We start from the raw sequence: 144179 nt of genomic DNA on the forward strand, positions 1-144179 counted from the left end.
GCAGGTAGAAGATATGGGGTCGGCAAAGGTACGAATATTCCTATGGATTATGTGGAAGAAGAAGAAGACGAACCTGAAGGCCAACGATGAGGAGTATATTGAGGTGAATAAGGTTTTCACTAGCAACATGACGTCAGTCTTCCAGGGTAATGCTGGATATGATGTTTGCCCAGGTTAAAACACATGTTGAAAACCCAGCACTTCCCCAGAGTGGCTTTACGATCTCTTAAATCCTACATCTCGATGCAGATTTTCACAAATTGAGGCTAACAAGGGGTTCATCGTATATACAAGCACCTAAGTGGATAGCCTCAAAGAAGGCCATTATTAACCCGAAATAGTAGTGTTTCAAGTGAGCATCATCGATGGCCTACATCATACGGAGATTGAAAGAGATCCACAAAGAATCACCAAGCTGAGACATTACGCAGACCACTACAATTGGCAGGGTATAGAGTTCCTCACAAGTATCAAGGACATTGACAAGTTTGAAAAGAATAACCCTGGCATTGCGGTAAACGTATTGTACGTAATGGGGAAGAAGATCAACATCCTATGTCGATCCGAGTACAACATTAGGCGCAACAAGCAGGTTAATCTGTTGCTTATCACCGATGATAAAAATAGACATTATACGGCAGTCAAAAGTCTATCGCAACTCCTGGGTAGTGATACGTCGAAAAATACAGCAAAAATGCAGTTATGCCTAAACTGCCTACGGGCCTTTCCCAAAATTGAATCGAGGGGCAAGCACCATGGCTATTCAAAGAACCACGAGGCAGTCAAGATCATAATGCCAACAGAGGCCGAAAAATGGTTATACTATAGGGATGAGATGAGACTTCGAAAGTCTGCTAGTTCCGATAGAGGATACAAGAGGCAAAAAGACCAAAAAGCTAAGCAAGCATGTACCATCTGGCTGGTGCATGTATAGCACCTTTGCCCATGGTGATGTGCGGGACCCTCTAAAAGTCTACATTACCGAGGACAAGGTAAAAACAAACGTACCATTCATGACAAAGTTCATCGACAAAGATGATGTCTTCAGGCTGATGCTGAGAAAAGGCGTGTACCTCTATGAATACATGGATGGATGGCAACGATTCAAAGAGCTGGTACTACCTCCCAGGGAGGCATTCTACAGCAAGCTGAACATGAAGGGTATCAGCGACAGGGACTATACCTATGCAAAAGATGTATGGAATGTCATTACCCGGAGGGTGATAACGTTACCATGGGAGACTATCATGACATCTACCGTTTCGAGACGTCTGCTGGGACAACTACAGCCCTGATCCCGCCCATTTCTACTCCGCACCCGGGTTGGCATAAAAGGCTGCACTCAAATTTACGGGGATTAAGTTAGAGCTCCTTGCAGACCCCGACATGCTCTTCATGTTCGAAAAGGTATAAGAGGAGGTATAACCCAGGCCGTACACCGGTATGCCAAGGCTAATAACAAGTACATGGGAGAGCGGTATACACGGGATGAGGAGTCCTCCTACCTGCAGTATCTCCATGCCAACAACCTATACGGGTGGGCGATGCGTCAAGACCTGCCCACGGATGGCCTTAAATGGGTGTCAAACGTCGAGGCATTCACGGAAATGCGGATCGGAAAGCTCGTTGAGGATAATCAGCATGGGTATATCCTGGAGGTTGATATCGACTACCCCAAGGAGCTACACGACAAACATAACGAGCTGCCGTTCCTACCCGAACGTACGATAGTCCATGGGGTGGAGAAATTGGTACCGAATTTGGAGGATAAGCGAAAGTATGTAGTACACATCAGGGCCCTTTACGAGGTTATAAAAAATGGGCTTAAATTGAAGAAAGTGCACAGGGTCATACGGTTTAACCAGCAGGCATGGCTGGCGGGCTACATCGACCACAACACTGATTTGAGAACAAACGCGAGGAACGAGTTCGAGAAGGATTTTTATAAACTCATGAACCTCTCGGTGTTTGGCAAGACCATGGAGAACATTAGAAACCACCGCAACATCCAGCTGGTTACCAACGAGGACAAATATACAAAACTCGTCAGGAAGCCAAGTTTTAAGGTTGGGAGCAGGTTTAGCAAAAACCTGGTAGGTGTGGAGATGGGCAGGACCGAGGTCAAGATGAATAAGCCGGTGTATATAGGTCAGGCCATCCTGGATATGTCGAAGTTAGTCATGTACGAGTTCCACTACGACTATATGCAGGACAAATATGGTTCTAAAATACAGCTTTGCTACATGGACACAAACAGCTTCGTGTACCATATAAGGAAATGATTGCTATGTTGATATCGCCAAAGATGTTGAAGCACGCTTCGATACTAGTGACTATAATCCGGATGATGGAAGGCCTCTCCCTATAGGGAAAAACAAGAAGGTGGTAGGACTCATGAAGGATGAGCTAAATGGCAAAATCATGACCAAGTTCATCACCCTCAGGGCAAAACTCTATGCCTATGAGAGCCTTACAAAAGAAGGCGGTGATCGAAAAGACAAGGGCGTGAAGAGGTGCGTAACCAAGAAGTCGATAACCTTCGATGACTATCAGCGGTGTCTGGAAGAGGGCGTTGACGTCTACGAGAGTCAGGTTTTAATTCAAAACAAGGGCCATCAGGTATACACGCAAAAGGTATCGAAGTTGGCACTCAACAGGGCAGATGATCGTGCAACCCGATCAAATTACAACGCTTACCAGAGGCCATTCCCACCTAACGTCTACAGGGGAATAAATGGAAGTGTGTTTGTATATCGCTATAGTCCTGCCGTATGCCGTGATCGCATTTTGCTTCCTCCGATATAATAAAGATGTCGTCTGACATTGCACAAGTCTTTGACAATGCCTCTGCAGAATACGAACATGTAGAGCCCCCACCCAATAAACGCCAAACCCTGAAAGAAACCCTACGCAAAGGCAAGGGGCACCTTTACCCAAAAATGCACGGAAGGGTTTGTTGACAAAGCTCCTGATGAGGCCATCGACAAGGTACATGCCGAAAATGTACAACGTGAATTACAAGAGAAAGGGGAGAAGACGGCAAAAGCACCATGTTATAAGCTTGTATGCCAGCATGATTGGGAACTTTGTAGATATTGACAGTGTTGACGAATTGCGTAGGGATATCGAAGAAGACCCGATAATCCGAGACTCTATGACTGATCTGGGAATCTTTGTGTACTGCACCATTGGGAGATGTTTAGCCCCACTCCTGGTAGCAGGCCATACAGCTCAGCATATGAGCAAGAAGAAAAAGGACGCGGAGGTTGTGAAGGAGGCGGATACGGTGGAGGAGACTGTGCTGCTATAATAAAATGAGTGAAGAAGTTCAGAAACAAGAAGAGGAGAGGGTTATAACAAAACCACCGAAGAATGAGGGTCGTGTCGCTGCAGGAAAGAGGCTTGCTAAATGGAACCGGAAGAAGAAGGCTGACTTAAAGAAGAACGTGGACAAAGAACCTTCACAGGATGATAAAGAACCTGCGACAGGTTATAGCAAGTCGATAGACAGTGTCTACATCTATGGATTCGGAACGATAGCCGTGATTGCCATAGGAGTAGGCGTCTGGTACAAATTTGGCAGGGGTAAAGATGAGGAATCTAACCTATCCAGAGCCCCAACAGGGCAAACATGGAAAAATCCAGCCTCAGATTGACATCTTCAAGATGCAATGAATTTTCTCAAAAAAAATGACACTTAATAAATGGCAACAAGCAAACATCATGCAAATATGGGTCCTAAGGAAACCATGATTATTGATGCCTTATGGGAGTCCGTCAGGCTGGTCTCGTACACGATACTGATTGCTATGGGCGGAAAAAAGGCCTTGGGAGGTTCTATGCCCGGTGCTAAGATGGACATGGAGGATGGTCTTAAACTTGCTGGTTATATGACGACAGCGATATTGTTCGACGAATATGCAATTGAACAAGGTTGGTACAAAAAATCGTTAATATCTCCAAAGTAGAGCGCATGATATTATTTCTATATCTTAATGAGATATAGAAATATATAAAAAATGTTCCAAGTGTTCAAAACCTCTTCCCCTGAATCAGTTCAACATCAGGAGCAAAGGTCAACTAACGAGTACATGCATTCCCTGCCTTGATCTTAAGAGAATTTCAAAGGGTCACACCAGACGTCGCATTTATATGCAACCCTTGCATGAGTTAATAATTATACTCCAGGACCATATTCAGGCCCAGTTTTCCGAAGGTTACACATGGGAGAACTTCGAATTACACGTAACCCATAAAACCACATTTAGATACCAGGAGACATTTAAATCTCCGACGCTTGCCGATGTCACCAAGGCATTACAGCGGGCTCAATATGCTATATTAAATGGACATCAAACGTTGTAGAGGATGTAAGCAGTTTTTTGCACCGGACAAGTTCAAAATCAGAGGTAATAGTAGATCCAAGACCTGCATAGACTGCCTGGCCGAAGCAAAGGAGAGGCGGGGTGTCAAAAGGGAAGACATCGAAGACATTGACCACGAGTTGGACCCGCTTGCCATTGATATGGAAATTAGAGGGTCTCAGCAGGATGAGAATTACCTACTTTTGTATACCCTATTCACGTACGATATGATGTCCCAGTACGTCGAACTCATCGGAGAGAGCCCAGAGAAGGCACGGCTTGTTAAAAGGTACCGCAACGCCTTGAGGTGTCTACAGGGTAAATTAATATACGCGCCACTACCCCTCGAATGCCAGACTCGAAATATTAAACTATGCCCTGCCTGTCGCGGGTCCTTGGTGAACAATAACGGTGGTGTGTTGATATGTTCCTCATGTGCCGCGATATACCCTAAGGTTCATAACAGGAAGTGCTCAAATTATTGTAATAAATCAACATGGAGGGTACCAGGAAATGTTCAAAATGTAAACACTATCTTTCTTTGAACAATGTTAGGGTCAAGTGTAACGGTCAACTAACGAGGACATGCATCAAATGCCTCGATCAAAAGAAGGCGTCGCAAGAACGCAATAGGTGCCCGCATCAAAAGGAAAGGCCTAAATGCAAAGACTGTAAGGGAAGCCAGATTTGCATCATGAAAGGCAAAGGAAACAATGCCACATTTGCGATTTTCATGGATATATGGCCCAAATAGTAAGAAATCATGTCTGCCAGGCTTTACACAGAAATAAGGAGCTTAGTTCTCAGCAGTATCTTGGATGCGATATCGCTACACTGCAGGCCCATATCGAGGCCCAGTTTTCTGAGGGCATGAACTGGGACAATTATGGTGAAGGGTGCCATATTGATCAAAAAATCCCGAGTAAATATTGAGAAAATGGCGACGCTCCGTCGCTTGCCGATGTGGTGAAAAGGCTTCACTATTCCAATACCCAACCTATGTGGGCAAGTGAGAACATGTCGAAAGGCAATCGATATATTACGGAATAGGCGTGTTTGGTAATGACCTCAACAAGAATAAAATGTTGAACGTTATTAAAGAGCCCATACAGCAATCTTCACGGGCCCTACTTCTTGTGGCAAGACGTAACGTGTCCTGGACCTCCTCGAGCATCAGTATAATAAGCACTATCACAACATAGTCATTTTGTGTTCAACAATTAAATGGAATGCCACATATTTAGAGAGGACATCGCTCTGGCGTGACGAATACGTGTTCCTTATACATCCCGGAAATGAGCTGTTTAAATGGATAGCGAAACTGTCCTCATTATTGGCAGGTGAGAACACGTTTTTATGGTTGACAACGTCATAGCCGATGAAAGCCTCGATAAATAAAAGCAGCCCTTGCTTGAATTAGCTATTTTGGGAAGGCATCGAAAACACAGCCTGTGGCTACTCACGCAGTCATATACCGTATTGCCCAAGAATCTTAGGAGGCAGAAGTTTTTGTGGTACCCACAGGTTTGATATAAGGCTAATCGACGAAGAGACGAACATGATTTCGGTCGGATATCAAGGCTGGATTGAAATAGTCCAAACACGCATGCCTATACGTAAGGCTTGAACACCCCAGAGCTTGGAATATTTTGCAGTGAGCACAGTGAAATCCTCCGGCCTACGTTGCTTATAAGAGAAAGATGTCGTTGCAAGTTAAGTTCAACACAAAGACCATCGAAACCCTTTCCGACAATCAAAATCAACCTATGTTCAAACGTGCTGATATTGGCCGTTTTTTGGGTATTGCCGACATGGCGCGCAGTTTTTAATATTTGGCCGGGGAAACTATAACAAGGCAAGAAATTGCGGATCTGAAGGGCCAGGGTGCTACCCTGGCCCTTGGAAGAGGGAAAAATCCACATGATGTATTTGTCACATTGGATCAAGCATTGGAAATCATCCGTCGTTCCCGAAAGCCAAAGTCTGTGGGGCTAATCAAATGGCTAGCCAGGGCAGGTGTGAAAAAACTACAAGATGAACTTGAGAAGCAGCGCCAAGCGCTCGAGGATAGAGATATTGCCGTTGCTATACTCGAGGGTGATATAGACGGCAGGGATAGTCAGCTCATGGTACTCGAGGACGAACTTGAGGTACAGGCTAAGTAAATTCGAGACTTAAAGAAAGATATGTTCCGCATCGATATCAATAAGATACCGTGCTATGTGTGGTCGATAAAAATGATCCTCACGAGCATGGAAAAAAGGCATACATAAACACTATATGACCCGATGCCAACGTAAGCAACTCAGCACAAGAATAAGCCCCTTAAGGGCAATGTACCCTGAGATGACTGTAAGGAAACCGAAATGCGACGATCTGAATGCCGTACATGCATGGTGCCGATTCAGAGACGATACCCTGGGCATTGAGAATTATCACCTAAATCACTTCACGCTACCCGACGATGATACAAGGGATCTATTCAAAGGGATGTTTGATATTAACATGTCGTAGGCAGACGCTAATTTTTACTACTCTTGCGGGTAGTAAAAATTATATTGAAGAAGAACTACTTTGTTCATCACTAACATACTGCCAAGCAGTGAGCGGGATTCGATTCGCTTGGCAGTATGTTAGTGATGAACAAAGTAGTTCTTCTTCAATATGACTTACACGCATTATACTCGCCCGTCATGATCAGAGGTCTGATCGGGGTGAAGCATTCTCTGTTGAGAATGAAATACGGATGTGCTATGATAAATATTTACCTATATGTATACACACCATCTGGATAAACTATCTGAGTTCATCACTAACATATTGCCGCACGTAGTGTAGTGGGTTCGTCTGCGGGTCCCAGTTCTGGGGACCGCGGATCGAATCCCGCTCACTGCTTGGCAGTATGTTAGTGATGAACAAAGTAGTTCTTCTTCAATATGACTTACACGCATTATACTCGCCCGTCATGATTAGAGGTCTGATCGGGGTGAAGCATTCTGTTGAGAATGAAATACGGATGTGCTATGATAAATATTCACCTATAAGTAAAAATTGTATTCAAAAGTGGTGGGTTCCCGACCCGACCCCATTGACCGGTTTGGCCTCGAGATATAATAAGGTAGTGAAATATCAAAAAGCATATGTACAAAAACAGCAAATTGCAGGGTATTACGATATCCGCGTACCCGTACTGCGATGTTGTATAAAAGCAGGATCAGTAACTGGTTATTGCCCTACCTGCCTAGAAATTCCAGGTATCGAAATGGGAAATACTATGAAGGGTTTGAATACCCTAGCGACCTAGATCTTTTAAACAAGGTATGGTCAGGCAGGAAGGCATGGGGTACATTTGCAAGGAGCGAGAGATTGACAAGGATCTCGATGATGATATAAAAGCCCTGGGGCTCCATATCGTCGCGGTTAAAAGGAACAAGTACGGGGCACTCTGTTACGAGGTCATCAAATATAAGGCGTTGAAGTTGTCGGATTTGGCCGATATCACAACAATAGGCAATATCCTCAACTCCAACCAGACGATTGGTTGATATTGATTTGGATATTGAGCCCTATGTCATCAAAGGCATTGTTTATGGGTATCTATTCTATAGCGAGCCCCCTTTGCTATATATAAGAGATCCGAGTAAAGAGTTGAAGGATGAACCCTTGAAGGTACTCTTGAAGATACTCTTTACCAATCCTTCGCATGTTCCACGGGTACCTGAACATCTTCAGGAATAAGCATTTAAGCACAGTTCTTCTGACACAAAGCTCCTTTCGGGACCATCCTTTAATTAGTACAAAACACGGTTACCTGCTACTATACCGTCCTATACCTTTTCCTACTCCAGAAAGCATCAGTTGCACGTCGTCTCGCATCACCATGCTCTTAATAATAATAATAATAATGGTATATTTCGGGCATATCCATATTTTACAATGGCTCTTCATCCCTAATTAAAAACAGCTATTTATAATAAAAATTAAAGAAAATTTTAAAAAGCGTAATATATATTTCAGTATAAACATTAATCAACTAAAATTTGACTCGAAATGGACATGAGAATAGAGTGGATAGGACTAGTGGAGAAATGGCTAGAGGCATGGTGGGATGCGATAGCGTGGAATCGATTGGTGAGAAAACGTAGGGACAAGGCAAAATCAACAAATAAACAGATTATATATTAAAGAAATACTATAGTATTAGTATATGTAATCAAATAAAGCCAGAGACTAAAATGGACTTGGAATAGAACGAGTAGAACAAGCGGAGAGAACAAAAAACAGCCTGGGGGAAATAGTAACTTGATTGGCTGGAGCTATGCGCATACTGAGGACATACTGGGTAAAATCGAGGCTGTTGTTGGAATATATAAGAACAGGACAAAATCAACAAATAAACATGCAATCGTAAAGTCGTAAATAAAAGTGAACAGTGTGTGTATATATTGAATGCAATATTTTCTATAAAAAAAAAAAAAAAAAAAAACTAATGTTTATTTATATATTTTGCAAGAGCTCTATCTGATAAATAACATCTAGCTCCGTAAACAAATTTTTTATAAACCACTTCTTTTCGTAGACTGGTGGGAAGATCGTTCAGTTGTCGACTACTTCTTCCAATAAAAGTTTTATCCGATGCGTTAACTTTGAATTCGGACACACATCTTTCAGAACTTCTTGTCGTTCTTTCTGTTTTCTTCATTTCCAGCCCTTTCAGGTATGTGGGAAATTCTGTTTCGTGCAAAGATTTGTGAGCGAGTTTCAACATGTTCAAGTTAATTCTCTCTTTGGAGGACAACCATTTCAAAGTCAAAATATCTGCTGTGGTACAGTAGTGCGCTGTAACAAAGGCTGCTGCACATCTTAAAACTTTGTTGATACGGTTAAGTTTGTAATCTGGTGCGTTGGAAAACACCACATAGCAGTAGTCAAGTCTAGAGAGTAACCGTGTCTCCGCTAACTGTTTACGTAAGTACTGAGGAGCTGAATGTTTCAATTTGCGCAATACAGAAAGCTTACAGTAAGTAGATTTCAAAAGCTGGTTTAAATGAGTGTCCCAGGCTAAATGTTCATCAAAATGCACACCAAGTAACTTATAACTTGCAACTCCCGGGTTGCAGGAGGAATAAGTACAATCCATCCTCAGATAGGGGTTTCTCTTCGGGATATTCCTCGCTTTTTGCGAATGGTATCTCATCGAGTTTGATCGCTTTGTTAGGTTTCATGCCAATCATGTTAATCTTGGTATTACTTAGACTTTTGACGATGGTATACAAATGCTTGACCCAGGTGCTACTAGTCTCGTTAGAGACCAGCTCTTGCGCATCTTGAGGCTTGAATAGCCTTTCAGCGAGTACCTTGTTGTACGACTCTACGAAGGCCGTAAACGTATGGTGATATTTCGTGGTAGCCCGCCTAATTTTTACACCCTCGCCTTCTAGTACCTTGGTTACACCAGATTTGAATTCGCTACCGTTATCAGACTGAAAAATCTTTGGGGTAGTGTAAAGGTCCAGCCTTGTAGATATCCTTGATCATGTCCGCGACTTCGCTGGCCTTTTATGTACGTAGGGGCCTCGCTACTTTGTAACGTAACGAGAAAATACTTATATGTGCTACCATACAAACGATCATGTGGCATGTACAGTAAATCAAACTGGTGCATCTCATTCGGTGTTGTAATGGTGAAATGGGGGTAGTCAATACGCTTCGGACCCATTGGTGTGTCTTAGCCACAGGAGTTGCCTGGATAGCCAATAAGTTACTAGCTTTTTGGAGAGATCACTCCCCTTAGCGAGTAATTTGATGGCTTTGCGGTCGGTCCACAGATGTTCCGGGGTATAGTAGATATTGCCTAATTTTCCAGCCTCTTCCTCGGTAACAATATGTGATGCTTTTTCTGACATGTTTATTGTATATGTCAGAAAGCGTTCTTACATATACTAGTAAGCCACAAAACCCTAGGAGGGACAGGGAGCCAAGGATGAATGTGAGTTCCCCATCCTGTTGGGTTTTTGAAGGGGTGTAAAAATCCTTCAACTGCGGGGCTTTTTTGTCCGAAGCAATGTAATACTGATACATACTATCGTCTAATTCTCTCAGGCTTTTGCCGGCCTTGAGCTGCAGTTCGCGTTGCTCATTAAACCAGTCAAATTTAGCCTGCCGTTTCCGTATCCACTCCGCCTGGGCTGCATTGAGCTTTTCAACGGCCTCGTCATGATGCCTTCGTTCCGCCTCAAGAAGTTAGTCCCGCTGAACGCCAATGCGTTGATTGCCGCGCCTGCCACGATCACTGCTATGGTTGCCATTTATTAATACTCCACACGGTCCAGTCTGCCATCAACTATGTTCATCAGAGCGTCCTGTAACAGATACACCACGTAACACCTAAAATCTCGATCTAAAATCTCGATCACCTACTCTCGATCTTAGGGTTGTAGAATACCTCATTGACACCAGCATAGGGCTTCACTTTTCCTGGGTCTATAAACAATAGCCAGACACCCTTGAAGGACTTAGCAGGGGCGTCAATCTGGAGGTTATAACTGGTATCTGCTTTTTTCATGACTACCTTCATTCTAAGTACTCTTTCATATGGGCAAGCAAATTTCATATACCGCGACATCATGGCGCTCGCGAGGCCCTCATGAGTGATCTTGTCGAACTCTAGCTTGATATTAGTAATCTTGTACGCAGAATCACCCGCCTTGGCTGCCGTGTTCCCCGAGGCTGCCGTACTCCCATCTTTGATGACCTCCTGATATGCTGCGAAATGTATCACAAATTGAAACCTATCGTAGAAGCCCGACGGGTAGAATGGGAGATCCCGGGTCAATTCAAATATTTTGCCGAGAGGGATGGAAAACGTGTTGCCATAGGCCGCCACGATGGCCTTCTCTTCATCGGTCCCCACGTGATCACTAGCTTTGACCTGTAGGGCTCTGATCGTTCCGTAGTTCAGATTAATGCCTTGCAGAATAAGGTTGTTGTCTCTATCAAATTTTGGTAATCACAAGTCCCGGTACACGGCTAGGATATTGTAATCCGATATATTCTGTACCTCTTTGCCGTTCAGGGTAATACCCGGAAAAATGACATCATTCTGAGTCATGTTGGGGATATCGACGTACAGATCCTCGTTCTGGTTGATCGTTGAGGGGATATGCGAGGTTTGGACGCGTTGGCGACGTCCTTTCATACCTAGGAGCTGCTTGGTCTCCGCATAGGGGTCTAGTAAGGTTCCGTATATGCTCATGTTTATTATATAAGATGGAAATGTTTTAGTAAAATGGCCGATAATCCAGGATATGATTATACACATGAGGATGATATTGGTAGAGACGATAAGGGTGATAAGGAAGATACCCCATCGACGCAACAACTCCCTGTAACATCGGGTACGTCAACGGCAGGACAGCAGCAGGGAGGTTCACGTGATAGAATGACGAAATCTGTACTACAAAAAGAGGTAAGTGATTTTTATATGCATCTTTATAATAATTGGAACTTCGGACCTCTGGATGAAACTCGGGTAGATATAAACGTGATCAATGGTAACTTCGAGCTTGAAGGGGAACAGCTTTTTTTCAAAAATATAAGGCTTAAAGGGAGAATGGGACTGGGTTCAATAAAAAATTATGGCCTTAAAGCTAAAGATTTTCGAGATATCGGCTTTACCAGCTATACCGATACACCCAACAAAATACAAGCGGTGCGGAAACTTGCGGTAGAGGTCGATGACATGGTTAATAATGAGGACCCCGGCGAGATCATTCAAATGAAAACCATAAATAATATCAGGAGGGTTGTACACGATGCGGGAACCCTTAAAGAAGAAAATTCATTCTGTAAATTCACCTAGCGTGAATTAAATGGACTTAACCTTGAACGTCAAACCTATCAGGGTAACATTAAAAGCTTAGATAACTTCATATGACAAAAAGATTAAGGATGCGGAAGACAGTCTGAAACGGATCAAGGATCAGGAAGATGTCGACGGCGAGATTTCCGAAAACGCTAAAGAAACCATAGAAAAGCTTATGAAAAGCATTAAAAGGATGAAGGATGAAAGAGAAAAGGTGAAAGAACTCAAGCGTGATATTTACGGGCAGCTGAGACATATCAGGGATACGTTATTGAAAATCTCCGAGGATGACACGTCCCTTCTCGAGAAGCTAACAATACTCTTCAAAGAACAGGGTATAACCATAGCGAGTATTGTCTTTGCTATAGGTCTACTGGTTTCCACCATTGTACTTGCCGTTACAGGGGGTTCTGCCGCGGCCGGTGCAGGAGGAAGTGCCGCGGCTGATGGTGAAAAAGGTTTTGTGGAAAAGCAGTTTGAAAGGCTTGGAAAGTTCCTTTAATAACTAGCAGGAAAGGGAGGTGCTGCATTACCCGGGATTATCGGTACAGTAGTCTCCTTCCTTCTGAGGGTAGCGTCAACCATCGTGGAATACGCGGCTAAGCATCTGTACATGGCAATTGCGGCGGCCTCCGGTTTTGTCGTGCTATATATCAGGAAATAGACCTATTTTTTAAGCCATATGTAGGCAAGGATGAGACCGACCCCTGTCTTCATTAATGCAGTCTTGGTATCCTCATGCTGGTTTTGTGGTGGTTGTTCGGGTATGGGAGGCGATGCAGTAGACCTAGGAGGTATAGATGGTATAGCCTGTATGGTATGATCGGGAGTATGTATGGGAGGTGTAATAGGTGTAGCATGCTTGAGGGGTGAATTGGCATCTGCCAAATGTCTTATAGTATGCTTTGGAGGTGGAGGTGGTATAGCATGTACAGGATGAGCGGCATGCCAATAGGCTTGTTATTAAGGTCAAGCCTTATACCGATTATTGCATTGGCAGGTTCATATCGGATGGCAGCATGTACACGCTATGCATGACAGGAAAATTTACCGGAGTTTGGGCATATTGTAATATCTTCTGAAATTCCGTAATGTCATGGCTTACATTTTCTTGGCGTTGTACCATGGCCTCGAACTTTTGTAGATAGAATCTGCCTTGCTGTATAGTTGTCGGCATCGGAGCCTAGAAGGGATGCCTTGTCCACTGCTTGCGATCCTAGCAATAAGACCCCGTATACCCTGATACTCTCGCTTAGCTTGGTCAGACCTTCAGATGTAAGGCCTTGACTTGTCGGCATGATAAATTTTGCCCAATCCCTATCAACCTGCGGCCACCATCTACCATTCGTCAACGACGACATGACAGCCTTGAATTTGTACAGACTATTAGGATCTGCGCCATACTCGCGGCATACCTGTGCATACCCGGAGGTTGAGTAGGGGTTTTTATACTGAGAAAACCCATCATCATACGGCATGGGTACCTTCATTCTTGCCAGAATACGACGCATGTGATAATATACGTGGAACTTAAAGATCGAATTTATGAGGGGTACGGAGCCCGTCATGTGCTTGGTACAGATGCCCAGGGCTGTTGTGGCGCAATGGGTGGCAAAATTTACCTGGATATTCCAATAGTCCAACGCCTGCCCTTTCCACCCCACACTAACAGGGTCATCAAGGTAGGTTGTTGGGACCTTGATAGCATATTAGGTAAACTCGGTGAATACTACTGAAATATGGGACTCAGTCGATACGTAGCGATCCTGGTGCTCAAGATTTGTAATACCAAGTGACCATTCTCCCCTGTTACTTTTGTACTTTGCCTTGGAGTTGTACGAATATATATTCATCCTTTTCATCTAACAAGAAAGGGATGAAACAACTGTACATTACAGATATCGAGAATCCCACGATATTTGAGGACTATCTGGGGCAGGGCACCCGTATAGCATTGAAATCCATCAGTATTCGACCTGAATGGTTGAACCTGTACGGCAACAACGACTTCACCATACGTAAGGTGGCGCCTGACCAGAGGGTGACTCGGATCGAGATTATGAGTGGTTTATACAGAATAGAGGATATCGCGACCATTGTCAATAGCCAGGCGGAGGATAAAATCAAACTGTTTGTACTCAAAAATGGCTACTGCAGGCTCCGTGTAAGTGATGGCTATGCGGTGGTGATTTATCGATCATTGCAAGAGCTTTTGGGCCTGCCCTACGATCCTGCGAAAAAATACTACACCGCCGGTGACCACGATGCATAATACATGACCGATGTTTACCATAGATTGAGACTCGTTTGTCCGCAGTTGGACGAAGACGACTGCTTGCTTGATGACAAAAAGTCTAAAATTCTGGCCTTGCTTCCCGCCAAAGAATTGAACGCTTGGGGGGGGGAGGATATGCTAACCTGGAGTTGTGACACTCCTGTTTACCTTCCACTGAAGGGTAGCACGGATCGTCTGGAGTTTATGCTTACGGACGTCTATCACCATGAAAAGAACGTTACGTTCACTGGCGCCCAGGATGAGGGACAGGTATTTAGACTTAACAATATCGAGGAAATATAGCAATATCTAAGGGTTGTGATTAAGGAGCGGAACAGGCTTGCAAAGAAGTTTAAAATGCATAGTACGTGGGTACGCTTCTGTGACCATGGACTGCTTGGTATAGGGGTGACTACGGCCGGGCTTGGGATAGGAGCTATGGCCTCAGGCATGGGGGTCCCCCTGGCCTGTGCCATGGGGGGACTCGCGATTGCGGCCGGAATAGGGCAAGCAGGTCTCCGGAACGCTTCAAAAAGGCTGCGTGTCAAATCGAAAAAACATGAGGGTATCAGGCTACTCGCGGAATGTAAATTGAACTCCGTTGTTGATCTCATCTCAAAGGCAGTAGAAAACGGTGTGGTTAGCGACTATGACTACAGCCTATTTAGCCGTGAAAAGCGGAGGTATATGCTATTAAAGGAACAGATGCGGCAGCGTTTTAACAGGATGATGAATGCCATCAATGAACAGGAGCGTGCTCAGTTAGTTGCCAAGGGTCGGGAGGAAGGAAGGCAAGACGTTTTAAAAAAACTTCAATCTGTGCAGTATGTAAGCGGTACCTAGAGTCGCCACCTGAGTATAAGCCTTAATTTTGTATATTTTATAAGCCTTGTATGACCTATAAAATATATGGTTTCTTAATCCTCACCCAGCAACCACTCCTTTTTAAAGTCTTTATACCGGCATTCTGTGATGTGTACCTGGGGGTAGTAGTTTTTATCCTGCACATACACCGATGAAATAGCCAGGATGGCACCGACCTGGCAGGGCTCATCGTATGGTACTGGCATACCATAGAATTTGGTCGTGATCGCGTCCTTGTGGTATTTCAGCTTAGGGTTCACATAACGGTCCTTTTTTACAGGCTCTGTCGTCAATTTCTCAGAAATCAACTCCCGTATCTTAGACCAGATTTGACGATACTTCGCAATCCAATCAGGGTACTCTTCAAAATCAAGAGATATAGCTGGTACAGCATTGGCATTGTACCGGGTCACTCCATGTGGGGGCCAGATTATAGGCGTCTTTACCCTGAGGGCCACCACGAGGTCTCGTGTATGGTAGCTTATAATATATTGATTATCCTTACCTCCATTGGCAGGGATGGCATCTGACACTGTTAGGTAGTCCACGTTGATATCGTCGATGTCTGTAAAAGTAGCAGCAAATGAGTAGAATAATTTAGGTTTAACAAGCTCATTCTCAAATCGTAGCATCTTGTTTATTATATATGAACGACTTCAGAGAATTGCATGTCATCGTACATACGCAGCCGCCATCGTTACATGTGATATATTCATGATAGCAGTACCAGCACAACATTTTACCACTTACAACAAACCTATGTCCGCAGGTACATCTGTCGTATGCATAGAGTACCCTTTCACAGTCGTTACAATGTTCCATTTATCCTATCAATAAAGCCCTCCAGGTCTTTAAAACCTCCGTTCGTTAGCCTTCTCCTTCTCTGATTCTTGTACTAATGCCATGGCCATGAGGGGTAAGGAGATACCAACGCCAGCCATAAATGTAATCAATGTTGCAGTTCCGAGAATTTTGAATTTTGATTTGCAGTTGACGCACATTTATTATGGTATCTTACAACCATGTTGTAAGATAACCTTGGCCTAAGCCAACGCCCACAACTTTTCAAGATCTGCCTTTTCATCCTCTGAAAAGCACTAATCTATGACCCTATCCGGATGCCAGGCTACTGGGCCTAACTCCTCCTTAATTATAGCCTTTTCGGATTTCCTCTGGCGATATTCTTTTCGCCACCTAGCTCCAATTTTTCTATTTTTCAACATTGTCCCGGTGACAAACCAGTCCGGCACGTACCGGAACAGGCTGGGATAATTTTCAACCGCATTGCTACACATCTCCCACGTCTTGAATTTATCCCGCACCTACATGAGCAAAAGGAGATCAATCCCAACGATCTTGTTGCACATGTTTTGCGTCTTTAATCTGTCGGTGATATACTGAAATTTTCCGGGAAATTCATCGACAACCCTGTCGCACATGTCTTGCGTCTCAAATCTATCTGGCACATACTTGAAAAGGTAGGGATTCTTTTCAACGGCCTTGCTACACATGTCTTGAGTCTTAAACCGGTCCGGTGCATACTTGAATAGGTAGGGAATTTGTTCAACAGCTTAGTTGCACATGTCTTTAGTCTTGAACCGATCCGGCACGCCATAGAGCGCAAGTGAATCCCTTTCAGCGACCTCATTGCACATGTCTTGCGTCTTAAGCCTGTCGGGGACATACCTGAGCTCAAGGGTATCCTTTTCAACAGCTTTGTTGCACATGTCCTGCGTAATGATATGATCCGGTACACCTCGAGCACCTTTGGATACTTTTCGGCGGCCCTGCTACATATATCATATGTTTTGAACCGGTCCGGCATATCATCTAGCGTCCGGGGTTGTGTTTCAACTGATTTGTTATACATGTCCTGAAGGGCAATATCATCCTGGATATGCTTAGTTATATTCTGTTTGCGCACCCCTACATAGTCCACGGGTTTTTGCAATATCGCGTAATTGTTTTACAGTGTATGAATCCATTTCTTTATTGTATGGATTTTAATGTCGTCGGAAGATTTCATTCTGCTCAAAACTAAGGCGGTTATTTCCCTTTTTACTGCGATCAGGGAATTACCCCTACTTATTATTGTATGATAGGGACTTACCCTTTGATATGCGCGTTGATTATTAGGGAATGGACCTTTTCATAAATGATTGCGTAACTTTGCTTCGTTGCACGGAAACGAGGCAAGCGTTGCTTAAAATTCTTTACTAATTGCTTCCAATATGATTCTTTGTTTACGCTAACAACAGATTCAAAATGCTGCGGAGATACATTGTTATGAGGGCGATATTTACACAAAACGAGTTAACTCCTTAATAAAAGGCGTTATCTCTATAAAGTTACGCATCTTTTGACATTAATAAGCGCTGAGATCAGTGAAGTGTTGGTTTTGTATAATTTACCCACGCTTGAGAAGTAATTCTTACAGTACCTTCAGATACTTCAAACAAGTATAATAAATGGCAAACAACAAAGTCTCTTCGCATTCAACAAGGGTAATGAAAAAACTTTCAAGAGGGGACAGCGTACATGGTCTACCTCATCACTAAAACCTTTGCCTTCTTGATTATTGTAAAGAATAACATTTTCTCCATTTTGACCTGGGTTTAAAAAAATAATAATTCTTTAAACACTTTGATGTTTGGTAGGCCAGTGTAATGCTTACATGATGCATCAGATGACAAAACATTTTCAACAAATTTTATTTTAACTGTAGAAATTTTTTCCATGAGTTTGCATTTCAACATTTCTATATCTTTACACTAACTCTTTTTTTCTTCTGTAAGCCTTTCAACTAACTTCCTCATAATAAAGTCTGGCTCAGCTACAAATTCAGTGGTATCATCCCCTATCTCAGTCTCATCAGGAGTTAGAGTGGATGTATCTCTAAATTTTTTTCGAGGAGATGGTCTGTTGTTAACAGGAGCTTTTCTTTTGCTAAAATCCTCCACATTTTCAAATAGTTAGGTTTGGCTCCATCTCTCAATCTGCGGCGTGTCCCTCCAGGGGCTTTTATTATATCACTTTTTGCAAAGTGTTTTTCGCACAGCACAGCATGGCTGGTTACTCTAAAGTTGTCTTGTCCATCAATACGTTTAATTCGGCTGCACCACACTTTCCTTGTTCCTGAATCTTTCGGAAATTTAAAAAAACTTATGGTTGAAGATATTAATTCATTTTCAAATTCAATCAGGCTACGATTATTGCATCCCCAGGCAGCACATTGCTTTCCTTGAGATCTTTTATGTTTGTTCTTCGTACTCCCCTCCGACATTTTGTTTACAAAAAAGTTTAGCACCGCTTGTTTCGTTTTCAATACGATGCACACTATTGCGCAATAATTTATGAAAAGGTCTATTGCACTAGAAATATTTTGGACTCCTATGCTGCATACTTTGATGACGTCACTACTTATTAGGGACTTTACCCCACTAGGCATGGCTAAGCATGGCATGGTACCGGATATTCAGGATTTGTTGTGGCTAATACATTAAAATCTTTATCATCAAGGTTGTAATCAAACCAGCAATAAGACAACACAGCACCATCATAATGTTTTTTATAGATTGAAAGTTATTAAAGCAATAATTAAAAAGCTCATTCTTCTTTCTTCATATTTAGCACCAAAATAACGTTTTCTGCAGATTGGAGGTTATTAAAAAATAACCAAATCGAAATCTTCTTTCTTCATAAATATAATAAAAAATTCAAAAATATAATGAAGTGGAACCATGGACAAAATGCTTTCATACAAATCATTGAAAAACCTCGTGTTAATAATACGTTCTACACATCGTGTTACAAACATTAAAATTATGGGCATAGTTGGGATTACTAGTTAAGTAAGTTCAGGTGTTTTCTCCTTCTGGTTAGCTAAGCTTTCTTCGAGCATATTCAAATCCACTCCATAGCAAACCTCGAATTGCAATCAACAATTGAGCACAAAGTCGGAGTGGTCAGGTTTTACTCTCTTAAATAATACTATTAATTATATTTCTTTGGGTTATTGAAGCCATTCTGGGTCAAAACACAATATTCTCAGATGTTGACGGATTCAGCAAAGAACAATAGAATTAACTCGTCCCCAGGGTCTTGTGGCCCCTGAGCCGTTATTACAGAGTGGATAACAATGACCCTGGAACAGGCTGGTCATGTTTGACGCTCGCCTTTAAAAGCAAGATTTAGAAATGGCGGGCGGAAAAAAAACAACATCAAAGAAATGTTTTGGCCAATAAAAGCAAGATTATCAGAATATTACTGACTTTGCTCTAATAATCTGGCTTGGCTTGATTGTTTAATATTGCTAAAAGGCCTTTATTTTAGAAAATGTTTTGAAAGTTTGTTGGTATTAACATTCATAAACTGTATCTAGCTAGCTAGCCGCATCGTGTACTATATATAACGTGACACTCTGACAGCTTTACTTAACCACATATTTGTAAACGACATATTCAATGGCTATTATTTTCCAGGTGGGTGATTTTGTTAAGAACACATTAAAAATTGTATGAGAAGAGCTGGGTACCCTAGTTGCACACAAATCTTTCAATACACTGCATATTAGAAAAAATTGTCAAAATTTGTGCCACAACAATTTTTCCTATTTGGATAATCAAAACTAAGAATGACAGGTTTTAAGGCTAAATTTATGGATTATTCTCCGGTCCGGGTTCACATGCTTGACATTTTTTGATTATTTTGAATTCAGCATTAAAATTTATGGAATCATTTTTCAAGTTTATACACTAAGAACTGCCCCCATTAGTAGCAAAACATTCAATGTTTTATGATGAAATGATTACACAAATCAACTGCAGTGAAAATGGTTCACCACAGTTGAATATTACAGTCAAACTCTTATAAAATTTAAAATATAAGAAAGCCTGTTTTAATCTATATTATAATGCCCGTATACGTCTGTCCGTCCGTCTGTCACGCAAAATGGTAGCTTAGCTGCGACGGGCGAACCCGTGGATTTTTCCACGGGCTAACGACTAGTAATCATATATTATTCAAAACTTCTTATCATATATAATTAATGCTGATAAATCCAAATATGCGACTTATTTTCTCCAAAAGTTTTTTCTATTTTCTTTTAAAATGAACATTCTATTCCTACCAGTTTTAAAATGTAAACTTTCTTCATGTTGTTCTTAATTGTATATAAAAGCTGTCACCAAGACAAGAAACACTTTTTTGTGCAGATTAATATTTGAGATTTTGTAAAAGGGACGACATTTGATATCATTTAACGATATAAATAATGGGTTAATTTGAAGTTGGCTTAATAAATAAGTTCACAGTATTAATTCCAAAAATGCTATTTGTACTTGGCCATGATGTGTGGAAATATGCCAGTGGAGCATAATCAATTGTTCAGTATATGATACATTGGTCTTAGCATAATTAATTTGTTAAAAAACCTTACTTGTTTGTTCTTATTTGGTCTAGATTTAGAAGTTTTGTTTAAAACCTTCATCAAGCCTCATTTAAATTGCTCAAAATCGGAAACTTAGAAAGTATAGCTAATGCAAAATCATTCTTTATGACTATCCTTAAGAATAAAATTTGTGGGAACTTTCTCCATGTAAAAGGCAATCCCAAAAAAGCACTGCATAGTCACATTTTAGTGCCTCACTTAATGTACATTCCATGGGCCAGGTTACTATATCAAATAAGTTAATTATATTTGCCTACTTATATACACAAGATCCACTGTTCACGTTTTTATGAGATTCTTGTGCATGCCCCCCAAAAATTGGAAAAATCGTCAGGCAAAATATCACAGACCTTAGATGAATAAAGTCAAATTATGGTTAAAAACTTTTGTACTATGGCCCTAGTAGCCATCTTTTCACTGATATTTGTTCTAAATCTAAATTACATGCAAGTTATATATTTATTTTAATTTCAAAAGATGACTCCACCTGAAAACAAAGTTTGGGATGGACCCTCACCACCTGCATTATTTTGCTTGTTGATTTGCAAAAGAGGTTTGGGTATTATGAAAACGCATGTCACGATGAAAGTCAGCTGCATGGTTTTTAGCCATCAAAATGTTTCTCAGAAATGACAGATAATTTTGCCAATTTGCCTACATAGGATTTAATAAAAAAACACAGCCAGCTTGTCACCAAAATATTTATAAATATTGAATAAGAACATTGAGTTTTGTACCCAATAAGGATAACGAATTTAACAACATTGATACATTGGTTACTAGCTAGTAATTAAGACGTTCACGTAATTCGGACGGTAATCTAGCAGCTAGGTAACTATCAGTTGCTGGGAAAGACAAAAACCTCACATATATCAATTTAATTATTGAGATAAATTTGCTTTATATCATGTAGAACTAAAAATGGTATCTTTTTTTAACATATTTCTCAAACGAGCCTCCCTAAAGTTGATGCAAAACTGTAGCTGGTCTTTTTATCCACTCTACAAAGTAAATCGACCGCCACAATATTTGTTGTATTGTTTGTGTTGTGTTGTATTGTTGTCGATCCCTCCCATAAGTTTGAAATACATTTTTAAATGTCTCATCTGGGAGTTTATTTAAATATTCTCTTCTCAACAGAAATTCAAAACATGCAGTGGAAACTCTTTAAAACGGACATTTACGTGACCAGAGATTTTGTCCGATTTATAGAGGTGTCCGCCTTAGAGAGAATTTGCTGATTTTGGCAAAAAACGTGGAAGAAATTCTGCGTCAACCGACGAGTTAAATATGAATTAGAGCTACCTTGTAAATATCACGTTAGAGGTCAAGAAAAGGCTTCAAATGCCCTATCGAATAATATATTCTGCCCAAAATTTATTTTTGTGTGCTTTATAGTAGAAATTCTGGTTGAAATAGCCGTGTGGGACTGGATCGTGTCCGCTTTAGAGAGGTTTATTTGAAGGGTTTATTCAGAAATCGTCAGGACAAAAAATTTGTCGTTTTACGGTGTCTGCTTTAGAGAATCTCTGTTTTCGGGAGAGTCCATTATGTATTCTTTTCTGACAGATTATCACTTGATCTATTTATTCCATATGTAAATCTAATAGTTTTTTTCACGTTGTTTCAACCAACGTGGATACGTAGACGCAAATGTCAAATAGCCAGTGTGACCAGGCATTTCTTTGCTATTTTTTAGAGTAAGTGCGCTTGCATTCATAGATTTGCTCGTGTTGTCAAGACCTACTATGCGTCTTTTATCTTTCCTAACTTGGTCGGCTGCCAGCGTTACATCAGTTTCCATATCGGTCTAAAAAATTAGAAGTAACTAGAACTAGAATTAAAGTTTGAAAAAGTCTATCTTAAACCTTTACAGATTAACCCTATTCAGTACCTGGTTTTTAGAACACATTATTAGATTCTGATTTCCCTTAAAATAAAGTTGTGTTAAAGTTTCAAGTTCCACGGATAATCCTAACAAACGTTATATTTTTCTGATTTAAGGATTTCATCGAGATTATTTAGGGGTAGTTTCGAGTAATAGCCAATATTCAAGGCTCTAAAAGGTATGTTACCTAAAAATCTAGCATGCAGGTGCCCAATAGATGCATATAAAAATACAAAAAGTCAGTTTTTCAGGATAGAAAAAAAGTTAGTAAAACACAAGAACCAAATAGGGTCGAGTAATATCAGCAAAAACACTATTATTAAACATCCAAGTAGTACAGAAACAAAACAGCCAAACAATAAAACAAAAATTGCGTTGTTTGTTTTCTCAAACGATTTTTATTCAGGATGGTCCAAAGTCCTGAAATCAGTCAGACACCCTTATTTAAATTGTCCAGGAAGTCGCGTCACATGATGACGCCATTGATAAAAAACTATAAAACGAAAGACTTAACACTAATAAACAAGATGCAGACGCTGCACAAATGTTATTACATCTATGACACTATCAATCTCGTTATTACATCTATGAAACTATCAATCTCATTATTACATCTATGACACTATCAATCTCGTTATTACATCTATGACACTATCAATCTCGTTATTACAACAATAAAACTATCAATCTCGTTATTACAACAATGAAACTATCAATCTCGTTATTACATTTATGACACTATCAATCTCGTTATAACAACAATGAAACTATCAATCTCGTTATTACATCTATGAAACTATCAATCTCGTTATTACATCTATGACACTATCAATCTCGTTACTACATCTATGAAACTATCAATCTCGTTATTACAACAATGAAACTATCAATCTTGTTATTACATCTATGAAACTATCAATCACGTTATTACATCTATGACACTATCAATCTCGTTATTACATCTATGAAACATCGACAAGAGTAAAACACCTATTTCACAATTTCATATAAAGTAAAAAGTTTTTTTTTATGTTTTTTTATGTTCCGCGACCATTGGGCATAGAAATAGTTTTTGGGGAAAATAACAGTTGAAATAGTTTAGAGCACCCACATCGGGTCTAAGACCAATTTTTTTAAAATAATAATTTTCTCAGGAAATTATTTTTCAGGAAATACAGCATTCAATGTGGAGAGTCACACTATTGGAAAGTATATAATTGTTTGTTATCTTTTATAATCTACGTTTGCTGGACATTAAATTTTATTGTAATAATATTTCCAAGGCCATGTTAAGTTTAACAGGCAATTTGGCAAAATGTACCAGAAATGTAAAACAGAGAGAAGTGGTACCCATAGTTTTATACGCGCAAGTCCCAAACATCCGGAATTACTTGCAACTTATGTTAAAACACATACATTTACTATTGCTTGTGGTGTAGCAATGTTTGTATTTAGAGTTTTAGCAGTCCAAGTGTCTGTGAAAATTCTGATCAAGCTGGCAAATAGGAGTTTTTTTATCCTAGAATGTTTGTTCTAAATTAAAAACAAACAAACAAAAAAGTGCGATCAACTGTACAATAAGTTAAACAATTTATCATAATATGTCAAATTAAATTCACAATTGCAAAAACAACTTATTTGCGTGAAATTAAAGAAGATGAAGTCCTGTATTTTTCAGATTTTTGTTTACAAAATAATAAAGTGCCTCCACGATCTGTCTTGCGTAGCAAGCAGCAAAGAAATCAGTCAGATATAACAGAATAATAAGAAATCAGAACAACAGTTAGAGCATAATTGGTTAGAGTAATTTTTTGTAAATATCAGTTAAATAAATATAACAGCTTGCGAAGCAAAAACATCCTTCATTTAAAAGTCCACAGTAAATTGTTTAACACTATTGAATATTTTTTTGTAAAAGAATATACTTGATGACGTAGATTAATTTCCGCGTGGATTACTTATGTTCATAAAAGCTGACTGAAAAATCTATTCACACGGACTTACGCTTTTCTTCAAATAATAATGAATATGAAACAACAATGTTGAGGGTACATCATTCTCACTAAATAGTAAGAGTTTCCGAACGGACAAGTTGATGTCGTCATCTTAAAACCTTTGGGCATCAAATAATCAATAATATATGTAACTATTCGTCGAAACATAAAGCGTATCAAATAGATGTACATTTTCTTGAGCAGCTTTAAAGCTTTATGCTTATATCTCCTTTTAAAGAGTTCGTCGAAAGCACATGACTCTATACATTATGTTTATCAGCGTTTCAAGATCGGCACAATTCAACAGGAATGATTAATGTGAAATACGTCGAATTAAACGTTTTTACTCAAGTCGTAATGGCTCAGTTGGCTAAAGCGTCATAACGTGAACACAGTCGTGGGTTCGAGTTCCCGAAAGCAAGTTTTTTTGAAAAAAAGGAATTGCGTAAAAAAAGCTAGTTGATGACATAGAAATCACCCATTTCAGACGTAGTAAGTTGAAAAGCAATACTATCCTCACAAGCTTTTTCACTTAAATAACTTGGGCTATGCCATGGCTGCATTTAAAAATAGTAATGCCAAGATTAAACTTTAATAAATTCTCCAATTCGACAATTACAAATTATCTGCTTTATTCAATACAGAGTTGTTATCATTACACCATGTAAAAGCAAGAGCTTTGACTAATAAAATCTTTGGTGAATCTTAGGTGTCAAGTTGGAACTGATTTAAGAATACTTTATTTTGTTTGTTTGTGAATGTTTTATTTTCAATGTAGAAATTGTCTTTTGGAAGCTTTATTTCGTTTTTAGTCAATAGGAACTCAGGGTGTAACGAATCCGAAATTTATGGTATGTAAAATATTACCCCAGAGTATTCCCTTCGAATTCAAGGTACCAGTCGCCAAAGTTCCTTATCCAAATAAGTCAGCTACCATCCCTTTTGATGTTAAGACTCCAGAATAACAGGATGTTTGGCCGCCGAGACTTCTTAGGTAAAAATGTTAGGTAAGGTTAGGTAAATCTTTTAAGGTAGCTATTTCTTTGTGTTTGTAGAGAAAGAAAATAATTTACAAAGAGGTGGCAAGCCACCGCAATGATGAACTCAACCTGTTAGGTCTTTGGAAACAAGCTAGAGGTTGTACTCCTCTAGAGAATATGCCTCTAAAAGCACAATTCACCCTTTTTACAAGGAATTAAAAAAATATATAGAAAAAAAATAAAATAAAAAGGACACAACACATTTGAAAAGATGAACAGAACTTTAACCAAGGGCAGGTAGGTTTCGACCCATATTTCTGAACCTAAGTACCCTGGATGTCTAGCTGGGTCACCTCGAAGAGGTCCGCGGACGGTCATCAGCAGAGACTAGACATCCCTATCTTCCTAAAATCAACTGTGCTATTCTTTGTTTTTAACTCAGGTAATAAGTGGAGTCGTTACTCTCCAAAGACAAGATCATGCGTGATCAAACCCCCCTGCTAATACTTTTTTTATTTTTTATTTATTTATTTTTTTAACTGGGGTAATAAGTGGAGTCGTCACTCTCCAAAGACAAGACCTAGTATGATCAAACCCCCTTGCTAACTTAATTTTTATTTGATTTTGTTTTATTTTTGACTGGGGTAATAAGTGGAGTCGTCACTCTCCAAAGACAAGACTGAGTGTAGCCAAGCCCCCTTGCTGACTCATTCCGGTTAAAATATTCTTATCTCAGCTCTTCTAAAAAGAAAACATATGACTCGTGACTGTTAATAAGGCGGTCATCACAGAAAATTACCGCTCTATCGTTGCAATGTATCCACCTGTGTACCATTTGGTCGAAGGCTATGGTTGTGTAGTGACCATTATTTAAGTTGCCGCAATGGTTGATAATAGCCCTTAATTGAAAATTCTTACGAAATTTCACTTCAATGTAAGATATAGCTGCATATAGATAAAGTGATTTATATTTTATGTGGTTAACAGACGAAAAGAAATCCACAGGAAAAGACCTCTTTTCAACAAGCTTTATCACCTTTTTTGCCTGTCAAGCAGATTCTAGAGCGCTGAAAAGTAACCAAATGACGCGCAGGATTTTATCTATTCTTTTCAGGTGGATAAACCATTTGAAAACAATATCCGTTTTTAACAAGAATTTCTGTGTAACTAGTAAACAGCCTTACGTAGAGGCTTACATATTACAATACTTGTTGTCTGTCTGTGAGCTATATAAAAGTTGGTGTTTAAAAACCGAAAAAACCATTGTAATCGCAACCATAATCACACTATTGACCCCCGACCATTGTTTTGAAACTAGGGACGTGAGACTATATCCAATATTCGATTCTGCACATTTGTATTATTGTAATTCAGTGGCATCTCAAGCAATCATAAGTAGCTTTCGAATATCATAAATTAATAGCACAGAATCGCATTTCAAATATATAGTGTCTTCTATCTGGGAAATTTTCACATTTTAGGATATATTTCATTACGTTTTTAGCCACGTATAAAACGTTAAAAAAACCAATCTTAAGACTTTAGCTTTATATCAGGAGCTAGCTACTGGCAAGGCTAACCACAATTTTTGTCCCTTCACCTTTTTTGTCTACATACAGATCTCAGATTTTTTTGAGGTTGTCAGTTACCTATATCTAGAGGTACTTTCGTTTTCTAGAATTATCCTGCACGTTCAGAACGTTGCAAACCTAGCAAACCTGGCGAAAACATTTTTTTTTATGCTTAGCTAACATAACTTTATACCATGGTTAATGGTGAATACTGGCAGTCTATGGGTAGAGTGAATAAAGAGTGGCAGCACATAGTGCCAAACATATGCAGCATGACAGCCTGTGGTTTTTTTTCAATCAAAGACGAAAACAGTTTAAGGTCAGTCTTTTAGTGGAATGGCAAATACTGAGTATCCTGTGAAAACTAATACTACAAAAGCTTAAACTATAACAGATATTGCATGTGCTGCATGTTTGATAGACTGTGTGTTTAAGTATTTAGGGACGACAAATAACACCTGTTAGAAATCATGCTGAACTGCGTAATCAGTAGTGCGCCATATGAGCGATATACTAACATGGTGTTTATTGTTTAGAGTTTGCAAGTATAATAGGCCTTTGTTATATTTTATTGTTGAACTTATAGTTTTGCAAAACGGAGTTTTTTGGGAGTTCTGAAGGAGAGTCATGACAAGAAGGTTGCGTCTTTAAGAGAAGAGTTGAAATATTTGAGAATTTAAATTTGGATTATTTGGAGTCAATATACGAGAAATTGAGACTGAAACTTAATTTAGTTCTTTTGATTATATTCGTATAAAACCATTGCAATTTTTAAGAGCTATAGAGAAGCAAATTTAAGAACTGTTGTGACGGATTGTTATTTACAACCAAAGAATCGAAGATAGAGGTATTGTCGTTTAGTACCATTATTTATCCATAAACATTTTCAAAATAAAACTTTTATTCGCACAAAACTGTTGCTTAGTCTTTCTGTCCTAGGTCCCTTAGGGTTTTGCGTTCTTGGGATAACCTCACTTAATAACCACGAATTCCTTGTGTTTGAACGCGAGTTACAGTCACAGATCAGTTTTAAACTTTCCAACATAAATTTTAGAAGAGGCAAGTCAGTTTTGAGCAATTTTGAGCCAGAATTAGAAATTGAGTTGATCGCACGTTAGAGGAGATTAGAATCCAAAGCGGCAGCTTTATCGAAACTATAGAATCAGTACTTGACCAGTTAGTGAATGAGGAAAATATCGCTGATGACATAGATGTTTCTGAAAAGGTACAGGGAGAGATCCGTAGGAAATAATAGAGATCAATCATTTTATGAAAAGAGTAAATGGATCGATTCAAAAGGAAAACTTACCGAATTTGAGCGGTGTATCAAAAGAGAAATCACGCATGAAGCTGGCGAAGTTAGAAATTAAAAAAATCGCTGGGGATCCGAAGGAACTTCAGACATTTCGGGCTTCCTTTGAGGTATCAATATATAGAGACAAGAATCTATCGTGCATTGAGAAGCATTTGCTGACTTATTAAATAGTGAAGCATCGCGTTCCATCAAAGGACTCGCGTTATCAAACGAGAATTACAAGGAAGCATTTGAAGAATTGAAGCAAAGATATGGAAACAAAGAAGTGGTTGTCAACAGCTACATGGAAGCTTTGAATAAAGTTGCCCCAGTCACGTCTGCATCATCAACAAAAAGGATCAGAGAGTGGTATGACAGAATAGAGACGCACTTAAGAAGTGTGAGGTCAATAGGTATAGATGTATCTTATGGATGTTTATTGGTGCCAGAAGAATAAAAGTTACAAAGTGCACGCACGATGATAAACTCCACCAGTTAGGTCTTAAAATTTAAATTCTAGAGGTTTTGCTCCTCTAAAGAAAATGCTCATATAAAAAAAACAATTCTTCCAGGGAGATAATTGGCACAAAAATTGAACAAACAAACAGAGAGAGTAGGACAGGACTTCTGTAAAGGGTACAAGGGTTTCCTGAACCAAGGTACCCAAAATGTCTAGCTGAGTCACCTCAAAAGAGGACTGCGAACAGTCTTCAGCAGGAACTAGACATTTTTTTCATCCATATCTTTTTATCTGTCCTACTCTGTACAATCTTGTGTGACTGGGGTAAGAAGTGGAGTCGCCACTCTCCAAAGATAAGACCAGTGCAGTCAAAACCCCTTGCTGACATAATTTTTACTTTGTTTTTGGTATTTTTGACTGGGGTAATAAGTGAAGTCGTCACTCTCCAAAGATAGGACCTCTGGTACAGTCAAACCCCCTTGCTGGTGTAATTTTTATTTTGTTTTTTTGCTTTTATTTTGACTGGGGTAATTTGTGGAGTTGTCACTCTCCAAACACAAGACTACAAAAAAATAATAATAATAATAATAAAAAAAATAAGAATAGTCAAACCCCCTTGCTGACATAAACCGGAAGTTGTGATGCTGACTGTAATTTACCTAAGCTCTTCAAGGAACAGGATGTAAGATTGTACACCATTTAGCAAGCTTTGTTTGCAAGGGACCACTGGTCTGTCGTTGCAATGAAACCAGTTACCATGCACTTGGTTATAAGCAACAGTAGCGTAATGGCCATTGTTTAAATTTCCAGAGTGGTTAATTATAGCCCATAAGTTGTAGTGCTTGCGATAAGAGACTTCACTTTCTACAGTGATAGGTGTAGAAACGGTGCCCAGGTAAGATGTGACAGAAGAACAAACCTTAGACACAAGACCTTTGTTATAAGCAAAGCGCTTTAATTGCAGAATCAAAATTGAACTGCACCCTGCGACCACTTTTCCAACTGTTGCAGTTTGGTAACTATTGCAGTAGTGACAGAAGTACAAGTTAACGCCTGACAATTCTTTGCTCTCCAAAAAGTTGTCTACTGAAGATTGTACAGCCGATGTCAAGGGCAGTTATAGAAATGGACTTACTTGCTCAGAGGTGCTAATATTATTGCAAGAGTTGCAAGTAGTGCAGATTTTCACACGAGTATTGAATAATCTACCAAAGAAAGGAAAGGCTAGATACAACTCTGGTATGAGATAATCAAGAATCTCTAGGGCATCTCGCTGAGAGAACGGATTAAAAGCAGCGTCCCTTGCATTAGAAACATGGCCTTTTAATGCATTTAGAAATAAAGAAGGGTCCACTGGAACCTTGGAGGAGGATAATCTGCTTAAAATACTTACAAAACTTCTACCTATCGCCGTATTGGAATCATTTGCAGAAATGGCTGTGGCGACTGCAGGTAACACATAAAAACATTGCAAAATGGAATTGATGTAACATGTGTTGCCCGCTGTTGCTGCTTACTGATTCTTGTACAGGCAAGGTAGTGTTTCGCCCTGGAGATTTGTGTCCTTAAAGCTAGTGGTCGAAGTTGCTTGTGACTTCGATGATTTCTTTGAAACAGTTTGTCAAATAAGCGGTATGCTGTGGATCCCTACCAGGATGAATCCAAGACAAAGAATCTCGAGATAGCCAGATGTAAAACGACTAATGACTCAGTAAGAGATTTTAGAATGGAACTCACAGACATGTTAGAAAAGCCGAGGCGACGAAGACAGATTCTGTTTCGTAACAAACCCCCCTAGCTCCTACTTCAACAGCAAAGAAATAAAGGCCAATTGTTTGATCTCATGACGGAACAAAGTGACAAGTATTTATCAACCTTAACTCCATGCCAAGTCTCCATGTTCTCTACGCATGGGCAAGTTAATTCAAAGATAATTACAGTTTTGGTCATGACAGAAGTTAAAAGTCGGACAAAGTTGAGTTACGGCGAGATAAGGTGGTACTATTAAGGTTGAATCTAAGTCTAACAATAATCTCCAATCAGAGGCCAGGTGAAGAATTCCTTGGATTTTTGAACGCTTTTTGGTTGGAAGACGTTTATCAGCTGGAACAAAGAATATTTTGTGACATCTAGATGGTTTTGCTGGCTCATAATCGGATAAGAACTTCTGAATGGCTGTCACAAATACACGTAGAACAGTATCGTGGCGGTACGTGAATCTACTTTGTGAAAGGGCTAATTTACAAGCGCCTAAAATGTGGGACACGTTACAAGAGGGTTTTTTACATAGGGTGCAACTTTTGTCCTTTTGAATTCCCCACTTGACAAGATTTGTAGGAAAAGGAAGCGTGTCATAGGTTGCGCCGATGCAAAACGAAGATAAACTTTGCGGCAGAGACAGCAGGTTCTTCCAAGAAAGATCGTATTTGATAAACGAACACCACTTAGTCCAGTTACCTTGGACATGAAGCTGAACGGCTCGTGCATAATAGATATCTTCCTCATTGTCCTGCACAACATATGATACAAGTTTGCGGTAATAATGGGTACCAATTGGTGGGACACTCTTATGACTTACCAGTCTCAAGCCTGCTCTACCAAACTGGTGGAAGCCAAGTATGTTATTGAACTCGAGTTGACTTATGAAGAAAGAAAACTTTCGCTCTAGTGAAACAATACGAGATATCGGAACTTCGTAAATCAAAAAAGGCTATCGTATCTGGGGAATTAGAATATGATGCAAAAACCACACTTTGTGAATGACTCTATGGGAAGAACTATCTATGAATTTGACTTGCTTTACAGCGTTAACAATCTGAGAATGATGAATTTATTGTCCGGCCAAGAAACTTAACTGGGTTTGCGTGAATAGATGGGATTGGTTCTTGCAGGACACAAAAAGGAGACTGATCTAAAACTTTGCCATTAGCTATAACAATGCTTCGTGATCCTGAAGGTCTGAAGCCCATGATCTAAATTATCTTCTGGGATAACGCTTATACTTAAAAGGAAATTTGACGAGAAGGACGATGTGTGGGAGAATGACAAAATTATGCATGAATTAAAACTTGAACTTTAAGCAAGAGAGGAAGAGCAGAGTAGGATTTAGAGCAAGCTGGAAGGGAACGACGACAGCCAAATACCGCAGAGGCCTTATTTAACCTGCAAAGGGGCCTTAACTGTCCATATTGTCAAGGTAAGCACTTTGCTGATAAGTGCAAAGTTGTTACAGATGTAGTTAGAAGCTTTGTCTGCACCCGAGCTGGCTATTTGTCAAAGGATTTTCGATCTAAGAGAACCTGCTTCAATTGCTCCGGTCATCACCACACACGCATTTGCCACGCTGAAACAAAGAAAGAGAAGAATCTAGAGAAGGATAAAAAAACGACGATTCAAATGAGAATGTCATACAAACTGATACAACTTCCAGATGAATGTTAAGGCAAACAAAGGTAAGAACAGCATCAAGCATCAGGTGGAGTGTAAAATTGTCTTAGACAGTGGGAGTCAGAGGACTTTTATTTTAAAAAGAATTTCCAAATTAATTGAAGCTTCACCACATCACACAGAAGAACTAGCAAAAAGTGGATTTGGTGGTGATGGTGTAAGAGAGAAAGAACATGACGTAGTACAAGTGGTGCTTTCTAATCAAGGGGTTTTGAGTCTATTGATGCTAGAAGGGAGTGTAAGCTAGGAAGAACATACTATATGCCTCACCACGCCGTCGTAAGGGGGGGGGGGGGGGACAAAGAGACGACTAAAACTAGAATAGTGTATTATGGATGCATCATACACTATCCTAGTGTTTGGAAACTCCTTGAATGAAAGTCCTCATTCTTGTGAAACCAAATTTACAAACTTGTTTGTGACGTTGTTAAGATTTAGAAGCTATATATTTGCATTAATTGGCAATATTGAAAAGGCATTTCTTTCTGTTGGAGTAAAAAAGGAAGATCGAGACGCACTTCGGTTTCTGCGTTTTGAAAATCCCTTTGCGGAAGAACCAGTTGTCTTACATTACAGATTTACAAGAACCTTCTTTGGTATATCAGCACCCATGGCGCGTTAGAGGCAACGATCGAACACCATCTTAAAGATTATAAAGGCACAGTTACAGAGATAGCTAAACAAATACAAAAATCACTTTACGTAGATGAATTGTCAAGTGGGTACCATTCCTTTAAAGCAGGCTTTCATCTATATCAGACAGCAAAGAGCATATTTAGAGATGCAGCCATGAAGACTCAAAGTTGTGATAAATTGGATTCAGGGAAAGGACAAGCGATATAAGCAATTTGTCCAGAACAGAGTAGAAGAGATAAGAAAGAGGAGTTCGTGGTTTCATGTTCCAGGTAAATAAAACGTTGCTGATCTGCCGTCAAGAGGATGTTTACCGACACTTCTCGAAAACAAAATTAAGTCACGTTGGCTGAAAGGTCCAGGGTGGTTACTGAGAGATCGCATGCTTTGGCCTGTGAGAATGGAAGTCAAAGAAGATGTCATCAACAGAGAAAAAGAAAGATTGACAAAGGATCTGGAGACTACTGCATGCTTCATGGATGTCAACAAAGACATCCAAGAATCAGTCGAGTGGTGATGAATCTCGTTTCAGCAATTGCACAGGATTACTTCGAGTAACGCCATGGTGTGTGCGATTTATAAGCAACCTACGTAAAATGGAAAAGAAAACAGTAAAATTAGATGCTACATAAATGACACAAGCTGAAAACTTGTGGATTAAGAGTATCCAAGTTGAGATGAAAAACAATCTAGGATATGAAAAAAGCGCAGAATCACTAGGCTTGTTTTTAGATGAGGCAGGTTTTATAACTTGCAAAGCAAGAACTGGTAAAGCAAGAGTGCCATATACAACAAGATTTCCGATTCTAATTCCAGCAAAGAATTACGTCATGATACTTAGTTTTTCACAATGGCGTTAAAGAGACGATAGCTCAAGTACGCACAAAATTTTGGATAGTAAAAAGACGTCAAGCAGTAAAGGCCATTTTTAAAAGATGTTTTCCTTGTAAGAAATTGGAGGGACTGTCCTATCCATCACCAGTATCCTCCTATCTGCCACATTAAAGAGTTAAGGGGGGGGGGGGAGCCTTTAAAACTACCGGAGTCGATTTCTGTGGCCCCTTGTACATTAAGGAAGTTACAAACAACATGAGTGAAGGGTATGTTGCGTTATTCACTTGTGCAACGTCTATGATGATCCATCTGGAGCTGACGCCTGATATTTCTACACCAACATACGTAAGATGTCAAAGACGATTCATTGCTAGAAAAGGAACACCATCACTAATAATATCTGATAATGGAAAGGTGATCAAAGGAAGGGTATTCAAGAATTACAATTCCAAACATGGTATCACATGGAGATTTAATTCACCAAGGACAGCCTGGTGGGGAAGCATTTTTCGAACGTCAGTGAAGGTGTCTACAAAAGCCAATTAAAAGTGGACGATCGACGTACGAAGAGTTATCGACGGTTTTGACAGAAATAGAAGCAGTTGTCAACAACCTACCGCTGTCATTGTTGGTGATGACAGCATTGATGAATCGATTACACCATCTCACTTGTTCTGTGGCAGAAGAATTAATCTTACAGCGGATAGAGAAGGAGTAAAAATGAATCCTTTTACAGATGTAAATATTATGAAAAGAGCCAAGTTGATGGAAAACATCGTTGATTTCTTCTGGAAGAGATGGGGAAAAAATATCTTATTGACCTTAGAGAGCATCACAAGTTGAAGACAAAGCAGAAAGACATGAACATTTGTGAAAACGATATAGTACTAATTCACGATTATTTATGGAAAGGATGGAGTGATAAGAGGAGTCTCTGTAAAGGTGCCCTGCCCTCAGATGAAAAGAGTAAACTTACTTTCAAAGAGAAATAATGATTCAAGAAATGAAACACTGGATGAAGAAGAAACCTGTGAGGTTCCTAGGAATAGCGAAGTGAGGGTTCCCGGGGTGGGAACGAAAAGATAAGTCACCAAATTTGCAAGACGAATATAAGCAATAGTGATACCAACAGTGACATTTTAACATCAAGGAATTGTTCAACTACGAATTAAAATAATGAAGAAACTGATGTTGAAAATTATTGAAATAGGAATCAATATAAAACAAAGATTAATGGTAATACGACGAAGTTCAACAAGAATCGTGACAATGGTGACATTATTGATGTTCAATACCTGTGACAACGTACGTGATGGGAACAATGAACCTATACAATCAAGACCAAAAAGACGAGCAGCAGCAGCAAGCAGTTCAGAAGACGATACTTGGATCGATTGGGAGAAGATTTAAATTAAGTGACGGATCACCTAATGGGGGGATATGTTAGAAATCATGCTGAACTGCGCAATCAGTAGTGCGCGTCATATGGGCGATGTACTAACATGGTGTTTATTGTTTAGAGTTTGCAAGGATAATAGGCCTTTGTTATATTTTATTGTTGAACTTATATTTTTGCATAACGGAGTTTTTTGAGAGTTCTGAAGGAGAGCCATGAGAAGAAGGTTGCGTTTTAAGAGAAGAGTTGAAATATTTGAGAATTTGAATTTGAGACTGAAACTTAATTTAGTTCTTTTGATTATAACATTATTTATCCATAAACATTTTCAAAATAAAACGTTTGTTCGTATAAAACTGTTGTTTAGTCTTTCTGTCCTGGACCCTTAAGGTTTTGCGTTTTTGGGATAACCCCACCTAATAATGACGAATTTCTTGTGTTGGAAAGCGAGTTACAGTCACAGATGAGTTTTAAACTTTCCAACAACACCCTTTAAAAATTGACAATAAATTGAATTGAACTCATATCCCTGTCGTGGAATATGAAGGTTTGCTAGGTAGAGCTTAATCAACATTTGACCTAAAAAGATAATGACAAGCTTATTTGCTCTGACATTTTCCTACCATGTACACAGGCTTTAAAGAAATCGCTTTGCTACATAAACTGTACCTATTTCTTTGTTATTTGGCGTCAATCCATTATTTTCTTTAAAAAGTCTATTACCCTCCCTTAAAATGTCTAAATTCTGGAACTCAGTGTTAATACGATACGAATAATTATTTATATTTCATACTTGATATTCTCGAATTAGGCCCGGAAATGCCCAATCATGATAATATGACCACTACGGTTTAACTGATGGAACTTGTGAATCGTCTTTTATATATATGTTAACCACTTGACTTATGTGTGAAATTATTCATTTCATAGTAAAGGAAATAATAAACCAAATGGTGGAAAGACATTCATTCTGCAGGGCCACATTCGTCGGATAACAACAGGTCTCCGCTAGTATCTACATATATTGCGTTATTTTTTGACTTATTTGTTTCCCAGGCCAGTTTACTTAAACTCCCCGGTTTCTTGTGCATCTATATAATAATACGGAGACTGTGTGTGTGTGTGTGTTTGTGTGCCTGTCTGTCTGTCTGGACAGGTAAAGTGGATGTGTTCATTTTCCTTTGCTATCGCCGAAAATGTCTGAAAAGTTAAATTTTCTGATGTTACGGCGCGAAGTCAATATCCCTACTCTAACGTTAATATGTTACTTTAAATTAATGAAGCCAATACAGTTTTTTTTTACAGTAAATAAATAATCTTTTATAACAATGGAAGACTTTTACAATTAAAAAAACACTTAAAGAGAACAGGAGACATTATACGTGGAAAGATAACAAATATAAACACATAATATAAAGATTGACACTACACGACTGACGATGTTGAATTCTGTTTTCTTGCACGGCAAGTTCAATATCTCCGTTTAAATTATGTGTCTTTTCATACATCGATCGTGTTCCTCTGACACACAACATGGAACGAATTAACGAAAAATTCAATCGGGTCTTTATCCAAGCACTAACAATTGATTTCGAAAGCTTGCGTTTTTCGGCAATTAAATCCGCGGCATGCGAGTAAAAACGACTGCATTCCCTCGACATTCCTCCGAGACATGAAAACACTAACGGTGTAAACGAACAGCGATCAACATGAATAATTCGTTCATTATATGATCGTTTTTTTTCGTTTTCATTTTTTTTATGAGCAACTTGAAGTGTCAGATTCTTGTGACATTTGGCTAATGGGTTAAAAACCCTTACATCTGCATATGCTATTTGTCCTTTTACCCCAAAAACATCTTGCTGCAACATCAGTTCTTGCTTCGTTGGTCGTTATTGCAGTCCTCAGCTTAAATATTTAACCGGTCAAGGGCTGTAGAAGCGGTTTCAAAATAACTTCCTGGCATACCTCATTTACTATTTCCGCTGTGTAATTTCGAATCTCGTTGTGTCTGTTGATTATAAATCCGCCTCGTGGAAAGGAAAGAGCGTGTTGGACATCGAACAGGGCGGAACAGACACATGTCGTTGGTAATCGTTCAAGTGGGATCGCATACCGAAGACGTAAAGCATCCCAGAAAGATTGTTTGTCAAGTGCGAACCCATGTTCTTTGAGTGGAATAGCAGTTAATCAAATCGATAACCCATTCTCCAAGCTGGCTTCAAGGGCTTTATTTTTTTCGAGGTCGGTAATTTGTTCATTGATTTCATTTAACTGATGTTGATAATTTTCATTCTTTTCTCTTTTTATCCGTGTCTTTAATGCAGCTACAACATATTCAGCTTGGTGATCTTAAACAGCAATATTTTGAAGCATACATTCTTTTGTGTGACTGGTTATCGTCAAAGAACGTTCATACTAACGATCCGCCATTTGAGAAGGTATAATAACACCTAAGCCACCATATCTGGCTGGCAGAGAGTACAGCAATCTTTCACTATCATTAAATTGATAATCCTTTAAAATAACACGAAAAAACTCGTCAATTTTTCTGTCCAATTTCTTCAAAAGTACTGAGATGTTAGGAACAGTCTGCATGACAAAAACATATCTGTGTCTTAAACAATGCATAAATGCATTATATGCTGCATGTGGTTGGGTTCTTGCAATAGCAATTAAACTGTCCAACTGCTTAACCCACGAATTTACTTTGTCGTTGGTATATTTTTCAATACAATCATGATTCCCAATCACTGCTCCAAGGTGACGATTGCCATCTGAGCTTATAAAGGTCTCAGAATCTGAAAAAAGTTCCTTTGCTTTACTAAAGTATTCATCTTTTACAATTAACATAGACTTTTGGTCACTAACCTCATAACCAATTTAATGACCATATTTCTTTACAAGATCCCATCAGGTTTTCAGGTGTTCTAATATTCCCATACCGGTCAAATCATCAGCGAATGCAATTTGTTTAATTTGGTGTGAATCAAAGCTTGACATTACTGAACTTAAGAGTGGTATCAATCCCAATGCATACATGCTCATTGCTATTGGGTCCCCCCCTGTGTAGTTCCCTCCTCTGATGCTATCTCTTGTCCGCCAGACACAAATAGTCTAGCTGCAAGATGATAAAAATTTTCCATGTAGGTTGATATTTCGGGGCAAGTGATCTTAGTATTGTGTAAAAGAACACTTCTGTTAATATTGGCAAAAGCATTGCTGGCATCAACTTGTATGAATCCATGCGTATCGTCCTGAGAAAATACTTCTCTGACTACATGTATTGCGACCCCGCACCTAGCTTCAATTCCAGCGCAAAGTTGCTCATATGCAGCAGATTCTATTACATCACGTTTTAGTATAGCCGTGACTGATTCTCCCATTATCCTTCGTAATACTTCTCCAATTCCGATAGGCAGTAAACCAGGACGTTTGTTCAATGAAATGAGGCGACAGGACACAATTGGTGATAATGAGTGCTGATCCTCCATAATATCTGTACATATCTGTCTCGTCATTAAAGCTATGGCATGACACAAATCATCAGCGGCAGAGCCAAAAACATTCCCTCCAATGATTTTCCTCCAAAATACCTGATGGTCCTGAAGCAACTTTTGTTTTAAGTGCACACTTTCTTATCAATTCAGCATTAATATCGTCATAGATAACATTGTTTATATCTTTGATGGGACCTTGCAATAGCATGGCGTCATACTTCGGTTGCACACTAGGATGTTTTCAAAGAAGGCATTGCATTGTATCCTCATCTAACGGTAAAATTCCGCATGAATTCTCATCCAAAAGTCGAATAGCTGCATTTAGCTTCCCTTCTATCATCAAGCGACTAAACTTGCGAGACAATTCTTCTTTATTTTGGTCTTTGTGAAACGAATTTCTGCAGGATTGAATTGCCATTCTTCAAATTTGCGTTCTTTCCAAAGGGCTAGTCTCCTCGCCAGATGTTGTTTGTTCTCAACTGTTTTAGCGTTTTTAGAAGTGCGTAAAAGCAATAAAGATGGCATTACCATCAATGCCTTTAAACAAATATTTCTGTTGGAAGCCTTCGAAGACCAAGCCGAAACTAATGTGATCATTTCTCGTATAAAATCTTTACCGTGACTGCACTTTGGTAATTCAAAGAAATCCTTTTTCCAAAACACAAAATGATCATAAGCCTGAACAACTTTACTTCTGAATTCGTCATTATTTGCTGTTGTCATTGGCCAGTTCGGTATAGCCAAATGAATATTCGCCTTGCATGCGCGAAGATGAATGTTCGTCCACATTTGCTACATTTTTGATCTCCCTGTGAAGCAGAAACAACGTTTGTTTCCAACATATTGAGTTATGCTGCGTAAATCGTTTAAGTTTAAGTTAACGTTGATAGTAAATAACTTTGTTGAACAGTTTTTTTGTATCTGGATTGTGACACCTAAGTTATTTCCATATTCTATTAAAAACTTTCACTTTCACTTTATTGTTTACAATTTACGTCTGCCATCTTTAACTTTAAGGGCAATACAGTGCACTTAAAACTTTGAGGCCAAATAACTTGGAAACGAGGTGGTGACGTCAGTCATTTTTTACAGCGCGTAGGTAACTAGGGACCACCTGGGACCAATTTGGGTAAGCTTCCAAAACCTGGGTACATTTTCTTGATCAGCGTTTGAAGATCTATACGATGAAGAATTTTGAAAAAACATTTTTGTGTGTTTTTGCGGGTCTTTGCTGACGTCAGCAAAATTTTCAAACCCTTATATCTCCTTACGCGTTTGTCGAAAACATATGATCCTATACATTATTTTGACCAGCGTTTCAACCTACTCATTACAGGCAACGAATAAACTAAATTTCGTCAATTTTCTTTTGTATCTGTACTGCTGACGTCAGCAAAAAATCTAAAACAAATTTTACCTTTGACCTTTTGCCTAAGTGGAATTTTACACGGGCCTTATCAACTAGTTTATATATAAACAATTTTGCAAAAACACATGCCTCAAATTTGGCCAAATAGGAACAGCCTCAGGCTTAAATAAATGTTTAAAAAACTAAGAACAATTCAAGTTTAAATTTTGCTTATCTTGAACAACATTTCGTTGTAATATATTTGGCAGATTTAGCAAAAATCCGCAAATAGTGCGAAAATAAATAGCCGCGAGAATTTGTACAATTAAAGGAGAGACAAACTGCACTGCGGTATGGCTGCTAAATAAAAGTTCACGATGAGTCTTGATTTTAAAGACCAGACCGACTGGGTTGGTCGTCTGCTCCATAAAAAAGCCCTTACTATAATTTTGTTTTATCTTTGTGAGTGCGTAATTATGTATAATGGAGTATTTTTACACATTTGCCAAACAGGTGGCTATATTAAAAACAATAAAATATATTGTTCTTTATTGTGATGGCCACGTGTTAATTCACAAAATAATTAAACAAGAAAAAGTTAAAGATCAAAATAGCAAAAATGCTGTACAACATTATTTTATACTACTGCACTTACTGGACAAATTTGCAAGTAAAGATAAAGAAAGTAAAGATTCATGTATAAAGATGAATGCACGATATCGCGCGTTTGTTTTTAAATGTTTCCGGTCTGTAAATTTCTTCAAATTTGGCACCATCACATCATAACAAATTTCATTGTTTGAAGCTGGTAGTATGTTCTGGAAAAGGGGCTCAAAACATAAAAACTATTTTTGTTGTTCATGACAGATTTCTTAAGTGCAAAGAAGTTTAAACGGAGGCTGCAAATGCTGTTACTACTACAGGACATAAAATATATTTAGTTATCTCATGTCAAATCTTATTTTTGATGTTTTTCTGGTAAGATATATAGATACTTAGTTGTGGAATATAGTTATTTATGTGTTATTATAGTAGCTCTCAGTACATTTTAGGACTTAGAAATCTATAAAATAATTTCTCTCGCCTAAAATTTATTTTCTGGATGCCACAAAATAATTTTTTGTTCGCCTCCCCGTCAAAATGTATTGCATGAACAACAAAAATTATTAAAATGTAGGCTTAAACAGCGCAAAATCCAAGTGACATAATAACAGATAACACATACCCATTTTTCTAAGACATTAACTTTTACCCGCTTCTCTGCAGATGATGTAATTGGTTCCATGGCAGACATTTTAGTCGTCAATTCCTGAGAAAATAAAACATCTAACAATGAAAAGGTAGGCAATCAAGGAAACAATAACTAAATATGTATGTGTAAAGTTAAAAAGTTACTAAAAACCTTTGAACCTAGATTAGCTTCTGGGTAAGACACCATTTGAACATTTATTGTGCGAAGAAGACATTCCATCACTTTTATTTCTAAACAAATATTCAAAAAAGCAGACAGCGTTAAGTAGGATTAAGAAACAATGCTTTCATCCAGAACCAACATCAAGACAAGCAGTTAGAAGAAAATAAATACATTCGATTTACACGATTTTTTTTATAAACAACTCGTCCATAAGCAACTGAACTCGATTTGAAAAAGTAGACTTTATTAAAAAGCATATTAAAAAGTTTAAAAGTAGAAGTAGAAAAGTGAAGTTAGAACATATTGGAAATAGAAGTTGAAGACAAGAGTTTAAAGTGGGTTAGAATTCAAAAAAAATTAAGAACTTTGATATCTTTTAGACGTGCAGTTTTTATATAAGTCTTCAGGCCATTTCTTGAATAAAACTATGCCAGAGCTACAAAATGCACCCGTTAAAAAAATTACGAGTGCTAGAGTGTGAAAAATCGCACTCGTAAGCAAAATTTACAAGTGCGATGTGAATATCTGCAAGTGTGATTCACACTTAACTTTTTTTTTGTTTACCACAACGTTATATGTTATTTAAGCTGTATAGAAATGAGGTTTAAGTGCAAGAAATATATGATTAAAAGAAATATAAAAGGAAAATTTTGAGTTGTGCACTCTCATTGTGTATGAATAAAACAATTTTTTTTAATATTTATTTTTGAAGGGCATAAAAATGAATATTCACATCATACTCTTCTTGTGTACGAACAATTATATTTGTGGGCCACCAAGAAGGTGTTTTCTTCAGCCACCTGGTGGTGAAAATATAAAAATACATTTCAATTATTGCACAACATCTTTTTTTCTGCTATTCAAAAAAATGTTGTGAAATTGCTTTAACTTTCTATTGCTTGCTAATGTTATGAGCTCTCTCTGAAACACAATGCTGGAGATCATTTTTCTTTTGTGTTGAATGTAATTCTAATCTATTTATATCTTTGCAATCACATTGAGCACATTGAAATGATTTGCTTCTGGTAATAGAGCAATATAGCAGGTATCATTTTTAGGTTTAATTGACATGTATTTCACAACCTAGTGCCCAGGACTTAATTATTAATTCCTGTTGAAAATATTGATAAATGTTAAAATAAATAGATAAATAGTATAGATGATAATTTTATTTTTTATGTTCGCTACCTTCAAGCAACAGGTGGCCACAGAGAATATCAAAATTTAATATAAAATACAATTAATTAGACACACGCAACTATCTCCTTTTTATTGCCGCCATTCATTTTATCATACACACTGTGATTGCTGAGATATAAAGAGATAACAAAATTCTATAAACATTAGAAAAGATTGTTCCGTACATCGCTGTTACAGACGTGTGATAAATATTATGTTGTTTATTTTCATGCTAAAAAAATACATAAAAAAACGAATTTTTACTTTAGGTTTAATAGCCCTTTTCATCATTCTATAATATTTTAGAAAAGTAAAAAATTTACGAGTGCGTTAAAAAGCACTCGTAAATTTTTTTACCAGTGTGCGGGCGAGTGCGAGTGCGCGTGCGATCGCACTCGTCTCAAGGAATGGCCTGATAAGTTAGAGCTACGTGTTACGTTTTTATGTGGCAAGCATTCCCGTAAAGAGCCACTTCTCAAATTTTAAAGTTTTCAAAGCTAGCACATTTTGTTTTTTGCATAATTAATTGTATGTAATTAATATGTTCTTCCTAAAATTCAAAATGCTACACTAAGCTGTTAGGTTAGCACTAAACAAATTTGATGGCCAAACGGAAAACTCTGATTTGTTGACCTCATCTTATAATTGTTACATTACTATTCTGTTGATCACAACTTTTAATCCTAATTATTATAGCCATAGCCACTATCTCTTTAAATGTACTTCACTGAGCATAAATACCATGCTAGCTATATACCTAGCTAAGTCTCCCCAGTTTAATCTCAGCTAACCTGAATTATGTTGTTATATCTCTTATTTAGCTATTTATAGCTACCTTAGTACTTTTACTTAAGGATCTGTTTTAAGCATGAATTATAGAAGATGTAGCTAACAAGCCACAAAATCTTCCAAACACTCAGACATTTTTACGCTCGTAGTATATTTTTTCTTAGATTTCGTATAAACTTTCAATGAAATGTCATGTGTGCGCGTGTTAAGTGTGCTCATTTTCATTGTTTTGTTTTTGACATTTTCTGTTAATGTACCACATGCAATATACTGAAAAAACTATACTTACTATACTGTTGTGTAAGCTGTCGTGTAAGCTGATGTTTTCTTATATTTTGTGTATATAAAGTTTTGTTAATGTACCGAATGCAATATCAGTTTTGCTGGAAGAAAATTCCACGGTTTCACGTTTTTGTTGAGTATTTTTTCAATATTTTAATCTGTCAACGGAGAACAACTTGCAAGTAGTAAAATCAATGCTTTTGACATTATTTTCGACACCAATATCAAAGTTTGGAACACCTTAAATTTATATCTAGAAAAATAAGTCATTTCTGTACTTTATTGTAACATTTTTTATGAGAAAATAATACAGTTTGACAAAGTTTTGCTGGAATTAATATTTGATGATCAAAAATTACTGAATGTTACGACTGAAACTGTTTTGAAATTTTTTATATTTTATGTATGCAATATACTGAAATGACTGACTTTTGTGTAAGATTTTATGGTTAACAAAATATAGAACATGCCAAATGAACTGACTTTTGTTGATTTGGATTTACTCCCCAGAAACCATTCTGTTTTACATTGTGTGTAAACTTTTGTGAGGAAGGACTGTAAAATAACGAGCTTTGTTGATTAAAAATTTACTCCTTGCTCACAGCTTTCTGATATCGTGATTTAAAATTTTTGTTAAAGGACAATATGGATCATCATACCAAAAAAATAAATTAATTTTGTGTTGTTAACTGGTTGATTTTTACACTTTGTATAAATTTTTGTGGGAGAGGATAGTATGCAACTGGAATGGCTGATTTTTCTACATTTAAATTTGACGTTTTCCAAACAATGGCTTGTCGATATTTTTGTATAAGCTTTTAAGGAAAGGACAATATTTAATATGCGTAAAGAATTTATTTTTGCTGATTTGCAAGCCTACTTTTTGACATTTCAGATAAAAATATTAAGTTTTTCAACATAATCACTTATAAGATACATAATTAAGATGCGTTCTTTCTGACGTTGTTATTATCAGTATTGTGACTGTCAGTATTGTAACTGTCGGTGTTGTTACTGTCCACTTTGTGAGTGTCTGTGTTGTGAGTGTCGGTTTTGTGACTGTCGTTGTTGTAAATTTCTATCAACTAGGTTTTACACCTTGGAAGCTGGTTTTTTATATTTTGTATAAGTTTTGTGTAGGAGGTTCAATGTGATATGTCATTTGACATTTTGTGTAAAATTTAAACAACATTTTTGCTAAATTAGGAATTACATCTTGCAAACATACTTTAACACTTTCAGATTTGACCAATTTCCTAATGCTGGGTAAACTCACCTGTTTCGAAACAGACGGGTTAATAACGTCATCAAAATAACTTTAAACTCCATTATCTCTTCAACTATTCGTAAAAAGGTACATGATCTTATACATTTTCTTGATCAGCGTTTTAAGCTGTACACAATAGAGGAAAGGCTAAACAAATTTCTAAAAAAAAATTTTTTGTAGACGGGTCATTGCTTACGTCATCAAAATTCAAATGACGGTATTTCTTTATTATTCTTCTGCCTAAGTGGATTGTTCCACGGGCCTTATCGACTAGTCTGCTATAATAATACGAAGACCATATCTGCCTGTCTTTAAGAGGCAAAGTGGATGGGTTTATTTTCCTTTGATGTAGCCGGAAAAAAAATCCACTGCCTTATCGACTAGTCACTAAATAAACGCGCTTCTCATATTACGATTACATAATAATATACTTAGTTCATATTAATTAATCCGTTGTTTCTTAGCTTTAAAAAAATTGACTTCTTTTCGTATTTTCCCTTTTCTTATAGAAACACTAAAAATTTAATCGAAGAAAATTCTAAGTTGCTTTTAAAAAAAAATCGTGTAACGCATTGATAGAAAATAATCTTTCATTGTCATTGTCAGTAAAGATTTCATAGTGAAAATGAACGTACCACAAAAGCGATGCTGCTGCAACACGTCGCATGTACGTTGAACTTGTTCGATGCAAGGAGAAAACGAGCATATTCGACCACCTGACTTCTAACGTAAGAAAATTTAAAACAACAGCGTACAAACATGTTAAGCAAACATCGTTAATAACAACAAGGGGACGATCTATTGTTTTAGATTTTCTTTAATAAGCCTAAATCCATATCTATTTTCGTTCCCCGAAATAAACATGCAAAAATACAAAATAACATGAAAACGTCATGAGCAAATTTCAAGATGCCAGAGTGTATCATCAAAATGTTGACTTTTACAACTTTCAACTGGAAATTTCACAAAACCATGGGCAGGACAATAAAAACAGATTTGAACATCAACAACAATGAAAAAAATCAGAATTTCTTACCACATTTTCACAAATATTATTTCCCATGGTTGTCGCTATAGCTTAGCTGCATGAGTATGTTAGAAAGCTTTTCGCATGTAAAAACTTTCGTATGTCAGGTGTAACACAAAAGCTTCGTATTTTTATTGTACAATTTTAAAATCTTCTTATTAATAATAAAATCGTGAAGAACAGTTATAATCAACAAAGCATTTCCAACATTTGGTGCTTGGAATGATATTTAAAAATAAGATTTCAGATTATTGACTTTTGTTATGTAACTGTCAATAATCATATATTTGTATAAAACATTGTTATGGCTTTGTGTTATGATAGAGCATGTAGCCTTCCATAAACATCCATATATAGAAAAAAAATATCTTTAAATGGTAGTGTTTTTATTGTTTTATCCAGTTAAAAAAAAAAAGGATATAAAATTTGTGTTGAAGACATATTCTTCAGTAGAGATGTGCTTAATTTTTTTACAAAATGTCAGCGAATATGTTTTTATAAACTAGATTCATGTACAGTGTGTTAGATGTATTTAACTGCAATACAGAGCGTATATAATATATATGTTGTAGAGAAGAAAAACTACTACTGTTTTGTAGTTAAAGTATATGGCGTTCACACGACAATTATACATTGAGCACTCTCTGACAAAGAAGATCTTAATCAAAATATTTTGTTCTATTATCGCTCCTAAAAAGTTGAGCACTTTTATCTTTATCGCAAAAATATGGAGAAATAAAGTTTTATTATTCCACTAAAAACATTACAAAACCATCGCAAAAAACTTACAATAATGCTAATGATTGAAAAAGTCCGTTTTCAAAAAATCCGTTGGAAAGTGTGATTTTACAAAAACGAGAACAAAAGTAGTACATTGGAAAATTATAAATTAAAATCACGCTACACTCCAAAACCAGTTAAAAAACTTTCTGCTTTTGAAGATGACCTTTCGAATTGGTTAAAAAAGGTTAAATTCCGAATAGTTAACAATAAACAACAAAAGAAAATGAATCAAGATATAAAAGAAATCAAATCATCAAACAAAACATGGACACCAGCAGACAAAACGAGCAACATATACAGACTTACTCAAGAGAATAAAAGAAGATTGGAATAAAATTGGACCACCGTCTGAAAAAATCAAGAAACAAAGTGTATTTAAATGTATTTAAAAAACATGGTATATAAATCGTCATACAGTGTAATGTCAAAATACACAATTATTTATACCTTACTTTAAACCTTAATGATTCAACGTACAGTCCGTTTTGTAAACCGGATAATAAAATCCTCTAAATAAACAAAGAATCCAATCACCCACATAACAACTGCGTCAAGACTTTCAAACTTACCTTCTAACGAAGTTTATAGTGTATATTTATCAGGATATTGTTTATCAACGAAATGAAAAAAACAATCAGAAAAAATGGAAACAGAAATGTCATCTGGCTTAACACGTTGTGTAGTCAAAGCGTTACTATGAACATCGCAAAATCATTTCTACATTTGATTGATAAACAAATTTCTCCAAACAACAAGTTCAGAAATCGATATAATGTCAAAGTGAGTTATAGTTGCATGTCCAACACCTAATCATTTATAAATTCTCACTATAAAATGATAAATGAATGAAAGACAGTGTAATTGTGTTAAGAACAATCTTTGTCCACTCGACAATAAATGTCTTACAAAAAACATTGTATACAAGGCAAATATTTCGTCAAATTTACCCGGTTATGAGGAAAAGTTTATATTGGAATGAGCGAAATGAAAATCACAAAAAGGTTTTTTCGCATGAAAACATAAAACGATACAGTTTTGTCAAAAGAACTTTGGGACATTAAGGAAAAATGTGGCGAACCAACTATAAAATGGTCAATACTTGCACTCTAATACTTAACATTGCACAACATATAACCAAAACACAAAAAGATGCAATCTTTGTACAAGCGAAAAGTTTGAATTGATCGATACGTTGCCAAGGAGACAACCTTGCAATTTAGAAACTAAAGTAATTTCCAAATGCCAGCATAAAAACAAACTTTATCTTTCGACGTACGACTCAAAAGACTGATGTATATATGCTAAGGAGAACGTTGCCTTGCGCTGCACTGCATGGTACGCATTTTATAACGAACTTTATTGCACACTTGTTTTGCTGAGGATTGTCGTGTAAACGGTACAAAATTTTAGTACAAAACAAAGTAGTGTTTCTTCTGAACAACATATATTATGTATTATGTATGCTCTGTATTGCAGTTATACATAGAGCACTCCCTGACGAAGAAGATTTTAATCAAACTGTTCTACTAACCATTGTGTTTTCTTCAAGTGTCAATTTTAAAATTGAATAAAAAAAGGAAATATTTCTTTTGAGTGGTTACAAAATCACTGGCAAATTTTATTTTTCCCAATACTAGTTAGCAATTCTTGCAATACAAAATTACAGAATTAGGATAACATCTTAAATTTTTGGTCACTACGGAGGCAACTTGAACTTTAAGCTATTATAACTACAAATTACTTTGCTTTTGGAACATTTTCAAAATTGATCAAAATTAAGCAAGAACATCTCAAGGAAAGCTGTAAATCGCCTGGGGAAGACTCCTTAAATTTGAAATCACAAATGTGTGAAATGTTGGTTCTAAACACTGCTAAAATTAACAGCGATAATCACGTGGTCCAATTAAAGGTGTAATGAGCAAATCTTGCAACATGCAGAAAAAAAGTTTGGAAATAACTTTGTTAGGAAAATCCCTTTATCTGGTGAAAAACTTTAGACAACAAACCTCCAACTTAGGGCCCATTTTTTATACCTTAAAATCTGTCTTCCAGTACCACCGATACGAACTAAATTTGTGTCTGAAAAAATCGAACTACAGGTCAATACCGCCATTTTTTGCCATTATGAAAGTACCGTGTTGAAATAATTATACAAGAAATTGCAATTAAGCCCGTGAAAAATGTAAACATTATGGTTACTCAGAGAAAGAGAAAAATAAGATCTTTGTTGTGTTATTATTTGGAGAAAAACAGTGTTAACGAAAAATATAACAATGATGATGATATATATGTTATAATTTTTGCAATTAATACCTGTATTTCACAAAGATAATCATTAGAGTTGCTGACTATTTCAAAAAAATCGTTCCGATATACAGTAACAGCATGTTCAAGTTGCACTTCAGTTCAAGTCGTACTTCCGTTGAGAATCTTTGCAGTGTGTTAAGTGAACACCTGCTACAACAACCACACCTGTTGGCGATTTAATCAATTTATAGACGAGATAGATAACACTAGGTTGAAGATGGCTAGTGTAAATGTTGGTACTCTGAGAGGTAAAGCAGGTGAAGTAGTTGAAATGTTAGAACGTAGATCTGTTGATATGTTTTGTGTTCAGGAAGTCAGGTGGAGAGGAGCTTCAGGAAGATTTGTGGAAGGTCAGAGGGCAAGGTATAAGCTTTTTTGGATTGGTAATAGTGATGGATATGGAGGAGTTGGCATATTCGTTGCAGAGAAGTGGGTAGAAAAAGTAATAGATGTTATGCGTGTTAATAGTCGTATTACAGTGATAAAGTTTTTGATAGTTAATAAGATTGTCACTTTTCTCTCAGTTTATGCGCCACAGTGTGGACTCATTGAGGAAGATAAAGACAAGTTTTATGATGAGTTAATAGCAGTCACATCAAAGTTTGGAGACACTGAACTTGTCATGGTAGGCGGTGACTTTAATGGTCATGTTGGGAAGTCATCTGAAGATTATAGAGGTGTGCATGGAGACTATGGATTTGGAAGCAGAAATAAGGAAGGGGAGAGATTGCTTGAGTTTGGAATGGCAACGGACATGGTGGTTTCCAACACATTATTCAGTAAGAGATAGAGTAGGCTGATAACATATGAGTCAGGTGGTTGTAAGACACAGATAGATTACTTCCTGGTTAGAAAGTCAGACAAGAAATTCGTGAAGGACTTGAAAGTTATATCGGGGGAAGAGTGTGTTTCCCAGCATAGGTTGCTGGTATGTGATATTATCGTGAAGAGTGTTAAAGAAGCCAAGGGAAAGTACAGGCCCCGTCATAAAGTCTGGAAGCTGAAGAAAGAGATTGTAGCAAGCAAACTTAGTGCAAAAGTTCAGTAGTTATCCCACAATGGTCAATGTGATAGTGACAATGTTGAAAGTACTTGGACTACTTTGAAGAATTGTCTTCTAGAAGCTTCTGATGATACCTGTGGGTGGACGAAAGGACCAGCTAGACATAGACAGACCTGGTGGTGGAATAATGAGGTTGACCAGTGTGTAAAGGAAAAGAGGAAACTTTGGAAAGAGTGGAAGTCAGGTGGTAGTAAAATTATTTACTTAGAAGCTAAGCGTCGTGCTCGTACAGCAGTGTATAAGGCAAAATCAGAAGCAGAGAGAAACAGATTTGAAGATGTGTTAAGAAGGAAAGACCAGCGCAATGAGGTATTCAAGATAGCAAAGCAAATAAAGAAGACTAATCAAGATGTTGTAGGTGAGAAGTGTATACGTAATGATAAAGGTGTTTTGGCTAACAAAGAGGAGGAGAAAAGGGTGGCTTGGAAGAATTATTATCAGAGGTTGCTTAACACTGAGTTTGATTGAGATGAGGATAATTTGTCTGATGATGATGTTGTAGAAGGGCCAGCTATGCAGATCAAGACAGAATGGGTAGTGGAGGCTATTAGGATATTGAAGATTGGCAAGGCTGCAGGAGTATCAGGTATTGTTGCAGAGATGGTAAAAGCATCTGGATATATTGGAGTTGAGCTTATTACAAGTCTTGCTTATCAGATTATAAAGAATGGTGCTATTCCGAGTGAGTGGCAATCAAGTGTAATAGTGAATTGTTTCAAGGGCAAGGGTGATGCATTAGAAAGAGGTAGAGGTTTGAAGTTGGTTGATCAAGTAATGAAAGTTATTGAAAGAGTGATTGATAAGTTACTTAGAGAAAGAATTGATATAGATATGATGCAATTTGGTTTTGTTCCAGGGCGTGGCACTACAGATGCAACATTTTTACTCAGACAGCATCAGGAAAAGTATTTAGGAAAGAGAAAGAATCTCTATTTTGCCTTTGTACATTTAGAGAAAGCTTTTGATACAGTGCCACGTAAAGTTATTTGGTGGGCTATGAGAAAATTAGGTGTGGATAAGTGGCTAGTTACGATGGTACAGTCTATGTACAGCAATGCTAGAAGTCGTGTCAGGATTAACGATTCACTTAGTGATAAATTTAGTGTAAATGTTGGTGTACATCAGGGTTCTGTACGTAGTCCTTTGTTGTTTGTTCTAGTCTTAGAAGCGCTGTCGATGGAGTTTAGAACAGGTTGTCCATGGGAGTTATTGTATGCAGATGATTTGGTCCTCATAGCAGAGTCGATGGAAGAATTAGTTGAAAAGTTTGAGAAGTGGAAGAAAGGACTAGAAGAGAAAGGGCTAAGGGTGAACACAGCAAAGTCTAAAGTCATAATTAGTAGCATTGCAGCCAAGTTTGACCTTGTAGTTGGAAAGTGGCCTTGTGGAGTTTGCAGGGAAATGGTTGGTAGTAACTCAATTTTTTGCCAGACTTGCAAGCATTGGGTACATAAGAAGTGCAGTAGTATTGGTGGAAGGTTAAGAGCTGACATTCCGTCCGTATGCAAGCGTTGCAAAGAAGATATTATAGAGAATGAAGTATTTCCAGCTTTAATGATGTACAAGTGTGGCTCGTTAGAGATAGTTGAGAACTTTTGTTACTTAGGTGATATGTTGGGCAGTGAAGGGGGTGTTGGAAGAATTGTTACTTGCAGGATAGGTTCTGCTTGGAAAAAGTTCAGAGAGTTACTTCCTTTGTTGAACAGCAGAGTCTTGTCAATTGAGGTAAAAGGTACGTTGTACGAGGCCTGTGTAAGAGGCGTTATGTTGTACTGTAGTGAGACATGGGCAGTGAAGCAGGAAGATCTTGACAATTTAGAAAGGAATGATATGAGAATGGTTAGGCGGATGTGTAACGCCAGTCTGAGAGACAGAAAGAGTTCAGATGAGCTAAGAAGCAGGCTAAGTATCCGTAGAATTAAAAATGTTATCCAGATAAGAAGATTGAATTGGCTAGGGCACTTGGAAAGAATGGAGGGGGATAATTGGGTAAGAAAGTGTAGAGACTTGATAGTTCCTGGGGCAAAGCCCAGAGGCAGACCGAGAAAGACTTGGCAGGCGGTTATAAGGACGGACTTGACACAGTTGAGTTTAGATCTAACACAGTCTAGATCAGATTGGAAGAGGGTCATTAATACACCCCGTCCAACCCATGCTAGCATGGAAAACGGACGTTAAGCCGAGAATGATGAATGATGATGATAGATATAGAAGAGATAGATACAGCAAAGGGATTCCGAGAAATGAATGGAATAGATGTCGTAAAGGGAGCAGTTGATGGATGCCACATAACGAGGGAAACCCACAATGAGGCATTCAAAAACAGAAAAGGTTTTTCATCGGTTGTTTTGCAAGCGGTCTGCAATCATCAAAAAAATTTACTGATGTGTTCACAGGTTTTCCCGGATCAGTACATGATGCGCGTGTTTGCAAACTCAACACCTAAATCAAAAAATGACAATGACGAGTTCACCTGATGAAAGTTTTTTAATTGGAGATGCGGCTTATAAGGACGAAACATATATTTATATATAAGGATTCTGGTAAATTTGATTTCTTTTTTCAACAAAAATACAATGTCATTGAACGACCTTTTTGACCTCATAAAATACAAATTTAATTTCTACCGTTAAAATTGGTTGAATTAAAAGATATCGAATTCTTGTGCCGATATTATATTGGCGATTTGCACACCTCATAATTTTTCAATTGGTGAAAACCTGTGAAACAATGAAGAGGATGCAGATTTTTTAATTGATGCAGAAGTAGAGGTACGGATCTTCCAATTTAATTTTGTTAGTCACCGAAACTCTAAGCATGATCGCAATAAAGTATTACCTGGACCCATGTTGGACAGTCACTCGAACAATTTCTGTCTTAATTCTTGGGTTAAATCATTTGTAATTAATCCCACACATCGAACCCCAAGAATTTTTCACAATGCATTGAATACTTTGTTATTAATATTAAATTAAGTTCCTTTTTCAATAAAACGGTTACATCAACCTCGTCCCCAGGGTCTTGTGGCCCCTGAGATGTTATTACGGAGTGGCTAACAATGACCCTGAAACAGGCTGGTCACGTGATAAAAAAAATTCCAAGATATACTGCGAATTTTAAAATTCCAAAGAAAATTGAAATGCAAATTTGACGCTTGCCTTGATAACAAGATTTAGAAATGGCGGGCGAAAAAAGACACAACATCAAAAAAAACTTTTTTGTCGATGAGAGCAAAATTGTCAGAATATTAATGACTTTACTCTATTGATCTGGCTTAGCTAGATTGTTTAATATTGGCAAAAAGCTTTTAACTAAGAAGTATTGAAAGTTTATTGCTGTTAATATTCATAAGCTGCAGCTGCCTGCGCTGAGTATTATCCAGCTACCTAGCTAACATGACATCCTGAGACCTTTACTGAAGCATATATTTAAAAACGAAATATTCAATGGCTATTTTTTAGCAGGTGGGTAATTTTGTTGAGAACACGTAAGAAATTGTATGGGAAGAGCTGGGTATTCTAGTTGCACAAAAATTTTTCTAATATGCACAAAAAATTTTTCCTATATTTAAAATCAAAACTAAGGACATTTTGCCTGTCGATTTTCGTAAGAGGTTTTGGCATTAAAAACAACACACATCATGATGAAAGTCATCTGCATGAGTTTAGCCAACAAAATGTTTCTTAAAAATGTGACAGGTAATTTAGCTAAGATTTAAAGAGAACCCAACCTGCTTGTCACCAAAATAATTATTAAAATAGACTTAAACATTGACTAACAAAATTGGGTTTTGTTACCAAGTAGGATAATAAATTTAACAACATCGATATATATATGGCCACCAGCTATTAATTATTAAGATGTTTAGGTAATTTGGACGATATACGCTAGCTAGCGAACTACAAGTTCTGCAGGAAAAGACAAACACCTCACACATATAACAATTTAATTATCGAGATAAATTTGCTTTATATGATGTAAAACTAAAAATGGTATCTTTTTCTAGCGTAATTCTCAAACAAGCCTCCCTAGATTTGATGTAAAACTTTAGCTGGTCTTTTTAACCACGCCACAAATAAATCAAACGCCATATTTGTTGTATTCTTGTTTACAAAAAACTCCCGCGCCGGGCAGAAAAAACTTTTTTTCAGGGCAATAATTGTTTACAAATTATTTTTCGGGTATAATTATCATAAATTATCATAAATAAACATGTGACCAGCCTGCACTAGGTCCTTTTTGATGCCTTACCTTCATCAATAAGGCAAAAAACCCTGGGAACGAGGTAGCGGTTGCATATTATTTTGGGAGGTCCAGGCAGGTTCTTTTTCTGGTACAGTTTGAAGAGTTTTTTTTTTACTGGTTTTGGTATCTTCAGTGTAACTTTTGGTATTGGTAGTCTTTTCAATTTCTTCCCAATTCAAAACCATTCCTTACAGTCTGAATAGCGTGTGGTGATGTGTTAGGCACATGTATTTGTTTTCCAGCCGTCATATTTGTTTCGATTTTGGAATAAATAAATTATGTTGTAATTTGGATAGCATAATTATTCAAATAATTGATGAAACAAGTTACATAAATCACCGTAGCGTGTCGTGAAAAAATAAAATGGCAGCACTGGCAGCAACAGTGCCTGACAGAAAGGTAAGACATTTTACTGCGTGTACGATCAGTATCTTCGATCCTTACCTCTTGACCAGTGGCAAAATTATCCGGCTAACAGTACTAAACTTTTGAAAAAAACAGAAAACAGTATTTTTGTTGGTACTGGAAGCACTGATATCCATATATTGACATAAAAATTGGGCCCTTAGTCACTTTGCGAAGCTTCTTTCCCCATATTACAGAAACGTTTGTACTTAACTGTACTTCTACAATCGTAACTTACCTTTAACGCACGTTTTGCATGTGGAACAGCGTCCCAAGGAGCTGGCAAGTCTAAAAAGACTTAAAAAATATTGCATGTTTACAATTTGTTCAGACAACATAATGTAAAAATTGTACAATATTAACACCTTAGACAAGCAATAACTGATTGGCTAAAATGCCTTCACTACAAGCTTTATACAGCATAGTATAACTTTTAACCTTATAGCAACATAATAGTAGCTATAAATGTAAACAAACAACTTTGCTACAGAATTGTTAACATAGCTAGTTACATACAGACTCAAAAATCAACCTACAGTAAATCAAAACCCTGCATCACTTTGCCAGAAGAACAGCAAAAATGTCGATAATTTTAAATCCACTGCGTTTCTAATATCAACATTCATCGCAACATTGAGCAACAAGCAAAATTGCGTCAAATTTGTGTGATGGACTCTTTGGTTTAACAAACATTAAAAAAATTCTATATATGGATATTTAAATTTTTTTTTTTTTTTTGTACATGTATTTGAAAAATTGATACAATGAAATTTAAGTCGAACATTTTCTTTTTTTATCAAAACCTTGTTTTTACAACCATTTCACAAGTATATCTTTATAAAATAATCCTGGTTTCTACCACCCAAACAAAATAGCTATCAGTTACCTTGGGTAATATTTCTTGGTACAGATAGACAAAACAGTTTATATTGTATTAAAATCAGGTAAATAGATCATTCCTAACGTTTTAAAACACCTGAAGCCTGCTAAAGTAACTTATAGTAGACGAAACTGTGCCCGAAGAGAAAATAGGGATGTTTAATTATTTTTCGGCACAAATATGACTTATTCACGTTTTATTAATTTTAAAATTTCGGCATATGCATAGGATTCGTGGGACAAAGAAATGTTGTTTGAACAACACTGTTTTTCATCTTATATCTCACTGTAAAAACTCGTTGGTCTTAGCAAATGGTACCAGTTCTCTCAAACATGTAAACCATATATAGTTTAAATCAATAGTAGTATGTAAACCGAAGTATGTGTAAAAAAAGGAAAATGGTATAGAATAATGGTAAATCCAACAAAGTTTTCTAAAATAATTAAAATTTTCTCGTCTCTGATGCTTCTTGGGAGTCTGTTAAAAATATCTGCAGCTATATTACGAAACATTTTGTCAGATTGATAATCTTTAAATACTAATGTAATACCAATTGCACGTATGTACTACCAGGAAGGCTAAACTTGTAAACAAGACTTATCAAAGAACATTTATTTCATGGCACCAACATCCAAATATTTCATTTTTAATCACCATGGTCATTATTATTGGGCTTGTTATTTCTTGTACGAGTAGTTCATGTTGTATAGTCCATTTGATTGACGATCTACATTGAAAATTTTACATAAAGGATATAATAACATCGAAAATATAAAACATAAATACAGCTGAAAACCTAGGTATAATTCTGGACATAACCTAAACCCTAAGAAAAAAAAAGCCTCTACTTCCCAAAAAATGGTTGAAAATGGTAGCAACAACAATTTTCCCGAAAGCTTAAATTTGTCCAAAATACCAGAATGCTTAAAATTCGATTACTTTTGTTCTACACGAATTTTAGGATCCTGTTTGAGATAATTATTTAACGTATTTTCCAGTGTTTACATAATTTTTTTCGATATTCAGGTAAAATCTGTAAAAATAGTTAAAGTAGATTAATCATGTGTCCAAAATTTAAAGAATTATTCCACTTGATGAAATAAGTAGTGTTATGAGTTTCAATTTATATGAATAATTCTGACGAAAGTTATTTTTTTTCTGCGATTATAGACATTTGTGGAAATTTAGTTTTGAGTAATGGACAATATATAAGTGTCTGAGAGATATAAGACCTGAATATTTGGCATGCAGGACGTCTAATAAATAAATATAGAACCGGATTGGACCTTCACAAAATAGACCCAAGGAAACACAACCATGAGTATAAATGACTACTACCGTTTAAATATTTTTTCTCCCAATCCATACTAAGGACTTATAACTAAAAAAAGTAAAAGTCATGAAACAGGGTGGGTTCGCATTCAATGTGGCAAATATGGCAAATTCCCAATTCACTCTACTTAAACATAATTTAGTATAAAAAAGTTCGAGGTCTGCATTATTGTGTATAAAAGCATTTCAACAAAAAAAATTATAGACATTTCGTGAAAACTGATTTGTTATAAACTGAAAAAAGAGTGATGACAATCACACAACTTTGGGATAAAGAAAAATTTAAGAAATTCGTGGAAAGTCACTACCTAGTTAGGTAGCCACTTTCAGAAGTTCAGAAGTATGTGAATATAAAATGAAGAAGTAGCTAGCTAGCCACTAAGACATGAGAATTTTAAACCTATTCGTGACAAAACTGAATCTGAAATATATTGATTTAATGTTTTTTTTTCAGAATTGAAACAAACATTTTGTGTTAAAAGTTTGCAAGCTTTTGTCTTGGTTTGAAATCAACAGGTTGTTCCTATATTTATAAGAATCGCCTGAATATTGTTCCAGGATCATTCTGTCGGTTAATTAGAGTTTTGCACCAATTGGAGTCCACCAAACTTTTCGCCAGAAAAATATTTTGTCCAGATAGATGCGCGTTTCACACTTGTTAAAGACGTGCAAAAAGCAAATCTAGTACTGATCTGTTATTTATTACCTTTGGCAGGTCAGGTAACAACTGCACCGCAATGATCGTACAAAATAAAGACCATCGCGCTCATGCACTTGACCGAGAGCCCAAATAACACAAGGGACTGCTAAAGAATGCTGTATGATACTGATAGCGTGGTTTTTGTAGTTAAAGGAGATTTTACATACAGGAAAAACACCATACTTATTGCGACAAATCCTTCTTCTTTAGAAAAAAACTACGCAGTGCCTCCAGAGCGTACTATCCACTGCTGACATCAGCGAAGCCTGAAGGGTCGACCTTGCAGTTCAAGGTATAACCTGTTCTATATCTAACTAAGTCTAATTTAGCAATATACTATTTATAAAATACCAAATGACGCTAACAAGTTCGTTCAAGCGATTAGGGTCCTGTTGTTAAATTACTGTGCCATTTACAGTTTTTACTCACGTAATGTACAGTTTCTGATGAATTACAACTTTGTAACACTACTATTGATCCCAGAGGATGACATCACAGCATGACATGCACTTACAAATCTCTTGAAAAATTTTTGCTAATTCATTTATTTCCTATTGTTTTAGAGACTTGGCAACCTTTTACATCATGGTAACATGACCACGCTCTTAATAAAAATCTTAATAAAAAAGAAAACCGAAAGTTCAGAAGAAACAAAAGAGCACATTTACCAGCATCGGCTCCATCTTCCATACCAAAGCCATCTTTACATGCATCTGCACATGCGCACGAGACGTAACCACTGAAACCATGATCTTTAAATTCTTCCCTGAATGGATTTTAAAGATATTTAGTTTAATAATTATTTTGAATTAATTAACTCAATTTAACTTGGTCCTGAGAGAGGGTGAATAAGTCCTTTCCAACTTACTTGAATGACAGGTATAATATTACCTCAAGACTTAAAGCATCCTGCATTTTCGTGTTTTCAGAGTTTACCTGATTAAAAATCAAACGTTTATCCTATCATAAATAAACTTAGTGACAATAATAATGTCGTTGATAACTTTTACATTTTTAAGGTGAAAGTACATACGACTGAACTGGCTGCAACAAAATATTCTTACAAGGCAGTAAAAATAGTTAAATTTTACTTAATAATTCTAAATGGGCCATTTCAGCTTAAGCGGTATAAAGTTCAGAAAAATTGAAATAATGGCTTGACACTTGGTGTGATTTGTTTTTAGATCAGTTTGATGAAAACGTTTTTGAAAGCAAGATGCAGAAAACATTAAAAGTAATTTTCATGATTGAAATAACTCGAATAGGGTTCTCATTTCCTGGTAAAAAAAAGGTTAAACCGAATTTGGGAAAAGTGCAATTTTTTTGGGCTCTGCCCCGATCATATGGTCACAAATATATTTTATACATTCACAGGGTGTATTTTAAAAATTAAAGTGCTGGCCAACTGTTTTGCCGTTAACAGAGAAAAATTTTATCCCAAGTCTCAGGAAGGTTGTTTTATGATAAAGGCATTACATCTGAATTGCTGCATCACTTTATTTATTACCAGTATTTTGTGTCCACTGCATTTGCGACGCACTGTAACTTGCCAAAACTTCATATGTAGCACTGCTTACCTGTACAAGTGCTCAACCAGGGGTGCAACACCAGGCCTTCCAACCAGTGTTTGCAAATGTGCTCTTGACAACTTCCAAACAAATTTATAAAAAAGACTTTATGAAGGGTTGAGAATGATCAAGCTCTCTTCTTAAAAAGGCCTCTAACTGAAGTTAACCTTGCTCATTTATGGTGTGCAGAAAGTTTGATGCCTTCGTGTACAGGACTTCTTAATACAAATTTAATTAGAAAAAGGAACTCTGCCCATGCTTTTGGTTAGAGCATGTGTTTTTATATTGACCAGTTTTACATCCTCCTTTACATATTTGTTATTATTTCCCTCTGTAGCTGTGAAAAGTCTAATGAAAAGGTTGGATTGGTTCATTTAAATTTATGTACCCGCCCCTAAAATACACAACTAGCTGGATGACCCAGCCTTGAACGGTAATTTGAGAGCCTATGTTCACGTAAACCTTTTGAATATCCAGCTGGGACTTTTAGTACAGGTATACAGTTTGTTAAAAAAAACAGTGAGGTGCTTATAGTGACACAGCTTTTGAGATGTACAGTACAAGTACAGAGATGCTTTTCATATCCCAAATAAATTCATGTAAAAGTTCAAAACTTAATGGTGACTGACACCTGTCACTATTTTGCAAATCATATGTCCTTTTCAGTCCTATTCAAAAAGAAAAATAGGCCCTGTAAAATATTAACAGTTAATCTGCGAGTAAACTGTGAGTAAACAATAAGTCCTGTAAATATATTAATGGTTAATCAAGATTTTTGTTAAATTGCACAGAATACCTGTTATTTTTTAACTAACTTTATAAACTAACTTTATTTAACTAACTCTTTCTCTAACTTCAGTCGACTGTATTTGGCAACTTTCATTCTTTGGCAAAAACTAATTAGCTAAATCCTAAGCTGTATATTAGTAATAATGTTTCCTAATATAAAAAGTTTTAAACTTAAAAAAACCCTGAACAAAACAGCATAAATACAGCTAAGCTTAGGCACGTTTATAGTTACAATCTTACAAAAACGATGCCTAAGAACGGTTTTAGACTCACTGATTGAAAACAATATATATTCCAGTCTTCTGAATGGCTCGTTTGGTCTTATAATCTAGAGTGATAGGACGTTAACATTGCTATTATCGGCTGAAACATGTAAACATGCATGTAAATTTATATTATAAAACGATGAAAGAAAATATATTTGATAACTATACCCAAGAGCGAGCTTCAACGTCTGCCATAATAGAAGTTTTGAATTTGCTAGCAAATACAATATAATGTCTGTGACTTTTACATGGATAGCCTCGCAAATATCGAGAGATGTATTGTTTATTTTCTGGAGGGGCCATGTCTTAGATAGGAGTCCTGGAGTACTTAATGCTCATTTCGAGGTATGCAGACTCAATCAGGGTCCACCTCCCTGAAACAACCAACGGCCCATACGGTGTTCTGTCTCCCCCAGTTCCCTCACATGACTGTGGTTAACCCAGGGCTATGGTAACATTCACTCGCCCATATTGAATCACTGCCAAGCGGAATCAAATCCCAATCTTCAGCACAAAGTGCAAGAGTTATAGCCATTATACTAGGCTTTTAAAATCGACTGAATGGTAATATTATAAGGAAAAAGTTTTCATAAATACACCAAAACAAGTAAAACATCATTGTCAAACACAAGCCATTGCGTATGATTTTAGTTGCTCATTTCGAGGTATGCAGACTCAATCAGGGTCCACCTCCCTGAAACAACCAACGGCCCATACGGTGTTCTGTCTCCCCCAGTTCCCTCACATGACTGTGGTTAACCCAGGGCTATGGTAACATTCACTCGCCCATATTGAATCACTGCCAAGCGGAATCAAATCCCAATCTTCAGCAGAAAGTGCAAGAGTTATAGCCATTATACTAGGCTTTTAAAATCGACTGAATGGTAATATTATAAGGAAAAAGTTTTCATAAATACACCAAAACAAGTAAAACATCATTGTCAAACACAAGCCATTGCGTATGATTTTAGGTTGGCGTTCAATAAATCGCCCCCCTTAATAATTCCTCGCGTGCTGTGTGCATGCAAATTAAATTTTCAAGAAGCAAAATTAAGAACAAAATTCCTTTACCTCCTTACACCGCACAGGGACTATTGTTTTGGCATGGGGAACATGCGAAGAGCAAGTCATTTAAACTTTGCGGGACAAACAGTATTTAATGTAAATTAAAATACAGAAAGTTGAAGCGTGGCTAATAACGATATTTAACATTTCAACGCTAAGGATGGATCATAAAATTTCTTACTAAAATAACATTTTGTTACTATTAAAGATTTTTTTTATTTTTTACTTATTTTGTTTTAGTTATACTATTTTTCTCAGAAATACAATTATAAATACATAAAGCTTGAATTACAAAATCACAAAAAAACACAACTGAACGGAACATATTCCTTTAACAAATGACACAAATAGCACACCATTTAAAATTTGTTCTGAACAAAGTTTTTTAAAAGAACACAATACTTATGACCTTTATTTTTTTTTTTTATATTCACAACTTCCAAACAACAGATGGCCACAAAAAATGTGAAAATTTTGAAAAATACAATTAATAAGACACATGAAACTTTGTCCTCCCCATTACTACCACTCATTTTAATATGCACACTATGATTGGTAAGATGAAAATGGATAATAAAATTAAAAAAAAAACATGTGAAAAGACTCTTCCGCACATCGTTGTTACAGATGATCACGATCTGTAATAATTCATTATTTTGTTTCTTTTTATGCCAAGAAAATTTTTCGTATAAATAAATTTAGATTAAATTATTATTAATAGCATCTCTTGCTTTCTTGTTATTAATTTATTTATTTTTCTATTTTAACTTTTAGTTAGATCTCTTTAAATTAAAAGAATTAGCAAATTTTAAAAATATGCATTTTAACTACGCGGTTTTCTACGTACATGAAAAAGATTTTAGTTACCAATGAGGGTTAAAAAGTCTTCTTAAATCATTCTCTGACTTCATATTTCCCTTTTTTCTAAATTTCGATAATTATTTACAGAAAGCTATCCAGACATAAAGAAAACAAAGATTTGTATGATTAATTGCATGCCTAAACAAATCTGCGCGTATGTTTGTAGGGGTGTATGCGTGCGATTGCACGCCTCTCACAAAATAGTCTGCAAACATATATGTATATGTATCAACCTCGTATTCAAGACATCTTAAGTCTCCATTCTATTGACATATCGGGACAGCTATGAGAAAAGAAACAAAATGCCTCCAGGACGAGGTTGCTTTTTTGTAGAATTGTTAATTTTTAAATTCTCAGTGCTTTTATATATATTGATATCAAAGCAGCATTTTTATCTCAGTTTTTTTTGTCTTCTTGATATGAGAGAGTGGATATCAAAAACAGTTACCATGCAACATTGTTCCCAAGGCTTTTTCACGCAATTTTCTCTGGGGGCTAAAGTTGGTTGATTTGTGTAATGGCTTTAAATGATGGCTGTCTTATTCAAAATCTCAATACAGTTGTTTATTTTTTTAACCACTTTAATATTTTTTCTTCAAATATTGTGTCTTCGGATTCTCAATTGATATGAACTCTGGGGTGTTTTGTCCTGTACACGATTTAATATAGAGGTCATCTTACTAGGTAAACGCTTCATTACAAGTTGTAAAAGAAGATATGGGAACGAAGTTACGTAATCTATGTCCTATACTGATAAAAACAAATGCTGTTTCTCCATGCAACATGAACATTCTTTTTGCTTATCAGGGACCCCCAGATTTCCTGATAAGTATAAATCTTCATGTTTCATATTTAACTCTTTCTGTCTGCACTATATTTAATGAAAAATACTAAGTCTACCTTAAAAGATTGTTTCACCATATTTTCTTGCATATAACCTGCAAAAATTTACAGCAGTATATTTTATACATCTTTAGGTTAATATTACCTGGCTTTTTCAACTCTTTGTTGATGAAAATCGAATGTATACAAGTGGCCATTAGGTTTGATGCAACGAACTATTGCATGTGATAATGAACCACTTCCTGTACCTACAGAATGAAAAAAACATTTACATCACATTGCCTTGTATTTGCAGCAGTATGAAAATAAAATATTATAATATTAACCATCACTATCAGTATTATTTTCTCCATGCTAGCATAGGTTGGACATGGCTAATGAGCTAAATCTGATCTAGACAGTGTTAGATCTCAAATTCCTTTGTAGTAAATATTTTAGTGTCCCATAAACTTTCTACATTCTCAAAATGTGATTGATATAAAAGTTGTGATTACACATATTGTAAAACAACTTGATGAGATGTATACTTACAGAATGTAAGTACCAGAGTCTATGCACCCTCAAAGACTTTGACAATTACAACCAGTCTGGGGAAAGATCGGGCTATACACACTTTATAATCTGTTAGTAAAGCATTATAACCATCCCCAGAAAAAATTAAGTGTTTCAGCTGCATTCGCAAGTTGCAAATGCAGCTGATATAATGAAACTATCACCATCTGCGTTGGATGTGGCCAAAATAACCTCGCAGGCGAGTTTAGTTTATACACTTTAAAAATATTTTAATATGCTTGAATATGTTTTATTTTTTACAAGCTAGAGCAGAAATGCAGTCGTATGGAAACCTACCTTAACGTCTCAGTGTGACAAATGTTATAGAAGAGCCAAGCGGTAATAGAAAGATGTAATAAAAACCCACAATATGCTCCAAAACACCTCTATATGGTGTAAAGTTAGGAAGCATGTTTGTAGTTCTGCTGGTACTTAAAAATATGAAGTATTGCATAACAAAGAGTACAGAAAAATAGCAAGAGAAATACAAGAAAGGAAAACAAAGGAAAAGAAAAATGAAAAAATGAGAAATCTTGAAATGCAAGGAGAAGTTTTTCAATGTCATAAACACGATACTTGTCCATAATCGCTTTGCTCATAATTGTCTTCTTTAATTGATGCAAAATTTAAGAGTATAAACGTCATGAGGTACATATCGTGTTACAAGCAGTTTGTTAATTTAAATTTAATAGACTTATTTCCATATCCATTTTTGTTCCGCGAAATATACATACCAAATACCAAATAACATGAAAACAAGATTAGTTAGGAACAAATTTTTAGTTTGCAGGGAATTTGTGCATAAGTTGTGGTTTGTTTATTTCAATATTTGCAACATTAGTTTTTCCATACAATCAAATATGTTTATTTGATAATAATATGGTATAATAGTATGTATCTGACAAACACTGGGCCATTCCTACGGTTTTTTCTTTATTCTTAGCGTTACATAAGCTATGTATACCATCAGCTAGCTTTGAATATCATGATATAATTAGCTGACTTATTAAAAGCAAACATGAATATATCCTGTATTCGCTAATGTTTTATTAAATCGTTCGACAATACCTTGACTTCTATGTTGGCTAGGATCACCACGTTGTATTACACATTATGCTTGTTTATAAGTTTGGTAAAACATCACCAAAAAACTCTTTGCCAGCATCACAAATCAATGTTTGTGGGAATTTTAATTCGGTATTAACATATATCCAATCAAAGACTTCAGAAGTTTCTTTCAAGCTTTTACTGGTTAGTTAATATGCTGATTTATACCTACTAGCTACATCTACAACACAGAGCATACTTTTCTTTTGTACTTATCATGTGGAAGATACAAGATATCTACCTGATGTATATCATTGGGTGTAGCATAATAGAATATGAGGAATTAGGCCTCGAAAAATACTTTGGTGCTGGTAGATATATTTGATAAAGGATGTTTCAGTAGCCATTTTTCTGCTTCTTCATTAGTTGTACCAGCTTTGTTAGCTAACTTACTTATAGCACTTTTAATTTTCCAATAGCCACTATCAGAGTAGTAAATCTAATTGAATTCATCATCCATTCTTATAATATAAGGAGTTAAAAACATAGAGCAATTCATGGCAAACACTACTTTTTTTCTATCACGTTTTTTAAATTTTGTATTTCATCCATAATTGTTTTTTGATTATTTTCTTCGATAGTTGATTTCATTTTATGGTCTCGGTTTCCAATGCCATTAATTACTTCAAGATACAGTAATTTATTACTTCAAGACCCTGGAGTTTGTTAAATTCATTTGAATCGATGACAAAACCATCAGTTATTGATTTACTGATAAGTAGTTCAAATTTACCAATAGAAGTGATCAACTTGTCTAATAGCCCAACAGTTTTAGCAATGTTCTTGTTATACCTTTTGGAATAAAATGTTAATACAGATGATACCGCAGCTGCTACAGTGGCAACACCTGTCAGGGCAGCCCCAAGAGGTATGCCAACAGCAGTAAAACTACTACCAACACCAGATACTCCTGTTAGTATGGAAACTACTGATGCTGAAGTAGATACATTGCTTAATCTTTCAAAGTGGGTATTACGGCAGGGTATTACAATAGTATCAGTTCTGACAGCATTCGGTCTGAGCATCGGTGTGCTGGTAAAAGCATTAATACCAGGTGGTGGATCATCAACAGCAGCCTCATCAGGTGGTTCTTCATCGGAAGATGCTGGTAGCCATGTGTCTGGATGGATAAAGAACAAATGGAAAGCACTTGCCGGCCTATTGGTAAATTAGCACAAAAACCAGCAGCAGCAATACCTGGAATTATAGGATCAGTAGTCACATGGTTACTAAATAGAGCAAAAGATGTCATTAGATGGCTATCACAAAATATATGGGCACTTATTACAGGCATAGGTGTTTTATTCTATACATACTTCATGACAAGGAAGAACAAATAATTATATATTTTCACAACCACATGTATGTAGAACATAAATGATAGAAGTTACAATAATACAAGAACATTTGATGAAGACGACATAATACACATAGATGAGATAAATGATGAGGCCATGGAAAAGACAGATTTAATTACACAAATAGAAGAAATGCAACAACAGGGAGATATGCATGAGGTGAAGGAAATGAAGAACAGAATTGCTAGGATAGACAGGAATAGAGAAAATGAGAAAGTCAAAGTGTCCAAAACAGTGGTAATGCTATTGAAACGAGAATATAGACAAACCAAACTACATCCAAATGATGATGCAATTAAGGATGCCACCAAAAAATTGTACAATAGAATTAGAATTACAGAAAATGGTATTCTGTTTGATAAAGGAGAAGGTGTGCAACTGTCATTATTAGAAAATGGTAAATGGAGAATACATACAGATTATGGAAAAGTATTGGGCAAAGAGTTTATGGATGAAATGGATTTTGACACATCTATGGATTCAGTAAAAGAAACATCGAATACATTTAGGGAATTACAAAAGAAATTAAACAGGTTGGATATATTGAGATTTATGTGTGATAAAAGAACTGCCAAGGAAACTACTAAAATGATAGATACCACTAAAAAGAATGTATATGTGTGGAGTTCTAGTACCAATGGGTGAACTCAAGGGTTTGGATGAATCAGTGACAACATATAGGGGACAAATTGGACTGACTACTAAGAAGTTAATGGAATACGAGGGATTGCTGGCTGATGCAAAAACAAAACTACAGGAGCTTGGGGATAGCACTGAAGGAAGGAAAGAAATAGAGGCTGAAATACAGAAACTAAATGATACAATAATTGCCCATAATCAAGAGCCTGGTATTCTTGAGGGTGAATTCAAGAGTCAAATATCACAAATTAAGGATTCAATATCCCATTTTCTTGATAAATGAGAAAGTACATTAGCTGAAAGAATCAAAAATCTATTCAGTGAGCAGGGTATTACAATAGTATCAGTTCTAACAGCATTCGGTATGATCATAGGTGTGTTAGTAGAAGCATTATTACCAGGAGGTGGAAAAACAACAAAGGAAGCTACTAAAAGTACAAAGAAGGATGGTATAAATGAATGGATAAGAAAAAATTAAAAGCGCTTGCTAGTCTATTGCGTAAATTAGCCAGTAAATCAAAAACATTGCCAGGTATTTTAGGATACGTGATGTCATGGATAGTAAATTGAAAACACAGTGTTATAGTTATTATTAAGGCTATTTTCTCCTCCTCATGAGTTATTTCATTTGTAATTACTTCTGATTTTGTTTTATCAGTAGCCTTCTTCTTTGGAATTGTAGGATCTGTCATCTTTGGTGGTATAGGATCTGGTTTCGTTTCTGTATTTACTTTAAGATTAGTACCTAAACCAAAAGCTGTTTTAGATACTAGAATTTCATTATTATAATTATTAACTTTGCCTATCCTAAGGTTCAATCACTTGATAACATATACACATTCTCACCAACAACATAATCGACTTTACTTTTAGCATAATGTAGTGTATCCTGAAACCTTTTGATGTCCTCCACTATATCCACAAGTCTATTAATAATGTTTTCAAAGTTGTTTAGAAATACCTGTTGACAATCTAATGCAGGACCTGAATTACCAAGAATACTAGATCTTGTAGATGTGTGGAAAGTTAGTAGTAGGTATGAATAGGCTCTCACGAATACACTAAGCTTCTGTGCACCAATAGTTGAAAGAACTCTCGAATGTTATATAATCCTTCTACAGAAACTGTTTGAATCATAATATGCATCATAATATGTTATATTCAGGTTGTTTACTTTGATATAAACTAAAATAGTTTTTATTCCTCCAGTTATTATAATTTTTATCAACAATATATATGCTCTACCCATTTGCAGACATTTATCCCTTGTAAAAGTATTATTACTAGCAGAAAATCCTTGGTGATATGGTAGATAGACTTCCCGTATGTTGAATATATGTCTAATGTGATAATAAACATTGAATCTGTATATGCTTTTAGCCAAAGGATGGTCTGAATTCAAATGTTCAGGTGATATTCCACATACGCTTGTTGAGAGAAATACTGCAAAAGTTAATTGAGTCTGCCATATTCTGAATGGCTTGGTTTTCCAATTTGGTATGCAACCTGTTTTTGGAAAAAAAGAAAAGAACAACAAAATGAAAAGGAAAACACCTGATGACTCATCAGTAGATACCAGTGCAACTGTTTCGGACAATTATTTCTAAACAGTTTCAATTGCACTGGATGCCCAGCAGGAGTAGCTAATTTCCACCGTCATAGGTGTGTTTGTTGTTGGTATATTTAATGACAATTGTCACAAGTCAAAAGGGATTTGGTGGTTTGTACCATAAGTCGGGTTTCAAAGACCAGCTACGAAACGATTTGTAATATAAAATGTCCAGCATAATGTGTCATTAGTATAAACAATAGTATAAAAGTATAAATAATAATATAAATGAGATAGCAAGCCTGACCTGCAGCGTGAACGTCCAGCATTAAGTGAGTATTGAAATAAATAAGAAACTGTCACAGACAGCGTATAAAATTAATTAATGTTGCAAATAATAATATGATGGAGGAATAACTGTCCAGCAGGTAAAAATGGTTTGATTTTGAAGAAACTATATGAATGAGCTAGCCAGGAGCAGACGAAGAATTATGAAACACGGCCTGCCGTGAAATATTTGGGATAGATATGGTGTGTAAATATCCAAAGACTTTATGGTGTGTGAAAATCCAAAGACTTTATACAGTAAAGTGATAACAATATAGACAAATTCATGTAGCAAAACTATGTTCTTCCTATTTAGTTATTAATAATTCAATTATTTCTTCACTGTTTTTGTTATATTTATTAAAAACGCTATTGTAGCAACGCATTACTTTAATAATTTGTTTGGAGATCATGTTTTTATTTCCTCTTTGTTTGATCATTCTATTAAAAAGTATGGAAGCTCGGGAAATAAAGTCTTCGACTAGTAAGCAGCATCTGCCAATTCGTAAAAATTCGGAAAAGATTGGTCCATAAAAGGTAGATGATGGTATATTTTCCGATTTTTCGATTTCGATTTTCTTTTCCGATCTGGCATGCGTACTATATGGAATGGAAATTTATCTCTTTTGTCAAAGAGTTTCTATATGAAAATGTTGTCTTTTATTTCAATATCTAAATCTAGAAATGTAGCTTTGGTTCAATGATGTTCGACTTTCAGGTGTTGTTCTGGAGGGTAAATGGTGTTGTGACATGTTAGGAAATCTTCTCCATTATTTATTGTACACAGATCCTCAATAAATCGTCCTGTGTTGTTGTATTTATATGCTCTGGGAGAACCCTCAGAGATTAATTTTTGAACAAATTGTTTTTCATAGAAGTACAAGAACAGGTTGGGCCAAAAGGGGGCAGGGTCAATACCCATGGGGATGCCAATATCTTGATTGCCAATGGTAAAGAAACATTTAGAGATCAAGAATGAAACATGGTCTTTTAGACCCTGTTTGGTAAAAAATGATTGCTAACGCCTTTGTTTGTCCAATACACGGACGTATTTGAGAACTCCAGTTTGTTTTGCTTTTTACAGTCGAAAACGAAATCAATTATCTGTGATAATACATGAATTAAAAGGTTGTGAGGTATGTTGGTATATAGAGTGCTGAAATCAAATGTAGAGATGTTTTTCGCGTTACCTCGTGTATTTATTTTATCAATTTTATCAATAGTGGGAAAAGAATTTTGAACAACCCAAAATTTATCAAACTGAGAATAAAAATAGCTTTTTTATGAAAGCTTTCAACTTGAGCAAATATCAATTTAAATACCCTAGAAATTACATTAGTCAGAGGTTTCTTGCTACAGTGCTTGGAGGCTACAATAAAATGGAATGATGTAGGTGTTTTGTGCATCTTAGGAAGCCAATACATTATGGGTTAGTGTACGTTGCTCATCCGTTACATCAAGACCGACTTTTTTACATTGTTTGACATTCTCATTGATGATGTTCTCCTTAATACCATTAACCTGGAAGTATGTGTCACTGTATGTATCCTTATGTACCCCTATTTCAGTTAGTAGACGTGATACGTAGAACTTTTTGCATGTAAAGGCAAAAGTTATTAGCGGCCTTATCTATTGGAACAATTACATAGTGTTGCTGTAGATTTTTAAGGTAAGATAACACCTCAGGGTCTTGAAGGACAGGATATGTTTTCATTGGATGATATTTATTTTTAAGAAGTTCAATTTTTTGTTTGACTGCTGTTAACATGCTTTCTTTCTATGCACTGAAATTAGATGCTTCCTTTTTTTGTCTTTTTAGCCATTTTATCTATGCAGGAATCAAGGGCAGTTTTACTTTCAGTTTACACGTTTTACAATATTGAAGAAAACGAGACGATTTATCTAACAAATGGTAGACAAATTAATGTTAAAAAAAGGTTCTATAGTATAATTGATATTGTAAAATATATCACCAATAGTATAAATTATAGTACATTAACTGGAAAATCTATAACTGGAGGAGGCATAAAAACGTTTGATTACTATCTTCACAACATATTAGGATTAAAAAATAATAATTACATTGATCTGCTGTTGTCTAAAAAATCATTTACTTTCTCTACCGATGCTCTTTCTACACCAGATAACCTTCATAATGGGATTCCATCTAATACCCTTCATACTGGATAAAAGATGTTTCATTTGGTGATACAATAATATTCGAGCCAGGTAATATTCAATACAAAACTATGAGAAATGGCATCAGACCTAGTCAGGAATGGCCTCCACACATGCCTGAATTAATTATGGCATGCTATCTTCCGCTCACTTCAGCTTAGCTGTAATCTCAGAAAGATTTTCAATCTAAGTTTTCAGCCTCTTAACTTGGCTCAAAATTCAGTACTTGGAAGAGATTCAAGATAATAGCAAGGAATCTATCACAAAGCTTTGCGATATTTTTGATGTGCCTTTGGCAGCGGCAGGGTTTGGGGGGAAAAAAAGTATTTCTGGAATGAAAATCTCTGCAAATTTGTATTCAATCTTTTTATAAAAATATTGGGTCTGCAGCTGTCTGGTAAAAAATTATTCTTATACAAAAAAAAAGACATTTTGAAGTTGGCAGAACACGTTATCTGTTTGGCGTCATCAAATAGTTCAGTGGAACGTGTTTTCAGTATATTAATGACATTTTTGTCTGTTCGCTGTCTCAGTATGAGTCATGAAGTCATGGAAGATTGTATAATTATCGCCGGAAACCATCAAGCCTGGATGAAAGAAGAAAAAGAAAGCTTGATTAAGGATGCCGTCTCTAAATATATGGAAAAGCAACGAACAGTTCGCTTTGAAAATGTGTCACATAATCTTTCCAGGAATTTGTTTTTCTAAGAATTCTTACTATAACAAGATTACTATAACGCTAGCATGGTTGACTTTCAGAGAAAAATAAAATAAATAAAAGATAAAAGAATCTTTGGTAATAACAGAATATTATTTTAATTAATGATTTTTATCATTCATCATTAGCAGTGTATATCATTATCATCACTATTAGCAGCCGTTTAACATTGCGTAGTTTAATTTACATAAAATATTGTTTGTTCCACAAGTAGTTACAAACTTTAATTATTGACTTTATCTAAAAAATTTTCTATACGGGTTGAAATTCCCGGCTGTAAACATTGCTGAAACTTGATCTACATTTGTTCGGCACGCCAAAATAGTAATCCCTGTGCGATGTACAGGACAAAGGAATTGTGTTATTACTTTACAGCCGTAACACTTAGTTGTGCTAAACTGGAATCTCACAATCTGATTTAAGGCTACATAACAGGGAATGCCACGAAGAAAAAAACATGCGTACTACACATCGCACGCGTAAATCTATTTTAGAAAATTTGCGCGTGCGTTTTTTCGATTTTTTTCCTGGTTTATTTCACTCTTATCAGTCCCGTGAGTGTTATTTAAGTGGTGCTATAAAATGGTAAAAATGGGAGTCATTTTTTATTTATTGAGGTTTCAAGTTTTGTTTGTTAGATTTTGGGAGACGGCTTGTTTGGAATAGTTTAAAGTTGTTTTTAAATTTAAAGTTGTTCTTTAGATTTTTAAAAGTAAAACAAGTATGTTATGTTCTTTTATACAGTTAGGAATTTTAAAATAAAATGTTCAACATACATTTAATTTCACACAGGCAGAAAAAAAACACATTTAATTTAAACACGGGAAAAAAAACACGGCGTTTAATTAACGTTTTTATAAAAATTTAATTTAACCACAAGTGGTTATTAACTGTTTTTAATGATACAGTTGAAGCTGTCGATGTAAAACGATTGATTTCTGGAATACAGTTTTTAATAGTTAAATGCCTAAAGCATAGCCTTAAAAGCCGACATTAACTACGCTGTAGAAAATCAACTTTTATAATTCCTTCGTTAATTTTTTTTATTTTGCAAGAGTAAAGAGCGTAATTAGCGCGTGCGATGAATCGCACGCCTGAATAGCTGTTGCATGTGTGTGGGCGCGTGTGATCGCATGCGTCTCATGGAAATCCCTGCATAATAATGTAAACAAATTCTCACTCACGAACGCTTGTTATAAAAATATATATCGAGAACATTTATGCCAATCAAAATAAAGATGGCACAGCAACGACATGTTTTTAATTCAGCATTTAAAATGATAGGCGGTCACTGACTGCAGAACTTTCACATTTGACATCTGAATAGAAAATCAATCAGTTAAATTGATCAGCAACTGATCGTGCTTTTCGTAAGTAAAGAGACTCTCGAAATTTAAGCCCTGAAAAGTTGTTTATACAGCAAAAATCACCTAACTACAAAAAACTCAAAGCATAAAAACAATCAATATTTGCATCAACTTTGACTAGATCATTGAATACAATTTTATTTCACTTGTAGGTAAATTAAATTATTGTAAATTGCTAAATTATGAATTTATGTAACACACAGTTTCTTCTGCCCGTGGTTTAATTAAATATTCCTTATTTTTATTATTTCTTTTTGCATTAAAGCAAATGTTTTTTTTATTTATTACAGATTGCTGGTAAAAGAGAAAATCATTGATAGTTAATATTATTGAATAAACTTGAAACATACTTTTTGATTTCGTTTTAAAATTAGGGGGTAGGAACTTTTGTAACTGCACGCCTGTTCTGTCGTTTTGCACTCTCCAACATAACTCCATCACTAATGTGGGAGAGTGATGTACCGCATGTGGGTGATTTTACTCCTGACCAGGCCTGTGGCATAATAGATTATATTAAAGTTGAGCTACTAGATAATGAAAAAAATATCATAAACGTTAATTTACCTACATCAGTAGTTCCTCATATTGTCATATTTATATTTTTTTTTTCTATTCTATAAATATATATGTCGACAGGGGAAAATCTAAAACCTACTAGATCGCTTAGAAAGGCTTTTGAAATTAAAGGGAATAGAAAAAAAAATACTATTATTCAAAATGAGATGCTCAATGTAAGGTTTACAAATTTGGATACTAAAGATGTCATAGTTCCAGGAACAAACAAGTTAACTTTTGATAGTACTTTTAATTCAACCGATGATGCTAACAGAACATTATTTAAAAATATTGGAAGAGCTATTATTAAGAAAAAAGTTATAAAAATCATAGGTAATGAAAACTTAGTATTGATAATAGTGACACACTTGACACATACTATCATCTATGGATGGCATACGCTAAAAGACAAAATTCTATATTTAAAGGTATTGTTACCACAGGAAGTGGAAAAACTGAAAATGCTATTAAATATCGAATTGGTGTAGGAGACAAAGCAGCTGATACTGAAGATCAAGTAATAGCTACTGTATTTTATGTGGCGTCTGTTTTATCACTCTTAATTACTTTCTTGTATTCGTCAAATGTCAGTTCATATGAAAGCATACCTGATGATAGTATAACTTAATAAAAAGAATACCATGTTGAAAAAGAAAGAGTAAAAGTACCTGGGTAGTTGAAAACTTCAATGGTTTATGGACTGTATTGTATCCAAAACACACAAAAGTCAAGGCTAATTATGAATAAAAACTGTTGCTATTCGTCAATGGTTGCCCTAGCTAAAAGTCAAGTGTCAAAAATGTGTCAAACAAGAAGGAAATGTTATTGTTGGCACAATATTGCTAGTTTTTATTGTTATCTTTAAAAAGTGTTGTGCCCGATAGTTACTACAACTATATTTTAAAAAAGAAAACAAGTATAGCTAGCTGACAAGGCAGTTAGCTAACTAGTTGACAAGCCACTATTTAGCTGTAGTTAGCCTTGCCAGTGAAGAGACAGGGTGCACTGTAAATACTTTTGTTACATTATTATCATCATGTTAGCTGTTAGTTACATCTACTTTAATCCACAAAAATTTCTACCACAAAGTTTTTCATTTTTTGTCCACAATAACATTTTCGTTATTTGAAAATACTGATTTTTCTTGCACTAAAAGTACTAAAAAATCTTTAGCATCAGTAAAAACAATTAATGGAAAAATTTTCTAAAACATTTGACAGTTTTAGTTTATGAAGTATAAAAACTGAAGAGGTAATTTTTGTAAAACATAAACAAGTCCAGCAAATGCAAAACAAACAAAAATTAATTCTTGCAAAAAAACTCTAAAATTGCTGGATTAGCCCAAATTTAATATTGTCCATATAAATTGGTTAAGAATTGAGTAAAAGGGGATGGTACGTCAAACTTTTCTGGCAGAGATGGGATAAGAGTGTTTGTATCTAACTTTTGTATAATATTCTGAAGATGGCTTTGGTAAAGTCGAAACATGTTAATAAAAATAAAACGTGTCGTAATTTTTATGAAAGATTGTAATATATTAAGATTTTCTGATTGTAGAAAAAACTATAATGAATGTATAGGGGTGAGTGATAAAGGTTATTGTAAATACTGTAGGCGGATAACCAAAGAAAGAGAAACCAGTGAAATGGTACCAAGATGTGATGAATGTGGCATGTTTCCATGTTGGCTTGTGTGATAATCATGAAAGTAAAGTAATAGTATCATTTGATAATTGAAATTATTGCATATATAGTTATTGTAAACAATGTGGTGAGTTATCAAATGATGTAAACCCTAATTATCGATAGATTAATGGTAACTATATTGTTCAAGTTGTAGTAAGTGAGGATGTGTAAATTGTGAGAGTGGATATAATGGTAGCCTAAAATCTAAGGGTCACGAAATCAGACTCCTAAAAAATGGTATTATAGATTCCCTATACTATCAATCACTGTAACTTTTTCTATGCCTTATATTGTAATGGGTGCAGTTTTTATTTATGAAGACACTAAATTAGATATTGTTAATATTGATGAGGTTATATGGTTCAAGGCTAAGGCAATTGCTAATATCTTAGAATATACAAATACTCGTCAGGCTATTATTCATCATGTTGATCCAGAGGATAAAACCACATTAAATGACTTAGACTCCTAAAAAAATGGGCATATGATGTACATAAATTAATCTGGATTGTATAGTCTCATTATGGAATCTAAGATGGATAAATCGAAAGATTTCAAACGATGGGTTACAAATGATGCTCTACCATCTATAAGAAAAATCGGAAAGTATAAAAATAGTAGTAAGACCTTTAGAATGTTAAAAGTTGTTAACTATATCAGAAACCATTATCCTGAAGCAATTATGTCTGTATCATTAGTGTTACTGCGCGTTGTTGTTCGGTTCACATAAAAAGACAGAATTTTGTAAGATTCAACAGTTTCTTTCCAATAATAATAAGTACAAATCCTCAAAATCCGTAGTAAACTGTTCTCGCTGTTCACAACGCTAAGCAACTTTTTTACACAGAAATACAACTCTATTTATACACAAAAGTGACACAAAAACATAACAATTACTGCACAGCTACGATACGCACGACTAACACACACAATGACATTAGCGCACCACAAGGGACAACTCAAACACACAAACTATAATTGTCTCTAAACGAAATCCCATAGGGGCCATTTCATCTGGCTCCCCTCAAGTTCATCTTGAAAATTGTGGCTCCTCGTCGGGGATTCGATATTCTAACAATTGTATCAATTTCGTGATTGGTCGATCCAATATTGTACCAGCACGGCTACCAAGCTTCACGCTACAACTCCGAACCTTTCCATCTGCACCCGTTTTTACAGCCACCACTCTTGCCAGTGGCCACCGTCCTCTTTCACAATCCTCATTTTGCACCATCACTATATCACCAGCAGCAAAATTTCGTTCGTTTTTATTCCACTTTGTTCGTGTCTGTAGTGAACACAGATATTCGCATTTCCATCGTCTCCAGAACATATCCAACACATACTGAGCTCTTTTCCACTGTTTCCTGCAATATAACGACGCTTCTTCAAAATTACCAGGAGGCGGTAAAACTACCTTTGATTTCATCGTTAGAAGAGCAAGTGGTGAAATTGGTGTTGCACTGTTTGCATCGCTGATTGCTTCGACGCATAAAGGTCTAGAGTTAACGATACTTTCTGCTTCTGTTAAAATAGTGTGCAGCGATTCTTCACTCAAACGCGAGCCATTATGATTGAAAAGATCTTTTAATATTGCGCGCACAGATCGAATCTGGCGCTCCCATACTCCACCCATGTGCGAAGCAGCAGGTGTATTCCTCTTCCAGAGAATCCAATCACAACCAACACTTTGAAGGAATTGTTTAACTTTCGCATTGTCCATTTGTTTTAATGCCTTTATGAACTCGGTCTCGGTGCCGACAAAGTTAGTGCCGTTGTCGCTTCTCATCGTTCGAATGTTTCCTCTTCTAGCAACAAACCGTCGCAAAGCTAGAATGAAGGAGTCAGTTTCCAATGTGTTGACAACTTCAATATGGACGGCTCTGCTCGCCAAACAGGTAAAGAGGCAGCCATATCTTTTTACAAACTTTCGATATGGTTTTATGACCAATGGCCCAAAGAGATCCACTGCGCAGTATGTGAAAGGTGGGCATGCGTCTACTCGATCTTTGGGTAAATCTGCCATGACTTGCTGGCCAGCTCTTCCCCTCAATATTCTACATCGTACACAATGATGAATCAACTGTCGTACTGCTGAGTTGATGTGTATGATCCAATATCCACGTTGCCGAATTTCTTGCAATGTTATTCCTCTCCCCGAATGGTGAGTGTTTTCGTGGCACCATCGGAGCACAAGTTCGGAAAACCAACTTTCTTTGGGAAGAATAGCAGGATATTTGAATTGATACGCTTCATCCATGTTGCACAATCTTCCACCAACTCTGAGAATTCCATCATCGTCAATGAAAGGACTCAATTTGTATAATTTGCTGCATTCTTTCAAAGCAGACTTCTTAATTTTGTCGTTTCGTCGATCTTGTCTCCATTTCTTTGAAGCAAGAGCTTTAATTTCAGAGGCAAAGTGTTGTTGTTGTACTAATTTTATTAAACATTTTTCGGCTCGTTGAAGATCTTCAACGCACAGCACTGGGGGACTCGCCTTCTGGCTTCTTCTTGTCATCCCATGACTTGGGGCTTTTATTTTCATCTTCAGAATGTCGATAAATCGACCGACCAAGGCCATGACCCGTATGCATTTCTGTAGCCTGGAAATTCTTCTCTTGAATGTACATAAGATTCCAGAATCAGTTGCTGAAACAAATACTGAAACGCTACGTTTAAATTCGGGATCATCAGTGACACTGTTTTTCGCTGGATCGTAGGCAGCTGGCCATGCTTCCCTTTCTTCCCAGAGAAACTGAGGTCCCTTGAACCATCTACTACTCTTCTCTACATGTTTCAAACTTATGCCTCTCGAGGCATCATCGGCTGGGTTTTCATGGGAAGGAACGTGATTCCATTGATCCAACGAAGTATTTTCTTGAATTTGTTGAATTCTATTTGCCACAAAAATATGAAAACGTCTTGATTCGTTATTAATATAACCCAGTACTACGTTGCTGTCTGTCCAATAACATTCGTAGTCTACGACAGGCATTTCTTGCTTCAACATTACTCCGACCTTTACGGCCACAGTTGCTGCTGTCAACTCCAACCTTGGTATTGAAACCATCTTTATTGGAGCTACTCTCGATTTTCCAAGGAGTAAGCAGCAGTTGACGTTTCCTTCTACATCTCTGATGCGAAGATACGTAGCAGTTCCGTAACCTTCATTGGATGCGTCTGAAAAATGATGGAGGGACGTTGACTCGATCTCTTTGAAATGAAGTGGCTTGACGCATCGGTTAACTTCCAGTTTTTCAAGAAGGACGATATCTAATCGCCATCTTTCCCAAGCGCTTCGAAGAGGTTCAGAGATCTTTTCGTCCCATGATGTTTTTTCTTTGCAAAGATTTTGCATAATTTTTCTACCCTTCAACAAGAACGGCGCTGCTAATCCAAGCGGGTCATAAATTGAGCTTATGGTAGCCAACACCCCTCTCTTTGACAGAGGTTTGTCTTGCATGGTTATGCGAAAACCTAGTTTGTCGTCCTCTATCGACCAATGAACACCGAGGGCCCTTTCGATCGGCAGCGATTCGTTTTTCAAGTCCAGGGACTTTATGTTCTTTGCGCGTTCATCAGTAGGAATGGAATTGATAACCTCTCTGCTATTTGATATGAACTTTGTGAGGCGGAAGCCACCTTTGCTGCAAATTTGTATCGTTGATTTGATGATTTTGATGGCTTCTTCGATACTTTTCACGGATTTCAAAAGATCGTCGACATAAAAATCCTTCATAATAACTTTCACAGCCTCTTCACCAAATTCACTTTCGTTGTCTGTTCCACTTCTTTTCAGGGCATAGTTGGAACAACTTGGGGAGGAATTTCCACCGAATATATGGACAGTCATGCGATGATCTACCAAATCTTTAGAGGTATCCCCATCAGGCCACCAAAGGTATCGCAAATAATCCCGTTGATTCGGCGGCACCTTAACCTGATAGAACATGGACTCGATATCCGCCATAAACGCTACTGGTTCCAACCGGAATCTACACAGAATTCCAACTAGCAGATTTGTCATATCTGGGCCTTGCATGAGTCGTCCGTTCAGGGAGACGCCTTTGTATGTAGCAGTACAATCAAATACTACTCTGATCTTCCCAGGCTTACGCGGATGATAAACTCCATGGTGGGGAATATACCACACATGACCAGGTTCCCCTTCAACTTCCTGCTTTGGAACCATCTCCGCGAAACCTTGGGTCGTCAGGTTGTTCATGAACGTGAGGTAATCCTCTTTGAAGATCGAATTACTTTCAAGCTTCTTCTTGATCCATTTCAGCCTTGCCAAGGCCTGACATTTATTATTTGGAAATGGAAGTTGGTTTATTAAAGGCAGCGGGAGTTGATATTTTCCATTTACAAATTTTACTTCTTTTTCCATTAGTGATAAAAATTTTTGGTCGTGAATGGATACGTAATCACTTTTAATATTCTTGAATGCGTTCATTTCTGAAAAATCAGCATCGTACATTCTTTTCAGCATCCCCTCAATTGTTACATCCCGTAATTCATCTTGTTGAATTAGGTGAAGTGCAGCAACTTTGTCAGTGGAGGAATCTTTCACAGCAATTCTGTTGCATCGAATTTTCTGCTTCTCCCCTTTGCGACGAAGCACAGGTCCGACAAGACTCCATCCCAACCTTGTTTTTAACCCATATGGTCCATTTCCATCGCATGGAATTACCTTTATCGGTTCTAGCGCTTGTGGGCAATTGGCTCCAATAAGCAAACCAATCGGTATTCCAGGATCGTATTTGTGAAAGGAATGCTTTATATGTCGCAAATGAGGCCATTCAGCAACTTTCTCGGGAGTAGGTATTTCCATGGGATCTATTGGAAGATGTCTTCTACTGTAACAACTCTGTATTGTTACTTTGAAATCTCGTGTAATGGGCTCTACCATCAAACCGGTTATTAGACAAGAATCTTCACGACTCTCGCTTGTGAGAGTCTTCACGACGATCGTCGACGAAATACCGGTTAAATTCAAGCGATGAACGATTTCATCGGTTATGAACGTACCCTGACTGCAATTATCCAACATAGCATAGGTGGTGATTGACTCAGCAGACTTTGGATGCGACAACACCACAGGCACTACAGACATGCTGATGATTTCTACGTTGTTATCTGTCTTGCAACAAACAGATTTTTTCGTTCTTGCAAATGCATTTGTGATTTCAGGCTCCTCATCTTCCTTTTTATCATTATTTTCCTTGTCGTTCTTGTTGGTCCTCTTTGGTCGGATGAAACCATGCAAAATGGTTGGGTGCCTCTTTTTGCACGTCTTGCAAGACAATTTGTTTTCGCAATTTCTTGCTTGGTGATTGCTGGTAATTGGTTCCAAACACGCGAAACAAAGCTTCTTCTCCCAAACAAATTTGTTTCTTTCCTCTACGTCTATTTTCATTATTTTTCGACAATCTTCCAATTTATGTTTGTTCGAACAGTAGAGACAATCTCTGGTGACGCCCGTCAGGTTTGTTTTAAGTTTGGGTGGATCTTTCTTGTTTTTCACGTCATTATCCTTTTTATTCTTCATTTCACTGATGGCTTCTCTAGAGTAGAGGGGATCATTTTCAAGCGTTGTCTCTTGCTCCATGAAGTCAACAAAATCCCTCAGCTCCGCTTCGTGATGGGTTTTCCGACGGACGTTGAGAACCGTCCGATTCCATCTTTGTTGCAAGGCTTGTGGGAGCTTTGATTGAAGTTGTCTGAGGACTTCTGGAGAGTTTAGTTCGCTTTTTATTTGTCTCTCCAAACCACCGTAGCATTTTATGAGGAACGTATAGAACTTTCTGAACGCTTCAGAATCACCAGCACGGAGAGTGGGCCATTCTCTGAGCTCCTTTCTGTAGGCATTTGCAATTCTGAATTGATCACCGTAGGTTTTCTTCAGAAGATCCTTTGCTCTTGAGTAGCAATGTTCTGATGTATCATATATACAGCTTTTGATCAATTCTTTTGGCTCACCAGTTGTGTAATTGATCAGGCGAGTCAATCGACCTTTATTACTTTTGATCTTGGTCTCAACAACTGCTTCAAATGTGGTCATGAAGTATTGGAAGTCAAGCACATTTCCATCAAATGGGTCAATTTTGATGTCTGGTGCACTTTGCTGTAGCAGTAATTCGCATAACACCCTTTCTGTGTTATTTCCAAATGGGTTTGGAGATTCCTGCTCATTGGTAATGTTCCAGTCTTTGTTAACATCAACTGAATTATCGACCACTTGCGGTTGCGCGGTGTTTTGTGGCACGTCAGGAAGAAATTTGGGAATTTTCTTTACCAACTTTGGATGACTAGCGCCTTCATAACCGGAGCCAATGACACCTATACAACCATTATTCACCCAAGATTGGCACTTCGCATATGAGCGGATTTGTTCATCATCCGTGTCCAATGGTCTTGAGAAATGACTTTTTTCATCTTCGTCCTTGGCTTCTTCATATATGCTGAGTTTTGCTTCTGCCAAAGCAACCTGCTCTTTAAGCTCCAATCTTTTCATGCTTGCTTCAGCTTCCAGTTTTGCTTCTAAAAATGACGCCTTTGTCTTCAGTTGCGCTAACTCAGCCTTTTGATCCGCAGCACGACTACGCAAGGAAGATACTTGCGAACGACCTGAAGATCTTGTCTCTTTCGAACGTGTCGAGGGCGATCTGTGCGATCTATGCGACTTTCCAACTGACTTCGGGTGAATAATAACATCAGCTTTTAGGCTGGTAGTTGCCCGATCAACAACGGAGAACTTTGATGATTTAGGAGTTGTGAATCCAAGAGCGTCATCTCTCAACAGAGCATTTGTGTTTTCGTCAGCATGAAGCTTTGATTTTTCATACTGGTTCCACGCCCATTCATTTCTTTTTAGCCAATCATTACAATGATGCTGAAAGAGTCGAACCCTATCCTCAAGTCTAGTCAATTCTGCATTTAAATCTTCCTTCAGTTCTTCTGAATTCGCTAATGCCATACATTCATGGCTGTAAGCTTTAAATTCAGACAGTTTTACGCCAAGGATGTCCACGTTGTTAAAGATGAAGGCATAATTTTCATCCGATAAGGCAATATCCATTTCTGCAATCAGTCGATCAATCTCAAGGAGCACCTTTCGCTTGAATGATTCCTTCAAGGAAAATATATATTCCTTTCCCTTGCTAGTCATTTTCTTGGTCCGAGCAAGTGGGAGAGTATCTGAATAAGACATGATATGACGGAAATAACGTCACCAAGACTACAGCAGCTTGAACCAATCAGAACCAAATGAACGTTGGTTGGAGAACACGAGACAAATAAATTGCCTCACTACAGCACAGAACGACGGGAATACCAAGATTACAGCACGTCGAAATGTGGATACAACGGAGATAACGTCACCAAGACTACAGCAGCTTGAACCAATCAGAACCAAATGAACGTTGGTTGGAGAACACGAGACAGACAAATTGCCTCACTACAGCACAGAACGACGGGAATACCAAGATTACAGCACGTCGAAATGTGGATACAACGGAGATAACGTCACCAAGACTACAGCAGCTTGAACCAATCAGAACCAAATGAACGTTGGTTGGAGAACACGAGACAAATAAATTGCCTCACTACAGCATAGAACGACGGGAATACCAAGATTACAGCACGTCGAAATGTGGATACAACGGAGATAACGTCACCATGACCACAACAGCTTGAGCCAAGCAGAACCAAATAAGCGTTGGTTAAAGAACACGAGACAAACAAATTGCCTCACTACAGCACAGGACGACGGGAATGACAAGATTGCAGCACGTCTAAATGTGGATATGACGGAGATAACGTCACCAAGACTACAGCAGCTTGAACCAAGAAGAACCAAATGAACGTTGGTTAAAGAACACGAGACAAACAAATTGCCTCACTACAGCACAGGACGACGGGAATAACAAGATTGCAGCACGTCGAAATGTGGATATGACGGAGATAACGTCACCAAGACTACAGCAGCTTGAACCAAGCAGAACCAAATGAACGTTGGTTGGAGAACACGAGACAAACAAATTGCCTCACTACAGCACAGGACGACGGGAATACCAAGATTGCAGCACGTCGAAATGGGGATATGACGGAGATAACGTCACCAAGACTACAGCAGCTTGAACCAATCAGAACCAAATGAACGTTGGTTGGAGAACACGAGACAGACAAATTGTCTCACTACAGCACAGGACGACGGGAATACCAAGATTGCAGCACGTCGAAATGTGGATATGACGGAGAAAACGTCACCAAGACTACAGCAGCTTGAACCAAGCAGAACCAAATGAACGTTGGTTGGAGAACACGAGACAGACAAATTGCCTCACAACAGCACAGGACGACGGGAATACCAAGATTGCAGCACGTCGAAATGTGGATATGACGGAGATAACGTCACCAAGACTACAGCAGCTTGAACCAAGCAGAACCAAATGAACGTTGGTTGGGGAACACGAGACAAAGAATTGCCTCACAACAGCACAGGACGACGGGAATACAAAGATTACAGCACGTCGAAATGTGGATACAACGGAGATAACGTCACCAAGACTACAGCAGCTTGAACCAAGCAGAACAAAAAGAACGTTGGTTGGAGAACACGAGACAAACAAATTGCCTCACTACAGCACAGGACGACGGGAATACCAAGATTACAGCACGTCGAAGTGTGGATATGAAGGAGATAAGGTGACGTCAGGGGTTTGGTGACCAGGCGTGAAATAAAAACGAAGGATGTTTTAGTCGCTGACTTCTGTTTCGGATAAACTAAAAGAAAATTGTTGTATTTGCTCACCGAAATATCTTTCTGCTTTCTTTGATGATCATCTTTTTGTCGAGAGTAAATTCTTCTTATCACGTCCTGTACCACGTATAAATTTTCTCGAACCACTACTACAGCAAGTTTACTACTTTGTTACTGCGCGTTGTTGTTCGGTTCACATAAAAAGACAGAATTTTGTAAGATTCAACAGTTTCTTTCCAATAATAAAGTACAAATCCTCAAAATCCGTAGTAAACTGTTCTCGCTGTTCACAACGCTAAGCAACTTTTTTACACAGAAATACAACTCTATTTATACACAAAAGTGACACAAAAACATAACAATTACTGCACAGCTACGATACGCACGACTAACACACACAATGACATTAGCGCACCACAAGGGACAACTCAAACACACAAACTATAATTGTCTCTAAACGAAATCCCATAGGGGCCATTTCAATTAGGCAAGAACCAGATAAATAGTAACATGAGAATAAGATCTTATAATATGGGATATCAGAAGGGAGCACCAGATATGGTAGTTGAAAATTTGCATATCGAATATCCAGGCTTTGTAATTGAATTCAAGACAGCAAAATGAAATGGACGATTATCTGATAACCAGAAAGTGATAATGCAGAAGTAAAAAACCAATGCATACAAGATACTGGTCAGTAATGATTATGATGAAATTATAACGGAAATCATCCACTATTTCTATGAAGTGAGAATCAAATGTGAATATTATTATAGGAACTTTAAATCACAAGAAACATTGGATAACCATCTAAGACATATACATAAACATTAAAATAAATGCTACTATTAGTTATTATTATGAGTGACTTATTATGAGTGGAATATGTAAGAATGGTATAAATTATAAATCAAATGAAAAACATCAACATCTTAAAACAATTATACATCAGAAGAGTAGAGCCAATGTTATAAAAATATTGAGAAGAAGAATGTATGAAATTAAATGTGCTAAATATATGGTAAAATTCGACTAAACCTACAGTTATAACCCCATTTATTGATAGAACTATAATTATTCCAATATTGGACTTAAGACATCACACTTAAGAAAATATCAAAACATACTATTACAGAAAATGAATCAAATAATTTCTAACCCTATAGCAATGAATGAGAGCTATCTCCAAAAGCTTAAATCCGAACTCATTAAATTTATTGTAAAGAATTCTACCATAAATGATAAGCCTGGCTATATCAGTAGTCCAAAGACCAATAAATGGATTAGGATAAATGGACCAGCATATATTAAATACGACCAACTCCAGCACCTAGAACCATAATACCCAGTAGCCCAGTGTCTCGCAGTAGCCTAGTGTCTCAAAGACCAGTACCAACTCCAATGAAAACAACCTATCCATTCAGAAAACCAATTCCTACACCAAATGTCAACATAACACAATTGAACTTTGAAGTTGAAAGTTGACTCTGCCAACCTCATCCCCCACATATTTCTAAAAAGCATCCATGTAGCAGGAAAATATTTAATTTAATACCCCTTTCTTAGATAAGCCTATAACTATAATCACAAAAAAGTAGTTGAAGTTTTTGTAGATAGAACCACCACTCGTTTAATCTCCTATGTTATAACAATATCATGTCACCGCAATTTTTCAAAAAAAAAAGTAAAGGAATAAAACTCAGTACCTGATTCTACAACTACAGATCCAGGCTTTAGTTCCAACAGAAGCGTTATTAGTGATATATCTGTACTATACAGTACTTGTGTCCTGTGTGGTAAAGTTACTGTCCATAATTCTGGAGTTGGATGAAGTAGCCAGATCCAACCCTTTTTATTCTTTGAGTATGCCTAACATGACAAAAAAAACATTACAAATTATTTTGCAGTATAAAAATAAAAATACTTTATTTCATGAAACTTTTCGTAATGGTAACATTGTCAAGATGTCCCTCTCTCCCGGCCTTATTTAAATCTCAAAGCTACTCAGTCACCACCTTCATAAAGCAGCAAAAAAGCAGAGATTTTAACTACCAGTTGCAATCTTTCATACACAAATTCTGAGGAAAACCTGGTTGAGTCCTGTCGATATTTACAAAGATTTACAACATGTAATTTACTTTCTAAATAAAGGGGATGTCTACCTCAAAAAAACTTTGCTCGCATAGAAAATATATCTGGTGTGGATAAAGAATTCAATTATTAGTTTCTTTCTGAACTAGTTTCTCCAAAAAAAAGTGAAACCATTTTATTTAAATTTACTTTTTCTTATCACATGCCTCCCATATTTTGAAAAATCAGCATTCATAATGACAAATTTCCTGACATCAATTCAAGTTATGACTCACAGTACAGAAATCGAGACACCTATCATGGTGAGCGGTTATCATGCATAACACAGCCAACCAATAATGTCATCATGATCTTTGTGTTGGAGAAAAATTGCAATGGTATAGTGATTAACATTATAAGATCAAGATAGTCACAACGTTTCGTGATGCTCACAAATGATTTAAAATTCCTTTAATTCATATTCGTAATTATTAAGAACATCAAAATGTTTTCTTTATTAATTGGTTTTGTGCAAAACTTCTAGAGCGCAAAACACGCTAAAGATTTTTAAAACAGCAAGTTACGCACAATTCTCAGCAAAAGAATTTTTCTTTTTCGTTGGAAACAAGTGTGAGATATTTAAACTCATTACCCCAAACACGTGAACTAGCAACTCTCTCAGTCTGATAGCCAAAATAAAGATTTAGACAAATAAAAAGCTTCAGAATATGCGGTTTCAAGCTTTTTCCGCCATCTATGATCCTGGTGGCTTTCTGCACGAGCTGCAGTGATTTTAACGCTTTCTTGGCAATATTTAGTCTTCGTGGCATTAAATTTATTTAAAATTCAAAACGAAGGAGTGTTACGGCAAGCATATCCTGCAAGCTTTTTGGATGCATTTTTCCTATACAGTAGTCTATTTGACAACAATCTTGCGATTTTACATTTTAATTAGCATATTTCCGTCAACAACAAGTAGAAAAACATAGTATAATTATAATGGAGGAGGGTGTTACGACAAGCGTATTTTTGCCTTGTTTTTAGGGCCCATTTTTTACATGTCAAAATATGGCTGCCAGTGCCTCCAGTACCCACAAAAACCATTATTTCCTGTTTTTTTCAAACATTTATGGCACTGGCAGCTGGATAATTTTGCCACTGGTCAAGAGGTATTGAAGGTACTGATGATACACGCAGTAGAATTTCCAACCTTTCAGTCAGACCACTGTTGCTGCCAGTGCTGCCATTCTACACAAAATTTTTTCACAACATGCTACGGTAATTTAAAATGGCAGTATTGTCAGTTGCTGTGGTTAGATTTTTTCAGACACAAATTTTGTTGGTATCGGTGGTGCTGGCAGGCAGATTTTAAGGCATGAAAAAAATGGGCCCTTATATTACTTTTCCCCTTTTTAGCGAAAATATTACTATTTACTAATTACTAATTACTAATATATTACTAATATATTACTTTTTCACTTTTTAGCGAAAAACAAGATGCAGAAGCTGCATAAACCATCTCGCTATTAAAAGGAATATATATATTCAATACATTCACAATAGTGACACACCCAATTTTGTTGTTAAATTCCACTTGGGAAAACGAAAGTACTGTATGCTACTTGATTATTCTGAAATGATTTTAAAACGTGGTGTTTGCCGTATTTTATTCTAAAATGACAAGAAAACGTCCCTGCGAAGCTTTAAAATTACCGTATTTCATTCTAAAATGACGAGAAAACGTCTCTGCGAAGTTCTAAATTTGCTGTGTTTCATTCTAAAATGACAAGAAAACGTCCCTGCGAAGCTCCAAAGTTGCCATATATCATTCTAAAAGACGAGAAAACGTCTCTGCGAAGCTTTACAGTTGGCGTATTTCATTCTAAAGTGATGAAAAAACGTCCCTGTGAAATCATTAGGCCAAATAAAAACAAACTTGTAAAATTGAGTAATTTTTCTATTTAGTTTATTCAACCACTCGCTTAATACACTAACATTTTTAAAAATACGAAGTTCTATTTTTAATTAAATAGAATTTCGTATTTTCTATTTTTAAAAAACTAGTTGGTGGCCCGTGGAAAAATCCACAGGTTCACATGGTCCTTCCACACCGGCTTCAGCGTGTCTCGCTACTTGGGGTACCATTTTGCATGACGGACAGACGTATACGGGTATTATAATATAGATACGAATTTACGTATTTTCTATTTTAAAAAAATGCGAAATTCGTATTTCGGATTTTAAAATATGCGTATTTTAAAAACAGGTGTTTAAAAATACGCGTATTTTAAAATACGAAATCCGTATTTTTTACTACAAAAATTTCTGTATTTCGTATTTTTTAATATGAAAAGAGAAGTGGTCGCTTTTTCTAGAGAGCATCACAAATCATCATTATTTCGTGTTCTGTTGAAGTCACCAGTACTAAACTACAACAGTCGTTTTTTATTTGTTTTATGATTTAACTTTTTATGAAGCTATAATTTGCTTATAAGGAGTTCCACCCGGCTAAAATTCGTTTTAAAAAATGAAATAAGTCATTTTTATTGATATTTACGTTTTAACTAGGTTTTATTAAGCAGTTGTTTACAAACTGGTACTAATTTTTCTACTTTCATATATTTCTTTCGTCTTTTGTTGTTGAAAATAATTAATTAATAATAACGCAAACACTTTTTCTCCACAATCAGAGAACTAAAACAATTACTCTCGCCGTAGATCTCCCTGCCGAACGGCTGGTTTAGCCCTAATTTTGTTCTTGCAAAAAATGAATTTTCCGTGTTTAAATATTTAAATATTATATTCATGTATAATGCAGAAAGGAAAAAGATAATTAAAAATATCCGTTTTAACTATTTTAAATCCACATTGTTTTGTTCCTATGCATCGCTTAGAATGTTCTTATACAACAACACAAATTGCATTTGTAAAACACAGCCCGAGTTAATTACGTGACGAATAATGTCAAAACATTGAAATAATCTAATTATGTGCGATGTGAAAAATAATTAAATGCTGCGATGTTAGTTGAGAACTTCTGTTACTTAGGTGATATGTTGAGCAGTGAAGGGGGTGTTGGAAGAAGTGTTACTTGCAGGATAGGTTCTGCTTGGAAAAAGTTCAGAGTTACTTCCTTTGTTGACCAGCAAAATCTTGTCAATTGAGGTAAAAGGTAGGTTGTATGAAGCCTGTGTAAGAGGCGTTATGTTGTACGGTAGTGAGACATGGGCAGTGAATGACATGATGATGCTTAGGCGGATGTGTAACGCCAGTCTGAGAGACAGAAAAATAAAAACTGCTTCTTAGCTCATCAGAAGTTCAGATGAGCTAAGAAGCAGGCTAAGTATCCGTAGAATTAAAGATGTTATCCAGATAAGAAGATTGAATTGGCTGGGGCACTTGGAAAGAATGGAGGAGGATAATTGGGTAAGAAAGTGTAGAGACTTGGTAGTTCCTGGGGCAAAGCCCAGAGCTAGACCGAGAAAGACTTGGCAGGAGGTAGCGAAGACAAAAAAGAAAATTATCACCTATACATTTAATTTTACATTTTTCAATATTTTTAACAGAAATTAATAATGAAGTCCTGGGCCTAGTGCCCAGTTGTGAAATACATGTCAATAACACTTAAAAATGATACCTGCTATACTGCTCTTTTACCGGAAGCAAATTATTTCAATGTGCTCAATGTGATTGCAAAGATATAAATAGATTAAAATTACATTCAACACAAAAGAAAAAATTATCTCCAGAGTTGTGTTTTAGGGAGAACATAAGTCTTGCAGTATTAGATTTTAGCAAGCGTAATTTTAAATATATATAATAAACATAACGAAGGAGGGTGTTACGACAATAATAATATTTTTTCACGAGATGGGATAAAAAAATTTTTGTTTGTTTTTAATTTTTGTTTTTTGTTTTCGTGAAAATTAGAACAACTAATTAGGTTGGATTTGTCTAAACAAGAAAGAACCTTATGACGACGAAAATATTTTTAATTTAAAAAAAACAAAAATAAACAATAATTATTTATTTCAATGGCATTATTCTCTCATGACATTAATTAAGTGTTATTATAATGTTTAAAGATGTATCTAAACTACATAAATTTTATTTAAAAACATGCGCAACAGACTGGATTATAACCAAATAGGAAATACGAATTTTGTAATTTTACAAATAGAATTGTGTATTTTTAAAAATACAGGTATTATAAAATGTGAAATCTGTATTTTTCAATACGAAATTTCCGTATTTCGTAATTTTTAATACAAAAAGAAAAATGGTCGATTTTTCTAGAGAACCTCACATATATCATATGTCTAGTTGTTTCTGTTTTATGCACAAAAGAATCTTCGATCCTTTATTATTTTGCAAAATGGAATTTTACTGCATTTTAAAATTGTTAAGATAGACGAATACGCAACCGGACAGTAGTAAGAATGTTTTCCAATCACCTTTTTTTATTATAAAAATTGGATCAGTTTGCTTCGCTCATAAATTCACAGATGGATGGAAATTCACTGAATCCCCCTTCACCTTCATCAAAAAGCTTATTTTTTTAATCTTTTTCTATCATACGTCTTTCTTCTTTGATTTTTACTGTTTGTGATAAAAAAAGTTATGCTACGAAGATCGAAATTATTTCGCTGAAATACATACGAAGTGATAAAAAACAAGAAGCCCTGGGGGCTCTAAGAATTTCCTCTCGCTACCAAAATATTTGACGACTTGCTAATTCGTTGTGTTATCGTGCCAAACATTCGAAGAGGTTTGGTGCATGAAGCTCTGAAGAAGCACACAAGTGACATTATATCTTACAACAAACACAAACAAAACGAAACGTGTCATAATAAATTCACATTTTAAAAGAAATTGCTAACAAAAAATAAAGCCATCATTCATGGTTGAAACGTTTTGTAATTGAAACGTTTATGGTCTTAAACACCATTTAGTTGACAAAAAATCAAAATTTTGATGTCACCACTATGTTCAGCATACCTTTTTGTTAACTTTGCCAATTTTTTTGAGAATGAAGTAGTTTTAATTTTTGGACCAATTTTGGCCTAAAATGACATTTAAGGTGGCAAAAAATCAAAATTTTGATCTCACCATATCATGTTCAGTATACTTTATTTGTTTACTGTGGGCAAAGCCCAGTTCCTGGGGCAAAGCCCAGAGGCAGACCGAGAAAGACTTGGCAGGAGGTTATAAGGACAGACTTAATAGAGAGGAAGTTGAGTTTAGATCTAACACAGTCTAGATCAGATTGGAAGAGGGTCATTAATATACCCCGTCCAACCCATGCTAGCATGGAAAACGGACGTTAAGCCGAGAATGATGATGATGATGACTGTGCCGAATTTTGTTGAAACTGAAGTAGTTTTAATTTTTGGAACAATTTTGGCCTAAAATGACATTTAAGTGGCAAAAAACCAAAATTTTGATGTCACCATCATGTTCAGCATACTTTTTTTGTTAACTGAGCCAAAGTTTGTCGAAAACAATTACCAATTTTGGCCTGAAACGTCATTTAGATGACTTCCCAGTACTTAGGGAGCTTGGATACGACGTTTAAATCTGTGACAGTGCAATTGACCATTTGGGACAGGGTTAGTTAGTTAGTTAGTCAATTATACTAATACTATCCTGCTCTCAGAGGAACGTGAAATCCAGGGGTCAATTTTTTTCAAAAAATGCTCCAAAGGAGAAAAACGACGGTTTTAAAGAACTTCCTACGCCTTCGGGCGAGGAAATTCAATAATGTTTCGTATTGATTAACATACCAGCCCAAAAAAGCAAAAACTGAAAAAGAGAAAGGTTAGCAACTTCGATTAAATACTAAATATTCACAAATTAGTTGTGCAGTCTTTTTCAGGAATATTTGAGGTGTGCGATAATTCTCCCGTGCAAATCAAGTAACGCGTGCAATGTGAAACGCAAATGCAAAGGAAAGGTTGATCTTTGTTGCGCATTCATTTTGCAGTAGAAAAGTGGGGGACGTTTTGAATTGTGAACCCCAAACACAATGATCGAGCATCTACATATAGTGACTCTCTCAATCTTTACTTCCTTTTCTACATGTACGAAATAGTATGCATGATTATACTGTCATTTTCATAAATTTATTGTTTATTTTTCGCTTGGGTTTCGTTTTTAAAATTGTCTGAATAAAAATAACACTTGCGGCATAAAGAAAAAATTAAATTAAATTCGGACCTGCTATGGTTTTCAATTGTTTTGTCAAATGAAGAAATTATCTACAATAAAATCCATAATAAAATGTCTGTTCTGCCTGGAAGTGCAGTTTTGCAGACTTGCTTTATCCATGCTCTGTCGACGTTTACCTCTGCATTACTTAAGACCCGCATCGCTGGATTCCTTGTGTAAGACCTAGTTACCAACGACGAAGGGGCCAGGCAAAAGAGATTTATGTCTACATAGTTTTTTTTAACTAAGTCAGGAGTCAGTGAATTAGCTAGGATGGTCAGGTTGGCTATGAATAGGCTTGCTTGTGGATTAAAAGGACCAGGGCTATTCAATAGTTCTGAGATTTAAAAGTGTTCCATCAGGACAGAATTCTATCAGACGTTTTGTCCGACAAAAGTTCTAAACGAGCTACGGTCATGTCCGGTTGAATTGGATATGTGGTGGACATTTTGTCTCACAGGTCTAAAAAAATTATTTCCAGGGCTGCCATCGCACGCTACAAAATGGATTTTATAGGTTGATTTTCAAAACTCAATATTCATTTTTCAGGCGTACGATTAATCACACGCCTCTCCTGAAAAAGCCTGGTTCTGTTGCAATAGCCCAGTTAATTAGCATGTTGCACTTAGATGCGATGCTCTGCTGAGGTGCTGGTTTGAATCTCCCTGGGAGCCGTTTTTCTAAAATAAAACTTTGTGAACGAAATTTTGTTGATGACACCAAAATTCTCCAAAAGGGACAAAGATAGTCAGTCACTTAGGTTGGAAAGCAATACTATCCTCACATGCGAGATAGTAATAATCTCACCATGTAGCTACCCTTTAGGCAGTTTATTTTTGTTATAACTCACATAAACAATAAAATTTTGCAAGAGCGATATTAGATTTTATGTGTGCGATTAAGACCTAAAAAATGCAGGCCCAATTTGGTTTTAGGCATGCGTAAAGGTGCAGTTGAATGCGCTAGAATAACAAGACTGGATATAAGAAAAGGTTTTTATGAGGTGGAAGGTTATATTTAAATTGGAGTGGTATGTTTGCACTTTTGTCTCTGAGTATTTAAAAATTATGTATACTCTACAAGCGTGCTCCTGGCGTGTACCTAAACTTTGCTCACGTGCACGAAAAACTGTGCGTATAAAAATCAATGGCCAAATTAGGCCAACTTAAAAATGGAAGTGCTTCGTACAAAATTTAATGGTCAAAACAAATTCCTGTACCTTCTCTTATAATCGCTGATGAATCAGACATAAACTTCCATCGAAATGTTTGTATTTCATATTTTTATTAAGAGACTATAAACAACAACATTGCCTAATCATGCTTTAGAGACGAGACAAGAACTATTTTTATACTTATTTCACCCTCATATACCTGTGACCTTTCCCTCTTTTGTCAGCCCTGACCAAGGTTTGATCTTAAGTTGCAGGTTAACATGCACAGACATACTTCAAAAAAGAGATAATAATTAAATATGGGATGCGTTTTTTGATATAGTCACTTATAATCCTATTTTTGATGCATTATACAAATAAAAATCAAATAGCATACACACGTGCCTACTAGGATTTGACGTGCCCACAAAAGTACATGCTCATACAGCTAGCCACCTACAAGGTACACATATTTAAACTCAAATTTGGTTATACCTTAGCACCAAATGACTTTCCAATTAGTTCTTTGTGTGAAAAAGCTCCAAATTTTGTTTGATGTGTTTTACTTGAATCCACTTTAATTGTCATCAATGATTGACGTCCCTTTAAAATGATGATATTAAATCTATATTCGATAATAACATTTATATATTACATAAATATATGAAATATTGCTTACTAGATATAACATCACTGTGTCTCCTTCTTCTATATATTTTTTATTCTTATCAAAACTCATGGTGGATGATATCTATGTATAAAGCACATTTAACACAAAATGTTATTAAGAAAACTAGCAATGCTTACATTAATGATATGAAGGACATCCTGTAAAATACTGCTGCAAACACTTACTATTCTCAGAAATTATACAATTCACATCAAGACATAGCATCATATTAAGTAAGTTTGTTAAGAACTGCTCAGGCTATATGTGGGCAATACTTGTATTTATATATGCTTATAAAGATATATAAAGGTCGAGGGAAACAGGTTCCATGGGCCATGACCTAGCCATATGATCTACCTCATGGCCTGCCCTAAAATGATTATCATCATTAGAATAAAATGCATAGACAAGTTTTGTTTCTCTTCCAAATGAGTCTCCTTCTACATCCTGGATCTCTTTGCCAACACACATGTTTTATTCATATTTTCAGAAATAAGGCAAACTATTTTTCTATGGTCAATGATGATGTTGATTGCCCTTTCTTGAAATTTATGCAGAGGTTTTACTAATAATAATAATAATAATAGTAATAGTAATAATAATAATAATAATTATAATCATGTGTCTGCTATCGGTCTACTGGTTTCCACCATTGCCCTTGCCTTTACAGGAGGGGGTGGTGCGGAAGGAAGCAGGTGCTGCAGACGGACGTGCCACAGGAGGTGGCGAAAAAGGTTTTGTGGAGAAACAACCTGAATGACTTGGGAACTTCCTAAAATATCTAGCGGGCAAAGCGGGCGCCGCTTTGCCTGCCGTCATCGGTACCATAGTCTCCTTCCTCCTGAGAGCGGCGGCAACGGTCGTTGGATATGCTGCAAAACACCTGTATATGGCCATCGCGGTAGCCGGCCTTGTTGTGTTATATATCAGATAGACCTATTTTCTGAACCATATCCAGGCAAGGATGATCCCGACTCCTGTTATAATAATGGCAGCCTTGGTATTCTCATGCTGGTTTTGTGGTGGTTGTTCGGGTATGGAAGGCGATGCAGTAGGTCTAGGAGTTATAGATGGTATGGCCCGAATGGTATGATCTGGGGTATGTATGGGAGGTGTAATAGGTGTTGTATGCTTGGGTGGTATAGTATGCCTGGGGGACGTAGTATGTTTTGTGGGTGTAGGTGGTATAGTATGTATAGGAGGTGCAGCATGTCGCCCAACTGGCTTGTTATTCAGGTCAGGCTGGATACTAATAATTGTGTTTTCAGGGGCAATCAAAATGTTTTTGTTATACCCTACGATTTCGCCTATGCGCAAGTTCATATCGGATCATGTACACACGATGCATGACGGTGAAGTTCACCGGGGTCCTGGCATACTGCAATACCTTCTGAAATTTGGTGATGCCATTGCTTACATTCTCCTGACGTTGGATCATTGCCTCAAATTTCTGTACCAGAATCTGCCTCGCTGTGTAGTTGTCTGCGTGGGACCCGATCAGGGATGCCTTGGCACCCGCTTGCAATCCTAGCAATAAGACCACAGAGACGCGAATACTCTCGCTTAGTTTGGTCAGACCTTCAGATGTAAGGCCTTGACTTGTCAGCATGATAAATTTTGCCCAATCCCCATCAACCTGCGGCAAGCATCTACCGTTTGTCAATGATGAAATGAGCGCCTTGAATTTATACAGGGCATTAGGCTCTGCGCCATACTCACGGCATACCTGCGCGTATCCGGAGCTCGAGTATGAGTTTTTGTATTGCGAGAACCCGTCATAGTAAGGCATGGGAACCTTCATTCTTGCTAGGATACGCCGCATGTGGTAGTTCACAAGGAAGGTAAAGATCGAGTTTATGAGGGGTACAGATGCTTGGCACAGATGCCTAGGGCTATTGTGGCGCAATGGGTAGCGAAATTAACCTGGATGTTCCAGTAGTCCAACGCCTGCCCTTTCCAGCCCAGTTGAACGGGGTCATCAAGGTAAGTCGTTGGGACCTTGATGGCATATTAGGTAAACTCTGGGAATACAACAGAAATATGGGACTCCGTACTCACGTAGAGGTCCTGGTGCTCCAAATTTGTAACACTAAGTTCCCATTCCCCCTGTTGAACTTGTACATGGCTCTCGGATTGTAATGGTATATATTCATCTTTGTTTTAAAACAAAGGATGAAACAACTGTATATTACAGGTATCGATAAGCCTACAATATTTGAGGACTACTTGGGGCAGGACTCCCGCATCGCCCTGAAATCCATAAGTATTAGGACCGGATGGTTGAATTTGTATAGCAATACAGAGTTTACTATACAGAAGGTGGGGCCTGACCAGAGGGTGACCCGGATCGAGATCCTGAGCGGTTTATACAGGATGGAGGATATTGTAACTATTGTGAACAGTCAGGCAGAGGATAAGATCAAACTTTTCGTACTTAAAAATAGCTACTGCAGGCTCCGTGTCAATGATGGGTACTCAGTGGTGATGAATCGACAATTACAAGAGCTGTTGGGGCTGCCCTACGACCCTGCAAAAAAGTATTATATGAAGGGCGACTACAATGCCTATTATATGACTGATATTTACCACACGTTAAGGCTCATCTGTCCACAGTTGGACGAGAACGACTGCCTCTTGAATGAAAAAAAGTCTAAGATTTTGGCCCTGCTTCCCACCAAAGAGTTAAACGCCTGGGGAGACATGCCAACCTGAAGTTTTGATACACCTGTCTACCTTCCACTGAAGGGTTCAACAAATCGTCTAGATTTCATGTTAACGGACGTCTATCACCATGAGAAGAACATCGCGTTCACCGGCCTTACTATGTGCATTCTAATGGAATGAAGATGAGCGATATCAGCAAACTTTATCCAAGTTTGCCAAGTGCGCCCGCACATGGCTCTAAACAGGATGAAGGACAGGTATATAGGCTTAAAAAAATTGAGGAAATAGAACAATATCTACGGGATGAAATAAAGGAGCGTAATAGACTTGGCAAGAAATTTAAGATGCATAATACATGGCTACGCTTCTGCGATCATGGACTTGGCGTAAGTGTTATTACTTTGGGGCTTGGCATTGAGGCTATGGTCTCGGGTTTAGGCGTACCCTTGGCCTGTGCCATGGGGAGACTCGCAATTGCAGCCAGAATAGGTCAGGCTGGTCTTCGGAACGCTTCAAAAGGGTTGCATGTTAAGTCCAAAAAACATGATAGTATAAGGTTGGCAGAAGCGAAATTAAACTCAATTGTAGACCTGATCAGCAAGGCAATGGAGAATGGTGTTATCGGCGACCACAAGTATAGCCTGATTAGCCTTGAAAAAGAAAGATATATGCAGTTGAAAGAACAAATGCGTCAGAGGTTTAACAGGGTCGTTAATGCCATCAACGAACAGGAGAGAGCCCAATTGGTTGCCAAGGGCCGAGAGGAGGGAAAGGATGAGATTTAAAAAAAAAACTACAATCTGTACAATATGCAAGCACTATGTAGAGTCCCCACCTGAATATAGGCCTTAATTTGTATTTATAGGGTCATGCAGAGCCTATAAAATATATGGTTTCTATTCCTCACATAACAACCATTCTTTTTTAAAGTCTTTGTACCGACATTCTGTAATATGTACCTGCGGGTAGTGGTTTTCGCCTTGCACATATACTGATGACATGGCCAGTATTGCACTGCCTTGGCAGGGCTCATTATAAGGTACCGGCATACCATAAAATTTAGTGATAATCGCCTCATCATATATTTTCAATTTAGCATTTAAATAACGGTCCTTCTTTACATCATCCGTTGTCAACTGCTCGGAAATCAACTCCTCAATTTTGTTCAATATTTGTCGATATTTCACAATCCAGTCCGGATACTCCTTGAAATCGAGGCTCATTGCCAATTCTGCATTAGCATTATACTTAGTCACCCCTTGCGGGGACCACACCTCGGGCGTCTTTACCCTCAAAGCTACCACAAGGTCCCGTGTATGGTACCCCACCACGTATGGTTTGTCCTTCCCCCCATTGGCAGGCATGGGATCCGACACTGTCAGGTAGTCTACATTGATATCATCGATATCCGTGAATGTAGCAGCAAATGAGTAGAATAATTTTGCTTTGACAAGCTCATTATCAAATTGTAGCATTCTCTTTATTGTATATTTCGAACGACTTTGCATGTCATCGTACATGCACAGCCACCCCCATTGTACGTGATATGTTCATTATGGCAGTACCAGCATAACATTTTATCGTTTACCACGAGCCTTTGTCCGCAGGCACATCTATCATATGCATTGTTCCATTTATTTATCACAACTACGGGGGCAATCATCCTCTAGGTCATCAAGACGTTCTTATATGTCTTGGATTCTCTGTTTATTATACTTCTTCCTATACTCCTCTTGTATGCATGCTAAGGTTACAAGTGGTAGAGATAGACCAACGGCGGTAAAAAAGGTCATGAATAACATACTTTTCAAGCTAGCTATATTGACAGTTGATGCATGTTTATTATGGTAGTACAACCATGTTGTAAGATATTTCAAACCAATGCCAGGAATTCCTTTTGCGTCAAGTCACCCCCAAATCTTTTGAGGCGTCTCCAATCCAGTGCAGGCCCTCCTTTATAACGCCCTTTCAACAACCACAACGATATTTCATACGCGCTTTCATAACCTTCCGCTCTTCCACGTAAGCCAGGCAGCATGCATCCCCACAAAAATAGCCCTCGTATACATATCCATCGTCGTCACCGTTATGTTCGCCCATATGGGCAGCCATGTTTTCCACCACATGAAAAAAGCTTGATTTTGCTGTCTGTTTTGTACTCACCTGGAGGGTCATATCTCATGGGGCACCTGACGGTGTCACATAGTTCTACAGAGCACCAGTAACAGAGTACCATTTATATACATTCCAACAAGGTCCGAAGATTTCATCTATACATATACTTAAGTATAAAGGGATAATGTTCAACGGCTTTATTGCAAATGTCTTGCGTCACAAACCGATCAGGCACGTTCCTGGTTGTCTAGTAGAGCGTGGGCCCTACTAATTGAGTCTGCGTAGCTCAAAATGAGCATTAAATACTCTAGGACTCTCCATCTAAGCCATGGCCCCTCCTGGAAATAATAGACAGGGTATATCCCTCGATATTTGTGAGGCTAGCCATGTAAAATATGCACATCTATCTATCTATCTATCTATGTGGGGATCCTTTGCAATGACCCCATTCCACATGTCTTGCGTCCTGAATTGATAAGAGGGTGCCGATAAGCCACAAACGCCCGCCCGGAAACCGCCCGCACTTTCCCGAACTCGCCCGGAACATTCCCGAAATGCAATTCCTTGTAAACATACCATGCGGACGATAGTTGGAAGAAGGCGCCTGAAGATAAAGGAGTTATAAAGTTTATATATAAATTATTTATCAAGTAAATCTTATTTTAAACTATCAAAAACAGTTCTTTTAAGAACTTCGCTACCACATAGTAAGTTTATTTTAATTTTTATAGTTTTTTGAATCATTTCTTTTCTTCTTCGGGCATTGTTCGGGTCTATTCGGGGCTTTTCGGGCAAATACTTGATTTTTTTTCAAAACGCCGAACTCGCACGAAAACGCCCGCACTTTTACGGCATGCGGCTTATCGGCACCCTGGTGAATTGATCCGATACATATTGAAGTACCCCGTGATCTTTTTCAACAGCTTGCTGTACATGTCCTGCGTCCTGAAATGATCCGGTACATATTTGAGCACCCAGGGATTTTGTTCAACAGCCTTATTCCACATGTCCTGCATCATGAATTGATCCGGTACATACTTGAGCGTATAGAGCTGCTTTTCAACAGCTTTGTTGCACATGTCCTGCGTCTTGAAACTCATCTTTATTAGTAGTATTATCTTGCAACATTTGCTGCAAGATAACCTTGGCCTACGACAACCCCCATACCTTTTCAAGATCTGCCTTTTCATTCTCCGAAAAGCACCAATCGATGACCCTATCTGGATGCCATGTTATTGGAGCATACAGTTTCCAACAAAATCATAAGATTACATTTCTGCTCGACCTAGCGTGTCTTTACTGCGCATTCGTTTAATTTTTGATGACGTCATCACTTTATAGAGACTTACCCTTACTTATTGATGTATAATAGGGAATAACCATGGCTAGGCATGGCTAAGCGCCGCATATTAGAGATTTCTTGTGGCTGACCGAGGGCGTGCGCGTGTGCGCTACGCCAGAAGTAACATTTTCCTATCTCTACCAGCCAGGAGTGTGCTGGAACATAGTAATTAACACACGACTAATACGTTGATATAATCATGACAGGTGTGTTTGTGTCTTTACCAATCACTATGAAAAGATTGGAATCGTAAAACAAACGAAAATTGGGTAGATTTCCACAACCAGCTGTTGCATATGAAAAGTAGTAACAATTTGTTGGTGTATAATAGTTTTCCGTCAGGTTAAGGTTTTTTTGTATCAAATATTATCCAAGTATGCACTGCAAGCACCACATAAATGCAACATTATTATACATTATAACTTAGTTCGGGTCTTTGTATTCTTGTCATGTTACCAGTTCAACAGTACCACCTTCTTTGTAACATAATTTATCTTTCATTGTAAAAGTGTTCCATTTTTATCAAAATATTCTATTAATTGTTCTTTAAAAATTAATTGCTAATTTAACAGCAGAGAAATCATTTTGAAATAAGTAATACCAAACACAAAACAATTCTACAATAACACAACACAATGCAAATTTTGAACAGAACTTAAATTAAAATATAACAAACTTGTAAATAACCGTAAAGTGGATAATACAGTTTCTTTTAACTGTAAGACAAAAACTAAATACGTTTGTAAATTAGTTAATGTGTACACATTCTAAACTTTCTCTCTAAAATTACGACGAATTTCATTGTAAAAATAAAAACAGTAGTATCCAGTGTTTGGAGAAAAGGCAGTGCATTAAAATAATTATTTGACGAAAAATTGAATTTATGATTTTTTTTAAAAAGTCGGATAAAACACCCACCCTCCCTCCCTCTACCCTTTCTCCATTCAAATGAATAAATAAATATAAAATAAAAATAAAAATAAAAGTACCCTCCCTTTAGAGAAAGTTGACTATCAAGCCATAACCGGGGCTTGGTTATGTTTTCTCATGTCTTTTTCTTAGTTAACTTGAACTTGATTGCCTCATGATCTGTAAAGTGAACTATGTGGATTATACTATCAACATGAAACATACCAAATAACGACTTTTTGATAATACATATGGTCAATTTGATCACCAGATAGTGGGGTGGCAGATTGTATAATTAGTTTATAGTTACCCAACACGTTCACCAAATCCCCATTTGATTTAAAAGCATCCATGTTAAAATCTCCCATTATAATATCAATATTATCATATAAAAGTTGTTTAAGATCATCGATAAAGGATGGAAGTAATCATGATTGTTTCCTATGGAGTAGTACAAGTTTAATGTTTGCATAAATTGGATTAGATTTTTTGAACAAAATTTTACTTACTCTAGGTGAGTGCATGCTATCATCTAAAATGACAGAATGTTACAAATACAAAATGTTATAATCACACAAAGTAGACTCTATTACTTCGACACTCTGATCTGGCAACAGTTGAGTTTCTGTTAACATAAGCAAATCACTTTCCATTAGTTCGTCGTCATTTAAAATATCAATTGCATGTTTATGTAGAGATCTGGTGTTAAGTAATGTCATAGTTAAAGAATCTTCACCACCGTGAATAGATTCAACTGGTTGTAGGGTATTCTCTAATCTGAGCCTTTTATACTCATCAGTTAGACTTGGATCTGCCTTAATAGCTGCTGATTTATATGAGCCAATCAAATCCAGTCCTGATGTAGATGTAACCCGACTTAATGCAACATACATCTGTCCATATTTAAACCCTCTTTGGCGTTCTAGATCAAACCTTATAACTGCTTTTTGTAAGCTCAGTCCTTGAACTTTATGAATTGTACATGCTCATGCAAGCATTAGTGGAAACTGTGTTCTTTTGATCGCAGGTGAAGAAGGCTTATTAGTTTTTAAAATAATATCAACACTTAGTTTTGTATGGGTACTAAACCATGTTGTTTATCATAATTATCCTTATTAGAAGCATTAATTTCAGCTTTACTGTCATCGAATTTAATATAAATTTTCACAACATTTCCGATATTATTGGACTGAACTTTTTTAACTGTGCCAACCTGACCATTTATTAACCAATCTTGAATGTCTACATTGGAATTTAACATAACTCTTGCATGTTTTTTTATCATCAAAATTGCTGCAAGTCCACCAGTTTCACTTTGACTTTTGTTTAAAACATTATTAATTTGAGCTTGTGCAACATTTTGAGGAAGTTTATCTAATGCCTCTATTTTATACAATGGATTATTGTTTTTTTGTAGCATATTTTCATTGTGTTTTTTTGCAGGAGAATTTTCAGCAAAAATATGCAGTGCATCAATTGGGTAACTTGGGTCAGTATGTGCAATGAATCGAGATTTGAGCAAATTTTCACACTCTAGGTCAAGACTTCCAGTTCTTGCTTTATTTAAAACATCGATTAGAGAGCTATCCCCTTTTTGCCTCATTACTTCTTCTAGTTCTGCCAACTGAAACTCCATAAAAGCTCCATAAAAGGTCAACATTTTCCATGACATTGTTGCCATGGTAAAATCAGTAAACAGGTGCTGCTTTAATTGGTGGTAGTTATAAATCACCAGAAATTATGACACTTTTTCTAGCAAATGGTATTTCTAAAGAACAACCAAATATTTCAATCGGGCGCTGGTGTATGTAAAGCAAAAGTTTGTTTGAAACCATAAACACCTCATCTATTATAGACTATTATCAACTTAACTTCTGAAAATTTGTTTCTTAAAGTTGATCTTTTCTGGTCACTTAATCTAGGCACAGTTTTGCCAAACACATTTATTGGTATACTTAATTCAGAATGGATTGCATTTTTATTTATATCAATAGCAGCAATGCCAGTGGTTGCTAACAACAGAACACGGGGTTTTTGAGGATCTTTATCGCGGTAATTAATAGTTTTGGTCACAGATTGATAAATAGTATTAATTAAATGTGATTTGCCACAACTAGCTTTTCCAGTAAGAAAAATGTGAAGGGGTTTATTTCTATGCTGAACAATGGTGTTGTAGTTTTTTATTAAATTTCTTAACCACTTATTTACTACATTAAATATCAAACTTTCAATTCTGTTTAAGGACCGTATCAAACTATTTAATTAATCATCCCCAAGAAAAGTGGAATTTGCTGACAATGAAATGATGCCATTTTGAATAAATTGATCCGAACACTCCTCATCATCATCATTACAATAGTTACCCAATATTTCTGTGGCAGCCAACATTTGCTCTACTTCATCGTTTTCCTGTTGAGCAAAGGCATCTGGATTTTGCAGTAAATCACTACAAAGATTACTCAATGCTGTTTCTACTAACTCACCATATGGCTAAATAATTTGTTTGTTGTTGTTAACTATCTCTAAAACCCAAAGCTCATGTAATTTTTCAATGTACGCGCCTGATTCCTGTCCTTTTAGTTCAGATTCGCTTCGAAATAGGTAATACATAAACAAATGGTGGTGTGCAAATCAAATTAAGACAGCTGGAACCCTGCGGCATGATAATGTTTCTTTTAATGACATCAGAGGAATAGTTTTAGGCAATAAAGCAGTTGGATTGTTTCCCACCATTAATTCATGTACTAAATCCTCAGATTGGTTATCATTGGTTATCATTTGGCTTTGATTTGACATAGTAATTAGCCAAAAACTGTGCGTAACAAAGAGTATCAATAACCTGATATATTCCACCCTTAAAATTTACATTAGATCTATCAATATATCTATCTGTCATGTTGTGCTTAAACACATCAATGCTATCGTCAGGCAATTCTTTGATTTCATCTTCAGAGCGAAAAATTCTATAACGGTTTTGTGGCATATTACTATTAGCAAACGTAACACCTGGACATGTTTTTCTCAAATAAAGTTCTGGCATAATATGATAAATTGCCTCCTGTACAGAGCATTCTCGTTTTGTGAATAAACAAACTCTTGCAGCATGTTTCATTGCTTCTGAGGTTTCATCTTCAGATTTTGAAAAATAGGCACACATGTATGTCACTGCTTTGTAATGATTAAAAACAGGTTGAATGTCTAAATTAGCTTCCCAAGCCATTAAACCTTCAATAAAATAATTATTCACAAAACATGAATTAGGGGGGCGTTGTAAATGTAGCTGAAAATCATTGTCAGAAGATATGGCCAATGCACGATAGTAATCAACTTCAGTTATATCAAGCTTCTCTAAAATAGTTGGTATGTCATCCAGTTGCCAAAACCCATCTTTCAAAGGGTGTAAAAAATTAACCTTAAAATGATTAAGATTTTCATCAATATATTTTAAATTTTCCTAATAAATTTTCTCTTTTTTCAAGAATTTCTGATTTTAAGTCTTTATTCATGTCAATAGGCAACGGTTTAACAATAATCGTTTTTGCTGTAAAAGACCTTCCAAAGGAATACCTACATGGGATGTTCTTATATTTCCGACACGATTTTGAGTGAGCATGTATTTGAAATGTTTTTACAAGATGATGTAATTGTTCATTTTCTTCAACAGCTGGAATGTTTGCTTTTATAATAGCGTCTACAAAATCAATATAGTCCTGCTTATTTTCTTTAGTCAATTTTGGAGCATCAATACCCCAAAGAAAGGAATGTATATGAGGACTACCTCTAAACTGAAACTCTACTCGTATGGCACAATATCTAACTTTTCCTAAAGAACCATTTATAACAGTCTCTTTAAAAAAAACTTCTACTCGATATTGAAAATGTTTTGCCATAAAAACAGGGTCTGCATTCAATATATCACATCGTTCGCGATAGGACAGGTTTTGTAAGTCTTCTTCAGTATTAGACCCACCACTTAACTTTAAAATTATTCTTATCAATTTATTCTCACGTAAATCGGCACATGATAACGTCATAAAAAATGTTGGCAACCCTAATTGTTTACCATAGCTAGAATTTCTAAAAGGAACCTCTTCCAAAAAGCTGGTGTACCTTTTATAGTGTTCATGAAGTGGAATCCTTCATCAGCTGCAATAAAAGAATTTACATTTTCCTTAAAATTTGAAGAGAGTATTCCAGCTGTTAGGCCGTCACCTTTAACTTTTTTCAAAGCTATGTTAATTTGACTAGAAAGTTGCATTTGTTGAAGCACCAAATGTGCAAAGAATATATAATCTACATCTGATGCAAAACGTCTTTTATATTTCAGTAAACGTAATTAAAATATTTGCAAGCACTTAAGGATACATTTTGTTCTACATTTTAACCGAATTGTCCGTGCGGGAAAAGATATGAAAAGGCTAATTCCTCACAATGTTTGTCTTGTATTATACCCAGAGGTTTATCACCTTGTCCTGGAGCTACTACTAAACTTTCATCAGAAGTCATATGTGGTATATTAGACACCAACACAATATCTGATGAGCTCCCACGCATTTCATCTAAAGGATTTTCCCTTTCCTCTAGCTCTGCACAATTAGCTTTATCATTATTGTCATCACTAGTAGGTTCTTCATTACCCATATCTACTTCATTGCTTAGATCTGCTGGTATATTAGCAATTGAAAAATAACATCATTATAAAAAGGGTTATTTGATTTTAAAAATTGTAATGCTGCATAAACAAACTCTGGTCGCACAGCATGAAAATGGTTATGATTCCGTTACTGTCAGCAACTGTCTCGGTAGTACTTGAGCCACTTCAGCCACATTTATTGGCACATTACAAACAGCTCCCTTAATCATAGGCATCTGCCCTTTTGGCATGATCATAACCTTTGTAAAAAGCATCCTCTTTGCTATAAGTATTCTCTCAAGCTTATTCAAGGAGAAAAGTTGCATTGGTTGAATATCAACAGCTAATTTGTTCCATGAGGCTTGCCATGGTGTTTTACCTTTTACAAGTTTCTTATGACATGTCTTACAAACATAATATTTACAGTCATAACTTTCTACAAGAACAGTGTGACACTCAACATCAATGCAATAACGGTCTGCGTTGTAAAGGACCATAGAATCTTTATAATGAAGTCTTTCACAACAAACACAAATATAAAAAGGTTATTCTAAAAAAATTTTTAGAATGTAGTTATTCTGTTTTGGCTTTGTACAGGTGTATTTTTAATTAGCATGCGGCGGACAACATTAGCCTTTCGCATGGCATCCTTTTTAATATCATGTTCTGGTGTATTTCTTATTAATTTTCGGCGAACAGTGTCAGCCTTGCGCTTTAATTCCTTTTTAGTATCATGCTCTGGTGTATTTCTTATTAATTGTAGGCGAAGAGCGTCAGTCTTAATTTTTGAAATAACAATTTAGCCCATAATCCTAAGTATACAAAGCTGTTTTGTGGCGTCATGTAAAAAGGCAACCAAATATTAACGGAATAATAATCTATGTACAACAGCAATTACATAATATCAGTTAATTGTTCTTCAACAGTGTTGTACCGAGGTTTTCAGTTATCGGTAGATTATAAAACTTTCGAAAACAAGTATCAGATACCCATCCTGCTGCCTTTTGTATGCCCTTTATGTTTAAACCAAGGTTGTTTGCCTTGCTGGTGCGGTGTCGTACCGAGTGAGCATTGAATACGGTATTATCGATCCCTGCCAGTCCAAGAAATAGCTTGATGTAGCGAGCTATTGTAGGCCCCTCCACTGGTTTGTGTGGGTATGCATATGAAAGCAATAGCTGCTTTGGTTGGTTCTCCAGGTTTTCTCTGATGCTGTTTGTTCGGTCCAGGTACTCCTGTAAACAATTTACGATACACAGCTTTGGGTTATTAGAGTATGCCAGGAATCGTAGGGGTTCTTGATGTTTTCCTGGTTTTGCTGTTTTTAATATGGTTGGAATGTAGAAGGTATAGCAGTTATCTGCATAATGACAATAGTCTGTTCTTAAAGCACCTATTGTCTGTCCCTTTTGCCCGCTAAGGATGCAAAGGAGAGTGGCCAGTTTTTTGACAAGAAGTTCCAACATTAAATTTTCATTTCTGGAAGGCTATCCATATAGTTTAGTATTCACACTGGGTCATACGTAACGGTATATTTTGGGGAGCTGGGGCGTAACTTAAACATCCCTCTAAGAAACTTGCTGACCTGCTCATCTTTACCGAAAGATTTAACATTTTTGTGTGTAAGATGGCAGATAGTGCAGATCTAGCTGCTGCAATAGAGCCATACCTCCAGTTGTCGTGGTAAAATAATTTTGTTAGGAAGGACATGGCTATTTTATAATCTGCATTTATGATGTCATCCACATTATTATTCTGGCAATATGTAATCCACTTTTTTATATACATATTATAGCTATTTTGTCTGTTTTCTCCCCAGAATAAAAACAGTAGACTACTGATCTCGGGTGAGAATTGTTTCTGGAGAACGATTTCCCGGAAACGATTGCTGCCTTCAGTTGCAGTGTCTTGTGCATTGGATGGTTTATGTCCTTCTGTTGTGGTAGCAATAGGAGGTCTGGCCTGGAAGAAGGAGATATATGTTTAATACAAAGTTCGTGGAATTGACTGTACCAAGGCTGATTCGGCCAGTCAGGTACTATAAAGATGCCTGTTGCCTCATCATTCCATATTTTTTGTATCACTCTTGCAATACATGTGAATGGTGGGAAGGCATAAATTTTTTTATTATGCCAGTTGATAGTGAATGCATCTACTGCTTGACATGGCCTATATGAGTAGAACATGTCCAACTGGCTGTTTATTCGACTTGGAAACCTAGAGTATCAATGACATAGTTGAATACTTCCTTATTAAGCAACCACTCAATTCTAGTTTCACATTTCCTTGATTCTCGGTCTGCCTCGACATTTAGAATTCCCGGAATGTGTGTGGCTGTCAGCCAGTTATTATTTTGGATTGCTCAGTGCCATATTTCTTGTACTGTCTTATTTATTGGTATAGACCGTGTACTTTCCATTTTATTGATGGCTGAAACGGCTGATGTATTATCCAGTTTCATAAGTATATGTGAGTATGAATATGTGAGCAGAGTTCCTGCAGACCAAATAGTGCTGCTTTTAGTTCTAATACGTTAATGTTGTTCCCTCTCTTGTGCCGTAAATTGACCCCCAGTGTGTTGTTACTTATGTGATGCACTCCAACCTAAAGTGGATGCATCCGAGGTCAAAACATATGCTGGGTTTTCCCGTAAGAATGGTGAGAAGCTGTCCATAATGTTTTCTTTCCACCATAGTATGAATGCCCTGCAAGGGTACCCATGTGTGTCTGTCATATTTCCACGGTTGTCCCGAGTGCTTGTGTTTTGTGACGTTCCAGGGCTCTATAATGTAAGTTACCGAAAGGCACACCACGAAAACTACTGGACATTTTCCCAATTAGTTTAGGTAAATTCCTAATTAAAATTTTTTGATGTGATGAAAGTATATCATCACAAAGAACAACAAAGGCCTGCTTTTTTGCCATAGTTAAAGAGACTGTCATATCAATTGTATTTAAAATAAATCCCAAGTATTCTATTGTTTGGACTGGTTCAAATATGGATTTTTCTGGGTGTATTACAAACCCTAGAAAATCTAATAAGGTTATTATTTTATCTATGTTGTCATAGCAAGTATACCTATTCATTGTTATTAGGGCATCGATGTAGTCAGCAAGCAATACTCCTTGTTGCCTAAATGTAGCTAGTGGTGGTTTCGTAAGTTTTGTAAACTTCCTAGGACCTTCTGTGTATCCATTAGACAGAGCTTTATACTTGTAAAGCTCATTATTCTTTTGGAATTTTAGGAGTCTTTGGTCATCCTCATGGATAGGGATGCTGTAGTATGCATCTTTAATGTCCAATTTTGCCATAAACATATTTGGCCGTATTAAACATAATATTGAGTTTAAAGTTTGCATTTTAAACCTTTTCTTTTCAACCGACAAATTAATTGTTTTCGGGTTTAATATTAGCCTGGAGCCACCATCAGATTACTCTGTCACAAATATTGGTGATGTAAACTACCCTGGCTCATGATGGCACCTAGTTATCACCTCTTTTGATAACAAGCTAATAATTTCCTTTTGGACACATTTGTGTTCCTTGTGTCTCATGGGATATTGGACTTGCTGATTTTTTGGTAGTTCACCAGCTGCTATTTGCAAACCTGAAACAGTCTGTAAAACTTCAATGTCACTGGTAATTTTTCCCAGTTTTTTATTTGCAGTTTTACACACCCTGCTTTGAAAGTTTTTTGGCGAAGATACGCCTTTAGTAATTCGAGGTTTCTTACCTGAGGTGTCTGCATTATCGTCTTTTGTTTTTTGGGTTGTGGTACTTGCTGGTACTCTGCTGTTCCTGTTGTTGTAGTGCATCTTGTTGCTGTTTTGTTGTGCTTATTGCCCTTGATTGTAGTGATTGTAGGCCCTCTTTGGGGTCTTGTAAAAGGCCCCCTATTAAACGATTCTGATTTTCTTTTTAGGTTGGGCCTTTCTTTCTCTAACAATGCTCTAAGTTGGTTTTCCTTTTTTAAAGTTTCCAGACGCTCACATATCGAGGAACCGAATAGTTGATCCGCTGCTTCGTCAGTATCTGTCGCTAACTTTACATACTGGTTTGGTAAGGATGGTTTTATGAGGTTACGCCTATGTCGGTTTACTGCTTGAGACACCTTTCCAGCAAGTGATATTGCATCTTTTAGTGATGTAAGAGGGCCCTTGCCATCCGCATTATTTTGTGCAAGTTGATTCCTTAATTCAGTCAATTCTGATGCTGCACGCAATACCATTGTTGTCGATGCAGCATGTAATTTCTGAATTTCTTGTAGTCATTCGTTCGAACGAAAGTTGACAACGTACTCCATATTTCGAGGTTAACCTTTTTTGGCACAAGATAGGGACAATTCGCAGATGCGGCTGCATTTTCCAATTCTTGTTTGAGCACCTCCTCTTTTATTGGCTTTTGCCAAAATATCTTTGCTGTACCTCCAATGGAGGATGCAATTTCTGGCCCAGTTGGTAGTGTATCGTCTTTGTATTCTTTGGTTGTTGTCTGCCAGTACTCTTGTTCTTTATCTTTTATCTCCACCAGCTTTCCTGTTGTCTGGGAGTGGTTCCCTGTGGATGAGCTGGACTGCCCTGCAACAGATTGGTTACCAGAGAACCAAATATTTGATCCCATGATTAAGAGTTGATCTGTGTCAACATTTTCATGCTCACTTCTTGGTGGGATATTTTCATTGGAATTTTCCATAGTAAATGTTGACCGAGCAGGTGCTGCATTTAGGTCAACTATAGTTTGGGTAATGTTTGACCGATCTCCATCTGGAGAATTAGGGTCATTTCTACGCTCCTGAGAAGGAGCTGAAGTTGCCAGAGCATTAGCTGGTGTTAAGCTTTTAGCCAAATTATTCATGGCTTGGATCACACTGTTCAGTTGATCCTGCTGTTTATTAACAGAGGTTGTGAGCTGTATGATTTCTTCTTGCTGCTGTGTGTGTTCCAAACGATCTTGGCCATCCACCCCGTCGTGGGCAAAATGCGCAAGGTATCCCGTATTGGGCAATTCATACAAGTTTTGGAAAGTGTGCACTTATACGAAATAGATTCTACTCTGCGAAATAGTCGATACACCACCAAAATTCCACACCCAATTTTAATTCCATCTTGGGTGTAACCTTTTTGCCAGGCTTGCCTACCACATTTTTAAGGTTTGCCCACGACGGGGTAGCATAAAAACCACACCCCATCTTGGACGAAGTTTTGTTAACAGGCTTGCCCATCACAGGGTGGCAAAAAAAAGACATCCTATCTTGGACGAAGTCTTGTTAACAAGTTTGGCCATGACGGGGCGGCATAAAAGCCACACCACATCTTAGGCGAAGTCTTTTTTTTTCTCTCCAGGTAAACAAGCCACTGTACTGTTCCCAAGCACTAATCATTACTTGAATGGTATTGCTTCCCTGCTCCACAAGACGTTGTGATTGTGAGTGGCCAGGTGAGCCATGAAAAAACTTTGTTTCTCCTGACCATAATACAGCAACAGCAGCCATGACGTTATTGAAAAATTCCTTTCCATTATCTAAATGGATTATTTTAGGCAAGCCAAATACTTCGGGAAACCTATCAATAAACCTCTCAGCAGTCTCCTTTGCTGTTTTACTTCTTACAGGAAAAATGATGCGCAAGTTACACAATTTCGGATATAGAACTCCACAGCCGTTCTTGGTATGTTGTCATATGTTCGAGATATCTATAATTAATTCCAAGCATATTTAAGACAAAATAGAAGAAAATATGATAAAAACACAATAAATGCATTATTCTATTTAAAAACTAAAATACATGCTGAACCTTTTCATATGTTTTGCAACACCAGAATGTACAGTCTCTTTATGTGCTTTTTCAACAATGTCAAATATTTGTGTGCCAACAACTACACGCTTGTAATCCTCCAAGAATTAATAATTCGTTATTCTAAAAGCACATTTATATACATGTTGATATATCTTGCTTTTATCTGTTTTAAATGCAATACATATTAAAAAAAAATTACATTATTTAAGTGATTCAGGTGGGAGTTGAACCCACTGCCGCGCAAGTGGTTCTTCCATTTAGAATCTGAATCGAACAAAATGCATGAAATAAGCATGCCAATTATAATAACTTATTTTAAATTATATTTATATATATTATAATATAGATTTTTTTTTGCTAGCTAGAAGGTATTAAAAAAATTATATATATGTACATTATATTAAACAACTTTAACTTTATACAAAGATAAAACTTAAGTAAAACTTACCTATGCATATAATGCCTATTGAAAGGGAGCATCTGAACTGTGTGTTTTTACAGTAAACAGTCTATTACTTAAACCCTTTCCTGACTTATTTTCATACATTAGTATATATGTCAATCACTATCTGTTTTACCTCCAACTCCACCACACACTGACTCGTATAGATGTAAAAATAACTAATATATGTTGAAGGTTGATAAAAAACCTTTTATTTGGTTGGAACAGGATATTGTGTAAATTTAATGAAGGATAACTTAAGACCTTCTCATCCAACCATGTTTCAAACTTAAGTCTAATGTCGTCCATTTTGTATAACGTGCAACTCTAAACAATATAATATAAAAGAATATAAATGTAGCAACTGCTAGCTACATAGATAGCTTGGTGTCAATGTAACCATCAGGACAATGAAATTAAAAAAATGTTTAAAAACAAGAACTGTAGCTACCTCTTGACTTCCACAAAGTTTTCCCGCTTCCTTGCGTTTATAGGGCTGCGACAAAATCCGAAAAATATTGCCCAAGATGGTGTAGAGGACAACACGGGTTGGAACAGCAGGGATGGTTTCAAGGTCACAAAGAACACTGTTAAACAAAGTGTCTTTCTTTATATATATTTTCTTAGTAAAGAATGTGGTTTTTCCGGAAGAGTGTTTATCGTTCATTTGGGGAAACGTATTTCCGGATTCAGGTTCATAAAACTTCTTAACTGTATGTGTTCGAGTGGATCTCCTCGGCTGATGAGATTGTTCCTCGGTAGGAGGTTGAAGAATATCTGCAGCACGCAAAGGAGGTTGGTTGTCGGCTACATTTGTTGGAGGGTGAACATTTGCTGCACGCGTCAGGGATTTTATAGGGGCTTCACGAGTTGGAGGTTGACCGTTGGTTCCGCACGTCATAGGTTGAACATTGGGTGAGTGCGCCAGAGGTTGGATGTTGGTTGTGCACATTGGAGGTAGAATGTCGGCTACATGCGTCAGAGGTTGGAATGTTGCATCTTTTATTGTTCCATGAAGCAGATGAGGCTGGTATTTTCGGAAAAATCTGCGATTGCGAAGTGTGATACGTCCAGTGCCAGCACGTAGTATTGATCATAATCACGCAGTTCAACGACAACACTACTTCGATCCCATCGCGTAGGATACTGACCGGATTGGTTCTGGATCAGTACCTGATCATCCACTTCGAGTTTAGGGAGTGGTCGAGAATGTTCGTTAAGTTTTTCAAGCGTCTTGGCATAGCGAGTCTTTAATGATTCTTCTTTCAGTTTCCATGCTTACCTCCAACAAGCTTGATTAAGACTTGATCATTATCAAACAGCTCAATGTCTTTTCTGATGAAAGGGAGGGTATCTCAGAGTTTATGAAGGAACAATACCTCAGATGAGTATAGATTGCAACCTGGATTAGGAGTATTACGTTTGATTAGTAGTGCACGAACCATTCGGTCAGTATGGAGGCGTCCTTTTGAATCAATATTATCCAACAGCAATCTCTTTATCGACTTGACGGCAAGTTCGGCCCTTCCAATGGAGGATGGCACACCAATAGTCATGAACAGTCTGCAAAGAGTTGAGCAGAGTCCTTGAGCGCCAGCACTATCACTACCAGGTCGAATTTGAGTTTTTTCTGCCCAACCTGATCAGCAGATATGAGGTAGTAATATGCCTTGTAAAAAAATAGTCGCATGCTATAGCTTCGAATGGGGTCGTTGGGATATGAGGTTCGACAGGTGGTAGTTTTGCGTGAGATGGTGCGCATCTAAAGCACTGGAAGCATCCATCACGTGTTAACTCGATATCCTTCGTGATACCAGGCCAGTAAACAGAACACCTGGCACGGTCCTGCATTATTACTTCTCGGCCTACTTAAGGCCAATCCATTTTTTTTCGAAGGTCATATTCAATATCTCAAGTTATAAAGAATCTGGCATAATTTATTGGCCACCATATCATTATATGAATAGTAAAACGCAGAATTCAATTTTTCCGAGACATTTTGATGACGTCATATGCCAAAAACGCGCTTTTCCCGCGCTTTCTTTGAAGCGGTTTTTCGCGTCATTGAACAACTACAATTTTTGCAACAAAGGGTGTAAAAGCGCGTCTTACGTGGTCTATTTACAGGATAACCCTGTCGTAAGTTTATATACATCGCCAAAATGTCGAAAACGCGCATTCTAGTAAATCTAAAGCTATTTTTGGAAATTGACAACGTCATATCTTCGCGGGAGGTAAATATTTCAATTTGATACAGAGTATTCGAAAGACACTACATGCCAAAACTTGCTTTTATGCTACTTCCCGCGAAATTAAAGACCCCTTAATGGTGCAGAAAAGCGCTTGAAAAAAACTGCGGGTAAAGCGCGTTTATGGCATATGACGTCATCAAAATTTTCCACAAAAGTTGAATTCTGCGTTTTACTATTCATGTAATGATATGGTGGCCAAGAAATTATGCACAATCTTTATAACTTGAGTTATTGAAAATGACCCTGAAATAAAAAAGGACTGTCCTTAAGTACCCCGAGTTCATCGACAATATGTAGCTGTTCTCGTTGTTTCTAGAACTGTGATATGTTTGCAGGCATAGTGGCTTGTGATGGGGGGAATGCTATCTGGATGTGATGGATCAGGTCTTGACAATCACGGTCGTGGTGCGTTGCATGTTTAACAATGTCCCACGTTATAGATCTAAAGTCGTTTAGGTTATTAGCAGAGATATGAGACAGTTCAGCTTCCATGGTATCTTCGATGTGGCAATAAATGCTATCCAAAGTCATTGCATCACTCGGTAGATTGTCATCATCGTCATGTCGCGCAGGTTTCCTGGAGGTTGCGTCCGAAAATAAGTTAATCTTGCCTGGATCATAAGCGCCATAACAGGGTCCTCTGTTTAAGACGGAATAGTCGTGGATTTGCGATCTCATCAAGGGGCCTGTCGCCAAATAATTTGAGAAGAGGCTTATGGTTTGTAGCAACGATTAATCGGTCACATCCTTGCGTGAAGTACCTGGTCTGCTCAAGGGACCAAGCAATGGCCAATGCCTCACCTTCTACTGTTGCGTTTCGTGTTTCAGCTGAACGTAGAAATCGTGAACCGGCCAAGGTTATCCACCAACCACCTTTACAGCAGTCTGGAGATAACTGTAAACAAATGCAAGGTTTTTGAGACAGAAACAAGCCGACTCCTGTCCTAGACCAATCGAGTCGTAGGCACGTATATCGCTGAGGGTCGAAGATCTCCACTCCCTTGAGGATTGACTCAACCACATGGTCTCTGGATTTTTGAAGGCAATATCGAGGTCTAATGTCCACTCGAACTTGGTCTTCGGACTGAGTAGGCGTTTGAATGGTTCCATAACGTTTGATAATTTATCGTAATGTGAGACCTGGTTCACCAACCCAAACCATGATCGTACATCGGTCAGTTTAGTCGGTATGAGAAACTGCAAAATAGCATCAATGAATCTTCGAGTAGGTTTGATCGAGTACTCCGTGGAACTTGTTTTTATTCAGTATCACACCATTGTTGCCCAGAAGAGTCAAAAAGTCCATCATCCTCCACCAATGTTCAGTAAAATCATCATCCCACATTAAAGTATCGTCTACACACTTTGTCTTCCTCTCCACATTTGTGATTATCTCATCAAATATTCTGGAGTAAGCGTCTCCACTTGCGAGGAAGCCTTGTTGTGCAACCCTGTAACGGTACCTCCCCCAGGGCGTTATGAATGTAGTATAACGGCGATATTCAGAGCGTATTGGAACAGAGTGGAAGCCATTCCATGCATCGGTGACTGACTTCCAACTATTCGATGGCACCTTTTTAGCTTGTTGGAATGGTGGTTGAACATGGTGGGTTTCCCTGAGGCAAAAGGCATTCAGTGGCGACAAATCGACAGTTCTACGTGGTGAACTATCAGCCTTGGATGTGATTACCATTCGATGGCACGACTGTGATGGTACCCCGATCGGTACCTTTTCAAGTACGCCTATGGCAACATCATTACCCAACTGTTCCTTTACGGGGTCTTGCCAGTGAAGGGAAACAGGCGCTGGGGTGTGGGCAGCGTACGGTACAGCATCATCATCAGTGTGTAGAGTGACTTCGGGGTCTGTCATTCCAGTGAGTTCCTGATGGGGACATTGGTTGAAGGTGGACACAGAGAAGTAGTCGATGAGCCATTCACGCATTTTGTTGTTGTTTGATGGGATGCACTCGAATGGAAGTTTGGCGGGTCGTGAAGGAGGTTTTGTCCTCTTCGGACAATCGCAAGATGCAGGTTGATCATGTATTGCAGACTGATGAAGGGCACCACCGAGTTGTGGAAATGTTTGTGAAATCACATCAAGTTGAACAAATTTGTTGGATGATGGACTAATGTAAGTCATTACAGCCGCGGTGCGATTTTGACATGTTGAGCTTGAGCCGGAATGTCGCAGAAGTATAAGGTCCTCAGTGGTGAAACCAGCTTGAAGGAAAATAACAAGTCCCCACAGGCAGGACTGCGCACCAGTGTCGGTAACAACAGAGATGGTGAATGAGTTGATGGATGGCTTGGCATCAAATGACTTGGCATCCTCCCATCCGCTTTCTGTGTCGAACAGCAGGTGCTTCAAGGGTTTTATAGCGTCGATACTACCTATAGTGAGTGCTGAGTCCCTATCTGCCACTGCGTTGACTTCTTTGCGTTGACTTTCGTTGACCGAACGTTCTTCCTGTAACTCGAAATAGAAGACATTGTTGAGCTCCTAGTCAGGGCGCTTCGAGCCATCTCCTTTGCCTCAATGAACTGTACAGTTTGGTCAATGGTTTTCTGGTCGAGGTTATGCTGACCGAATACCTTTATTTTTACTTCCTCATCGGACAGCCCAGATATAAGAACGTCCTTAATGATTACATCTGTAAAGTCTACAGTCTTTGCGCAAGTCGTACTGGGGCCACCAATCGAATAAGCACATGTAGCGGCTTTGCCTTTAATTCTAGCGTGAAATGATCGGACACTTTCACCATCGGCTTGTCGAAGTGCAAGAAGATCAGACCTGCGAACGCTAATGGCAACTGGAGTCACAGCAAGTTTTTGGACGGTATCCATAAGCACTTGCTCTGTGGAGTGCAGAATGTCATTGTTTTGACGTAGTATATCATTGCCAAGATCCTCAGCAGCAGCCAAATAATTGTTGACATATCTCAGTGCCAACAAGAGCAGTTCCCTGCTTAAACATATTCCATCTGGCGATGAAGGAATTCCAACTTTCCTCAGTGGACCCCTTTGTGATTGTTGGACGTTGAATCTTTGGTGCATGCTGTTTCGGGACTGCTGGTCGTGGAGCATTCACATGAACATTGTTGTGAACTGTCAACAAAGCAGCCGCAATGGCAGCGTAAACATCATCTGTAACATACCCACATCCAATCATTGGACATGCAATAGTAGGCATTGTCTTCACAGTATAATAACCAAAACCACATAAACAAAGTATCTTTCTTTATATATATTTTCTTAGTAAAGAATGTGGTTTTCTAAATAAACAAAAGGAAACAGTAATAATGATTTATAAGCCTCCAATAGGTACGAACGGGTTCGAAGAAACGATTGATACCAGATGCCAAGTCAAACATTCATGCTTGGAATGACGGGACAAAAGAAAGCTCGAAAAGAACCAACATTTAGACCATCTCCGAAGAAAAAGTCTCGAGAACCAAAAACTTTAGATGACTCTATGACAGTTGGAAACGAGCCCTCTGAATTGGATATTACTAAAGCAGAACTGCAACAAATAAAAGATGAAAATGCTTTTTTAAAACAATATAATACTCAACAAATTTAAAGATTACAATAAGTTGATTAGTGAACAATCAGATAAAGTAAAAAGCCTTGAAACACAAAAAAATAATCAGAAATGTTTTGTAAAAGATCTTGAACTTCAGAACCAAAGATTTTCTGTAAAAAGTGAATTTATGGGGCATGTATTAAAATCATATGAATCATGTAATTATTATACAGGTTTTACATCACTGAAAATATTTCAAGATCTACGAATCTATGAAGCAATACTTTGCCAACACACGGTGTATAATTGATTGTTTAGAAATCAAAGTAGCTGTTCCAACATCACTGAGGCTGCATAAAATGTTATATTCTGATTATAAAAGTCACACGACAGTTAAAATCTTAGTTGGGATAGCACCGGGTGGAGGCTACACATTCATCTCCTCTGCATACCCAGGTAGCATTTCGGACAAAAACATTGTTGTTAAAAGTGGATTTTTGAGACCCGAGTTGTGGCAAGAAGGAGACGCTGTTATGGCCGACAGAGGATTCACTATTGCAGAATGTTTGAAACCAATGAACGTGGAGTTGATCATGTCCTCTCTTTTACAAGGACGTGAACAGTTTACAGAACTTGAATTGGTAAAAGGTCAACAAATTGCTCGTGAACGAATTCATGTTGAACGAATGATACAGCGCTTAAAGTGTTATCACATATTTGACCGTGTAATACCATTTGACATGGCTGGTTCTTTAAAACAAATCATAACTGTAGCACCATGATTATGAAAACTTTCAAGACCTTATTTTAAAAGATGTAAATTAAATTTATATACACAAAAATTCTGTTTTTCACTTTTTCTCTTTTGATGCAATTTCTGGTTGTACGTACTTAAAATAAAATGACAAAATAGATGATTGTAGCTTTTCCCAATACACTGCATCAAATTGAACTCTATCAATTACCATTCCTTTTGAAGTATAAAAAACAAAGTCATACCAAGTTTGACATGTAAGAGCTAGCTGCATTTGAACTTGATTATAATATGTATGATTTTTATTGATATGTACAGTATTTGATTCACTGTTGTAAATGATACATTGTTCTTTCGAAATAGAGCAAACATCTTTCGGATCGATATCTTTATAGTGCTCACTACATTTAACCTCCAGTATTCCAAAAGACGCGCCATCAAAAACTTTTCCATCAGGAGTGGCACCCAAAACAAAATTTTGCGAATCAATAACCAATCCACATTGATCTACAGAAATCTTCCAACCCGATAGGCGCATAAATTTTTCATATGCTTGGATGGCGATGGGCTCAAAAAAATCTCATTTTCATTTGCACAACTTTGTTTTTTTGTCACCAAATACAATGTTATGAGCTATAGTTTTGATCCCCTTCTCAGTTTTTTTATTTAGATCACCAATTTTATTAATTTGCATCTCTTGCTTGGTCACACGTATTAACTTCGATTTCTACAGCATGTGCAGAAGGTGACCTTAATTCATTCAATATGGCCAATTTTTCCTCATACATTCCACTTCTTAAGTATTCATCTGTATTTAATTGAATTAACAGGAAAACTTGGATAAGTGTTATATTCAGTTAGGTTTCCTGTGACTGTAGAAATGCTAGAATATACAGCGAAATCAGCTGGCATTGGGGAACATTGATGCGATAAAGTAGAACCAACCGGCATTGCTCCATACATTGTATCTTTAAACAGAAGCGGATCAGGATTTATGATTCTCTTAGCATGATTTTTTGTCTCGCTATTCAAAAAACTTCCAAATTATAAGCTGGCTCATGTTTTGTATGGTCGAAACTGGGGAAGTGATGGTTATATCCGATATTGGGACTTTATCAACACGATTTTTACTCTGAGGAACTGACCACTCACAGGCCTTTGATGTGCATACTTTGGGTTCTGAAATAATTTTTAAGTTATCCAGGACCCATTTAGCTAACAACTTCATCAAAGCGTAAGCGTGAGAACAAGTTCCCACCTTTCCAGCTGGACATTGGTAAAAACAATGCATGATTTCAATTGATAATTTATCAATGGCAACAAAAATCCATCTATCTGCTTTCTTCAAGCTTGCGCCACACACACCTTTCAAACTAAATATATTATCATTTTTCTTTGCATGTATTGAACCAACATCAATAAAATTTTCTTCCAGGAATTGTTCACTTCAAATAAATGGTTTGTTAATTTTGAGAGAATTTTCTAATACCAGGTCATTGATCTTTTTATGTTACTGTTCGATTTCGTATATTGTTATTTTTGGCAAATTTGTGATGTCTTTTGTCCAGCTGCGTTTTTCAGATGACCTATTCCGATCATTAACACCTCTGGACATTGGATAATGATATTCCCATTATTTGTCTTCCCCGGTGCTAACAAAGTTCCAAGTTTCTCAGCTTTTTTTCTCAGCCATTTTTTATCACGAGTTGGATCTACAATGTTATTATGTGTGCTATTTTTATAGTACTGCAGCACCCTGATAAAAAAGGAAAACATTTTTGCTTACTGATGTTCAATTTCTACAAAACATACATTTAACATGCAGCAAAATTAGAATAGTCACTCAAATAGTGGTTTATTAACATGGACAAACCTAACTTGTGTCTCCTTCAAAGTGTCTATTTCTTTCACCTCTATAAATTAACCACTTCTTCAAATGTTCAGCTTTATAACAAGCTAGATTTTTAACATCGATGTGAACAGTATCATCATCAATGTCATCTTCTTGTAGTTTGATAGACGAAGGATCTAAAAAAACAAGTTTGTGCTATCTAAACCTTCATCACAATTTACACAGACTAGCTACCTAGCCACCACAATCACCACAGATTACGAAAATATATGGTACTCACCAACAAGAGAATCTTCAAAAAAGTTGTAGAAATCAGGAACTTCTATGTATAATTCCATATCTGCATTTAAAGTTAGTTGCTAGCAAAAATAGACCATTTCGGAGATTACGCGCCATTATGGATTTTCGAAGCCCGGTGGGGCAAGTTGCCATTTGAACCCTATATGCCGTAGTAGAAATATCTCTTAAAACACACAAAAAGAAACGAGTTATGTATACACTCTTAGCGTGCTTAGGTCTTCGAATGTTTTTATCTAAGTAACAGGGGATAACACCAGACAACATTTATTTAAGCGTATTGCTTTGATCTATTAATGAATTATAAATAGCAATTAAATACACGTGTAGGACGCAGGTATACTGAGTGTTTTATTATTATTTTTGACTCCTATTTAATACATTTAAAATTTAACGCTGAAGTGGATATTTAATTAACTTTAAACATATTTTTACGATCAAATTATGCCTCTTACAACGTATGATGATTTTTTAGAACTTAGTGTGAGGCAGCTGACTGACTTCTTGTCAGCTCTTACAACGTATGTGGATTTTTTAGAACTTAGTATGAGGCAGCTGACTCACTTCTTGTGGACTGAGTAATAGTTAAGTTAATCGCCAGAGCTTTTGCTGCAATGGAACTTATTATGCCAATAATTTAAACAAGCTTCACAGAGTAATTTATTTATTTATCATAAATATTTACACTTTAGTAATAATTTACTGCTATAATTGCATGTCCTGATAAAGAAACCGATAGATATACATATATATATAACAAAACATCATGTAAAATATACATTGTGCCTGAAACAAATAACATAGAAGAACAAAAAATAGAATACCACTTTAGTCTAGTAAACTAAACTCATCATTTTTCCCTTTTTGATATTTTTCAATAAGGGAAGCGTACAAAAAAATTATAGGCAATAGCGAAAGCAGGAAATAAAGACAGGTATTCTTTCTAATACCACTCTTAAAAGACTCAAAGATAGGAGTCTTTAAGTAGACGGATCAAGGGACAAACATACAGTTTAGTGTAATTATCACCGAAAAACAAAATTATAAAAACACAAAATAATAAAAATTTTGCAATTAAAATGACTAATGACTCTATACCTATAATCTGCGACTGAACCTGTTACGGCAACTCTATGGGCAGTGTATTGAAAATTTTTACACCCATTATAGAGAAGAAGCCAGGTTATTTTGCAAGCTTAAGTTTCACTTTAGGAATAGATAACATTGTAGAGTTTTGACAAGTATTTCGACAATGGATTATAACTCTCTAGATCTTCACAAATATTACAACCTAAACATTTCTTTACAAATCCAAAAACAAAGTTCAAGTCCAAATCCAGTAAGGTATTTCCAAAATCAAAAATTTCTCTCTAAAGTAAGTATAATCCAAGTTTAAAATCCAATGCCAATATCTTTATAATGCACAAAGCAGCTACACATTTTGAATATCTAAATATAAAATGAAATTACCTTTAGTCAAGCATTAATTACTAATTACAGCCTTATAGCTAGCTACAGTACAGTGTCCTAAAAGCATTTTTGGGAGACCTCTAGCTAGCTAGCTAGTTAGCTAGTTTAAAGGTTTTTAGGATATATTAAGTTGCCTTTATTGTACAAAAAGAAATTAAAAGTACAAATAATGCCTAATAAAAGTATTTTTCAAAATATATATCATAAAATTAGTATCACAAAGATAACAACAGATAACAAAAAGCAAAACTGTCCTGCCGCCAGCACGTCCGTTAGGCGGAAGACTGAATAAACGTGTCAACCACCACCATATCGCCTGTTTTGTTTTCCCAGTACCAATCGTTATTTAGCTAATCGTTTGGAATGGGTACGGAGAGTTAGAGAGAAAAAGATGATATTTCTTTGTGGAGTCCACGTCCAAGTGGCAGGGTTTTGATGCAGAACTAACCTGCAGTAATATCCGTATCCATCATTAAAACTTGGGTATGATTTTAGAGAGCCTGTCCCTCGAAGAGAACTCATTCGACAGCATCAGCCACGTCCTAAAAAACCCGAAAGGCGTACCTTGTCACCTGGCGCATCTGATCAGTTGAGGCGCAAATGACCACTGAAGAATGTAAACGTACTAAAGATGTTGCAAATTTGCGGATTCGTATTGAACGAGCAATTAATCGCATAAAAACGTTCGCATTCTCAAGAATGTGTTACCAATCACCATGCTTCAACATGCTGATCATATTGTTCGAACCTGTGCTGCTCTGTGCAATTTAAAGCCACGCCTCATACAAGCAAAATAATCTTGTTAAAGAAAAAAACGGCTTTTTTTAAAGCCACATATCTAAAAAAAACATTATTGCCAAACCCAAAATGTTTTGTGATTTAAATTTTTTTAATTTTGTTTTACCTTACTTTCCTCAACTTATGCATAACAAAATCTGTTTACTTACCTTCTTACCAGAACAGTCTCAACCAAATAATACTTTTTATAAATGTGTGGCTATAAAATAGCCTTTTTATTGTTTTTATTCCATATATACCATTTATTGTGAGAACGTGTGTTTCAGATAATGCACATAGAAGGAAGACAATTTTTTTTTAAGATCGTTCCAAAATTCAGGATCAAACTGAACTTTCTCTACCAAAAAACCATACTGAGTCCAAACGAAAAAGTTGCAAAAGTTTAAACCAGTAACTCCCATCAGCATTTGGCATTGGGTAAAACTGATGATTTTTGTTCAGAACTAACTTCCCTTCGACATATTTTAAATAGGGCAGATGAATTTTGGGATCATTTGGAGATGTCTAATTAATGGAGTATGGACATTTTATTTCTAAGCATGACTTAGGACAACACGACACGAAATAACTCTGTCTGCACTAGCACCTATGACTGTCACAATGTGCAGACTTAATTTTGCCATTACTTTTTGTCACACAAATCCAAAGGTTATGTGGAGGGTCATTTATACGCTGTGATGGTCGACAATCAGCCTTTAAAAAACAATAACTAGAGGTTGGTTCAACTTCATGGTACAATATTGGGCCAAGCCAACAATTACTAAAATAGCTATAAGCTTTTGAACTTTTGTAATCGTTCAAATCTGAACTACAAGCTCACTGGGGTTAAACATTAGGTAATTAAATATATCAGCATACAGTATGCATGGCCAAAACTTTATGCCCACATTCTCACAGAGCCATCCAGAAGGAAGATACTTTGGATCAGGAAGTACAACACCAGATTCACTGACTGTAAGCTTAGCCTGGTAATCTTTATGTAAAGCTATCTCTACCTCCTCTGCTGTTTTAATAACTGGAACATTATTTTCGCTAGCTGCAAACACCCTAGCTACTAATTCGCATTTTCTCCCGCTAACCTTCAGACCTCTCAATCTCAAATACCTCTTTAACCCGTCTACCTTCATCTTCTCTATCAATTTAAACTCCATTCTTATCTAACAACACTAACTACTCAAAACAACTTTTTTCCTTCTTCCTTCTTGTTCAACTAAGACTAATTGCGGAGAGGAGCGGAGCCCATTTCCTCATTAAATAAGCCAAATGCAAGGGACGGAGGAGAGTGTATAGGATTTCCGCACCTATGCATCAAATTTTTTTAATTTTGGTAAATTTTTGACAGGGTTGCCCAGTAGTTTAATCTGGTCATTTTTTGCGTAAACCTCTGATTGAGCGAGACAATGTGTTATTAGCACGGCGATGGAGTTTTTGTTCTTTTTTAAAGATGGCCAACTCGTCCCAGTCTTTTTGCGGAGCAAAGCGGAGTGCGCGCCAGCGCACGGAGCGTAGCGGAGCCCATTTGCTCATTAAGTAAGCCAAATATAAGGGGAAAGGAAGAACGGTGGAGAGTATATAGCATTTCTATATAAGATTTCGTCCCTATACATCAAATTTTCAAATTTCGACATGAAAATCTTAGTTACTCAAAATTTAATGTGGTCATTCTTTAAGTACAGTTTTTAGTAACTGAGACAACGTGCTTATTAAGGAGCATAGCGAAGGAGTGTTTGTTGTTTTTAAGGATGGTGCCAAGCGTAAATGGTGCTGTTTCCAGTTGAGAATAAATCTGCGTACACCTTTTAGCCACGTGATACATTACTCACTTTTACTAATATGACCTTTTCTCGGACACATACCGCATCAAACTCAAACTTTCGTAAATCTAAGCTATATCGCAACCAACGAAAGAGTTTGTTCAAGAAAACGAAGAAAAGTTATGTTTAGCCAGCTAGTATATTACTCTTTTTTTACATGTAATGAACCCTTTCTTATTCTCAGTCACAGGTAGGGCTAGTTAACATAAAACTACCGACTTAGCTAGAATGATAACAGAACTTAGATAGGACTTATAGCTAGCTAGCTTTTTAAGACTTTTTTAGCTGGAGCAAACATAGCTAGCTAGCTAGCTATACAAAGCTAAAAAAAAAAAAACTAGCTACAAAGCTAGCAAAAAATTAACTACTTAGCTGGGATAAAACAACCAATATTGCTAGCATAAAATTAGCTATTTTTGGTTGTATAAAATCAGCAACATAGCTAGCATAATAGAAAAATTCTTTTGGACAGATTTTATACTTATCCTCTAACTAGCTAGCTAGCTATTATACATATATACTACACAGTGAGTAACATAATTCTACTCTGTAGGAATGTCCCATCATACAGCTTGTTCTAGCCACAATCGTCACAAAATGTGTTGTCTCTGGCAATTTTATACCAAAAACTGGGTGTTCGATTAATTGTGACTAAACCAGACATTTCAACGCCAGGTCCCCCGTCTAGTTAGTAAAAACGTTATGTGGGCATATATAAGATACACATGTAAAGTTTTTCATATATATATATTCATGCCCTGTTGGTCTAATGGCTATGACACTCATGCAAATGAGAGATCCAGGTTCAAATCCTGGACAGGGCTAGGAAAAACATAATTATCTTGCACCTACAACAATCAGGTAAAAGTTTTGCCTTATTCGTGGACTTCTCCGATTATTTCTATATCTTGACCTTCTAATGTTGTTGTTATTGGAACTAAGTTAACTTTTAATCTCAGATTTATCAAAAAATGATAGTTTTTTTTGGCGTTATGACCGATTGTTTAAATACTTGTATTTGCACATAGTTCTGCTAACATGATTTACTGTATATATATTGACCGGACATAAGTTTGAGACCTTTGTTTGAGCTATTGAATTTGAAATATATGCACCTCATTATTTTCTGTACGTCTGGACTAATATGATACATATCTTACATATATTGAGTATATGTAATTTTGAGTTGTAGGGGGAAGATTTTCTGTTAAGGTACGCCCCTGCCTTGCCGTTCCCTTGCCTTGCCTACGTTGCTGATTCTTCTTCCTATTTCGTGGCCTGCCTTTTCCTACCCTTCCTATGCCCTTTTCGGAGGTTGCCTACTATGCCCTTGTCTGTGCCTTTTTGCCTTCCCCTGCCTTGCTGATTCCTCTTCCTGTTTCCTTGTCTGACTTTCCCGTGCCCTTTCCTTGGCGTCCTGAATGCTCTTGCCTTGGCAACCTCTCCGCAACACTTTCTATATTGATTGCGGAGAGTAGCGGAGCCCATTTCCTCATTAAATATGCCAAATAAAAGGGGCGGGGGAGAGTGTATAGGATTTCCGCACGTCACATGCAGAGTGTGGTTTCTATACGGAGTGATACTTCGTATAGCTGCTATACGGAGTTTGGTTTAGTTATACGGAGTCTGCCAACGAATGTTCTTAAAGTGGAAATATTGCAATATATGACTGTTTAAAACTATCTCCGAAAAAAAAATAAAGAATAATCGCCATATAGAACAAGTTAAAAAGACAAGCACGTCATTTTCCTACTTTTTATCCATCGTAAACACACAAGGTATATTGCAGTTATACGGAGTGTGGGAACATTAGTTTGATTGCAAAAACAAGGATTATGGCATACAGATTGTGAGATACCGAGATTATGTTATGCAAAATTCGCTATGGGGAGTATGCAGAATTGGCTATAAGAAGTATGCCATACGGAGTATTCTATACGTAGTATGCCATACGTACTGTGACATGCTTCATATACGAAGTATGCTATACGGAGTGTGACATGCTTACTATACTGAGTGTGACAGGTTTAGTATATGGAATGTGAGATGCTTAGTAAACGGAGTGTTACATGCTTAGTATACGGAGTGTGCCATGATAAGAATGTGGAGTGTGATATGTTTGGTAGGAACAGAATTCTGATATGATTCTGGTAACAGAATGGCTGGTATAAAGGTACACAATTTTAAAGTTACATAATAAAAAGTCATTGATTGTATGGTTAGTTTTATTGCATACAGAAACATACAAAACAAAGTTATAAAGCTTAGAATGAATATAATGGAAGCCACAAAAATTAACTTCATACAAAACGCAAATAGTAAACTACATCATACAGTTGGACTGCCGGTAACTCGAACACCAGTTAACTCGAACTTTTATTGGCCGGAACTGTTATCTACGGTAATTGGTACTCTGCATGTTTGTCTCATATTTTAGATTATTTTTTTTTTTATTATTATTATTAACTGTCTTTCAGGCACTTCCATATTTTACAATGGCTATTCGTCCTATTAAAATAATAATAATATTTAAATAAAGAAATAAGTTATTCTATAAAAAAAGACACTGTAAACTGTAGACAAGATTAGCAGAGTTCAAAGTGGCGAAGGATAGAAAGACATCGATATATTAGATTCTGACGGAGAATTGAGACCAGAACATATGAAAATGAAAATTATACACCAAAATATATAATAAAAAAAATATACATATATTAAATATATTTATTAATCGACGGGCTTAAGAAATAAAAACAATCGAGCAAATGAACAAAAATTGAGACTAAGTAGAGCAGAAGGAATAAATCAAAGCATAAAGTATTGCTCATGGATTGGTCTCAATCGGTCAGTAGATGTTAAGTTAGGATATTGAGAAATTGTCGTTTTAAAAAAAAAAAAAAAAAAAAAAACTAGGTATGTTGCATAATAAAAATCGCAAGACCATGGTCTAACAAATATTTTTTCAAAAAAGTACGAAATTTTTTGTGATCAGGTTCTTCCCTGATAGCTTCGGGAAGATCATTTAGAAGGCGACTTGCCTTACCAAGAAACAATTTCTCCGACACATTGATTTCATACTTAGAAATAACTTCGTCAACATTACGAGTTCCACGTCCAGCAATTCTCAACTTGAAATTTTAGACTTTTTTCTTCTTACACAAATTATTTGCTTGTTTTAGGCACGATTTTCTAAACTGGAATAGCTCAGAGTAAATTTTTGCGGAGAGAAGCGGAGCCCATTTCCTCACTAAATGAGCCGAATAAAGGCTGTATAGGATTTCCGCGTCTCGCCCTTATACATAAAATTATCAAACACTCTTCCCCACGGTTACGATTTCGCCCATTTTGGTTTTGTTTCCCAGCAATTTAATCTACTCACTTTTCAAAATGTTGTACAACCAAAACACATCGACGGTCCTTTTACCAATCAAGACAGCCCTTGAATAACGTTACTCATTCGCCATTAAACAATTCTTCTGCTATGCAAAATACCCTTAAAGCTGAAAGTGATGATAAAATGTTGTTTTCTATCCAAACTTTGTATGATTGTGAACATCCTATGATTAGTACTGTGTCTTATTCGTCTGATGTTGTGAATTCTCCATTCGATAGCACAGAAAACACAAGTAACAGTAACCATAGTTATAACAATAGTAAGCAAAATTCTGATTTCAATACTGTTGTTAAATTAGCAGGAATAAAAGTATATTTTCTAGTCGATACAGGAGCTAGCATTAACATTCTCACGTTGCGTACTTTCAATCAGTTAAACGAACGCCTTCTAAAAAAAATTAAATCTACTCAAAACAAAAACAAGCGTAGTAACGTACGGAAGTGACACTTCAAATTTGAAAGTTTTAGGACGCGTTGACCTCTTAGTAGAAACCACCTCTAAAATGATTAACGCGCCATTTTTCGTGATCGACACTTCCCATAGAAACCTATTATCAGGCCGAACAGCAGTTGATCTTGACGTTATTCAGATGAAGAACCAAGTTTTTTCTTTACAAAATCAGCGAAGCATGCAGCACTACAAAGCACCTGATAAACTAAAATCAAAAGAAAACATTCCGACACACCTCCGCAGAGTTTTAGAAAGTTATAAAGATGCCGTGTTCAGTGAGAAAATCGAAAAACTGAAGGACTATCAAGTGCATCTTCACATAGATAACAACGTACCCCCAGTAGCGCAAAAAGAAAGACGCATACCTTTTGCTTTACGAAAGCGAGTCAATGCAGAAATCGCCAAAATGGAGAAAGCAGGCATAATAGAAGATGTCACAAACGAAGCGACGCCATGGTTAAATCCGTTAGTTATTGTTCCCAAACCCGAGGGAGGAGTACGAATTTGTCTCGTATGAGAGAAGCAAACAAGGCTACTAACCGAACAAGATATCCAACCCCCACTGTAGAGGATTTAAAAATCAAGCTAAGTGGCTCAAAAGTATTTACTAAGTTAGACATGCGAAGTGCTTTTCATCAACTGGAATTATCCGAAGAGTCACGACCTATCACCGCTTTCCAATCCGAAACTCGAATAAAACGTTACACTTGCCTGATTTTTGGCGTGAATTCCGCGTCGGAAGGAATGCAAAATGTGCTTAGATCCTTAATAGCAGACATTAATGGAGTTGAAAATATTGCGGACGATTTATTTACATTCGCAAAATCTCAAGAAGAGCACGACGTTATTCTAAACAAGGTATTAAAACGTTTCGAAGAGAAAGGACTCACATTGAACCTGAAAAAATGTGTATTCTGCAAAAGCAATTTAGAATTTTTTGGGCATATCTTCTCAGAAGAAGGTATGAAACCAAGCCCAAAGAAAATTGAAACCATTACAAACATGCCTCAACCCGAAGATGTCAAGTCACTTCGAAGCTTTTTGGAACTCACCAACTGCATGCAAACATACATACTGGACTACAGTACAATAACTTATCCACTTAGACAATTGATCAAAGAGAAAGCCGAATGGAAATGGACATCCGAATGTGAACATGCCTTTGCTACTTTGAAAAGCGCTTTGAGTAGTGAATCCTGCTTAGCATATTTTGATGAAAACAAAGAGACATTTATGTTTACAGACGCTAGCCCATATGGTATATCCGCCGTATTGTTGCAGAAAAGCAAGGGTAAAGATGATGTTAAGGTTATAACTTATTCATCCAAATCCCTCACAGAAACTGAAATGAAATATGCACAAATCGAAAGAGAATGTTTAAGCATCGTTTACGGATGCGAAAAAAATCGCTTGTACTTAATCGGTAGAGAGTTCACAATATTCAACGACCATAAAGCATTAATCAATCTCTTAAATAACCCAAAATCCACGATACCTCTGCGAATCGAGCGACTAACACTTCGACTTCAAGGTTACAACTTCACAATAAAACATGTAAAGAGTGCAGAAAACATATCAGATTACGCTAGCAGACACCCTCACACCTTCAGCGACGACAAAAAAAGCAACGGTATAGAAGAATATGTAAACTTTACAGCCACATATGCGTGTCCAAAAGCGGTTAACCTAGACGATATTAAAACACAAACTTCACAAGATAAAATATGTCAACATCTAGCCAGTATTATAGAAAAGAACAACTGGCACCTACTAGACAAACCGACTAACTACCCTGATTTAAGAACTAGACGAGCTGAAGCATTACCGCAAGTTCAAACACGAACTCACTGTATCGAACAACAAAGACATTGTCTTAAAACAAAGACGCATTATCTTACCAAAATGCTACCATAACATTGCTGTTACATTAGCTCATCAAGGACACCAAGGTGTTCAGAAAACAAAAGAGTTACTCAGATCGAAAGTTTATTTTCAAGGAATAGACAATATGGTTGAAAAGAAAATTTCAAACTGCATTCCATGCCAAGCTGTTACACCAACAAGAGCAGATGCGCCTATCAGAATAATGGATATACCAGAACAAGTTTGGGAAACTTTAAACATTGATTTTCTTGGACCATTTCCCACAGGATACTACCTATTTGTCGTGATCGACCAAAGATCTAAGTTTCCAGAGGTGGAAGTTCTCAAGAGTACCAAAGCTGAAACACTGATACCTTGTTTAGATAGAATGTTCAGCACATACGGTAATCCACGCAACGTTATCTCCGATAATGGCCCACCATTCAGCTCGCAGAAAATCACATCTTACTTCAAGCAAAGGGGGATAAAACACAGACGCATCACTCCACTATGGCCACAGGCAAACGCAGAAGCAGAACGATTTATGCAACCGCTTAATAAAATAATGAGGACAGCTAAACTAGAACACAAGGATTGGAGGGAAGAAGTTCATAGTACCACCAAAGTTGCCCCTTTAGAATTGATGTTCAATAGAAAAATTAGTTACTCAATACCATCAATAGACAATAAACTAACATACGAAAACCAGCAACAAATAGCCACTGACAATGACAAAGCGGCCAAAATAAAGAACAAACAGTACACAGATGAACGTCGACATACGAAAGAACCATCGTTATGTGAAGGAGACCGTGTCATTGTCAAGCAACTGAAATACAATAAGCTTTCCACTCCTTACAGCATACAACCCTACAGAGTTACGAAAATAAATGACACAATGGTTACCGCTTAATTGGAAATTGACTCATCCAACATCACAAGAAATATTTCTCGTTTTAAAAGTATCCCGACAACTGCACCAACTCCTCTCATTATAAAGGAGGAGGAAGACATAGAGCAACAACTTCCAGTATCGCAACCCGCAAACAAACCTCCATTCAGAAACTATACACCGCCCAACCAAAATCGCAAAATTTACCCCACCAGATCAAGAAGACCAGTTCATCAGTGGAGGAAATACTGAACACTATCCGTGTGTAAATATTAGAACCATATAAGACATTATATGTTAAAGAAAGTTAGTTCAGCAGTCAAAACCCCTGACATTTTATATGAACGTTGCCTGCTGTTGTTTTGTTACATTTAGATACGGACTACGTGCATATCGTCTAGCGAAGGGGAAGATGTAATGTCGTAAAGACATCGACGATGGAGAGGACTTGGGCAGAAGAAGAGGGACGATTTTGATGACACGAGAGTTACGATAGGGAATAGAGAGAAAGAGATAAACAGAGATATATTGTAAACACGTGTTCTTATTTAACCTACTTTCCCGATATTAAAACGGTTAACCCTTGTTTTACGAAGGGTTAACCGTTATAAAATTTTGTTTTAAATATTGAATTGAAAATAGATTCAACATTCTTGTGTGAAACGAAAGTGTCTAAATTAAGCTATTCAAAAAAAATAAATTTCAAAATACTACCAATTATTTAAGACTGCTAAAACACGGTTCCAAAAGGTCTGGGTTGCCACTGACGCTTGTCTGTTTGTGCGTCTGTTTGTCCTTCTGTTACGGTAACACGAAATACGATATATAAAGGACGGTCACCCAGTCTCTTTCATGATACACATATTTTGTCTCTGCGAGAAAAAACGCCGTGGTACAGAAACAAAAACGTACATTTTTCTTGTACAAAGAAATTCGGACTTCAAATTTTCGGACCTTAAATTTTCTAGCGTTTTTTCAGCCGAATTTCGGACTTTTGCTTAACTTTTGTAAAGCTCCAAATTACTGAGAGAGACACCAAAATTCTTAAAATTTCGAAGCAACCGAGGAAAACTATGAATTTTGTATAGATAATAAACCTTAAAATAAATTCCATTGAAAAAGTAAAGTGTTTTTGAAAAGTTTGCCGCAAACAGTGGCTTGAAAAATTCGGACAGAAAGAATTTTGGACGTTATTAAATTCGGACTTTTCGAATGTTTGAAAATAAAAATGTCCGAATTTTTTTGTATTTAATGTAGCCGTCGTCTGTTAGTGCGTGGAAACACAAAATGCGATATATAAAGGACGGCCGATCCCGTGGATTTTTCCATGGGGAACAACTGTATTATGTCTGTGTTATGTCATACAATGCCGTATAAAAGAACGGGCGAACCCATGTTTTTTCTACGCGCTACCGGAACTGCTGCATTCTTACTGCCAGGGTTAAAAAACACAATCTCCTGGCCTACAACTTGAGCTGTCTAAAACCACTTCTTTTGTGACTTGCCTAAAGTGTAACTACAATCTTCCACAAAAATATGGTTCTCACTCCCCTTTTTGTGGCATTTAAGGTGGTCCTATACCTGAAATGGTAAAATCCGATTAACTGCATTGTGTGCTTTTATTTTTTGACTGAATGTACCATTACATGTATAAAATACAATAAAAAAAGCATAAATTGTGTTTTATTTTCTAAAAAATATATTACACTCGAAACACCTTAAATGCTGTGTGCGCTTCACTCGATTTACCATATACTGCATACCTGCACTAAAGCGCTTCATCTGACTGTTTGGCACGGTTTATAATTTGTATTAATTTTTTCATCAAGCGTTTTATGCCAGGTTACTTGTGTCTTAACCCAGGATTTCTCTGTGGTGTAAATTCCAAGTGTATATAATTTTCAACTGTAAAGTTTTGTATATATATTTATGCCCTGCTGGTCTAATGGTTATGACACTCATGAAAAAACCTTGCCTACCTGAATGCCTTGCCTACCCCTGCCTTGCTGATTCCTCTTCCTGTTTCCTTGCCTGCCTTTGCCGTGCCATTTCCTTGCCGTGCTTAATGCCTTTGCCTTGCCTGTGCTTCCCATGCCTTACCTACCCCTGCCTTGCTGATTCCTCTTATGTGTCCTTGCTAACCTTCCTATCTATGCCTTTTGTGGAGCCTGCCTACCTTTCCTATGCCTTTTCTGGTGCATGCCTAACTATGCCCTTGCCTCTGCCTCCCATGCCTTGCCTACCCCTGCCTTGCTGATTCCTCTTCCTGTTTCCTTGTCTGCCTTTGCCCTTTCCTTGCCGTGCTCAATGCCTTTGCCTTGGCAACCTCTTCGCAACACTTTCTATATTGTTAGAAACCAAGTAAAGCCAGTGAGTGTGTTGTAGCTCTATGAAGTACAGTGTAATGCAAAAAAATAAAGAATTGCGGAGCAAAGCGGAGCCCATTTTCTCATTAAATAAGCCAAATACAAGGGACGGAGGAGAGTGTATAGGATTTCCGCACCTATACATCATTTTTTTGCGGAGCGGAGTGAAGGGGAGCGCCAGCGAGCCGAGCGCAGCGAAGCTATTTTCCTCGTTCCCATAAATATATTAGAGCGTATCGAATTTCCGCGTTTTCTCCTAGTACATCAAATTTCAAAACGTCCGACTTTTGACCCACTTACCCAAATATTTTTTATGGTCATTTCTTCCGTGAAAATCTGGTTCGTCGAGACCATGCCGTTTCCAGTTGAGATCAGGTCGGCATACGGCTTTAGCCACGGTCACTCTTACTAATATCACGTGACATTGTCTCACATACATAGCGCTTGAAATGAAAATTGCGTTGATGGCCATATTGGCTTGTTGGACGTAATGGACGGAAGGGCATTTTCAAGAAAACGAAGAAAGGGTATGTTAGCTAGTATATCACTATTTTTTACATGTAATGAGCCCTTTTCTAGCCTCACTCACACCTAAAGCTAGCTAGTATAAAACTGCCGACTTAGCTGGGATAATATTAAAACTTAGATAGCATATATAGCTAGCTATAGCTAGCTAACTACTTTAAGAATAGTTAGCTAGCTCGAGCTTACACCAGTGCGGCTCAAGTTACAGAAACGGAAATTATTTCAATAAATATGTATCGGGGAAACTTTAAATGTAATAACAAATAGTAATAACAAATGTATATACATTTGTTATTACTGAGGCGTTTTAAATTCTGACAAGCGGTTCTCATGCAATCATCAACGCCTACTGAAAATCTTCAGATATATATATATATAATTCATTTTTTGGGTTCAATCAAAACAAATTTTAGAAAAATGAAAAAATTTCCTGTTCGGGAAATCTCATAATTTTTTAAACCAGAAAATAATTTCACAATAAAGAAATATTTTCCGTTTTTGTAACTTGACCCGAACACCATTCTTGTTCCGTTTAACCTTCTTAGCATTTTCGATACATCAGCTTCTAAAGAAAATATGTCCCTGGTGCAAGTAATATTGCGTCCGGAACACACTACGGTATATACTGCTGATGCGGAAACCCCAGGAAATGTTTCATCAAGGCGAAGATGAAACAGTTTGATCGATTACCATGGAGCACGTGGGAACTTTGTTTTTTATACGATTCGTTATACAATTCAACCGAAAGGGGCATCTAAAATTTTTCGCTTGCGAACCTAGGGGACTCAGTCCCACGCTCCGCAACACTTTCTATACTAGTTGCGGAGAGAAGCGGAGGGCGCGTCAGCGCCCGGAGAGAAGCGGAGCCCATTTCCTCATTAAATAAGCCAAATATAAAAGAAAAAAGAAGTACGGTGGAGAGTATATAGGATTTCTATACGATTTCCGCGCCTCGTCCCCCTATACATCAAAAATATCCATAATTCGGCCGTTTTTGAGTCAGTTTCCCAGCGATTTAATATGGTCATTCTTAATTACATTTTTTAGTAAGCGAGACAATATGTTTTTAGCACGGCGATGGAGTTTTTGTTGTTTTTTAACCAAGCGTAAATAGTGCTGTTTCCAGTTGAGATTAAGTTTGCCTACAATTTTTAGCCACGTGATACACATATTAATTTCACTAATATCACATGACTTTTTTCTCGGACACATAGCGCCTCAAACTCAAACTTTCGTTAATCTAAGCTATATCGCAACTGACGGAAGGGCTTGTTCAAGAAAACGAAGAAAGGGTATTTTTAGCTAGCTAGTATATCACTATTCCTTTACATGTAATGAACTTTTTCTTATTCTCACTCACACTTAAGGCTAGCTAGCATAAAACTACTGACTGAGCTGGCTGGCATAAAATAGAGCAATAGAACAAACATATAACATATACAGCTAGCATAAAACTGGCTACAGAGCTAGCATAATTTTAACTACTTAGCTGGCATAAAATTAGCTAATTAGGCTAGCATAAAATTATCTACATAGCTAGCATAGAAAAATTCTTTTGGACAGATTTTCAATGAGATAGGCCACCTAGCTTATACTTATGACACAGTATATAAGTGATATAATTCTACTCTGATTAGGAATGTCCCATTACATAGCTTGTTCTAGCGACAATCCACAATCGTCCAATTTTAGACCAAAGTTCAAGGGCAAAAAATGTTTAGCGAAATCAGCAAAAGTACATACCTAAATATAATTCTACAGATACTTCCCTTCCCACTTACGAGGTCAAGTTGAGAACTTTATAACATTGAATGTTATAGAGGGGGTGAGAGCCATATTTTTTGTGAATGATTGTAGCTATAATGTAGGAACATCACAAAAGAAGCGGTGTAGTAGACATTGCCACGTTATAGATCAGGAAATTAACTTTTTTAACCCTGCCGGTGAGCATACACCAGTGTGGATTAAGTGACAAATGGAAATTATTTCTATATTGACATCTATATTTATTATTAAGCCATTTTAAATTCTGAGAAGTGGTTCTTGTGCAATCTTCAACATGTATTGAAAATCTTTAAATATCTATATATATATATCGCATTCATTTTTTGACAGAAATTATTTCTATATCAAATAACCTTTTTTTACATCGTCTCGGGACTTCTGTGCCGAAAAACAGTCGTTGGGAGCATTTATCAGCTCCCAAAACTACAGGTCCTGGAAGGCGTCAGGTGGTGTTCGCGTTTACACCCAGGAGGACGACCGGAGGGGAAGGATGAACATGAAGAGGAGAGGAGGCAGCTATAGCGGAGGGAGGGGAGGAAAGTGGTTTTAGGGTTTTTTTTTGTTTTAAGTTTATTTTTTGTTAATTTGTTCCAACTTATTTTAGTTTATCAAGTTATGTGTATATATATATGAGAAAATTTAGTCTTTTTGTTGACGATGCAGCACTATAATTCTGTTCATTAACAATTGCGTCAAGATAGCTTTAGAGGGAGAAGTATTAAAGACTTTATACTTTAGTATTGTTCTTATTTTGTGGTAAAGTTTAGATCGGCGTTGTTCTTTAGTTTTCGAAGGTGATTGTTTAGTTTTTATTCTATCATCGACCACTTTTTGCAATTATTTATAAACTACAGACTGCGTACTTATTACTTTACATTTTCAAATATAAGCCTTGTTCTTTAGTTAAAATGTGAACATTTTGTTTGTTAATAATATATATATATAACGTATTTACTTGAAAAAGCAACACCCCTTCCCCGAATTATCTTCCTTTTTGGCGTAAATATTTAAAAAATGCCTTAAATAAGCGCCTCTATTTTCTCAGGAGGTGTTAATTTCACACCAACTATTTAAAGCAGCGCTTTTTTAAAATAAAATTTGTTAACATAATACACGCTTTTTTTATAAGAATAGTGTTTTTTTTGTTGAGGGTGAAGTATTCTTATGATTTAGCAAAATATGGGGGTGAAGTATTCTTAATGTAGTCTTATTTTTCAGAGTAAAGTTTTTGTCACATGTATGAACAAGAATAACTATTTCGCGACAGCTGAATATGTTTCTTTTTCTAAGCAAACTCACCCTGGAAATATTCTTAAGATATTCTTACAATTTAGGCAATTTTCACCCTGATATTCTTATAGAAGTTATTTTTATAAAAAAAAGCGTGCAGTTTAGCCATCTTTCTTTGACACATACAATTTTTGTTAGATTTATTACTTTTATTGTTTAGTTTAGAGAGAAGATAGAGCTATATTGTGGTGTCCTTGATTTTATTTAATAAGTGCCTTATTTTAGAATATAAAATTAGCACCCCCCTTTGAGAACTTAATATTAAATAAGAGCCGCAGGTACTCAAGTACGGTACAGTTGAATTTTAAAAATTTTGTTTATAAAAGAATATAAACCATAAAATGTTGATATTTCTTTTTGAGAAGTTCCTTCTTTGTTTCACGTTTATAGGTGTCATTCATTTATATCAAAATCATAGTCCAAGCGGCAAAAATAATTTTTATGGTTAAAAAAGGAAAATTTAAGAAACTCCAATTATTTGAGCCTGAATCTGTTCTCATTTTGTTTTTATTTTTTGGAAAAATTTGAGTGCTTGTATGAAATTGTTCTTATAAAAATGCGTATATTTTTTTCGATATGCCGTTTTTACTTCCTAAAACAGTGAATAATTTTATGCCCCGTTGGTCTAATGGCTACGACACTCATGCAAATGAGAGATCCGGGTTCGAATCCTGGACGGGGCTAGGAAACACAATTATGCATCTAACAACGGCCAGGTAATCCGTCGGTATACCTTATGGAGGGAAAAAACGAGTAAATTCGAGGTTTGGTGGGTTTCCCCCGACCAACATTTCCCCCCTGTTTTTTTCCCTGATAAGATACAAAGTCAGGGAGCCAGGGGTCAAAATTGGACAATCAAGGGCGGCAATTGACTTTGCTTTTATTCAAATACCCCAAATTTAACAAAATTAAATGTTGCCCATCGAACTTTTACTTGTAGATTAATTTGTATTTAATTTGAAATTCCCGGACTATAGTGTACAGTTTTAGGCACGTGATCCATGGGTCATTTGTACTAATATCAAGCGCCTTAAACTCAAACTTTCGTTTATCTAAGCTATATCGCAGCTGACAGAGGAAGGGCTTGTTCAAGAAAACGAAGAAAGGGTATGTTTAGCTCGTTAGTATATCACTATTTTTTGCATGTAGCTATTGAACCCATTCTTATTCTCACTCACACCTAAAGCTAGCTAGCTTAAAACTGCCGATTTAGATAGAATAATAATAAAACTTAGTTAGCATTTAGCTAGCTAGCTACACTGTTAGAGTTAGCTAGCATAAAAACAAACAAACAATGCAATATAGCTAGCATCAAACTAGCTACAAGGCTAGCATAAAATTAACTACTTAGCTGGGATAAAACAACCCATGTAGCTAGCAATAAGTTGCTATTTTTTGCTGGTATAAAATCAGCAACATACCTAGCATAATAGAAAAATTTTTTTGGACAGATTTTCTACTTATCCTCTAGCTAGCTATTATACATATATACTACACAGTGAGTGAGATAATTCTACTCTGTAGGAATGTCCCATCATACAGCTTGTTCTAGCTACAATCGTCACAAAATGTGTTGTCTCTGGCAATTTTATACCAAACCCTAGGAACAAAAAAGTTTAGCAAAGTCAGCAAAAGAACATAGCCAGTTAGATACTTTGCAGATAGTACGTTCTGTTCGCACTCGTGATCAATGTTTATATACAGGTATGTCACGTGTAATTGTTTTCGTTGCTTAGCCACAAAAGGACAGTTCTTAACATTAAGGGGGAATAGAGTAGCTAGCTATATAGTGTACACACATCAGGAAATAAACTTTTTTAACCCTGCCGCTGAGCATACACCAGTGCGGCTGAAGTTACAGAAGCGAAAATTATTTCAAGTGTATTCATTATTTCTTACCTAATTTCACTATATGTGTACAAATAATGTCCCAATAATTTATGTTTTTGTAACTTGACCTGATCCTTACACATGTGGCTCTAATGACGTTTTTGTTCAGTCTGGAATAAGAGGTTTTCATCCTACTGTCATGAAAACTTGTTTGCAAAATAAACATATACTGCTGTTTGATTTTTAGCTGGACAGGGTAACAACGGGCTGTTTCCGTTGTTTTTTGAAACCGAAGTTGCATGGCACAATATGTAAATTGTGTTTATATTCAAGCTAAAGTTGAAGGAAATATATTTTGTGAATCTGAAAAATATAATTACACCCGAAACTCCTTAAATGTCATGTGTTTCACTCGATTTACGATAAGGCGCTCCACCTGAATGTGTAGTACAGTTTACAATTTGCATTAACTGTTCCACCAAGCGTTTTTCGCCAGGTAACACAGTTACTTGTGACTTAACCAGCATTTTTCAAAATATTAATTAACTAGGCTGTGTGCTGTAAATTCCTAAGCGTATATAATATTCACCTGTAAAGTTTTAAAAAAATATATATTTATGCCCTGCTAGTCTAATGGCTTTGACACTCATGCAAATGAGAGATCCAGGTTCAAATCCTGGACAGGGCTAGGTAAAAAACATAATTATCTTGCACCTACAACAACCAGGTTTTCATATAATAGGTAGTCTTTCAGTCGTAGAGGGGGGAGTTGCATACATTTATCAATTTCATTTATAGAACCTAAAAGTGCTTTGTTTTTTGTAATAGATCTATCACTTTATGGTAAAAAGTTTTGTGTTGATATACCTGGTAGGCACAAGAAACCAAAAAAGGCGTTTCTTAATAATTTTTTTTGCATTTCTCGTGGACTTCTCTGATTATTTCTATATCTTGACTTTTTAATGTTGTTGTCATTGGAACCAAGTTAATCTCAGATTTATCAAAAAATGATATGTCGTTATGACCGATTGTTTAAATACTTGTAATGGCACATAATTCTGCTAACATGATTCACTGTATATTGACCTGAGATAAATTTGAGACTTTTTTTTGAGATATTGAATTTGAAATATTTGCACCTCAATATTTTCTCTACTCCTGGACTAATATGATACTTAACTTAGATATATTGAGTATACACAATCTTTGACTTGTAAGGTGGAGATTTTCATTAAAGTCATACACCGTTCCATTGCCTTGCCAGCACTGACCGTGCCTTTCTTTGCCTACCCTTCCTATGCCTTTTCTGGTGCCTGCCTACTATGTCCTTGCCTGTGCCTCCCATGCCTTGCCTACCCCTGCCGTCTTGATTCCTCTTCCTGTTTCCTTGCTTGCCTTTGCCCTTTCCTTAGCGTGCTTAATGCCTTTCCCTTGGCAACCTCTCCGCAACACTTTCTATATTGATTGCAGTCAAAGCGGAGCCCATTTCCTCATTAAAAAAGGCAAATAAAGGCTGTATAGGATTTCCGCGTCTCGCCCCTATACATCAAAATATCAAGCACTCTTCCCCACAGTTTCGATTTCGTCCATTTTGGTTTTGTTTCCCAGCAATTTAATCTGGTCGTTTTTCCGTAAATCTCTGATTAAGCGAGACAACATAAATTTAAAACAACAATGGGGGAGTTTTTGTTGTTATTTAAACATGGCGACAATGTGAGAAGGGAAGATGCTTTATCCAAAATGCGATTCCGTGGTTTTAAAATTAAATTATTTTTAGAATTATGTCATTCAAATATGACATATGTTGCGTAATACCAAAATGCATTGGGTGCGCATTTAGCAGGAGTTTGCGGAAAAAGCCTGGAGGCACATGTACGTGTTTTGAGATTTTGTATACCGTTGAAGTTTTCAACTAAAATAAACCTTTCGAACTGTAATCATCGTTCAGTAATGGAAATAAATAAAACGAATATTGAAAATCTAGTTGGTAAGTTGTCAAAGTTTTTTTTATTATTCTTGGATATTTTAAAGAAAAAATAAAAGCTAGAAATAAATCAAAATCGAAAATTTTTTTCCACCGGATACTTTCACGAAGGAAATGGTTTTGTAAGAAATGTAGATAAATTTCTTCCAAAAAAACACATCTTCATTTAACATTTCTTTCCTGTTTTACCCAAATATCTACTTCCGCAATATAATCTAAGTAAATCGGGGATCTGGGTAATAAGTGCGACTAAAGGAAGCCATATTTAATGCCGAAGTATTTCAAATAAGAGTTAATTTTAAACCACGGAATGGCATTTTGGATAAAGCATCTTCCTGTGAGAAGGACCACGAGAATTTTACTGGAGAAAGACCACGAGAATTTTACTTTTTTTATCTATCGATCTCAAGTAGTAATATCCTTATTTAATTCTCATTAGTATGGTGGCCCATGGCTGCCATGCAAAAAAAATAAACAAATATCAAAACAATTTCATTTCAATTTCAAATCGAACTCATCTTAATTTCAAATCAAAATTGAAATCAAATCAAAATAAATTTACTTCGTTTAAATTCGATTTAAAAGTAAAAGTTACATTAATTTCAATCGAATTTGTTTTTAACATTGGCCCATCGCTGCCACGCGAAAATGAAATCAAATTATATTTCGTTTCGGTACACGTTATATTTGATAAACAAAGATGGCGGCTTCTCCAGCGTGGGAAAATGATATCAATCTTGAAGAAGCATTGAAGAAACTTGTCAGGCAAAATTTACCTCGGCGTGATATATTGAACTACATTATAATTAATAAATATACATTAATTAATATACATTATAATTGGAGCATAAGAACAATTGATAGAAGATTGCGCCACTTCAACATATACTATTCGGATACAACGGTAACTGTTGAAAAGGTGCAAGAAGTTGTCAAAGATGAGTTAGAAGGGCCTGGAAGACTTTTAGGATATCGAGCCATGCAACAAAAGGTTCGACAAAAACACCTCTTGAATGTACCAAGAGCACTGGTGTATGACGTGATGTATGATCTTTCACCAGAGGACCTTGCAAATAGGCGACCAGGTCATAAAGAAAAAAAGGAGAAGAGTAATTTTGTTACAAAAGGCATAAATTGGGTATGGTCATTAGATGGTCATGATAAACTGATGGGGTATCAGAATTGGACATTCCCATTGGCAGTGTATGGGTGCAGTGATACAGCTAGCCGTAAACTTCTTTGGTTGCGTGTATGGGATTCAAATTCCAAACCAGAATTGATCGGTAAATGGTATTTAGAGCACTTATGTAAAACAAACATCATCCCTGCATATATTCGCATCGACAAGGGAACAGAAACTGGCGTTATGGCCACAATGCAATCACACTTGAGAAGAAATTGCGAAGACCTTGACGATCCCACTGAATCAGTGTGCTATGGACCATCAACTTCAAATCAAGTAAGTGTCATTTCTGATAGTCCAATATTGCCTAATTTCTTTTTCAAATACCTAATCGGCATTCTTGTTTTTAGATTGAACGTTGGTGGAAAGAGCTCCACGAGAGACTTGAGAAATATTTCAAGGATGGATTACAATGGCTGACAGAAGAAAGACATTATGACCCACATAATGAAGCAGATAGGTAATGTAGAATAAAATGTATTCAGAAGAAAATATAACAGCATCATAAAAATTCTTCTAAAAATAGTAAACAAATAAAAAACAATCACTATACTCTTTCAGGAATATTATGAAGTACGTTATGATACCACTTATCCAGAGAGAATTGGACGAATTTCGAGAAATCGTGTGGAACACTCATCGCATAAGGAAACAAAAAAATACCATTTTGCCTGATGGTATACCAAACCACATATACGATTTTCCACAAGAATATGACTTATTGGAATGTGGTATGCTTTTATTTTTTGATGATTGATTTTTTAAATACCTTAAAAGTACATATTCCGGCTTTTCTATAACGTATAAATAGGGTATATAATATTTTACCCTATATATTGTGTTTTATCTATGTCAATAAATATTATATTATATATAAATTATATACACACGAAAATTAGTATGCCTAAGGTAATCAAAATGTAACAAAAATCTTTATATACATCCAGGTTTTCCTGTGAACGACAAAGAGCTGGAAGATGTAGCAGACTTATCAAATGTACTGAGTGAAACAACTGAAGATTACATTGATGAAGCATTCAGAAATAAATGTCAAAACATACTGCCAGATCCTGCAAAAATCTCCGCAACCAAATATGTAGAGTCTTATTTACTGTTGAAAAGTAACATTACATAACTTTATCAATGTTGTGAAGAAATTTTTGCTATGTGACAAAAATTGTTACATGCGTGCTGAGCGAAAAAGTTTTCCTTTGCAAGCGTAGATAAGTTCCCCATGCAAAACAAAAGTTCGTCGTTTTCATCATAGCTACTTTTCATAGTAGCAATTTCAGGATCATATAATGTTAACCCCGAACCTTGTATGTCCACCAGCATAAGTGTTTCCTTGGATTTCACATAAGAAAAATGAGTTAAACACTCTGCCATTTCTTGGTTAAACAAAATATTTCCAGGCGATATACTTCCATCATTATTTATATATTTACTGAACTCCCCATCTACGTATCCTTCTATTGTCACAATTTCTGATTCGACACCAAGTCTTCCGAATGATGCTGTATTGTATAACATCTTGGGCCCAATATAACCACCTTCAAAGAGTGCTTCACTGAGTTGCAAGGCAAAATTTGCAGCTAAAGCATGCATTTGGACAGCTTTTCGTGCATGACATTCAGGACTTTCCTTTATAGATAGGAATGAAACCATTTGCTTATTTATTAGTATGCAATGTTGAATCTGAAAACAAACAATAAACAATAAATACAACAGTTCAATGTTCATTACTCTCTATCTCCCCCCAGTCATTAGGAGATGTGCAGTATATAATGACGATTAAATGTATTAGTTCATAACATAGTCCTCGAAA

General features: G+C 36.7%; 5 protein-coding genes across 7 annotated transcripts; 3 read left to right on the forward strand and 2 right to left on the reverse strand.

Moving 5' to 3' along the window:
• Positions 1 to 22348: 22348 nt before the first annotated feature.
• LOC130622231 (tRNA (adenine(58)-N(1))-methyltransferase catalytic subunit TRMT61A-like) lies at positions 22349 to 99164 on the reverse strand. 3 transcript variants are annotated; one of them, XM_057437669.1, is made up of 11 exons: positions 98956 to 99163; positions 94138 to 94209; positions 93954 to 94061; positions 85735 to 85897; positions 63372 to 63474; positions 58503 to 58600; positions 55161 to 55219; positions 45728 to 45815; positions 41572 to 41643; positions 41387 to 41487; positions 22349 to 22626 (listed from the first exon to the last, which is right to left on the reverse strand). In XM_057437669.1, the coding sequence occupies exons 1-11, from the start codon at positions 98965 to 98967 to the stop codon at positions 22420 to 22422; spliced, it is 1083 nt and encodes a 360-aa protein (XP_057293652.1). In that variant the 5' UTR covers positions 98968 to 99163; the 3' UTR covers positions 22349 to 22419. The 3 variants fall into 3 exon arrangements, 2 of the variants coding, with proteins under 2 accessions (XP_057293652.1, XP_057293653.1); XM_057437670.1 differs by having other exon boundaries at positions 41387 to 41470; positions 41564 to 41643; positions 98956 to 99160; XR_008981024.1 differs by having other exon boundaries at positions 22487 to 22626; positions 41387 to 41470; positions 98956 to 99164.
• An 18915-nt stretch (positions 99165 to 118079) lies between these two features.
• On the forward strand, positions 118080 to 118589 carry LOC130621279 (uncharacterized). Its single transcript, XM_057436582.1, has one exon. It carries the CDS (start codon positions 118080 to 118082, stop codon positions 118587 to 118589), a length of 510 nt encoding a protein of 169 aa, XP_057292565.1.
• Positions 118590 to 118649: 60 nt separating this feature from the next.
• On the reverse strand, positions 118650 to 119137 carry LOC130622037 (uncharacterized). Its single transcript, XM_057437430.1, has one exon. It carries the CDS (start codon positions 119097 to 119099, stop codon positions 118659 to 118661), a length of 441 nt encoding a protein of 146 aa, XP_057293413.1. The 5' UTR covers positions 119100 to 119137; the 3' UTR covers positions 118650 to 118658.
• Positions 119138 to 130644: 11507 nt separating this feature from the next.
• On the forward strand, positions 130645 to 132468 carry LOC130621280 (uncharacterized protein K02A2.6-like). The gene is made up of 4 exons (XM_057436583.1): positions 130645 to 131400; positions 131767 to 131805; positions 132223 to 132299; positions 132405 to 132468. The coding sequence occupies exons 1-4, from the start codon at positions 130645 to 130647 to the stop codon at positions 132466 to 132468; spliced, it is 936 nt and encodes a 311-aa protein (XP_057292566.1).
• Positions 132469 to 141670: 9202 nt separating this feature from the next.
• On the forward strand, positions 141671 to 143498 carry LOC130622021 (uncharacterized). The gene is made up of 4 exons (XM_057437414.1): positions 141671 to 142630; positions 142705 to 142814; positions 142916 to 143085; positions 143302 to 143498. Exons 1-4 carry the CDS (start codon positions 141872 to 141874, stop codon positions 143487 to 143489), a joined length of 1227 nt encoding a protein of 408 aa, XP_057293397.1. The 5' UTR covers positions 141671 to 141871; the 3' UTR covers positions 143490 to 143498.
• The last annotated feature ends 681 nt before the right edge of the window (positions 143499 to 144179 follow it).

Source organism: Hydractinia symbiolongicarpus, chromosome 12 (genome assembly GCF_029227915.1).
Source record: "Hydractinia symbiolongicarpus strain clone_291-10 chromosome 12, HSymV2.1, whole genome shotgun sequence".
NCBI classification, from domain to species: domain Eukaryota; kingdom Metazoa; phylum Cnidaria; class Hydrozoa; order Anthoathecata; family Hydractiniidae; genus Hydractinia; species Hydractinia symbiolongicarpus.

Bases quoted from the DNA above. Each gene is read 5' to 3' on its own strand.
- LOC130622231 (XM_057437669.1), bottom strand. The intron at 45,816-55,160 runs GTAAGTTACGAT...TTCTTACGTTAG, and splicing joins ATGCAAAACGTGCGTTAAAG to AAGTCAGGTGGTCGAATATG. The intron at 41,488-41,571 runs GTTCAAAGGTTT...TTTCATTGTTAG, and splicing joins TTACCCAGAAGCTAATCTAG to ATGTTTTATTTTCTCAGGAA.
- LOC130621279 (XM_057436582.1), top strand. From the start codon at position 118,080: ATGAAGCAATACTTTGCCAACACACGGTGTATAATTGATTGTTTAGAA.
- LOC130622037 (XM_057437430.1), bottom strand. From the start codon at position 119,099: ATGCGCCTATCGGGTTGGAAGATTTCTGTAGATCAATGTGGATTGGTT.
- LOC130621280 (XM_057436583.1), top strand. From the start codon at position 130,645: ATGGTTGAAAAGAAAATTTCAAACTGCATTCCATGCCAAGCTGTTACA. The intron at 131,401-131,766 runs GTTACCGCTTAA...TGTTACATTTAG, and splicing joins CGAAAATAAATGACACAATG to ATACGGACTACGTGCATATC. The intron at 131,806-132,222 runs GTAATGTCGTAA...CGATATATAAAG, and splicing joins CGTCTAGCGAAGGGGAAGAT to GACGGTCACCCAGTCTCTTT.
- LOC130622021 (XM_057437414.1), top strand. From the start codon at position 141,872: ATGGCGGCTTCTCCAGCGTGGGAAAATGATATCAATCTTGAAGAAGCA. The intron at 142,631-142,704 runs GTAAGTGTCATT...TCTTGTTTTTAG, and splicing joins GACCATCAACTTCAAATCAA to ATTGAACGTTGGTGGAAAGA. The intron at 142,815-142,915 runs GTAATGTAGAAT...ATACTCTTTCAG, and splicing joins CCACATAATGAAGCAGATAG to GAATATTATGAAGTACGTTA.